This window comes from Pan troglodytes, chromosome 18 (genome assembly GCF_028858775.2).
Source record: "Pan troglodytes isolate AG18354 chromosome 18, NHGRI_mPanTro3-v2.0_pri, whole genome shotgun sequence".
NCBI classification, from domain to species: domain Eukaryota; kingdom Metazoa; phylum Chordata; class Mammalia; order Primates; family Hominidae; genus Pan; species Pan troglodytes.
The window spans coordinates 38,691,716-38,803,489 of NC_072416.2; the positions used below are offsets into that span (position 1 = coordinate 38,691,716).

A 111,774-nucleotide genomic window follows, 5' to 3' on the forward strand; every position below is an offset into this window, starting at 1 on the left:
GGGAGAGGATACAGCAAAGTCCTCCACCATTTGGCAATTTGATGGATATGGAACTTTTACAACACTAGGTTGGGCATGGTGGCTCATGCCTATAATCCCAGCATTTTGGGAGGACAAAGTGTGAGAATTGCTTGAGTCCAGGAATTTGAGACCAGCCTGGGCAATATAATGGGACTTAGTCACTACAAAAAAAAAAATTAAAAATTAGGCCAGGCACGGAGGCTCACGCCTGTAATCCCAGCACTTTGGGAGGCCAAGGCGGGCAAATCACCTGAGGTCAGAAGTTTGAGATCAGCCTGGCTAACATGGTGAAACCCCGTCTCTACTAAAAATAGAAAATTAGCCAGGTGTGGTAGTGCATTCCTGCAATCCCAGCTACTCAGGAGGCTGAGGCAGGAGAATCACTTGAATTCGAGAGGCGGAGGTTGCAGTAAGCCAGTATCACACCACTGCACTCCAGCCTGGGCAAAAGACTATGTCTCTGTCTCCAAAAAAAAAAAAAAAAAAAATTTAAATTAGCCAGACACAGTGGCATGCACCTGTAGTCTCAGCTACTTGGGAGGCTGGGGCAGGAGGATCACTTGAGCCTGAAAGTCATGGTGCAGTGATCATGCCACTGCACTCCAGCCTTGGTGAGAGAGCAAGACCCTAAGGAAGGAAGGAAGGAAAGAAGCAAGGAAGGAAAAAGGGAGGGGGGATGAAAGAGGGGAGGGGAAAGGAATGGAGGAGAGGGGAGGGGGAAGGAAGGAGGAAGAAAGAAAGAAGGAAAGGAGGACCAGGCACAGTGGTTCACGCCTGTAATCCCAGCACTTTGGGAGGCCAAGGCAGGACAGATCACTTGAGGTCACTCTGTTTTGAGTTACTCAGTGTAGCTCCCCATTGCCATTTGACAGCAGCAAGCTCATCTGGATTCCTCTCCGCACCCTCTCACAGCCTTGCTTAGGATCTCAATTATCTTGCAGTGTCACTCTCAAAAGTCCATCTCTTGGCAGCCCTTCAGTGAAGCCAAACAGAGTGGTCACAAGCCTAATCAGGCCTATATTTAAAACAAGTAATCAGGTCAGGCGCAGTGGCTCATGCCTGGAATCCCAGCACTTTGGGAGGCCAAGGTGGGTGGATCACTTGAGGTCAGGAGTTTGAGACTAGTCTGACCAACATGGTGAAACCCCATCTCTACTAAAGATACAAAAATGGGCTGAGCATGGTGGCAGGCACCTGTAATCCCAGCCACTTGGGAGTCTGATGCAGGAGAATCACTTGAACCCAGAGGTGGAGGTTGCAGTGAGTTGAGATCACACCATTGCACTTCAGCCTGGTAGACAAAAGCGAGACTCCATCTCAAAAAAGGCAATAAATAAATAAACATTGATTTTCTTCATGATGTCTACAATTATTCCAAAATATTAAATTAGCCAGGAACAGTGGCTCGTGCCTATTATCGAAGCACTATATGAGGCTGAGGCGGGAGGATCTCTTAATGCCAGGAGGTCGAGGCTGCCGTGAGCTATAATTGCACCAGTGCACTCCAGTTTGGGCAACAGAAGAAGACCTTGTCTCCAACAATAAATAAAATAAAAATTTAATTATAATATCCCTTGAAAGCAAACAGAAGTAATCCTCTATTTCAGGCAGTAAATATGAGGCAGACAGTAGATGTAAGGGATGCTCCCAAAACTGGGTACCCTGTTAATGACAAAACAGAGACCAGAATCCACATTCCCAACACTCAGTCCAGCGCCAGACCCACAAAACCATTTGGTTTTTTTGAAAACAGTGAATTTTCCCAAAATAAAACCCAAACTATCACTAACAGATGTTTTAGATGGTCAGTCTTCATCCTTGTCTTCATTCAATGCTCATTCCTCCTTTTACTGCAAAAACAAAAGGTGGCTAGAAGAGTATTCCAGGGAGATCCTGCAACAGAGATGAACTACACCTTCTCCTTGGTTGTTAATAAGTTTTCTTTGAGATGAAGAAGTACAAGAAAAATGGGCTGTGCTTGCTCATAAGTTTCAGGCAGATGCAAACCCTGTTCCCAGGCTCAACAGGCCAGCTCTGTTTTTTTGCTAAAGATGAACACAGCTCCTGTACCTCTACATCTAGACCCAAGAGTTTCCCTATTAGGACACATGAAAAGAGCCAAAAGACATGTTTCTCTTTTTCATCAAAATTAAAATCCCCACATGCAAAGGCGCTCTCTGTTTCCAAACCCCTTTCCTCCAGGGTCCCACTATTTCAAATCTGTGTGGTCTATTAAATGCTAAATCATCTGACAGATTTCTTCTGGGGAGACTATAGTTTCCAGGGCAACATCCAAAACACATATATCTGTCTTTTTTTTTTTTTTAAGTTTTTGTTGTTCTCAACCTGAGCTGGCCTGAGCAAAACTGTTAGGTGTAGAGTATTAGAACAGAGAATGGGGACAGTCTTCCTAGAGTCCCAGAAGTACGGGGCTGAGGCTGGATTGCCCAAGGAGTTCCTGGACCAGTAATCCCCAGAGAAACAGCATTTAGCTCAAGTAACAGCCTTTAGCTCAAGCTACCAGTTCTGTCCCCCATCTCCACAGAAAACGGATTGATACAGTTTGGCTTTATGTCCCTACCCAAATCTCATCTCAAATTGTATTACCCTGGTGGTGAGAAAGGGACCTGTTGAGAGGTGATTGTCTCATGGGGGCAGTTCCCCCAAGGCTATTCTCATGATAGTGAGTTCTCACGAGATCTGACAGTTTCATAAAAGGCTCTTCGCCCTTCACTTCCTTCACAAGCTCTCTCACCTGCTGCCATTAAGACATGCCTTCTTCCCCTTCCACCATGATTGTAGGTTTCCTGAGGCCTCCCCAGCCATGTGGAGCTGTGAGTCAATTAAACCTCCTTTCTTTATAAATTACGCAGTCTTGGGCAGTTCTTTATAGCAGTGTGAGAACAGACTAATACACAGACCAAAAGAAAATTAATAGAAAGGGGCATGGCTGTGTTGAATGGAACTGCTCATTACAGAAGACCAGACATCTATCAGAAAACCTGCCCAATGCCGTAGCTAATTCCAAAACTAAAGATTAATCCAGCAAAGCCAAAACGTACTTCCAACTCTTGGCAGTTCCAAATGAGGTCAGCATTTAATAATGGCAGCCCCTACCCCTAGCAGGAGCACAGCAGTAACACAGATGAAAGGTGCAGGTGACAGCCTTCACTAAGGACACATTTACTCACCTGAATGAACAAGCAGTGGGACCCTTTATACCCAGTCACTTGGGCTTGAGAAATAGCTGGATTCTCCCCAGGGAAGCTGCCCTCCTCCCCCTCCCCCACATCCCTGATTTAAGGTTGAAGATGGCTAGAATGCACCACACCTATGAAGAGCAGTGGACATGGCTGGGGTTAGAGCCAGAACAAGCCCTCAAAAAAACACAGGCCATACTGGAGACTTGGGACAGCCAAGTGGAACCAGAACAGGACATAAAGTGAGCTTGTACATCCAACAGTCATGAGTAACATCAAAAAGGTTGTAGCCTAGCCAACATGGCGAAACCCCATCTCTACAAAAAATACAAAAAGTAGTTGGGCTTGGTAGCATGCAACTTTAATCCCAGCTACTTGGGAGGCTGAGGCAGGAGAATCACTTGAACCCAGGGGGCAGAGGTTGCAGTGAGCTGAGATCATGCCACTGCACTCCAGCCAGGGTGACACAATGAGAACTTGTCTCAAAAAAGAAAAAAAAGACAGGTTGTAACCCATCCTCCAAGATACCCCCCATACATCTGAAACAATTGGATTAAACAGACTAAACATGTTTCTGTCCTCTGTCTCATGTCTCTCAGGCAGCAGGGATTCCCATGTATTTTATGCTAGCAGGCACTGTCCCACACCCACCTGAAGCCACTGTGTCTTAAGGCTTCTTCTGTCATAAAACGTGCCTTTGGATCCACTACCAACAACTTCTTGAAAAGGTCCAGTGCTAAAGCAACAATTGGGCAAATCACAGTGAAAAGGATAAATATATTATCAGTAATAGTGTGCCAGAATTAACAGGTAACCATCCAGAAAGAGCAGAGAGGGTCTGAGATCATCAGGGAGTCAGCAGACAGGGCCCCCTAATCTTCCTCATTCTCTGTATTCAGAGTACTGTGAGAAGACCAGGAATGTTAATGACACTCCCTGTCTCCTGCTGCTGGGACATCATTCATGACCTCTTCGCTGCCTGTTCCCTCTCCTGTTGCTAGACTCAAGGTCAAACTAATTAAAGCTAAACTTCTACCCAATTCTAAGATACTTGGGATGCACAGCAAACTCTCCCTGACAGATGGATGGGTGAGAGTTACTCAGCCAGGGAGAGGCTCCCTGGAACTGCAGACTTGTCAGAAATAAAACTTGACTACTCCAGCAAGCAACAAATGCACGCTGGCCTGTATATTACAACATAATTATTCCTTAAATATTCTGACATTTAACACAATCACCTATGTTATGTTATTTGACATTCAAGACCTAGAATATTATATAGGCTAGTGAATATTATCCTTCATCTCTGGAGTATGAAAAGGAGCGTAACTGGTGAAATTGCTGTTTTTTTGTTATCTGACTAAGTGTATTAACCAAATCCAGTGAACGTTTCTGTCTGCATCGTATTCAAGATCTTTGCAGCTTTCGACGCCAATGATCACTCTCTTATTGAAACACTTGTCTTTTTTTTTTTCTAATTCTGAGGCACCACTTACTGGTTTTCTTCTTCCCTCACTGCTTCTTCCTTTCTTGTCTTCCATATTCCATTCTTCTTTTCCTAACTTCTAAATATGAAATATCACTCAGGACTTAGACCTGAGCCTTTTCCTCTTTTCCTTTTATATAGTTTGTCTATGTGGTCTCTTCAATATCCAAGATATCATATTTATACATGCAACCTTCTAATTTAAACATTATCTGGCCAGGCACGGTAGTTCACGCCTGTAATCCCAGCACTTTGGGGGATGAGGCGGGCAGATCACCTGAGGTTGGGTGTTTAAACCAGCCTGGCCAACATGGTGAAACACCATCTCTACTAAAAAATACAAAATTAACCAGACATCATGACATGCACGTGTAGTCCCAGTTACTCAAGAGGCTTAGGCAGGAGAATTGCTTGAACCCAGGAGGCAGAGGTTGCAGTGAGTCAAGATTGCGCCACTGCACTCCAGCCTCAAAAAAAAAAAAAAATATATATATATATATAAAATCATTATAGATATAGTTGAAGCTTCCTGTGTACTATTTTCCAACCTCATTCCTCTCGTTTTCCTGGAGGTACCAGCTACGCAGATAAAAGCAGAAATTAATGTCAGTAGCAGTGTGTTCATCATGTGTCTATGCCTTCATGACAAAGGAAGTTTAAAAACTTGTGTTCCTGGCTTCTGCATTGGGAAAGTAATATTAATAATGTTAGAAATTCTCCAAACATGGGGTGACTTATTAAAACCTGCTCAGGCCAGGTGCCATGACTGATGCCTGTAATCCCAACACTTCGGGGCACCAAGGTGGAAGAATCATTTGAAGCCAAGAGTTTGAGGCTAGCTTGGGCAACATAGTGAGATTTCATCCCTACAAAATAAAAACATTTTAAAATTAGCTAGGCATTGTGGTGTGTGCCTGTAGTCCCAGCTACTCAGGAGGCTAAGGCAGAGGGTCCCTAGAACCCAGGAGGTCAAGGATGCTGTGAGATATATGATCGTGCCACTATTCCAACCCAGGCAACAGGGCAAGACCCTGTCTCCTTAAAAATAATAAAATAAAATAAAAGCTGCTTGGGCAAACTGTTAAACGTTTGCTTCTATTCCTGAGATACCCAACTGGTCCAGAATTTTTTTAGAATACATTACTAGATTTACTATTATTTTATTTTAGATGTTTGTATCTAAGCTTAGTTTGGCCTCCAATTTTCTTGGATTATAATGATCTTAAATATTTATATTGCATTTATGTTAGCCTCACAAAATGAATTGAAGGTGTTCCCTCTTTTTCTATACTCTGAAATTATTTTGATATGATAGTGCTTATTTATATGTTCTTTGAATGTTTGGTAGAACTTTCATATTAAAGTATCTCATACTAGTGGGTGTTTTCTATGAGAAAATATTTACTGATTGAATTTTTAAAAATAGATACATGAATATTCATGTGTCCCATTTCTTCTTGACTAAGTGTTTATAAGTTATAGTAGCCAACGAAGTTGTTCATTTCACTTATGTTTTTAGACTGTTGTCATATAGTCATTTATAGTATTCACTTTATTATTTTTTCACTCATATTTTATCTTACACTTCATTTTTTATTCCTAATATTGCTTATTTATACCTTCTCTTTTTAATTAATCAATGTTACCAGAAGAGTGCCTATTTTATTATTCTTTTCAAAGAATCAGCATTTGGTTTTGTGAATCTTGCCTATTGTTTCTTTGTTTTATAGTTTATTAATGTCTATTTCTACTTTTAGCCTTATTTCCTTTAATTTATTTTATTTAGGTTTACTCCAATTTTTTTTTTTTTAGACAGAGTCTTGCTCTGTTGCCCAGGCTGCAATGCAGTGGCCCAATCTCAGCTCACTGCAACCTCTACCTCCCTGGCTCAAGCAATTCTGCCTCAGCCTCCCGAGTAGCTGGGATTATAGGCACCCACCACCACACCCAGCTAATTTTTGTATTTTCAGTAGAGACAGGGGTTTCACCATGTTGGCCAAGCTGGTCTTGAACTCCCGACCTCAGGTAATCTGCCCTCCTTGACCTCCCAAAGTGCTGGGATTACAGGCCTGAGCCACCATGCCCAATCTCTTTTTCTCTTTCTAAACTTCCTAAGGTGGACACTTAACTAATTTTCAGCCTATTTTTCAATATAAACATGTAAAGATATAAATTACCCTTTCAGTACTGCCTCAGCTCTATCTCACAAGTTTTATTATGTAGTATTTCACTTCCAAATATCTTCTGATTTTCATTTTCATGTCTTCTTTGACTGAAAAATTATTTAAGGTATGCCTTTAGTTTGAAGATGAAAGAAATTTACATTTTTTTCTCTAATAAATTGCATTTTGGTTACAAAGTATAGGCCGCATGTTATAATGTTTGTTTATTTGTTGTGATTTGATTCATAGGCTAGCATAGGTTCAGTTCTCCTAAGACTTTATCAGGCTTCAAAGTATATATATATTCTCTAATTTGAGCATACAGAAGTCTATATATTTCCTTTAAATTAAACTTTTTAAATACAGTGGTAAAAATCTGAGATAATCTTACTACATTTTGATTATCATTGACTCAGAGGTTTAAATTTCTTCAAGGTTGAGGATTTAGCCATTTTTCTTTGTAATTCTGCCAATTTGTGCTTCATATATTTTACAATTGAATTGTTACATGCATACATGTCTTTACATAATGACTTTTATTCCTCAGAATGTTTTTTTGTCTTAAATTATAGTTTTTGATATGAAAATAGCTATATCAGCCATATATTGGTTAATATTTGTTTTATTTATCATTTACTCATCTCATACCTTCAGAATTTTGTGTCTTCATGTTTTTAACTATTACGGGTTATACCTGGATTTTCACATTTTTATCCAGTCTTCAAGTGTCTGTCTTTAACTAATTTAGACCATTTAAATTTATTGTGGTTATGGATAAATTTATATTTACTTCTGTCATCATATATTGTGCTTTCTGTTAACCATATTATTTCTCCAATTCTTTTCCCCAATGCATTCTATTAGATTGATCAAGGTTTTTCCCCTCTATTTGTTTAAAAGTTGTATGTTCTAGTTCTATTCTATTCACGATTACCCTTGAAATGTAATATGTGTACTTGAATTAACAAGTAATTTAAAAAACTAATTGTAAAATTAAAATCACTAGTTTCATCTTGAAGGATGCATTAATTTTGATCACCCTCATTCATCCCCAACTTACTGTTTTCCAGTACTTTTGTTCCAATTTATATTTTATCAGCTTTTTTGAGGTATAATACACAGCGCACAAAATTTATTTATTTTAAATGCACATTTTGATGAGCTTTGGCAAATTTATAGAGTTGTACAATTACAAAAATTCAGTTTTTGAATACTTACATAATCTCAAAAAGTTTCCTCATGCTTATTTGCATTAAATCCTCACTCCCACCTACCCAAGTCCCAAGTAACAAATGATCTGCTTTCTTTATAGATTTGCCTTCCATGAAAAGTTACATAGATTGGCTGGGCACAGTGGCTCACACCTGTAATCCTAGCATTTTGGGAGGCCAAAGCGAGCAGATCACCTGAGCCCAGGAATTCAAGACTAACCTAGGCAACATGGTGAAACCCCATCTCTACTAAAAACACAAAAATTAGCTGGGCATGGTGGCGCACCTGATAGCTACTCGAAGGCTGAAGTGTGATGGATTATGTTTATTGATTTGCATATATTGAACCAGGCTTGCATCCCAGGGGTGAAGCTGACTTGATAGTGGTTGATAAGCTTTTAGATTTGCTGCTGGATTCGGTTTGCCAGTATTTTATTGAGGATTTTTGCATTGATATTGATATTGGTCATCAGGGATATTGGTCTAAAATTCTCTTTTTTGTTGTGTCTCTGCCAGGCTTTGGTATCAGGATGATGCTGGCCTCATAAAATGTGTTAGGGAGGATTCCCTCTTTTTCTATTCATTGGAATAGTTTCAGAAGGAATGGTACCAGCTCCTCTTTGTACCTCTGGTAGAATTCGGCTGTGAATCCATCTAGTCCTGGACTTTTTTTGGTTGGTAGGTTAATTAATTATTGCCTCAATTTCAGAGCCTGTTATTGTTCTATTCAGGGATTCGACTTCTTCCTGGTTTAGTCTTGGGATGGTGTATTTGTCCAGGAATTTATCCATTTCTTCTAGATTTTCTAGTTTATTTGTGTAGAGGGGTTTGTAGTATTCTCTGATGGTAGTTTGTATTTCCATGGGATCAGTGGTGAAATCCCCTTTATCGTTTTTTATTGCATCCATTTGATTTTTCTCTCTTTTCCTCTTTATTAGTCTTGCTAGTGGTCTATCAATTTTGTTGATCTCTTCAAAAAACCAGCTCCTGGGTTCATTGATTTTTTGAAGGGTTTTTTGTGTCTCTATCTCCTTCAGTTCTGCTCTGATCTTAGTTATTTCTTGCCTTCTGCTAGATTTCGAATTTGTGTGCTCTTGCTTCTCTAGTTCTTTTAATTGTGATGTTAGGGTGTCGATTTTAGATCTTTCCTGTTTTCTCTTGTGGTTATTTAGTGCTACAAATTTCCGTCTACACACTGCTTTAAATGTGTCCCAGAGATTCTGATATGTTGTGTCTTTGTTCTCGTTGGTTTCAAAGAACATCTTTATTTCTGCCTTCATTTCGTTATTTACCCAATAGTCATTCAGGAGCAGGTTGTTCAGTTTCCATGTATTTGTCTGGTTTTGAGTGAGTTTCTTAATCCTGAGTTCTAATTTGATGGCACTGTGGTCTGGGAGACAGTTTGTTGTGATTTCTGTTCTTTTACATTTGCTGAGGAGTGTTTTACTTCTAACTATGTGGTCAATTTTGGAATAAGTGAGATGTGATGCTGAGAAGAATGTACATTCTGTTGATTTGGGGTGGAGGGTTCTGTAGATGTCTATTAGGTCTGCTTGTTGCAGAGCTGAGTTCAAGCCCTGGAAATCCTTGTTAACCTTCTGTCTCATTGATCTGTCTAATATTGACAGTGGGGTGTTAAAGTCTCTCATTATTACTGTGTGGATGTCTAAGTCTCTTTGTAGGTCTCTAAGGACTTGCTTTAAGAATCTGGGTGCTCCCGTATTGGATGCATGTATAGTTAGGATAGTTAGATCTTCTTGTTGCATTGATCCCTTTACCATTATATAAAGGCTTTCTTTGTCTCTTTAATCTTTGTTGGTTTAAAGCCTGTTTTATCAGAGACTAGGATTGCAATCCCTGCTATTTTTTTCTTTCCATTTGCTTCGTAGATCTTCTTCCATCCCTTTATTTTGAGCCTATGTGTGTCTCTGCACGTTAGATGGGACTCCTGAATACAGCACACTGATGTGTCTTGACTCTTTATCCAGTTTGCCAGTCTTTGTCTTTTAATTGGGGCATTTAGCCCATTTACATTTAAGGTTAATATTGTTATGTGTGAATTTGATCCTGTCATTATGATGTTAGCTGGTTATTTTGCTCATTAGTTGCTGCAGTTTCTTCCTAGGATTGATGGTCTTTACAATTTGGCATGTTTTTGTGTGGCTGGTACTGGTTATTCCTTTCCATGTTTAGTGCTTCCTTCAGGAGCTCTTGTAAGGCAGGCCTGGTGGTGACAAAATCTCTCATCATTTGCTTGTCTATAAAGGAGTTTATTTCTCCTTTGCTTATGAAGCTTAGTTTGGCTGGATATGAAATTCTGAGTTGAAAATTCTTTTCTTTAAGAATGTTGAATATTGGCCCCCACTCTCTTCTGGTTTGTAGGGTTTCTGCCAAGAGATCTGCTGTTAGTCTGATGTGCTTCCCTTTGTGGCTAACCTGACCTTTCTCTCTGGTTGCCCTTAACATTTTTCCTTTCATTTCAAACTTGGTGAGTCTGACAATTATGTGTCTTGGTGTTGCTCTTCTTGAGGAGTATCTTTGTGGTGTTTTCTGACGCTAACATCACAATTAAAAGAACTAGAAAACCAATAGCAAACACATTCAAAAGCTAGCAGAAGGCAAGAAACAACTAAGATCAGAGCAGAACTGAAGGAAATAGAGACACAAAAAACCCTTCAAAAAATTAATGAATCCAGGAGCTGGTTTTTTGAAAAGATCAACAAAATTGATAAACTGCTGACAAGACTAATAAAGAAGAAAAGAGAGAAGAATCAAATAGACACAATAAAAAATGATAAAGGGGATATCACCACTGATCCCACAGAAATACAATCTACCATCAGAGAATACTACAAACACCTGTACACAAATAAACTAGAAAATCTAGAAGAAATGGATAAATTCCTCGACACATACACTCTCCCAAGACTAAACGAGGAAGAGGTTGAATCTCTGAATAGACCAATATCAGGCTCTGAAATTGTGGCAATAATCAATAGCTTATCAACCAAAAACAGTCCAGGACCAGATGGATTCACAGCCGAATTCTACCAGAGGTACAAGGAGGAACTGGTACCATTCCTTCTGAAACTATTCCAATGAATAGAAAAAGAGGGAATCCTCCCTAACTCATCTTATGAGACCAGCATCATCCTGATACCAAAGCCTGGTAGAGACACAACCAAAAAAGAGAATTTTAGACCAATATCCTTGATGAACATTGATGCAAAATCCTCAATAAAATACTGGCAAACAGAATCCAGCAGCATAGCAAAAAGCTTATCCACCATGATCAAGTAGGCTTCATTCCTAGGATGTAAGGCTTGTTCAACATATGCAAATCAATAAATGTAATCCAGCATATAAACAGAACCAAAGACAAAAACCACATGACTATCTCAATAGATGCAGAAAAGGCCTTTGACAAAATTCAGCAACGCTTCATGCTAAAAACTCTCAATAAATTAGGTATTGATGGGACATATCTCAAAATAATAAGAGCTATCTATTACAAACCCACAGCCAACATCATACTGAATGGGCAAAAACTGGAAGCATTCCCTTTGAAAACTGGCACAAGACAAGGATGCCCTCTCTCACCACTCCTATTCAACATAGTGTTGAAAGTTCTGGCCAGGGCAATTAGGCAGGAGAAGGAAATAAAGAGTATTCGATTAGGAAAAGAGGAAGTCAAATTGTCCTTGTTTGCAGATGACATGATTGTATATCTAGAAAACCCCAGTGTCTCAGCCCAAAATCTTCTTAAACTGATAAGCAACCTCAGGAAAGTCTCAGGATACAAAATCAATATACAAAAATCACAAGCATTCTTGTACACCAATAACAGACCAACAGAGAGGCAAATCATGGGTGAACCCCCATTCACAATTGCTTCAAAGAGAATACAATACCTAGGAATCCAACTTACAAGGGACATGAAGGACCTCTTCAAGGAGAACTACAAACCACTGCTCAATGAAATAAAAGATACAAACAAATGGAAGAACATTCCATGCTCATGGGTTGGAAGAATCAATATTGGAAAAAAACTACTTTAAAGTTCATATGGAACCAAAAAAGAGCCCACATCGCCAAGTCAATCCTAAGCCAAAAGAACAAAGCTGGAGGCATCACACTACCTGACTTCAAACTATACTACAAGGCTACAGTAACCAAAACAGCATGGTACTGGTCCCAAAACAGAGATATAGATCAATGGAACAGAACAGAGCCCTCAGAAATAATGCCGCATATTTACAACTATCTGATCTTTGACAAACCTGACAAAAACAAGCAATGGGGAAATGATTCCCTATTTAATAAATGGTGCTGGGAAAACTGGCTAGCCATATGTAGAAAGCTGAAACTGGATCCCTTCCTTACACCTTATACAAAAATTAATTCAAGATGGATTAAAGACTTACATGTTAGACCTAAAACCATAAAAACCCTAGAAGAAAACCTAGGCAATACCACTCAGGATATAGGCATGGGCAAGGATTTCATGTCTAAAACATTCTGCCCATCACTTTCAAGTACACCAATCAAACTTAGATTTGGTCTTTTCACATAGTCCCATATTTCTTGGAGGCTTTGTTCATTTCTTTTTACTCTTTTTCTCTAAACTTCGCTTCTCACTTCATTTCATTCATTTGATCTTCCATCACTGATACCCTTTCTTCCACTTGATTGAATCAGCTACAGAAGCTTTTGCATGCATCATTTAGTTCTTGTGCCATGGTTTTCAGCTCCATCAGGTCATTTAAGGTCTTTTCTATGCTGTTTATTCTAGTTAGCCATTCATCTAATCTTTGTTCAAGGTTTTTAGCTTCCTTGCAATGGGTTCGAACATCCTCCTTTAGCTCAGAGAAGTTTGTTATTACTGACCTTCTAAAGCATACTTCTGTCAACTCATCAAAGTTATTCTCCATCCAGCTTTGTTCCATTGCTGGCAAGGAGCTGCAGTCCTTTGGAGGGGAAGCGGCGCTCTGTTTTTTTGAATTTTCAGCTCGTCTGCTCTGGTTTCCCCCCATCTTTGTGGTTTGATCTACCTTTGGTCTTTAATGATGGTGACCTACAGATGTGGTTTTGGTGTGGATGTCCTTTTTGTTGATGCTGTTCCTTTCTGTTTGCTAGTTTTCCTTCTAACAATCAGGACCCTCAGCTGCAGGTCTGTTGGAGTTTGCTGGAGGTCCACTCCAGACCCTGTTTTCCTGAGTGTCACCAGTGGAGGCTGCAGAACAGCAAATATTGCTGCCTGATCCTTCTTCTGGAAGCTTCATCTCAGAGGGACACCTGGCTGTATGAGGTGTCAGTAAGTCCCTACTGGCAGCTCTGTCCATTCTCAGAGTTCAAACTCCATGCTGGAGAACCACTGTTCTCTTCAGAGCTGTCAGACAGGGATGTTTAAGTCTGCAGAAGTTTCTGCTGCCTTTTACTCAGCTATACCCTGCTCCCAGAGGTGGAGTCTACAGAGGCTGCCAGGCCTCATTGAGCTGCAGTGAGCTCCACCCAGTTCAGGCTTCCCAGCTGCTTTGTTTACCTACTCAAGCCTCAGCAATGGTGGACGTCCCTCCCCCAGCCCAGGCTGCCACCTTGCAGTTCGATCTCGGACTGCTGCACTAGCAGTAAGCAAGGCTGTGTGGGCATGGGACCCACCGAGCCAGGCATGGGATATAATATCCTGTGTGCCGTTTGCTAAGACCACTGGAAAAGCACAGTATTAGGGTGGGAGTGTCCAGATTTTCCAGGTACTGTCTGTCACGGCTTCCCTTGGCTAGGAAGGGAAATCCCCTGACCACTTGTGCTGCTTCCCAGATGAGGCAATGCCCTGCCCTGCTTCGGCTCACCCTCTGTGGGCTGCACCCACTGTCCGACCCATCTCAGTGAGATGAACCAGATACCTCAGTTGGAAATACAGAAATCACCTGTCTTCTATGTCAATTATGCTGAGAGCTGCAGACAGGAGCTGTTCCTATTCGGCCATCTTGGAATGATCCTCTCTTTTCATTTATTTAAGAAATATTTGAAAAGCAAAGATTTCATCATTTTGGTGAAGTCCAATTTATCTGTTTTTCTTTTATGGAACATGTTTTTGATATTATATCTAAGAAACCTTTTCTTAGTCCGAGGTCATAAATATTTTCTCCTATTTTTTTTCCTAGAAGTTTTACAGTTTTAGCTCATACAATTAGGTCTATGATCCATTTTAGTTAATATTCGTATATGACCTAAGGATCTAGGTTTAGTTTTTGTAAATGAATAACCAGTTCTTATAGAATCATTTGTTGAAAGAACATCTTTTTCCTATTGAATTGTCTTAGCATCTTTGATGAAAATTAATTGACTATTTATGTGGGTTGGATTCTGAACTCCACTTAGTTCCACTGATCTATCTATCTCTCTTAATGTGGATTCTACATTGCCTTAACTACTGTTGCTTTACACTGAATTTTAAAATAAGGCAGTATTAAGTACTCTAACTTCGTTCTTACTTAGCAAGATTGTTTTGGCTATTCTAGGTATTTTTGTATTTCTATATAATTTTAAAATCAGCGTGTCAATTTTTCCAATAATCTTTCTAGACTTGTGGCAAGAATTTCAGTTAATTTGTAGATCAGTTGACATCTAACAATATTGAGTCATCTAATCCATTAACATGATATATCTCTCCATTTATTTAGGCATTTATCTGAGTGATGTTTTTTAGTTTTCACTGCAAAGGTTTCACACTTATTTTGTTAAATTTATTCCTAATTATTATTGCTATAGTTTGAGTGTCTCTACCAAAACTCATGTTGGAACGCTTAAGAGGTGGGGCCTATTGGGAAGTGTTTGGGTCTTGGGAGCTCTTCCTTTGTGGGCAGCTTGGTACTATTCTTACACTGGTGAGTGAGTTCTCACTCTTGTGAGATTAGTTCTGTCAGGAATGGATTAGTTACCATGAGAATGAGTTGCTATACGGTGAGGTCACGCTTCATGCTTGGCCTCCTGGTACTTGCCTACTCCCCTTTGACCTTATTCTAATATGTTGTGACACAACACTAAAGCTTTCACCAGAACCCAAGCAGATGCCAGTGTCATTCTTTCCAGCCTGCAGAACTGCAAGCCAAATATACCTCTTTATAAATTACTCAGTCTCCGGTATTCTGTTATAGCAACACAAAATGGACTAAGACAGAAAATTGGTACTGAAAGTGGGATGTTGCTATTTAGATTCTCAAAAATGCAGTAGCATCATTGGAACTGGGTAATGGGCAGAAGTTTGAAAAGTTTGAAGGAGAAGACTAGAAAAAGACTGTATTGCCATAAACAGAGCATTAAGGATAATTTCAGTGAGGGCTCAAAAGACAACAAAAAGATGAGAGAAAGTTTAGAATTTCTCAGAGATTGGTTAAGTAGTCATTACCACAATGCTGATAAAAATATGGACAGCAAAGGCCATTCTAATGAGATCTCAGATAGAAATGAGGAACAAGGTATTAGGAACTGGAGACCAAGTCATCCTTGTTAGACCATAGCAAAAATTTGGCTGTGTTGTTTCTAAGGCTTTGTGCCCTAAGGTTTTGTGGAAGGCCAAACTTAAGAGTGATGAACTAGGGTAACTGGCAGAAGAAATTTCTAAGCAAAATATAGAGCAGCTATGTAGTTACTCCTTACTACATTCAGTGAAATGCAAAATGACAACGGAAGCAAACACAAAAATTTGAAAATTAATAGCCTGGCCATGTGGAAGAGAATGAAAGAGCATTTTCAGGTGAAGAATCCAAGGGTGCAGCAGAACAACCAATACTAAAGAGATTAGCACTGAGAGAAGAAAGCCAGTTGACAATTATTGAGACAATTTTTTTAAAGGCCCTGAAGACATTTCAGAAATTTTTGAGGTTGCCTCTTCAGAGGTCTAGGAGGACAGAATGGTTTTAAGAGACAGAACCCATGCATCACTGCCCTGTGCTGTTTTGAGATCCTGCTCCCCAAATTCTGGCACAGCCCTCAGCAGCCACCCAACCCATGGCACAATCATACTCAGGTGTGGCTCAGGCTGCCATGCCACAAGATACAAACCATAAACCTTGGTGACACGCAGTCATGGATCAAGCAGCCTCAGATACAGCTCATGACAGCACGCTGGAGGGTGCAAGTGGTAAGCCTTGATGGCTTTTACAACCTTGTGGTACTAGTTTTGCAGATGTGCAGAATACAAGAGAAGTGGAGGCATGGTGACTGCCACCTAGATTTTAAGGAATGTACTGAAAAGACTGGGAGCTCAGGTGGAGACTTGTTGCAAGGCCAGAGCCACTGCAGTGTACCTCCCCTAGGGCAAAGCTGAGGAGAAATGTAGGGTTGGAGCTGCCACAAAGAGTCTGTACCAGGGCAATGCCTAGTGAATCCACGAAGTGGACCACCACTGGGACTCCAGAACTATAGAGCCATTGCCACCATGCAACCTCAGCCTGGAAAGGCCACAGGTATCCAACTCCAACCAGTGAGAGTAGCCATGTGGCTATGCCCAACAAAACAATGGAGGTGGGGCTGCCCAAGGCTTTAGGGATAAAAACTCCCCACTGTGCCCAGGAGGTAGCACATAGAGTGGAGAATTATTCTGGAGCTTTAAGATTTAGTGTATGCCCTGCTGAGTTTTGAACTTGCTCGAGGCCTGTCACCTCTTTCTTCTTTTGGCTTATTTCTCCCTTTTGGAATGGGACTGTCTGCCATATGACTATTCCACCATTGTATCTTGGAAGTAAATAACTTGTTTTTTTTATTTTTATTTTTATTTTACAGGCTCATAGCTAGAAGGAACTTGCCTTGAGTCTTATATGAGACTTTGGGCTTTGACATTTGAATTGTTACTGGAATAAATTAACACTTTGGGGACCATTGAGATTGAATAATTACATTTTGTAGTGTAAGAGGGACATGAGTTTGGGGTTCCAAGGGTGAAATGCCATGGTTTCCGTGTTTCTGTCAAAAATCATGTTGGAACCTTTAAGAGGTAGGGCCTAATGGGAGATGCTTGGGTCATGCGGGCTCTGCCATTTTGAGCAGCTTGGTGCAGTCCTCATATAGTGAGTGAGTTCTTGCTCTCATGAAACCGGATTGGTTCCTGTGGAAATAGATTAGTTGCCCTGAGAATGGATTGTTATAAAGCAACACATTGTACAAGGTTGTACCTTGTGTTTGGCCTCTTGGCACATTCCCACTTCCTCTTTGGTCTTCTGCCATGTTGTGATGCACTGCTAAAGCCCTCACCAGAAGCTAAGCAGATACTGGTGCCATGCTTCTTGAACTTCCCAGTCTGGAGAAACATGAGCTAAATAAACCTCTTCGTACAGTCTCAGGTATTCTATTATAACAACATAAAACAAACTAAGACATTTATTTTTGATGCTATTGTGATTGGAATTGTTTTCTTTATTTCATCTTAGTATTGTTTGTTGCTACTATATATATAACCAATTTTTGTATATTGATCATATACTCTACAAACTTACTAAGCCCCCCTCTTAGTTGTAGTAAGTCTGGGAGGGGGTGTGGTATGTGGGTCTGTGTGTGGGTGTGTTCCTTAGGATTTTCTGCATACAAGGCTAACAATAAAAAGAGTTGTCTATTTTCCATACCTTTTTTCCTTGACTATTGCACAAACTAAGACCTGTGGTGCATTGTTAAATAGAAGTGGTAAACACAGATATCTTTGCATGTTTCCTAATCTAGAGGGAAGCACATTCTTACCAGTAAGTATGTTGGCTATAGGCTTCTGGTAGATGCCTTGATCATTTGAAGAAGTTCCCTTCTATTCATAAGTTGATGAGATTTTTTTTAATGTATGATTGTTGAATTCTGTCAAATGCTTTTCTGCATCTATTGAGGTGATCATATGGTTTTGTCCTTTATTCTGTTAATATAGTTTATTACATTGATTTTCGGATGTTAAGTCAACCTCACATTCCTGAGATAAACTTCATTTGATTATGGTATAAAATCCTTTTCGTATGTTGCTCAATTACATTTGCTAATATTTGGTTAAGAATTTTTATGTCTAGGTTACCAAGGGATATTGGTATATAGCTGTGTTTGCTTGTAATGTCTTTGTCTTGATTTGATATCAGGGTAATATTGATATCAAATGAAATAAAGTTAGTTGGGAAGTTCCCTTCATCCTCTATTTGCTGAATAAAGTTTTTGTAACATTGGTATTATTTCCTCCCTTAGTAGTTTGATAGAATTCACCAGTGAAGTATATTTTTTCTCTATAGGAAGATTTGAAATTACTGATGCAATTTCTTTACTTGATATTGGTATTTGTTTTTTTTTTCTTTTTCCTTGAGTCAGTTTTGGTAATTTGTGTCTTTCTAGGAATTGTTCTATCTTATCTAAGTTGCCAAATTTTTTGCCTTAAAGTTATTATGCTATTTTCTTAACATCCTTTTAAGGGTAGGGTCTGTGGTGATATTTCTCTTTGATTCTTGATTTTGGGATTAGTGTCTTCTTTCTTTTTTCTTGGTCAATTTAACTAAATATTATTTATCTTCTTGACTTTCTGAAATAAGCAATTTTGGGTTTCTTTGGTTGTTTTTAATGTTATCCTGTTCTGTATTTCTCATTTTCCACTGTGACATTTTTATTTCATACATCCTACTTACTTTCGGCTTGGTTTACTCATCTTTTTCTAGAGTCTTAAGATGGAAGTTTTAATTATCAATTTTAGATTATTTTTTCTTTCTGTTTTTAAAGCTATACATTTTCCTCTATACTCTGCTTTAATTGCATCCTGTAAATATTGCTATGTTTTTGGTTTTTTGTATTTTAAGTTTATAACATTTTATTTATAAAAATAGGCTGGGGGAAAAGGATTTATACCACAGCATTCTTTCCTGGGGGAGAACTATTTTGGGCCATTTTTGAAATTTTTTTTCCTCTTAACAATTTTCAGAGTCACATTTGAATTCCTTCAGAATGGTATTTGTCAACAAAAAAGCTCAAGTGAAAAGGAGGAGGGAAATAGGGGAAGCATGAAGAAAGGGAGTGAGAGAAGAAGGAGTGGGCATACAACAGTCAACACAAAAAGAAATGGCTTTTACTAAAATGACTCTGCCCTGTGCCTCATGCACTAGGTGATGCAAGCATGCTGCTCAGACATCAACACCAAATGTCATTTAGAAATGGTAGTCTTCTCTGGGTTCTGAAGGACACTTGTTCCCCAACATGACACTATTAAATGATGCTTTCAAGGCAGACACTAAGACATTACTCCAAAGAGAAGGCTCTGGTGGCAGATGCTGGGGCCATATTCTTTATAGTCCTTCTTGGTGTGACAGATCTGAAATAACTCCAGAGTTGAGGCTAGCATTAAGCTTCCAAACCATAAGGCATAGTGCTGCATGTGACGGATTACCACCCGAACCTCTGTAAGCTTAGGTTTGATTATCCTGCCACTGAGCTCCTTACTGAGTTTTAATCTGGCATGTACCACTCTTCAAATCTCTGTGTAGTTGAGATTCATATCCCTGAATATGGCCAAACCCCTTGAAAGAACAACATTCTTATACAGTGGACAATGCACATCAATGGGACAGTTTTGTATTCATCAACAATATTCAAGATGGATTCCATAAAGTCTGGGTTGGCAAACTCTGGGTAAAAAAATATTTCAGGTTGCAGGAGCCTTTTGTAACCAATGTCTATTATGAACTTCTCCTGGTTGATCACATTGATACCTGTGTACTGTTTGATCCACTTCCAGGGATCCACATCATACTTAGCAAATTCCTTGACTATATCAGGGCAAAAGTAACAGTAATTCTCCTTAATGGCTTTTGTGGTCTCCAGTGACTGCTCAAGAGGGATTCCTACCTCCCTCTCCCTTAGCAGTTGTTGAATGAAATACACAGTATCACCTACAATCAGGATGTGATCGATGCAGCTCTCAATTACATAACCTTCTACAACTGGGAGAACAAGGGTGACTCCATCTCCTTTGTCAATGACTGTACTCATTAACATATATTCACCCACTTGTTGAGATGTCCAAGATACTTCCAAGGCTAGTACCTCCTGAACTGCAATGTAGAATCCTGGTACATTAAATAGTTCAAACATAATTTCTGCAAAAATGCTCTGTATTTTCTAGTGTATTCAGTGGAAGTTCTGTCATTAAAAAATAATGGTCCTCAGATTCTGCTCAAAGATATTTAAAAACCACTTGCTCCATGAACCTTTCCATAATATCCCAGTCTTCAGTGATTCCATGTCATATTGACCACTTTGTAGCATACATAGATTTATCAATGGCTTCATCCTGTATGAAAAAGTCAAGGTCATCAACTCCCCTCAACATTCTCCCTTGGGCTTTGTCAACTACCTTTGCTGACTCTCTGATAGAAATGCATGAAAGAATAGTAAACTATGGCTCAGTGTTGCCTGCATAGCCAAGCTCAGAATATCTACTGAGGTGATCACAGGGCTGAGACCCAGAGCAGTGGGTACAACTCAATCTCCAGGTGTGGGCTGGATGTCAGGGGCTGAGAGCAAGGCAATGGAGGAGCCAGGGTGGGCACTGAGTGGCTCTTACCTGATGCCACAGTCTGCCACACAGGAAGGCAGGAACCCCACCATGCTTGGAATACACAACACTTAGCCCCACTGGCCACCCTGGAGCACCCTGCCACCATCCACTTGGCAACCCACTCACCCCATACACCCTGTCTCCTGTGTGTTTCCACTTTTATTCATTTGAAGATATATTGTAGATGGGTGCAGCAAACCACATGGCACGTGTATACCTATGTAACAAACCTGCACGTTCTGCACATGTATCCCAGAACTTAAAGTACAATAAATTTTAAAAAAGGAATATTTTAAAGGATCAACCTACTATCTGACAGTCATGGAAATAGTGAATGGGAATTAAAGGGAAAAAAAATAAGTAAGCAAAGGAAGGGAGGAGGAAAGGGAAAAAGAAAGGAAAGAAAAGGAAAAGGGAAATACAAGAAAAGGAGACAAATAAATAAATAAATAAACAAATAAGTGACTGAAAGTCTGAGAGTTGGCAAATACTATTCAGACAACACCGACAAAATAGGCCTCTTGCTAAAAATAGCAGAATGCACAAAGTACAGGAGCATCCTGTCTGTCCCGAGAGGCTGGGGAGGTTTAGGAAAAGAGGCTGGGGAGATTTGAGACAGGTCTGAAGTATGTAGTCAGTTTTTGCTTAGTGGAAAAAGTAATCATGGGTGATTCAGAAAAAGGAAGATACTTATGTAATAATTGTTTTGTACCTTTTTTTAGTCTTCTATTACTTTCATAAAATTATCTTTGCATCAAAAATTATTAACACTTTCAGGACTCCTTGTATGCAAAATTCTTTGAATTGCATTTCTTAATTTGTGATCACACTGGTAATTTATCTAGCACAATGAACTGAATGTGTGTCTTTATGTTTAAAGGGAAAAATAAAATTCAAAACAGCATATTTGATATAATTTATGATTAGATAATAGAGAAATATAAATTGTAATATAATTTTTAGAAAGTAAAGCTTAGGCCAGTCACGATGGCTCCTGCCTGTAATCCCAGCACTTTGGGAGGTTGAAGCGGGTGGATCACCTGAGGTCAGGAGTTCAAGACCAGCCTGACCAACATGGAGAAACCCTGTCTCTACTAAAAATACCAAATTAGCTGGTACTAACGATTCATGAGAAATCTGCCCCCATGATCCATTCACCTCCCAGCAGGACCTATCTCCAACTTTGGGGATTACAATTCAACATGAGATTTGGGCAGGGACACATATCCAAACTGTATCAACAGAGTTTCATTGTGTTGCTTGGGCTAGTCTCAAACTCCTAGCCTCAAGCAATACTTCTATCTCAGCCTCCCAAGTACCTTTGGGGATTATAATAATCAATCATCTTCACTTTTTACAATCTACTTTGGTTTAACAATTTTTACTTAATTCCAGTGTTATATAGAAACTTTGATCAATGTATCTCTTATATGCTATGAACTCAGCAGTATTGTTATAGTTATTGCCTATAATAATCAGATGATTTTTTAAAAAAGATGAAATCAGAATACACACACACATACACACACATACAATCTTTTATACTTACAAATTTATTTACCATTTCCTGTGGCATTTATTCCTTATAGGTTCAAGTTGCCATCTGGTGTCATATCCTTTTATCTTAAAAGCATTTTCTTTAGTGTTTCTTTAGCAAGGATAAGTTCTCTTTATTTTTATTTATCTGGAAATGTCTTTATTTCAGCTCCATTTTTGAAGGATCATTTAAATGGATACAGAATTTTTAATTGACAGTTATTTTTCCCTCCACTTTTGAAATGTCACTTCATAAGGCCTCCATTTTTTTCAGATAAAAATGCCAGTATTGATAATATTATTGTTCCCCTGTATGTGATAAGTCATCCCTTGCTACTTTCATGATTTTCTTATTATCCTTGGTTTTCACCAATTTGACAAGGATGGCTCTAGGTGTGAATCTCTTTGTGTTTATCCTACTTGAGATTTGTTGGACTTCTTATATCTGAAGATTAATGTTTTTTGTAGCATTTTTGAAGTTTTCAGACATTATGTTTTCAAATATTTTTCTGTCCTCTTATCTCTCTCTTCTCCTGGAATTCCCATTATGCATATGGTAGTGCTTTTGATGGTATCCCATAAGTTTCTGAGGATCTGTTTATTATCCTTCATTCTTTTTTCTTTTTGTTCTTCAGATTGATTAACCTCTATTGGTCTATCTTCAAGTTCACTGATACTTTCTTTCACAAGGTCAAATATGCTATTGAACCTCGCTAGTGATTTTTTCACTTTAACTGTTGTACTTTTCAATTCTAGATTCTATTTTTAAACATATTCTGTCTCCTTATTCATATTCTCTATTAGACAGCACATTATCATGTTTTTAATTTGAACATATTTATAATATATACTTTGAAAACTTTCTTTCTAAATCCAATATCTGAATTGAGACAGTTTCTATTCACTGCTTTTTTTCCAGAGTATGAGCCATATTTTCCTGTTTCCTTACATGTCTGATAATTTTTAATTGAAAACTAAACACTTTAATTACATATTATAGCAAATCTGGATTTGGTTTTTATTTGTTATTGTCTTTGTTGTTGTTATGTTTTGGTAATTGGCCTATACTTGTGCTGTGTAATCCTTCTGCCCAGTGGTTTTCAGCATTGATGTCTTTTATATTGTGTTGTTGTTGTTATTGTTGTTTTAGCCTGTCTTTCTAGGGATTTCCTTTGTGTCTGTTGCATATCTTGATTTTTGAGAGACATTATATTAAAGCTACTAAGGCTTCCACTCTCTGCCAAATAATCTGTGGGTGGGTGGGTGAATGCATTCAAAGTTGCAATTAATACTCAAGTCTTACTTCATTTTTACTTTTTGTCATACTATCTTGAGTCTTTCCTGCACTTCCATACTTTTCCAATCGGCAATATGTGTGGAGAACTTTTCTCAAACTTTTTATGATTCTCTCCTTTCCAGGATTTCTCTCTCTCTCTCTTTTTTTTTTTTTTAGTAATACTCAGGTTTTTAATTTATTATAGTGAATGGATACAAAGCAAAATTAGCAAAGGGAAAAAGTTGTATGTGGTAAAGTCTGGAGGATACCAGGCACGAGCTTCCTGGAATCATCTCCTGTGGAGTTACAAGGATGTGTTTCTCTTTCCCAGCATGAAATTTTGACAGCACATGTGCAATGTCATCTACCAGGACCAGAGTCTCATTAGAGACTCAGTTCTCAGGATTTTATGGAGGTTACTCTCCTTCACATGTACCAGAATTCCAGACTCTCAGAGGAAAAGCACCTGTTCAGAGTAAACCACATTGTTTTATAAACAGTTTAGGCACAGTGAGCCACTCTTCTCAGTGAGAGAATTGGAACTTGGAACTGGAAAACTCTAGCCTAGCATGTGGGTCTTTCTTTTCTTTCTTTCTTTCTTTCTTCCTTTCTTTCTTTCTTTCTTTTTCTTTCTTCTTTCTTTCTCTCTCTTTCTTCCTCTTTCTTTCTTTCTTTTTTCTTTCTCTGTTTCTTTCTTTCTCTGTTTCTTTCTTTCTCTCTCTCTTTCTTTCTTTCTTTCTTTCTTTCTTTCTTTCTTTCTTTCTTTCTTTCTTTCTTTCTTTCTTTTACTTTGAGTTCCAGGATACATGTGCAGAACATTCAGGTTTGTTACACAGATATACATGTGCCATGGTGGTTTGCTGCACCTTATTGACCCTCAGGATCTCTCATTTAAATTTTTGTCTTGTCTTCCACTTCCCCAGTTGAAACTGCAACCTCAGACTAGCAAATCTGCAATTCTCTCTGTTCATTCCCAAACCACTCTGCTATATTTAACTGGCAAAACCATTGATATCTTCCCTCTGCTCCATACCAAATCCACCCGTGCCCCCAGCCCTAACAGGAAAGCTGCTGGGTTTTACATCCAGCTTCAAACTGGTAAAACTACAGTTTTTCCCAACTGAGCTTGGGGGTGAGAAGAGAGATGGGAGTGTATTAGTCCGTTTTCATTCTGCTAATAAAGACATATCGAAGACTGGGAAGAAAAAGAGGTTTAATTGGACTTATATTTCCAGGTGGCTGAGGAGACCTCAGAATCATGGCAGGAGGTGAAAGGCACTTCTTACATGGTGGCGGCAAGAGAAAATGAGGAAGATGCAAAAGCGGAAAACCCTGATAAAGCCATCAGATCTTGTGAGACTTATTCACTACCACGAGAACAGTATGGGGGGGAACAACCCCCATGATTCAATTATCTCCCATGAGGTCCCTCCCACAACACATAGGAATTATGGGAGTACAATTCAAGATGAGATTTGGATGGGGACACAAAGCCAAACTATATCAGGGAGAAACCCCAGTCAGGAAGGGCTCAGACTTTTACCAATCCTACCCAAAGCCCTAACACTTTTTTCAAGAATAAATGCTTCTTAAATTTGATAACTGCCTTTGATGAGTTTTCAGGGTCCTGAAATGATGGTTTTTGGTATTTCTGTAATTTTTGGGGGGAGTTTTGGTGTGGAAATAAATTGCCAACCTTTTCATGTCACCTCCCAACCTTATCTTTATATCCTCTGATTAACAATTTTCATTAGTAATGTGTTACACAACAAATACTTGTTTAGACTAACCTACATTTTACCAATTTCTTTGCACATTGTTCTGTCTTTTTTGGTTCTATGTCATATTTCTAAAGCATATCTTTCAGTAGATTTTTCCCTGGTAAAAAATGGCATATGTTCTTAAATGTATTGGTTTGACAATATCTTTCATTTGTCTTTTGTTCGAGTGACAGTTAACTGGCTACAGAATTCAACATTGAATGTTTTATTTATCTCTGTACTTTGAAGACTTTATTTAATTATCTTCCATCTTCTATTGTTGCTGATAAGAATTGAGAATCTGCTCTATTGTTTATTCAATTATGATTAATCTCTCTTTCTCTGTCTAGATTATTTAAGATTTTATTTTTGCCTTTGGTAGTCTATAGTTTCTCAACATTTTATCTAAGTATCTATTTTTACTTAATCATGATTAGAACTCATTTGACTTCCTGTGTCCAAATCAATAAAAACCCTAATCAATTCTGTAAAATTTGAAGCCAGTTTTCTTCTCAAATATTATATCTTCTTCATTCTTTCAATGGATGTTTCTGAAACTACCATTAGTTGTGTTTTAGATCTTTTCCATAATCTAAATCTCTCATTTTCCACCTCATTTTTTTGTGTGTGTGCTATGCTCTTAAATAATTTCCTCATATTTACTACTTTGCTGTGTTCTCTCTTCAACTTTGTCTAGATTGCTATTTGGGTACTTAGTGGGTTTTTTTCAGTTGAGTAAATTTTAAAGTTTTTTCTAGATGTTCTATTTAATTATTTTACAATACTTTCAAGTAATTTCTTCTTCTCATGTCTCCAATTTTTAAAAATTGTCTCTAGTCCCTTTGAAAATACATATTTTATAGTGTCTATCTAGTGGTTCTATTAGCTGAGGTTTTTAGACATCTAATCCCATTCTTTATTGTATCTGTTAACTTTTGCTCATGGGATATTTCTTCTTATTTTAAGTTCAGATTCACTTGGCTTTACCTTTGAGACTTTATGCAGTCTGGGATCAGGAGTGTCTATTAGAGATTTTTTGAATTAGCATCTACTAAGTGTTCTAGGGATACTTCAATGCAGGGACACTTTTATGGTAGGTTTAGAACTTTGGGAACCCTAACCTGTGCACGTAATGTAATTTGAGCCCTACGCATAAGTTGGATGAGGCCAGTTTTACATATGAATTCTCAAAAAAGACTTTGCCACCCAGAGACCAGCTAAGACAAACTGCCTTGTCTTCTCAATTTGTCAGTAGGATGACATTTTCTGGTCCGTGTTTTTTATTTTTGTTTTTTGTTTTGTTTTGTTTTGTTTTCTCGAGATGGAGTTTTGCTCTTGTTACCCAGGCTGGAGTGAAGTGGCGCCATCTCAGCTCACTGCAATGTCCACCTCCTGGGTTCAAGCAATTCTCCTACCTCAGCCTCCCAAGTAGCTGGGATTACAGGCATGCACCAACAGGCCAGGCTAATTATCTGTATTTTTAATAGAGATGGCGTTTCACCGTGTTGGTCAGGCTCATCTTGAATTCCTGACCTCAGGTGATTCACCCACCTCGGCCTCCCAAAGTCCCGGGATTACAAGCGCGAGCCACCATGCCCAGCCTGGTCCATTATTTTAGTAAGAGTTTAGCCCTCCAAGGCTTCCAGTTTTGCAGGATGACAATAATCAGAGGGGAGGAGGAAAAAAACTTTGTTCTAACTTTCTGCCTGGAGTGAGTCAAAATCCTCCTCTTCTACCCTGGCAAATTCTATACAGCCAGAAAGGGGTCATAGCTAAAAAATTCATGTAAGCTGTTTTAAGAATATTAAAAGCATTAGCAATTATGATTCATGGCAAATAAAGGTAGCCATTTAATTAGCAAATGGAAATTTACCATGTTATTGTCTGTCCTTTACAGAAACCTGTGGATTCCTCAGGGAGTAGCACCTAGTTGTCAGAAACAAGATGTCTAGTAACTTATACCTGCTCATCTTAATCTGCCTCTACCTCCTACACATAATCTAAGATACTTTATATTTATTCCCACAAAATCTAGGTTCATTACTTCCAGCCATTTCCTCCTATAATACATTTATGCCAAATATCAGTTGAATTATCCTTTCAATAAAAAGATTTAGCAGGTTACTGTTAAAAGATTTGGCACCTTGACACTGTGATCTTCAATAAGGTTGTGAATTCTTATCACAGCCAATCATCCTCTTATTTTCCATCCTGATGAAAAAGCTATTTTAAAATATAAAACGAAGTAAATCTCATCATATTGCCATGATGTTTTTAACTATCATATATTATAAGTTAGCATTTTCAAGAGTTCACATATAGGTTTTTTTTTTATTTTATTTTTTTATTGAGACTGAGTCTCACTCTGTCACCCAGGCTGGAGTGCGGTGGCACAATCTTGGCTCACTGCAACCTCCACCTCCTGGGTTTAAGCAATTCTCCTGACTCAGCCTCCCATGTAGCTGGGATTACAGGCATGCACCACCACGCGTGGCTAATTTTTGCGTTTTTAGTAGAGACGGGATTTCACTGTGTTGGCCAGGCTGGTCTCAAACTCCTGACCTCATGTGATCCAGCCCACCTCAGCCTCCCAAAGTGCTGGGATTAAGGCGTGAGCCACTGCACCTGGCTCACATATAGTTTTTAAATATTTTTAAAGTGAAAACACTTTGTTTAAAACCCACTTCATAAATTGACAGGTTATTTGGAATATATTTTAAGCAGATATCTCTTTCACCAAACTAGTAAGCAATGTTGATCTATACCATGTATCATTTTATAGAACTGGCTATTAGTATATACGATAAAAGAGAATTGATCCTTTGTTTATATACATCTATGTGTATGTAGATATATAGCTGTACACTTTTTTGTATTTCAGGAGTTACACTGTTTGTGATATGGTGTATGACCTGGTCAATCTTAGGCTCTGAAGCTCTCCCTGGTGGAAATTTATTTGGATTGTTAATTATTTTTTATAGTGCCATTATTGGGGGAAAAATTTTACAACTCATTAGAATACCTTTAGTGCCTCCACTTCCACCTTTTCTTGGTAAGTATATAATTAGCTCTCTTTTCTTTATTATTGACTATATGCAAATTTTGAACATTTTCTTGTTGAATTAGTCATAATTCAGAAATATTTCAATGTAGTATGTTTTATATAGTTTCTTCCTGTGTGTATTTGCTGTGTGTGTCTGTGTGTGTGTGTGTGTGTGTGTGTGTGTGTATAGCTCTTTTATAGGGGCATTTATTTCTCTCTCTGTCTACATATATACACACACAAGTTTTATCCAAAATTTATTTTTAAAATAAATTTAATATCCTTAGTACATTATTCCTGTTGCTTTATTGTTTAATAGAAACTTTAAAAATTTTAGATTCACGGAGTACATGTGCAGGTTTGGTACATGGATATATTGCATAATGGTGAGATTTGGGCTCTAGTGAACCCATCAACAAACAGTGAATACTATACCCTGTAGGAAAATTTTCAACCTTAACCCTCCAACCCTCTCTCCTTTTGGACTCCCCAGTGTCTATTATTTCCATCTTTATGTCCATATGTACCCATTGTTTAGCTACCACATATAAGTGAGAACATGTGGTATTTGAGTTTTCTGTTTCTGAGTTATTTCACTTAGGATAATGGTGTTCAGCTCTATCCATGTTGCTACAAAGGACATGATGCCATTCTTTTTTATGACTGCATAGTATTCCATGGTGTATATGTAACACATTTTCTTTATTTAGTCATTTAAGTTGATTCCATGTCTTTTTATTGTGAATAGTGCCACAATGAACATATGTGTGTATATGTCTTTATGGAAGAATGATTCACATGTTGAACCATCCTTGTATTTCTGGAGTAAAACACACTTAACTATATTATCGTTTTGATATACTATTGAATTCATTTTGCTAGTTGAGAATTTTTGCATCTATGTTCATCAGGGATATTGACCAGTAGTGTGTGTGTGTGTGTGTGTGTGTGTGTGTGTGTGTATGGCTTTGCCTGATTTGGGTATAATTGTGATACTAGATTCATAGAATGTGTTAGGGAGGGAGTCCCTCCTTGATTTTTTTGGATTAAGTTTCAGTCACCTTTGACCCTGAACTAGTATTCTAGTGGATTGTACAATGACCCTGAACTAGTGGATTGTACAATGAATAAACGAATGAATATAAATTATTGCAAAATAAAATTTTGTTAAGTATATGATAACCATACAAATGCAAGACAATAAACAATGTGATGTGAAAACTCTCAGCCAGCCTACCATATTTGTGTTTGTTTTTGAACTGTATAGTGGGAGGAGGTGCTCCTTACAATTTTCACTTTGTAAACATTTATTCTTTGATTTTAACCATCACTGCAATAACCACCATCACTCGTGGATTCATCAAAAATTAAGTAAAGAATTATCTTATTTATTTTATAAAACTTTGTAAAATGTATGTAGAGCTCACATTTATTTCATTGTTTAATACTAGAAGTGTTTTGGATCTTTATTGAGAAGTTTGATGATGTTTTGTGACCAGAAATATGCTGCAGGAAATTGACTCTTGTTTATATCATTTAGCCTATGCTAAAATTGGTTTTATTATATACCATTTTACTCAAAGTTGCCATTTCCAATCACCTATCGACGATGTTAAGTGAGAACTTACTGTATTCAAATATATCTAAATATTCAGTACAGTGGGCCAGGCATGGTGGCTCATGCCCATAATCCCAGCACTTTGGGAGGCCAAGGCAGGAGGATCACCTGAGCCCAGGAGTTCAAAACCAGCCTGGGCAACATAGCAGACCTTGTCTTTACAAAATATTAAAATTTTTTCTGGGTCTCAGCTACTCAGGAGGCCAAGGCAAGAGGATCACTTGAGCTCAGGAGGTTAAGCCTACAGTGATCCATGTTTGCGTCACTGCACTCACCTTGGGCAACAGAATGAGACCCTGTCCCCAAAAATAAATATATATTCAGTACACTGTCAGTAGAGATAATCTCTACATCTTATCTCTGCTGTCCCTTCTGTATCCACAGTTTTCTTACAGCACCTTCTAAGTATTTATTGAATCATTTTCCTCCTCTCCAAACTTTCTCTTTTGCTCTAGCTTAGGCTATTTGTTTCCAACTTTTGCGTGGACTGTGACAGAGCCTTCAATTTGGTCTCTGTCTCCAGTTTTATCCCTAACTAATTCACCAAGACCCTCATATAAAAATCACAAGACTCATTATATTACTTCCTGCCTAAAACCTTCCCATGGTGCCTTACTTTGCCAAAGTGGGGGAGACCTTTCTATGATCTGGCCCACAAAGCTCATTCTCCTCCCTCCTTTCCTTGCCCTGTATGTTCCAGCAACACTAAATTACTTGTTGAACCCCATTTAGATGTATTGTTTCTTATCGCCATTCCTTTATTCATGCTGCCTTCTCTACTTGCTTGTAACCTGCCCTTTGCCAAAATAATGAGAGACATAGTGCATTAGAAAATAAACTAAACATTTCTGTTTTCTTTCTCAGAAAAATGAACTGTCATGTATGTTTATTTTCTTTCTTTTAAGGGATGTTACTGGCTGGATTTACAATTAGGAATGTTCCATTCATCAGTGAACATGTCCATGTTCCTAATGCATGGTCTTCAATTTTAAGAAGCATTGCCCTTAACATTATTCTAATACGAGCTGGGCTTGAACTCGATCCACAGGTAGATTTACAATTACAAATCGAGTAAGGTTATTTCAAATATTAGAGGATGGTGAGAAAGAAAAAGAAGCAAAAATTTTATTTACCTGTTCCAAGTGGAGTCTGTAAACAAACCTAAGATAAAGAAAAAAAGGCCGGGCATGATGGCTCATGCCTGTAATCTACAAAAATTAGCCGTGCATGGTGGCATTTACCTGGTAATCCCAGCTACTCGGGAGGCTGAGGCAAGAGAATCGCTTGAACCTGAGTGACAGAGGTTGCAGTGAGCTGAGATAGTGCCACTGCAATCCAGCCTGGGGGACAGAGTGAGACTCCGTCTCAAAAAACAAAACAAAACAAACAAATGTTTTATAAGAAAAACCTTATACAATTCTTTTTCTTTTTTTAGGGAGATTAAGGATTTCAGTAATTTTTTATGATGTTTTCTCTACAGGATTATGTTCCTGATTATCTTTGCATTATTGTAAAATCTAATCTTTTAAAGCATTTCTTAAAATATTACATTCTAGGGATCATAAATCCCATCTATAAGAAGATGACTATTCATGAATATGACAGCCACTCAAATAAATGTGGCAAATGTGGTTTAATAGAAATAGCTCAAGAGCATAAATAATTATAGCCAATGAGATTATATTCTCCAGCAGAAACTATGAACCAAGGAGAAAATTGAAAAGCTCTCCCTTTTAAAATGAATTATGCAGTTTTTAAGTTGTTTTCTTTGGCATGATGGTATTGTATTTATACTTATTAAGTTAATCAAAGAGTTCATATCAAAAAGTTAATGGGAAAACACTACTAGGACACTATTATTATACTATATATTAGGAAAGTTCAGGAAGGTAGCATTAGCTATTTAATCACAGTAAAATTGATATTTTAATAATTAAAATACAATAATATTTTATAAAAGATGAAATTGTTTATAATCCAACCTATGATGACATATAAAATATAATAGAGTTCAAAGTCCAGTGGGACAATCTGTTGAAATGAGATTTTGTTTAGTGAAAGCTTCTTATGAAAAAAGACTTTATAGTCCAACATTTATTAAAATAATTTTCTTGTTGGCCATTGTAAATGCATCAAATGTGACTGTTTTGTGTTTCAGGCTTTGAGACATTTGAAGGTGGTTTGTTTCAGATTGGCTGTAGGTCCATGCCTTACGGAGGCAAGTGCAGCTGCTGTTTTTTCCCACTTCATTATGAAATTTCCCTGACAATGGGCAATTCTATTAGGGTAATTTCTTTCTCATTTTTCTTATGAAAATATTCAATTAAGGATGCTTGTTTAAAACTGTTAAAACATTCAGAATATTGTATAGAAAAATCTCTATTAAAATTCATTTCACAGTGTTAAAATCCTTGGAAAGCAGTTGATTAAAAGCAGAGAATGTCCCAAATTGCACGAAATTTTTTTAACAAACATTCATAGCCCCTAAATGTTTATCATAAAGAAAATTCACGTGATCAATTTCTTCCTTTTCATCTGTATTATAACATATCTGTATGTTTTAGTCTATCTAATGGCCTCTTCCTCATAGCTATATGTAAATACAGTTGCACATTTCATATATATGTATGTGTGTGTATATATATATCTGAGAAACATTTTATATAGACATAGGTGTATAAATATAAACTCTCCCATTTTAAAGAAAGCAAGCAAACAAAAACTCTTGCCGTATATTCAATGCCCCATCCATCTTTATCTACCATCCACTTATCTTATGTTTGAATTCCTCAAAATAAGTCTATAACTACTGTCTCTAGATCCTAACTCCTTTTCATTTCTTAATTCATCAACTTTTGTCTCTGCTTATCCATTCCAATGACACTCATAACAAAGTTCATCCCTTACATAGTTACTACAAAATCCAGGGAATTTTTAAATTAATGTTTATGATTAAATACTCAAATGCACTTTTATTTTAAAAATTAGAACTTTATAAATAAAGGAGGAATGACCTTAAACTATGCCTTCAAATCATAATGCCCATAACTCTACCCAAAGTGACAACTCTTAGGAGTTTTTTTCTTTTCCAATTTTTATTTTGGCTCGAGGGGTACATGAGCAGGCTTGTTATATGGATAAATTGCATGTCACAGGGGTTTGGTATGCAGATTATTTTGTCACCCAGGTTGTAAGTATAATACCCAATAGGTAGTTTTTCTATTCTCCCCCTCCTTCCACCCTCCACCCTCAAATTCACCTAGTGACGATTGTTCCCTTCTTTCTGTCCATGTGTACTCAGTGTTTAGCTCCCACTTATAAGTGAGAATATGGTATATTTGGTTTCCTGTTCCTGTGTTAATTCACTTTGCATAATGGCCTCAACTCCATCCACGTTGCTCCAAAGGACATGATCTCGTTCTTTCTTATGGCTGTGTATTATTCTATGGTGTATATGTGCCACATTTTCTTTATCTAGTTCACCATTGATGGGCATTTAGGTTGATCTCATGTCTTTTTTATTTTTTTCATTAGTTTTTACGGAACAGGTGGTGTTTGTTTACATGGAAAATATTTCTAGTGGTAATTTCTGAGATTTTGGTGCACCCATCACCAGAGCAGTGTACACTGCACCCAAGGTGTAGTCTTTTATCCCTCACCCTCCTCCTACTCTTCCCCCTAAGTCCCCAAAGTCCATTGTATCATTCTTATGCTTTTGCATCCTCATAGCATAACTCCCACTTATAAGTTAGAACATACAATGTTTGGTTTTTTCATTCCTGAATTACTTCACTTAGAATAATGGTGTCCGACTCCTTCCAGGCTGCTGTGAATGCCATTATTTCATTCCTTTTTATAGCTGAGTAGTATTCCATCCATGGTCTGTGTGTGTATATATATACACACATATATATATGTGTATATACACACATATATATATGTGAATATACACACATATATATGTGAATATATACACATATATGTGTGTATATACACATATATATACATATATACACATATATGTGTGTATACACACATATATATACATATATGTGTGTATACACACATATATATATATACACCACATTTTCTCTATGCATTCATTGATTGATGGGCATTTGAGCTAGTTCCATATCTTTCACAATTGCAAATTGTGCTGCAAAAAACGTGTGTGCAAGTGTTTTTTTCATATAATGACTTCTTTTCCTCTGGGTAGATACCCAGTAGTGGGATTGCTAGATCAAATGGTAGATCTACTTTTAATTATTTAAGAAACCTTCATACTCTTTTCCATAGTGGTTGTACTAGTTTACATTCCCCCAGCAGTGTAAAAGTGTTCCCTTTTTACCACACCCATGGCAACATCAATTTTTTTTAATTTTTTGATTATGGCTCTTCTTGGAGGAGTGAGATGGTATCGCATTTTGGTTTTGTTTGCATTTCCCTGATAATTAGTGATATTGAGGATTTTTTCATGTTTCTTGGCCATTTATATCTTCTTTTGGGAATTGTCTATTCATGTCCTTAGCACACTTTTTGATAGGATAATTTGGTTTTTTCTTGCTGATTTGAGTTCCTTATAGATTTTGGATATTAGTACTTTGTTGGATGCATAGTTTGTAAAGATTTTCTCCCACTCTATAGGTTGTCTTTTTACTCTGCTGATTATTTCTTTTGCTGTGTAGAAGCTTCTTAGTTTAATTAAGTCCCATCTATTTATCTTTGTTTTTGTTGCCTTTGCTTTTGGGTTCTTGGTCATGAAGTCTTTGCCTAAGCAAATGTCTAGAAGGGTATTTCCAATGTTACCTTCTAGAATTTTTATAGTTTTAGGTGTTAGATTTAAGTCTTTGATCCATCTTGAGTTGATTTTTGTATAAGGTGAGAGATGAGGATGCAGTTTCATTCTTCTACATATGGCTTGCCAATTATCCCAGCACCATTTGTTGAATATGGTGTCCTGTCCCAACTTTATGTTTTTGTTTCCTTTGTTAAAGATCAGTTGGCTTAAGTATTTGGCTTTATTTCTCGGTTCTCTATTCAGTTCCATTAGTCTATGTGCCTATTTTTATACCAGTATTATGCTGCTTTGGTGACTATAGCCTTATAATATAGCTTGAAGTCAAGCAATGTGATGCATCCACATTTGTTCTTTTTGCTTAGTCTTGCTTTCATTATGCAGACTATTTTTGGCTTCCACATGAATTTTAGGATTGCTTTGTCTAGCTCGGAGAAGAATGATGATGTAGATTGCTTTTGGCAGTATGGTCATTTTCACAATATTGATTCTACCTATCCATGAGCATGTGATGTGTTTTTATTTGTTTGTGTCATCTATGATTTCTTTCTGCAGTGCTTTGTAGTTTTCACTGTAGAGGTCTTTCACCTCCTTGGTTAGGTATATTCCTAAGTTGGTTTGCTTGGGGTTTTTTTCTTTGGTTTTGTTTGTTTTGGTTTTTTTGTAGCTGTTTTAAAAGGGGTTGAGATCTTGATTTAATTCTCAGCTCAGTCACCATCGGTGTATACCAGTGCTACTGATTTGTGTACATTGATGTTGTATCCTGAAATGTTACTGAACTCATTTATCAGATCTAGGAGCTTTTTGGATGAGTCTTTAGGGTTTTCTCATCATATGATCATATCATCAGGAACAGCAACACTTTGACTTCCTCTTTACTGATTTAGATGCCCTTTATTTCTTTCTCTTGTCTGATTGCTCTGGCTAGGACTTCCAGTACTATGTTGCGTAGAAGTGGTGAAAGTGGGCATCCTTGTCTTGTTCCAGTTCTCAGGGGAAAGCTTTCAACTTTTCCCCATTCAGTATAATGTTGGCTGTGAGTTTTTCTTTCTTTCTCTTTCTGTATTTTTTTTTTTGAGATGGAGTCTTGCTCTGTTGCCCAGGCTAAAGTGCAATGGCCCAATCTCAACTCACTGCAACCTCTGCCTCCCAGGTTCAAGCAATTCTCATGCCTCAGTCTTTCAAAGACCTGGGAGTAGCTCCCCAAACTCGCCAGCATCTATTACTTTTTGACTTTTTAATAATAGCCATTCTGCCTTCTGTGAGGTTGTATCTCATTGCACTTTTGTTTTGCATTTCTCCAATGATTAGTGATGTTGAATATTTTTTCGTATACTTGTTGACTACGTGTTTGTCTTCTTTTGAGAAGTGTCTTGTCCTGTCCTTTGCGCATTTAATGGGGTTGTTAGATTTTTGCTTGTTGATTTTTCTAAGTTCTTTTTGGATTCTGGATATTAGACTTTTGTCGAATGCATGGTTTGCAAATATTTTCTCCCATTCCATAGGTTGTTTGTTGATGATTTCTTTTGCTGTGCAGAAGCCCTTTAGTTTAATTAGGTCCCATTTGTCAATTTTTGTTTTTGTTGCAATTGCTTTTGGCATCTTTGTCATAAAGTGTTTTCCAGAATTGAAATTTCCTAGGATATGTCCAGAATGGCCTGTATCCAGAATGGTATTTCTTAGGCTATCTTCCAGGGTTTTTATAGTTTTGGGTTTTACACTTAAATCTTTAATCTACCTTGAGTTGATTTTTGTAAACGGTGAAACGTATGGAGTCCAGTTTCAATTTTCTGCATACGGCTAGCCAGTTATCCCAGCACAATTTCCAAGTAGGGATTCCCTTCCCCATTGCTTGTTTTTGTCAAGTTTGTTGAAGAGTAGATGGCTATAGGTGTTCGGCTTTATTTCTGCGTTCTGTAACCTGTTCCACTGGTCTATGTCTGTTTTTGAGTTCCTTATAGATTCTGGATATTAGTACTTTGCTGGATGCATAGTTTGTAAAGATTTTCTCCCACTCTATAGGTTGTCTTTTTACTCTGCTGATTATTTATTTTGCTGAGCATAACCATGCTGTTTTGCTTACTGTAGCATTGTAGTACAGTTCGAAGTCAGGTAGTGTGACGCTTTTGACTTTGTTCTTTTTGCTTAGGATTGCTTTGGCTATTTGGGCTTTTTTTTTGGCTCCAAATGAATTTTAGAATGCTTTTTGTTAATCCTGTGAAAAATGTCATTGGTGATATGATAGGAATAGCATTGACTCTGTAAATAGCCTTAGACAGTATGGCCATTTTAACAATATTGCTTCTTCCTATCTGTGATCATGGAATGTTTTCCTTTTGTTTCTGTTGTCTCTGTTTCTTTGAGCACTCGTTTGTAATTTTCATTTTAGAGATTTTTCACCTCCTTGCTTAGCTGTATTCCAAGGTATTTTGTAGTTTTTTTGTGGCTACTGTGAATGGGATTGCATTCTTGATTTGGCTGTCAGCTTGGATGTTGTTGATGTATAGAAATGCTACAGATTTTTGTACATTGATTTTTGTATCCTGAAACTTTGCTGAAGTCATTTGTCAGATCTGGGAGCTCTCGAGAGGCTACTATGGGGTTTTCTTGGTATAAAAGTGTTTCACCTATGAAGAGGCATAGTTTGACTTCCATTCTTCCTATTTAGATGTCTGTGTTTCTTTCTCTTGCCTAATTGCACTGGCTAGGACATCCAGCACTATGTTGAATAGGAGTAGTGAGAGTGGGCATCCTTGTCTTGTTCCAGTTCTCAAAGGGAATATTCCAGGTTTTTCCCATTTAGTATGAAGTTGGCTGTGGGTTTGTCATAAATGGCTTCAATTATTTTGAGGTATGCTCCTTCAGTAACTCATTTGTTGAGGGTTTATATCAAGAAGGGATGTTTTTATTTTTAGTTCTATTTTATGATGAATCACATTTATTGGTTTGTATATCTTGAACCAAACTTGCATCCCAGCAATAAAGCTTACTTGATCATAGTGGACTAGCTTTTTGATATGCTGCTGGATTCAGTTGGCTTGTATTTTGTTGAGGATTTTTGCATCTATGATCATCAGTGATAACTGTCCTGAAGTTTTCTTTTTTGTTGTGTCTCTGCCAGGTTTTCATATCTGAATGATGCTGACCTCATAAAATGAGTTAGGGAGGGATCCTTCCTCCTCATTTTTTCAGAATAATTTCAGTAGCATTGGTACCATCTCTTCTTTACACTTCTGGTAGAATTTGTCTGTGAATCTGTTGGGTCCTGGGCTTGCTTTTTTTTTTTTTTTTTTTGGCTCAGAGACTTTTTATTACTCATTCAGTTTCAGAACTCATTTTTGGTTTGTTTAGGATTTCAATTTCTTCCTAGTTCAAACTTGGGAGGTTGTATGTTTCCAGAAATTTACCCATTTCTTGTAGGTGTTCTACTTTGTTTGCATAAACATGTTCATCTTAGTCTCTGAGAGTTTTTTGTATTTCTGTGTGGTTGGCGGTAATGCCCACTTTACCATTTCTGATTGTGTTTTTTGTATCTTCTCTTTTTTTTCCTTATTGGTCTAGCTAGTGACCTATCAAATTTATTTATTCTTTTGAAGAACCAGCTTTGAGTTTCATTTATCTTTTGTATGGCTTTTCATGACTCAATTTCATTCCATTCTGCTCTGATTTTGGTTATTTATTTTCTTCTGCTAGCTTTGGGTTGGTTTCCTCTTGTTTTTCTGTTTCCTTTAGGTATGATATTAGGTTGTTAATTTAAGATCCTTCTAACTTTTCAATATGGGCATTTAGCACGATAAACTTTTCCCTTAACACTGCTTTGCCTGTGTCTTAGAGAGCCTAGAATATTGTATCTTTGTTTTAATTAGTTTCAAAGAATATATTGGTTTCTGCCTTAATTTCATTGTTTACCCAAAAGTCATTCAGGCACAGGTTGTTTAATTTCCATGTAATTGTATGGTTTTGAGAGTTCTTCTTAGTGTTGACTTCTATTTTTGCTACACTGAGCGGTCCAAGAGTGTGGTTGGCATGATTTCAGGGGCTTCTTTTAATTTATTGAAAATAATTTTAGACTGATAGTGTGATCAATTTTACAATATATGCCATGTACAGATCAGAGGAAGATATATTCTGTTGTTGTTGGGTGGAGTGTTCTGTAGATGGCTGTTGGGTCCATTTAGCCAAATGTTGACTTCAAGTCCTGAATATCTTTGTGCATTTTCTGTCTCTATGATCTGTCTAGTACCATCAGTGAGATGTTGAAGTCTCCCACTATTATTCTGTGGTTATCTAAGTCTCTCTATAGGTCTCTATGAACTTGTTTTACAAATGTGAATGCTCCAGTTTTGAGCACATTTATCTTTCAGACAGTTAAGTCTTCTTGTTGAATTGAACCCTTTATCATTACATAGTGCCCTTCTTTGTCTTTTTGATTGTTGTTGGTTTAAAGTCTATTTGTCTGAATTAGAATAACAATGCTTACCCTTTTTTGTTTTGCATTTGCTTGGTAGATTTTTTTCCATCCTTTTACTTCAAGCCAATGGGTATTGTTGCATATGAGCTGGGTCTCTTGACAACAGATACAGTTGGGCTTAACTTCTTTATCCAACTTGCCATTCTGTGAGTTTTAAGCAGGGCATTTATACTGTTTACATTCACAGTTAATATTGGTATTTATAGCTTTGGTCCTGCCATTATGTTGTTAGCTGGTTATTATGCAGACTTGATTGTGTAGTTACTTTACAATGTCAATGGTCTATGTACTTAAATGTATTTTTGTGGTGGCCATTAACAGTCTTTCACTTCCACGCTTAGCACTCCCTTAAGGAAGTCTTGTAAGGCATGTCTGGTGGTAACAGATTCCGTTAGCATTTGTTTGTCTGAAAAGGATCTTACTTCTCCTTCACATATGAAGTTTAGTTTGGCTGGATATTAAGTTCTTGGTTGAATTTTTTTTTTTTTTTTTTTTTTTTTGCAACAGAATCTTGCTCTGTCCCCAGGCTGGAGTGCAGTGGTGCTATCTTGGCTCACTGCAACCTCCACTGCCTGGGTTAAGTGATTCTCTTGCCTCAGCCTCCCAAGTAGCTGGGACTACAGACACGCACCACCATGCCCAGCTAATTTTTGTATTTTTATTAGAGATGAGGTTTCACCATGTTGGCCAGGATGGTCTTGATCTCTTGACCTTGTGTTCTGCCCCCCTCAGCCTCCCAAAGTGCTGGGATTACAGGCATGAGCCACCATACCCGGCCAAGTTTTTTTTTTTTTTAAGTATGCTGAAGGCCAGGCGTGGTGGTTCACACCTGTAATCCCAGCACTTTGAGAGGCCAAGGTGGGCAGATCACGAGGTCAGGAATTTGAGACCACCTTGGCCAATATGGTGAAATCCTGTTTCTACTAAAATTACAAAAAATTGCCAGGTGTTGTGGTGTGCACCTGTAGTCCCAGCTACTTGGGAGGCTGAGGGAGAAGAATTGCTTGAACCCGGGAAGTGGAGGTTGCAGTGAGCCGAGATAGCACCAGTGCACTACAGCCTGGGCAACAGAGTGAGACTCTGTCTCAAAAAAAAAAAAAGAATGCTGAATATAGGCCCCCAATTTCTTTTGGATTGTAGAGTATCTTATAGTTCTTATAGTTCCACTGTTAGCCTGGTGGGATTCCCTTTGTATGTGACCTGCCCCTTCACTTTAGCTGCCTTTCATATTTTTTTATTTCATGTTGACCTTGGGGAATCTGATGACTCTCTGTCTTGGGGATGGTCATCTTGTATAGTATCTCACAGGATTCTCTGCATTTCCTGTATTTAAATGGTGACTTCTCTAGCAAGATTTGGGAAATTTTTGTGGGCAGTATCCTCAAATATGTTTTCCAACTTGCTTGTTCTTTCTCCCTTTCTTTGAGTGATGCCTTGAGTCATATGTTTGGTCTCTTTACATAGTCTCAGATTTCTCAGAGGTTTTGTTCATTCTTTTTTGTTGTTTATTTTCATATGACTGAGTTGATTCAAAGAAGTGGTCTTTGAGATCTGGGATTCTTTCCTCAGCTTGGTCCGTTCTACTGTTAGTACTTGTTATTGCATTATGAAATTCTTGAGGTGCATTTTTCAGCTCTATCAGTTTAGTTTGGTTCTTTCTTAAAATGCCTATTTCATCTTTCAGCTCTTATGTCATCTTATTGGATTCCTTAGATTATTTGGATTGGATTTTGACTTTCTTCTGAATCTCAATGATCTTTGTTTCTATCCAGATTCTGAAATCTATGTCTGTCATTTAGTCCTGGTTAACAACCATTGTTGGAGAGTTAGTATGATTGCTTGAAGACAGGAAGACATTCTGGCTTTTTACATTGCCAGAGTTCTTGCACTGGTTCTTTCACATCTGTGTGGGCTAAGGTTCCTTTAATGTTTTGACTCACTGTCCTTTGGATGGAGTTTTTTCCTTTTTTATATTCTTTAATGCCCTTGAGGGTTTGACTGTGGCACAAGGTAGTTTCAGTCAAATGGCTTCATTTCTGGAAGATTTCAGGGGGCAAAGTCTCAGCTCAGCACTCCTGAACTGCATGCTCTGACTTTGCAAGGCTGGTACCATACCCACAGATTTGTTGTCTGGCCCTTCAATGTTAAGCACTAAGGTGTTCCCAGTCCACTGACAACAACACTCTGATGGGGTGTTCCAGCCAAAGTGCTTCACTGTAGTGATTGTAGCAAGGTCCCCACTCACATATATGTGCCAGCAGCAGCAGCACACAGCAGGTATGCATGTGTTGGCAGGGGTGCAGTGCCGGCAGGAGTGGGATGGGGATGTTCTGCATACTTGCACGTGCCAGCCAGGGCAATGGTGCTGTGGGGTGCACTCATGTGCCGCTGGAGACAGAGTGGCAGCATCTTCATGAGTTTTATGTTATCATTCTAGAGCTTTAAAAATAATGTTCTGGACTTCTAACAAATGTATTTGTGAACCCAGAGAAAAAAAGAGTATTATTTTGTGCATTTTTATGTAATCATACCCAAGAAAATTTTACTTTACAATTTGTTCTTTTCACTCAACAATAGTCTCGAGGTTTATCCATCTCAAGATGGATACACATGTAGTTTATTCCTTTTAATTGTATAAGATTACATTGTATGTCAACAGCAGATTTTATTTACAATGTTATAACAAAAATAGCATTTTATTTGTCTCATTTTACATAAATATAAATTTGTCTAGAATAGTTACCTGGGTTACGTGCATTTTTAGTTTGATATATACAGCCAAAATCCTTTTGGTATGGCCACTTTAATTTGCCCTAACACCAGTAGCTTATGAGCATACCTGTTGTTCTTGAAAATCCTTGCAAATCCTTGATATTATTAAATTTTATAATGTTTTCAAGTCTGATAATTGAAAAAATGGCATATTTTTGTTATTTTAATTTGCATTTCTGTGATTATTCACAAGCTTGAATATATTTTATATATGTGTTGTCCTTCAGCTTTTCCTTATCTGTAACTAGCCTGTTCATATCTTTGTCCATTTTTTTGTTGAGTTGGTCTTCTTTATTAATTATATATGTTATATGCATTTGTAAATTATATGTACTGCAAATATCAGTAGATATTTAATTTTGTTTGTGATGATTTTTTTCACTCTAATAAGTGTATTTTGTTATTTTCAACAGACAGAATTGCCAATACACAACACCATTCACTTGACTTTGAAAATGAAAAAGAGAAAAAGGGGGAGAAAGAGCAGAATTGCTTTTGAAGTAGTACTTTATTATAGTACTTTTGAAGTTGCTTTTGAAGTACTACTTTAATATAATTGAATGTATCAAAATCTCTTTTTATGTCTAATGCCTTTGTATGTATCATTCAAAAGGTCCTTTTTACCTCATGATCACAAATATATTATTCTACATCTTTTTGTTGTTGTTGTTCAGAGTCTTGCTGTCACCCAGGCTGTAGTGCAGTGGCATGATCTCAGCTCACTGCAACCTCCACCTCCCAGGTTCAAGTGATTCTCCTGCCTCAACCTCCCAAGTAGCTGGGACTACAGGCATGCACCACTGCACCCAGCTATTGGTTTTGCCATGTTGGCCAGGCTGGTCTCAGATTCCTGATCTGTCCACCTCAGCCTCCCAAAGTGTTGGGATTACAGGTGTGAGCCATCACGCCTAGCCCACTACATTTTCTTATTACTACGTTTCCTTTTGAGCTTTTAACATTTATTATGTGTAAGGATCTATCTATATTCCTTTCCGCATAAATAGTTATCTCAACACCATTTGTGAAAGATTTCTTTCTTTCTCCCACTGATTTAAAATACCAATTTATGATGTAACAAATCCCATAGATTTGTTTCCACACATTGTATTCTCTTTTCTTCCAATTTATTTTGTCTATTTATATGTCACTATTATTCAGTTTTAACTATTTCACCTTTACAAAAACAGTATCTGGTTTTCTTAAGTTTACTTGATCTTTCATTCTAAGATCTTATTCTTCCAAATGAATTTTATAATCAGCTTGTCAAGCTCAGTAAAAGTCCCTGCAAAGATTTTGATTGGTGTATCTCTGATTAATTCATTTGAGGGAGAGATTACATCTTTATATTATTGAGGCTTTGGCTGGGCATGGTGGCTCACACCTATAATCCCAGCACTTTGGGAGGCCAAGGCAGGCATATCACTTGAGGTCAGGAGTTCAAGACCAGCCTGGCCAAAATGGTGAAACACTATATCTACTAAAAACACAAAAACTAGCCAGGCATGGTGTTGGGCAATGGTAAAATTGGGGCTTTTTAGTTCACACTTGTGAAATGTCTCTCTAAGTATTCAGGTATTATCTTAATTATTACATTATTATATTCACAATTTTTATAAAAGTATAGACTGTCTTCACAGTTTTGTTCTTAGATACTTTGTGTTTTTAATTGATGTTGTGGATTAAATTCTCTTCGATCACTTATTCCTGGGGAAGCCAGCTGCCATGTCCTGAGGCAGCCCTGTGGAGAAAACCCCATTGGAAAAAACTGAAGCCTGCAATGGCTACATGAGTAAACTTGGAAGCAGATCTTCTCCACCCCACCCTACCTCATGGGAAATCTTAAGTCAAGGCATACAGCTAAGCCATGCCCAGATTCCTGACCCACAGAAGCATAAGACAATAAATATTTGTTGTTTTAAGCGGCTATGTTTGGGGATGACTTGTTAAGCAAAATGAGAAAAATAATACAACAGGTGATTACAATGTGCAGCAGAGTTCAGGAACCACTGAACTAGACCAGTATGTGGTCTTAGAGAAGTCTAGTCTCTTCTTGAGCCCACAGGGAAATCTGTAGCATAAACTGTGCCATAGAGTTGTACAGCCGGAAGCAAATCTCACATCAGTCCGTCATTGGCAGATGCTGTCTGGAGGGAAAGTAGAGGGGTGCACAACCTCTCTAGTATTCCCAGGTGGGTGCTTGTCAGCAGGACAAGGGTTCTAGAAACCTGCAGATATTAGCAGCCAACAAGAAGCACTGGGAGATGTGTTCATTGACCTGGTAAATGGATTCTGGCAGGAGCACCAAAAGCATTTTTACACAGGATATACTTCACACTTTATAAAGTAAATGTAGAAGAGATGAGGTGAAATTCTGGATAAGATATGCCAATAGAAGGTATTCTGAGCAGGAGCCTCCCCATTCCTCATGGGTGTCATCAACCACTCCAGAAATGTTCTCATTTGCCTTTGTAACTTAGGTGGCCACACTTGTTTTTTTGGGCAGACAACTCTGTTCCTTCCTTCCTTCCTTACTTATTTACTCAAGAGGTAGGAAATGTGTGGAAGGTAGATTTGTCTGACCATTCTTACAGTGCTACTCCAAATAATCAACTATTTGGTTTCCCCAGAGGTCTCTCCTGCTCCCAGCATCTGTCATTTCAGGGCTTGGACCACTTTTAGAAGCACATGTATCTTTTGAGGCAATCTTATTTACACACATTTTGGTTTATGGTTTCCTTTTTTCAATGCTAAATTGTCTGTCTCTTATCTTTCTGGCATATACTTAGTTTCTTGTCCATTGATGATTCACCTTTTGCTTTCTAGTTAGGTTATGAATTTTTCTATGACCTTTACATCTTCACTTCAAAGGATTTAGGAATAGAGGGAGAGGCTGCAACCTGTGCTCAGCCCAACATTCTAAACCACGTCTGTATAAAATTTTAGCCAGCACTAAACAATGCATGAAAAGTTTTATCACCATTAAATTGCATTCACTCAAATTTGAAATTCTTCTAAACAATGTTTGTTATACATTTATTATAAACTACTTGTACTTATAAAACACTACTTGATTAAAAAGATGCTTTTAAATTAATTTTCATTCTTTCTTTCAGTTTTGTTCTAGGTGCTGTCTCTCTTGCTGTTGTTGTCCTTTACACGATGATGTTGCAAGAAAATGGATATGGTGTTGAGGAAGACATTCCAACCTTACTAATGGCTGCTAGCACTATGGATGACATTCTGGCTATCACTGGATTCAATACATGCTTGAGCATAGTCTTCTCCTCGGGTAAACAAGAAAATATAACAACCACCAGATCATTCATGACCTTTTTTGTTAGTTCTTTAAACAGGGTTTCTGGCTTTGCTTCTTCATTTATTAACCAAGACTGTTCAATTTAACATCTTTTTAATCTCCATAGAAAGCTCATTCCAGACCAAGTAAGATATTTCAGTGGCTTAAGATACCACTACTTAACACACATGATCTGACTTTAATAATCATGTGACAATTAATTTGATAAACCATATTATTACTATTTATCTGCTTATGTTGCTTTTGAATTTTATCAGTTCTCATTAGAAAAAATTAAGCAGCAGTATTATTTGTACTACTAATATTTTAATAGGCATTTTTGAAATGTGCCTTTTTGGCCATCCTAATAAAAAAATGGTTGCTCTATTATAAGATGACATAAACATACAGAGCTGGGACAGCCATATGCCTTTTTGGTAGTGTTAGGACAAGATCCTGCACCAGTTCTGATTCCCAAGGTGATATCTGGTCTTGAATATCACTACAGAAATTGTGAAACTAAATATTTCCACATTAAGTAATGCTTTAATTATCTGCAATGTTTGAGTCTTCTGTATTATTGAAGCACTAAACTATTTTTAAGTTGAAAAGTAATATATATAGTTTTATAGTTTCTCTTAAAATAAGAAAATATAAATAAATAAGAAAAAGAGGAAAAGTTAAAAATAAAATCTGCAATAGTCACATCCAGAAGAAAAGAATCATTTCCTTCTGAACCTTTTGATATAAACCCACCCATATTCCCTTCCCTTCCCTTTTTCCCTTCTTCCCTTCCTTTCCCTTCCCCTCTCCTCCCCCTTCCCTTCCCTTACCCCTCTCTCTCTGTCAAATATTCTTATAAAAATCAGTGAATATTGACCAATATGTTCTTTTATTTTTTTTTTTTTTTGAGGCGGAGTCTTGCTCTGTCACCCAGGTTGGAGTGCAGTGGCACAATCTCAGCTCACTGCATGCTCTGCCTCCCAGGTTCATGCCATTCTCCTGCCTCAACCTCCCAAGTAGTTGGGACTACAGGCGCCCGCCACCACGCCCGGCTAATTTTTTGTGTGTTTTTAGTAGATCCAGGGCTTCACCATGTTAGCCAGGATGGTCTTGATCTCCTGACCTCGTGATCCTCCTGCCTCGGCCTCCCAAAGTGCTGGGATTACAGGCGTGAGCCATCGCACCCAGCCTAATATGTTCTTATAGCCTGAATTGTTTTACACTTAACTGTATATCACAAACATGTTTCTTTTCAGTAAATGTATTTGTATATCATTTTAAATAGTTGTTTAGCTTAATGAAAGAGTATTCAATGTGCTGCATCATGATTACTCATCCTGTTCAAAATTAAAGTTAACTCCAATATTTGCTATTAAAATAATGCTTAGTTGTGCTGCTATAAAAATATTTTTTTAAATTAAAAAATTGGCCAGGCATGGTGGCTCACACCTATAATCCCAGCATTTTGGGAGGCCAAGAAGGGTGGATCACTTGAGGTCAGGAGTTCAAGACCAGCCTGGCCAACCAACATGGTGAAACCCCGTCTCCACTAAAAATACAAAACTTAGCCGGGTATGGTGGTGGGCATCTGTAATCCCAGCTACTCAGGAGGCTGAAGCAGAAGAATCACTTGAACCCAGGAGGTGGAGGCTGTAGTGAGCTATCCAGCCTGGGCAACAGAGTGAGACTCTGTCTCAAAAAGTTCTTCTTACTTAAAAAAATAATACTTAGTTGAACATATAGAGAAATATTTGTACCTAATCTTCATATTTTCTTAAGCTTTAAAGTGTAATTGTTGATCTAAAAGGTGTATACGTTTATGAGTGTTCTGAAACATATTGCCACAATATCATGTCCTACCAGGGTACATAAACTTGTCATTTCCTCTCACCTCTCTTCAAAACTTGGTATTACTAGCCTTTTTCATCTTTGCTAATTTGATAGGTGAAGGAGGGATCTCTGTAAATGAAGTACTTTGAATACTAGTGATGTTAAATATCCATGTTTATTAGGCATTGGCATTTTGTAAACTGCTTTTCTTGAAAGTTTTTTGCCTATTTCTTTTAGGTGGGTTCACCTTTTGTTCTTTTTGATTTGTCAAGATTCTGCATTAAATTGAGAATGAAAACCTTTGTTTTATATACTTTAGTTTTTTCAATTTGTAATTTGGCTTTTAATTTTCTCACTCTTTTTACCATTCAGAAGTTAAAGTTTTTTATTGTCAATTGTCAAAATCTTTTCCTTCATGATTGGTATCTGTCATTCTTTCAAAAAATATTGTTATCAGTCATGTTTCAAAAAAATATTTCCAGGCTGGGCCCAATGGCTCACACCTATAATCCCAACACTTTGGGAGGCCAAAGTGGGTGGATCACTTGAGGACATGAGTTCAAGACCAGCCTGGCCAACATAGCAAAGCTCCATCTCCACTAAAAATACAAAAAGTTAGCTGGGTGTGGTGGCACAGGCCTGTAATCCCAGCTACTCAGGGGGCTGAGGCACAAGAATCACTTGAACCCAAGAGGCAGAGGTTGCAGTGAGCCAAGATCACACCATGGCACTCCAGCCTGGGTGACAGAGGGAGACTGTCTGAAAAAAAGAAAAAAAAAATTCCTCTTCCTTTTGCTGGCTACTATGCCAAACACTGAGAATAAACAGTAGGCAACAACATTAGCTTTTATTGAATACTTGCTTGGCTCTTGTTCTAAGTTCCATATATGTCACCACTCATTTACAGGTAAGGAAACTGAGAAAGATGTTAAGTAATTTACTCAAGGACAGAGATCCAATAAGTAGGGGAGCCAAGATGCAAATCTGACAGTCTCACTCCACACCCACACATTTAACTCTTCTCTTCTCCACTGCCTCCCAACACAACAGAGAGACAAGATCAAATGGTGCATGTTCTCAAGGAGCTTGTATATTAAAGAAAAATTACAAATGGGATGAATATTACATTGTGAAGGTTAATATTAAGTAAGTGTCAACTTGATTGGATTGAAGGATCCAAAGTATTGTTCCCGGTTGTGTCTGTGAGGGTGTTGCCAAAGGAGATTAACATTTATTTAGTGGACTGGGAAAGGCAGATCCACCCTCAATGTGGGTGGGCACCATAAAATCAGCTGCCAGCATGGCTCGAATAAAGCAGGCAGAAGAAGGTTAGGAGAAGCTGACTTGCTGAGCCTTCTGGCCCTCATCTTTCTCCCATGCTGGATGCTTCCTGCACTCAAATATCAGACTCCAGGTTCTTTGGCTTTTGGACTCTTGGACTTACTCCAGTTGTTTTCCAGGGGCTCTCAGGCCTTCATCCAGAGACTCAAAGCTGGCCTGTCAGTTTCCCTACTTTTGAGGTGTTGGGACTCGGACTGAGCCAATACTAGACTCCTTGCTCCTCAACTTGCAGATGGCCTGTTGTAGGACTTCACTTTGTGATGGTGTGATTCAATTCTCCTTAATAAACTCCCTTTCATATATATATATATATATATATATATATATATATATATATATATATATATATATCTCCTACTAGTTCTATCCCTCTAGAGAACCATGACTCATACAGATTTTGATACTGAGGTAATGGAGTATTGCTATAAGGTACCTGAGAATGTGGAAGTGACTTTGGAACTGTGTAATGTGCAGAGTTTGGAACAGTTGAGAGGACTCAGAAGAAGACCAGAAAATGTGGGAAAGTTTGGAACTGCCTAGAGACTTGTTGAATGGCTTTGACCAAACTGCTGATAGTGACTTGGACAGTGAAGTCCAGGGTGAGGAGGTCCGAGATGGAGATGAACAACTTGTTGGGAACTGAAGTAAAGGTCACTCCTGCTATGCTTTAGCAAAGAGAATGGTGGCATTTTGCCCCTGCCCTACAGATTTATGGAACTTTGAAATTGAGAGAGATGACTGAGGACATCTGGTAGAAGAAACGTTTGTTGTTGTTGTTGTTGTTATACCTTAAGTTCTAGGGTACATGTGCACAACGTGCAGGTTTGATACATAGGTACACATGTGCCATGTTGGTTTGCTGCACCCATCAACTCATCATTTACATTAAGTATTTCTCCTAATGCTCTCCCTCCCCCAGCCCTCCACCCCCCAACAGGCCCCAGTGTGTGATGTTCCCAGCCCTGTGTCTAAGTGATCTCATTGTTCAATTCCCATCTATGAGTGAGAACATGCGGTGTTTGGTTTTCTGTCCTTGTGATAGTTTTGCTGAGAATGATGGTTTCCAGCTTCATCTATCTCCCTGCAAAGGACATGAACTCATCCTTTTTTATGGCTGCATAGTATTCCATGGTGTATATGTGTCACATGTCTTAATCCAGTCCATCATTAATGGACATTTGGTTTGGTTCCAAGTCTTTGCTATTGTTAATAGTGCCGCAATAAACATACATGTGCATGTGTCTTTATAGTAGCATGATTTATAATCCTTTGGATATATATCCAGTAATGGGATTGCTGGGTCAAATGGTAATTCTAGTTCTAGATCCTCGAGGAATTGCCACAATGTCTTTCACCATGGTTGAACTAGTTTACACTCCCACCAACAGTGTAAAAGCATTCCTATTTCTCCATATCCTCTCCAGCATCTGTTGTTTCCTGACTTTTTAATGATTGACATTCTAACTGGGGTGGGATGGTATCTCATTGTGGTTTTGATTTGCATTTCTTTGATGACCAGTGATGATGAGCTTTTTTTCTTGTGTCTGTTAGCTGCATAGATGTCTTCTTTCAAGAAGCGTCTATTCATATGTTTGCCCACTTTTTGATGGGATTGTTTTTTTCTTGTAAATTTGTTTGAATTCTTTCTTTGTCAAATGGGTAGATTGCAATTTATCTCCCATTCTGTATGTTGCCTGGTTCACTCTGATGGCAGTTTCTTTTACAGTACAGAAGCTCTTTAGTTTAATTAGATCCCATTTGTCAATTTTGGCTTTTGTTGCCATTGCTTTTGGTGTTTTAGTCATGAAGTCCTTGTTCATGCCTGTGGCCTGAATGGTATTGCCTAGGTTTTCTTCTAGGGTTTTTATGGTTTTAGGTCTAACATTTAAGTCTTTTATCCATCTTGAATTAATTTTTATATAAGATGTAAGGAATGGATCCAGTTTCAGCTTTCTACATATGGCTAGCCAGTTTTCCCAGCATCATTTATTAAATAGGCAATCCTTTCCCCATTTCTTGTTTTTGTCAGGTTTGTCAAAGATCAGATGGCTGTAGATGTGTGGTCTTATTTCTGAGGCCTCTGTTCTGTTCCATTGGTCTATATATCTGTTTTGGCACCAGTACCATGCTGTTTTGGTTACTGTAGCCTTGTAGTATAGTTTGAAGTCAGGTAGTGTGATGCCTCCAGCTTTGTTCTTTTTGCTTAGGATTGTCTTGGCAATGCAGGCTCTTTTTTGGTTCCATATGAACTTTAAAGTAGTTTCTTTTTCCAATTCTGTGAAGAAAGTCATTAGAAGCTTGATGGGGATGGTATTGATTCTATAAATTACTTTGTGCAGTATGGCCTTTTTCATGATATTGATTCTTCCTATCCATGAGCGTGGAATATTCTTACATTTGTTTGTGTCCTCTTTTAATTCATTCAGCAGTGGTTTGTAGTTCTCCTTGAAGAGGTCCTTCACAATCCTTGTGAGTTGGATTCCTAGGTATTTTATTCTCTTTGTAGCAATTGTAAATGGGAGTTCACTCATGATTTGGCTCTCTGTTTGTCTATTAATGGTGTATAGGAATGCTTGTGATTTTGGCACGTTGATTTTGTATCCTGAGACTTTGCTGAAGTTGCTTATCAGCTTAAGGAGATTTTGGGCTGAGATGATGGGGTTTTCTAAATATACAATCATGTCATCTGCAAACAGGGACAATTTGACTTCATCTTTTCCTAACTGAATACCATTTACTTCTTTCTCCTGCCTGATTCCACTTTTCAGAACTTCCAACACCATGTTGAATAAGAGTGGTGAGAGAGGGCATCCTTGTCTTGTGCCGGTTTTCAAAAGGAATGCTTCCAGTTTTTGCCCATTCAGTATGATATTGGCTGTGGGTTTGTCATAAATAGCTCTTATTATTTTGAGATACGTCCCATCAATACCTAGTTTATTGAGAGTTTTTAGCATGAAGGAGTGTTGAATTTTGTCAAAGGCCTTTTCTGCATCTATTGAGATAATCATGTGGTTTTTGTCTTTGGTTCTGTTTATGTAATGGATTACGTTTATTGATTTGCATATGTTGAACCAGCCTTGCATCCCAGGGATGAAGCCCACTTGATCGTGGTGGATAAGCTTTTTGATGTGCTGCTGGATTCGGTTTGCCAGTATTTTATTGAGGATTTTTGCATCGATGTTCATCAGGGATATTGGTCTAAAATTCTCTTTTTTTGTTGTGTCTCTGCCAGGTTTTGGTACCAGGATGATACTGGCCTCATAAAATGAGTTAGGGAGGATTCCCTATCGTTCTTTTTTTTTTTTTTTTTGGATGAAGAAACAGCTGTTTAATTTTTTTGATGTTTTCAATGTTGATATTTTTTCCAAGAATTAGAGAAATATCTCTGGATGGTTATCTAAAATTTATAATTTTTGTACAGATATGGTATGTAGGAGAGTGTCATAGTTCCTCTATTATTATACTTTAAGTTCTAGGGTACATATGCACACTGTGCCGGTTTGTTACATATGTATACATGTGTCATGTTGGTGTGCTGCACCCATTAACTCGTCATTTACATTAGATATATCTCCTAATGCTATCACCTCCTCCCCCCACTCCATGACAGGCCCCAGTGTGTGATGTTCCCCACCCTGTGTCCAAGTGTTCTCATTGTTCAATTCCCACCTATGAGTAAGAACACATGGTGTTTAGTTTTCTGTCTTTGTGATAGTTTTCTCAGAATGATGGTTTCTAGCTTCATCCATGTCCTTACAAAGGACATGAACTCATCCTTTTTATGGCTGCATAGTATTCCTTGGTGTATATGTGCCACATTTTCTTAATCCAGTCTATCGTTGATGGACATTTAGGTTGGTTCCAAGTCTTTGCTATTGTGAATAGTGCCGCAATAAACATATGTGTGCATGTGTCTTTATAGCAGCATGATTCACAATCCTTTGGGTATATGCCCAGTAATGGGATGGCTGGTTGAAATGGTATTTCTTGTTCTAGATCCTTGAGGAATTGCCACACTGTCTTCTACAATGATTGAACTAGTTTACACTCCCACCAACAGTGTAAAAGCGTTCCTATTTCTCCATATCCTCTCCAGCACCTGTTGTTTCCTGACTTTTTAATGATCGCCATTCTAATTGGTGTGAGATGGTATCTCATTGTGGTTTTGATTTGCATTTCTCTGATGGCGAGTGATGATGAGCATTTTTTCATGTGTCTGTTGGCTGCATAGATGTCTTCTTTTAAGAAGTGTCTGTTCATATCCTTTGCCCAATTTTTGATGGGGTAGTTTGATTTTTTCACATAAATTTGTTTGAGTTCTTTGTAGATTCTGGATATTAGCCCTTTGTCAGATGGGTAGATTGTAAAAATTTTCTCCCATTCTGTAGGTTGTCTGTTCACTCTGATGGTAGTTTCTTTTGCTGTGCAGAAGCTCTTGAATTTAATTAGACCTCATTTGTCAATTTTGGCTTTTGTTGCCATTGCTATTGGTGTTTTAGTCATGAAGTCCTTGCCCATGCCTATGTCCTGAATGGTATTGCCTAGGTATTCTTCTAGGGTTTTTATGGTTTTAGGTCTAACATTTAAGTCTTTAATCCATCTTGAATTAATTTTTATATAAGGTGTAAGGAAGGGATCCAGTTTCAGCTTTCCACATATGGCTAGCCAGTTTTCCCAGCACCATTTATTAAATAGGGAATCCTTTCCCCATTTCTTGTTTATGTCAGGTTTGTCAAAGATCAGATGGTTGTAGATGTGTGGTATTATTTCCGAGGGCTCTATTCTGTTCCACTGGTCTGTATCTCTGTTTTGGCACCAGTACCATGCTGTTTTGGTTACTGTAGCCTTGTAGTGTAGTTTGAAGTCAGGTAGCATGATGCCTCCAGATTTGTTCTTTTTGCTTAGGATTGACTTGGCAATGCAGGTTCTTTTTTGGTTCCATATGAACTTTAAAGTTGTTTTTTTCCAATTCTGTGAAGAAAGTTATTGGTAGCTTGATGGGGACGGCATTGAATCTATAAATTACCTTTGGCCATTTTCATGATATTGATTCTTCCTATCCATGAGCATGGAATGTTCTTCCATTTGTTTGTGTCCTCTTATTTTGTTGAGCAGTGGTTTGTCGTTCTCCTTGAAGAGGCCCTTCACATCCCCTGTAAGTTGGATTCCTAGGTATTTTATTCTCTTTGAAGCAATTGTGGATGGGAGTTCACTCATGATTTGGCTCTCTGTTTGTCTGTTATTGGTGTATAAGAATGCTTGTGATTTTTGCACATTGATTTTGTATCCTGAGACTTTGCTGAATTTGCTTATCAGCTTAAGGAGATTTTGGGCTGAGATGATGGGGTTTTGTAAATATACAATCATGTCATCTGCAGACAGGGACAATTTGACTTCCTCTTTTCCTAGTTGAATACATTTTATTTCATTCTCTTGCCTGATTGCCCTGGCCAGAACTTCCAAGTCTATGTTGAATAGGAGTGGTGCTAGAGGGAATCCTTGTCTTGTGCCAGGTTTCAAAGGGAATGCTTCCAGTTATTGTCCATTCAGTATGATATTGGCTGTGGGTTTGTCATAAATAGCTCTTATTATTTTGAGATACGTCCCATCAATACCTAGTTTATTGAGAGTTCTTAGCATGAAGGGCTGTTGAATTTTGTCAGAGGCCTTTTCTGCATCTATTAAGATAATCATGTGGTTTTTGTCTTTGGTTCTGTTTATATGATGGATTACGTTTATTGATTTGCGTATGTTGAACCAGTCTTGCATCCTAGAGATGCCAACTTGATCATGGTGGATAAGCTTTTTGATGTGTTGCTGGATTCAGTTTGTTACTATCTTATTGAGGATATTTGCATCAATGTTCATCAGAGATATAGGTCTAAAATTCTCTTTTTTTGTTGTTGTGTCTCTGTCAGGCTTTGGTATCAGGATGATGTTGGCCTCATAAAATGAATTAGGGAGGATTCTGTCTTTTTCTATTGATTGGAAAAGTTTCAGAAAGAATGGTACCAGCTCCTCTTTGTACCTCTGGTAGAACTCAGCTGTGAATCCATCTGGTCCTGGACATTTTTTTGGTTGGTAGGCTATTAATTATTGCCTCAATTTCAGAGCCTGTTATTGGTCTATTCAGAGATTCAACTTCTTCCTGGTTTAGTCTTGAAAGGGTGTATGTGTCCAAGAATTTATCCATTTCTTCTAGATGTTCAAGTTTATTTGTGTAGAGGAGTTTATAGTATTCTCTGATGGTAGTTTTTATTTCCCTGGGCTCAGTGGTGATATCCCCTTTGTCATTTTTATTGCATCTATTTGATTCCTCTCTCTTTTCTTCTTTATTAGTCTTGCTAGCAGTCTATCAATTTTGTTGATCTTTTCAAAAAACCAGCTCCTGGATTCATTGCTTTTTTGAAGGGTTTTTTGTGTCTCTGTCTCCTTCAGCTCTGCTCTGATCTTATTTTTTGCCTTCTGCTAGCTTTTGAATGTGTTTGCTCTTGCTTCTCTAGTTCTTTTAATTTTGATGTTAGAGGGTCAATTTTAGATCTTTCCTGCTTTCTCTTCTGGGCATTTAGTGCTATAAATTTCCCCCTACACACTGCTTTAAATGTATCCCAGAGATTCTGGTACATTGTGTCTTTGTTCTCATTGGTTTCAAAGAACGTCTTTATTTCTGCCTTCATTTTGTTATTTACCCAGTAGTCATTCAGGAGCAAATTGTTCAGTTTCCATGTAGTTGTTCAGTTCTGAGTGAGCTTCTTAATCCTAAGTTTGAATTTGATTGCACTGTGGTCTGAGAGACAGTTTGTTGTTATTTCTGTTCTTTTACATTTGGTGAGGAGTGCTTTACTTCCAATTATGTGGTCAAATTTAGAATAAGTGAGATGTGGTGCTGAGAAGAATGTATACTCTGTTGATTTGGGGTGGAGAGTTCTGTGGATGTCTGTTGGGTCTGTTTGTTGCAGAGCTGAGTTCAGGTCCTGGATATCTTTGTTAACCTTCTGTCTTGTTGATCTTTCTAATATTGACAGTTGGGTGTTAAAGTCTCCCATTATTATTGTGTGGGAGTCTAAGTCTCTTTGTAGGTCTCTAAGGACTTGCTTTATGAATCTGGGTGCTCTTGTATTGGGTGCATATATATTTAGGATTCTTAGCCCTTCTTGTTGCATTGATCCCTTTACCATTATGTAATGGCCTTCTTTGTCTCTTTTGATCTTTGTTGGTTTAAAGACTGTTTTATCAGAGACAAGGATTACAACCCCTGCCTTTTTTTGTTTTCCATTTTCTTAGTAGATCTTCCTCCATCCCTTTATTTTGAGCCTATGTGTGAATTTGCGCATGAGATGGGTCTCCTGAATACAGCACACTGATGGGTCTTGACCCTTTATCCAATTTGCCAGTCTGTGTCCTTTAATTGGGGCATTTAGCCCATTCACGTTTACAGTTAATATTGTTATGTGTGAATTTGATCCTGTCATTATGATATTCGCTGATTATTTGCCCATTAATTGATGCAGTTTCTTCCTAGCATTGATGGTCTTTACAACTTGGCATGTTTTTGCACTAGCTGGTACCGGGTGTTTCTTTCCATGTTTAGTGCTTCCTTCAGGAGCTCTTGTAAGGCAGGCCTGGTGGTGACAAAATCTCTCAGCATTTGCTTGTCAGTAAAGAATTTTATTTTCTCCTTCACTTATGAAGCTTAGTTTGGCTGGATATGAAACTCTGGATTGAAAATTATTTTCTTTAAGAACGTTGAATATTGGCCCCCACTCTCTTCTGGATTGTAGGGTTTCTGCCAAGAGATCATCTGTTAGTCTGATGAGCTTCCCTTTGTGGCTAACCTGACCTTTCTCTCTGGCTTCCCTTAACACTTTTTCCTACACTTCAATCTTGGTGAATCTGACAATTATGTGTCTTGGAATCGCTCTTCTCAAAGAGTATCTTTGCGTTGTTCTCTGTATTTCCTGAAGTTGAATGTTGGCCTGCCTTGCTAGGTTGGGGAAATTCTCCTGGATAATATCCTGAGGAGTGTTTTCCAACTTGGTTCCATTCTCCTCATCACTTTCCGGTACACCAATCAAATATAGATTTGGTCTTTTCACATAGTCCCATATTTCTTGGAGGCTTTGTTCATTTCTTTTTACTCTTGTTTCTCTAACCTTGTCTTCTCACTTTATTTCATTTATTTGATCTTCAATCACTGATACCCTTTCTTCCACTTGATTGAATCGGCTACTGAAGCTTGTGCATGAGTCATAAAGTTCTTGTGCCATGGTTTTCAGCTCCATTGTGTCACTTAAGGTCTTCTCTACACTGTTTATTCTTGTAAGCCATTCGTCTAATCTTTTTTCAAGGTTTTTAACTTCCTTGCAATGGGTTCCAACATCCTCCTTTAGCTCGGAGAAGTTTGTTATTACCAACCTTCTGAAGCCTACTTCTGTCAACTCGTCAAAGTCATTCTCTGTCCAGCTTTGTTCCATTGCTGACAAGGAGTGGTGATCCTTTGGAGGAGAAGAGGTGCTCTGATTTTTAGAATTTTCAGCTTTTCTGCTCCGGTTTATCCCCATCCTTTTCGTTTTATCTACCTTTGGTCTTTGATATTGTTGACCTACAGATGGGGTTTTGGTGTAGATGATCTTTTGTTAATGTTGACACTATTCCTTTCTGTTTTTTAGTTTTCCTTCTAACAGTCAGGACCCTCAGCTGCAGATCTGTTGGAGTTTGCTGGAGTTCCACTCCAGACACTGTTTGCCTGGGTATCACCAGTAGAGGCTGCAGAACAGCAAATATTGCAGAATAGCAAATATTGCAGAATAGCAAATATTGCTGCCTGATCCTTCCTCTGGAAGCTTCGTCCAAGAGGGGCAGCTGCCTATATGAGGTGTCTGTCAGCCTCTATTGGGAGGTGTGTCCCAGTTAGGCTACACAGGGGTCAGGGACCCACTTGAGGAGGCAGTCTGTCCATTCTCAGAACTCATATGCCATGCTGGGAAAACCACTGCTCTCTTCAGAGCTGTCAGACAGGGACGTTTATGTCTGCAGAAGTTGCTGCCTTTTGTTCAGCTATCCCTGCCCACAGACGTGGAGTCTAGAGGCAATGGGCCTTGTTGAGCTGCGGTGGGCTCCACCCAGTTCAAGCTTCCCTGGCCGCTATGTTTACCTACTTAAGCCTCAGCAATGGTTGACGCCCCTCCCCCAGCCAGGCTGCCACCTCGCAGATGGATTTCAGACTGTTTCGCTAGCAGTGAGCAAGGCTCCATGGGTGTGGGACCTACTGAGCGAGGCACAGGAGAGAATCACCTTGTCTGCTAGTTGCTAAGACCTTGGGAAAAGTGCAGTATTTGGGCGGGAGTGCCCTGTTTTTCCAGGTAGCCTGTCACAGCTTCCCTTGGCTGGGAAAGGGAAATCCCCCAACCCCTTGTGCTTCCCGGGTGAGGCGACGCCCCACACTGCTTCAGCTCACCCTCTATGGGCCTGCACCCACTCTCCAACCAGTCCCAATGAGATGAACCAGGTACCTCAGTTGGAAGTGCAGAAATCACCCATCTTCTGTATCGATCATGCTGGGAGCTGCAGACCAGAACTCTTCCTATTTGGCCATCTTGGAACCCATCCAGGACATCTGGTAGAAGAAATTTGTAAGCAGCAAAGTGTTCAATTTATGACCTGAGTGCTCTTAAAAGTGTTCAGTTTTATGCATTCATAAAAATATGGTTTGGAATTAGAACCTATGTTTAAAAGGCAGCAGAGCATAAAAGTTTGGAAGATTTGCAGCCTGATGATGTGATAGAAAAGAAAACCCATTTTCTGGGGAGAAATTCAAGCTTACTGCAGAAATTTGCAGAAGTAACAAGGAACCAAATGTTAATTGACAAGATAATGGGGAAATTTTCTCCAGGGCATGTCAGAGTTCTTCACAACAGCCCCTCCTGTCACAGGGTTGGAGGCCTAGGAGGGAAAAAATGGTTTTGTGGGCCAGGCCCAGATCTTTGCTGCTCTGTGCAGTCTTGGGACTTGGTGCCCTGTGTCCCAGCCATGGCTAAAAGGAGCCAACGTACAGCTCAGGCTGTTGCTTCAGAGTTCAATCCCCAAGGCTTGGCAGCTTCCACGTAGTGTTGGGTTGATATGCTAGTTGGCCATTTGTATTTTTTTTTTGAAAAAATGTCTATTCGAGTCTATCTTAGTCCATTCCTGCTGCTATAACAAAATACCTTAGGCTGGTAATTTATAAACAACAGAAATTTATTTCTTGCATTCTGGAGTGTGAAAAGTCCAAGATTTAGGCTACAACAGACTCAGTGACTGGTGAGGTCACTATATTCACTATACATAGCACCTTCTCTGTGTCCTCACATGTTCAAAAGGGAAAACAAACTCCCTTAAGCCTCTTTTATAAAGGCCCTAGTCCCATTTCTGAGGGCTATGACTTCATGAACTAATCATCTCCAAAATGCCCCACCTCTTAATATTATCACATTGAATATTAGGCTCCAGCATATGAATATTGGGAGAACATTTGGGCCATAGCAAAGTCAACTGACCATTTCTCATTTAGGTTGTTTTGTTATTGAGTTGTTGTTCTGTATATATTTTAGATATTAACCCCTTATCAGGTATTTGGTTTGCTGGGAGGTTTTTGATTCCTGATTCAGTTACTAGTTATAGGTTTATTAAGATTTTTTATTTTGTGACTTAGTCTTGGTAACTTGCATGTTACTAGGAATCTGTTCATTTCTCCTAGGTTATCCAACTTGTCAGTATATAATAATTCATAGTAGACTCTTAGAATCGTTTTCATTTCTGTAAATATCTGTTGCAGTGTCTTCTCTTTTGTTCCTAAAAGAAGTTGAGTCTTCATTATTTTCTTCTTAAATATTCTAGCTAATGATTTGTCAATTTTGTTGAACTTTGAAATGACTACTAGTTTCATTGGGTTTTTTCTATTCTCTAGGTTTTTTTTTTTTTTTTTTGAGATGGAGTTTCACTATTATTGCCCGGGCTGTAGTGCAATGGCGTGATCTCTGCTCGCTGCAACCTCCGCTTCCCAGTTCAAGTGACTCTCCTGCCTCAGCCTCCAGAGTAGCTGGGATTACAGGCATGCACCACCATGCCCGGCTAATTTTGTATTTTTTAGTAGAGACAGGTTTCTCCATGTTGCTGAGGCTGGTCTTGAACTCCCAACCTCAGGTGATCCACCTGCCTCAGCTTCCCAAAGTGCTGGGATTACAGTCGTGAGCCACTGCACCCGGCCTTCTGCTCTAGACTTTATTATTTCCTTCCTTTTGCTAACATTGGGTTGAGTTCTTCTTTTTCCAGTTTCTTGAGGTGTAAAGTTAAGTTGCTGATTTTAGATCTTTCTTCTTTTTTAAGGTAGGTAGTTAGATATATAAACTGTCCTCTTCATATTCATTTTGCTGCATCCCACAAGCTTTGGAATGTTGTGTTTCCATTTTTATTTGTCTCAAGACATTTTCTAATTTTCCTTGTGACTTATTCTTTGACTATGTATTAATCAGAGTTCTCCAGAGGGTCAGATCCAATAAGAAATAGATATAGATATAGATATAGATATAGATATAGATAATAGATAATAGAGATACATATACATGCATCTAAAAGAGAATATATTTACATGTATATGAAACATAATTTATTAAGGAGAATTGGCTCACATAACTACAAAGGCAAAGTCCCACAATAGGCCATCTATAAGCTGGAAAATGAGAGAAGCTTACAGCATGGCTCCCAAGGAAGCCAGTGACATGGCTCAGTCCAAATCTGAAAGTCTCAAAACCAGGGAAGCTGACAGTGCAGCCACTAGTCTGAGGCCCAAGGCCTGAGAGCTCCCAAAAGGCTACTGATGCAAGTCCCAGGGTCCAAAGGTCAAAGAACCTAGAGTTTGATGTGCAAGGGCAAGAGGAGAAAAAGGCAAACTGCTCTGGAAGAGAGAGAAAGTGCATAAAAAAGAAATCCAAGCAAGCTGAATGTTCCCATTCTTCTGCCTTTTTGTTCTAGTCACACTTGCAACCAATTGCATGATGCCTACCCACAGTGAGGATGGGTTTTTCTCTCTCAGTCCACTAACTCATCCATCATTCTCCTGTGGCAGCACCCTCACAGATATACCCACACACAGTGCTTCATCAGGCATCTGAGCATCCCTCAATCAAATTGACAATTAATATTAACCACACAGGCCAATTGGTTGAGAGTATATTTTTGTAATTTCCACATATTTATTACTTTTCCTTTTTCCTTCTGCTATGAATTTGTAATTTCATTTAATGTGGTCAGAAAAGATATTTGGTATGAGTTCAGTTTTCTTAAATTTTTAAAAACTTGTTTGTGGACTAGCATGCCATCTATCCTGGAAAAGTCTTGGTATGTACTTGAGAAGAAAGCATATTTTGCTATTATTGGGTGAAGTGTTCTGTATATGTCAGACAGGTCCAATTGGTCTACAATGTTGTTCAAGTTCTGTGTTTTCCAGTTGATCTTCTGTCTGGTTATTGTATCCATAATTGAAAGTGGAATATTGAAGTTTTCTGTTATTATGATGTTGTTATCTATGTTACCCCTCAATTCTGTCTATGTTAGCTTCATATATTTAGATGCTGTACTGTTAGTTGCATATACATTTATAATTGCTATATCTTCTTAGTCAATTGGCCCTTTTATTATTCTGTAATATCCTTGTCTCTTGTGCTATTATTTGACTTAAACTCTATTTTGTCTAAGTATGGCCATCCTTGTTCTCTTTTGGTTACCAAATGCATTGAATATCTTTTTCCATCCTTTCACTTTCAACCTTTGTGTGTGTTTAGATCTAACATAAGTCTCTTGCATATAGTATATATTTAGATTTTTTTAATCCATTCGGCCAATTCTTTGTCTTTTGATTGGAAAATTAGCCTATTTGCATTTAAAGTAGTTACTGATAGGGAGGGGCTTACTATTGTCATTTTGTTCACTGTTTTATACATGTCTTGCAGGTATTTTTTTTCCACTTTTCCTCTCTTTCTGCCTCCCTTTATGTTTCACTGATTTCTTTTTTTGGTAGGGACGTGCTTTGGTTCCTTTCTCATTTTTATTTGTGTATCTTCTGTAGGTCTTTTCTTTGTGGTTACTGTAGAATTACATGAAAACATCTTATAGTTATAATAATCTATTTTAAATTGACAACAACTTAACTTTAATAACATACAAAAACTCTACTTCTTTACACCTCCTTCTCACTTTGTTATCAATGTCACACAATATATATTTTATATTGTTTATTCACATAATTTAATACAGTAATATTATGCTTTTACCTTTTAAATTCTATGCTTCAATTAAAAGTGAATTACAGGCTGGGTGTGGTGTCTCACATCTGTAGTCCCAGCACTTTGAGAGGCCAGAATGTGAGCATCACTTGAGCCTAGGAGTTTGAGACAAGCAAGGCCTTATCTCTGCTAAAAATTTAAAAATATTATCTGAGTGTGGTGGTGCATGTCTGTAGTCCCAGCCACTCGGGAGGCTGAGGTGGGAGGATTGCTTTAGTCTAGGACTGCAAGGCTGCAGTGAGCCATGATCAAACCACTGCACTCCAGCCTGGGCAACAGAGCAAGACTTTGTCTCAAAAAAAAAAAAGAAAAAAAAGTAAAGGAAAAAAAGTGTTTTGCTTACCACCATTAGAGTATTAAAGGATTCTATGTTCACTCATATATTTACCTTTACCAAAGAAGTTTATATTTTGTATGCTTTTGTATTTCTATCCAATGCCTTTTCATTTCCACTTGGAGGACTCCCTTTAACGTTTTTTGTAAGGTAGGTCTAGTGGTGATCAACTCCCTCACCTTTTACTTTTCTGGGGAACTCTTTGTTTGTCCTTCATTTTTGAAATACAGTTTTACTGGCTATACAGTTCTTGGTTGACAGTTTTTTTTTTCTTTCAGCCCTTTTAATATATCATCCCATTCTTTTCTGGCCTGTAGAGTTTTTGCTGAGAATTCCATTGATAACCATATGGCATCTCCCTTGTATGTGACAAGTTGCTTTGATCCTGTTCCTTTCAAAATTCTCTCTTTGCCTTTGACTTTTGACAGTTTGATTGTAATGTGTCTCATTGTAGGTCTTTTGCAAATTATCCAACTTGGAGTTCTTTGAGCCTCTTGGATTTGTATGTCCATTTCCTTCTTTAAGTTTGAGAAGTTTTTGGTCATTATTTTTTTAACTGGCTCTCTGCCCCTTTATTTTTCTCTTCTCCTTCTGGCACTTTCATAATGCATACATTGGTCTGCTTGATGGCATCCTGTAAGTCTCTTAGGCTGTCTTCACTCTTCACTCCTTTTCCCTTTTGCTCCTCTGACTCCATAATTTCAAATGACTAGTCTTCCATTTCACTGATTCTTTCTTCTGCTTGATGTTATGAAACTGCCTTTGCAAAAATTATAACTGAAGAAATTATGACAGCAAAAGATATCAGACTTAATCAACTCCATCTTGCTTCTAGCATTTAAACTGTCCTTGTTCATTCCTGGCAGTAGGATGAACTAATTTTGGTAAGGTATTCAGTTCATGGTTTGACTCTCAAACCAAGTTGATAATAGCCATTTCCCAAAAAGATCCCCTTCTTGCCTGGAACCAGTCTGCCTTTGCGGGATAAACAAATTAGCTATAACATTAGAAATTACAGTTGAGGGGTTATGCAGCCTCTGGCTCCAAGAGTCTGAACCTCTCCAAATTGCTCCTGGGGATAACATCACTATTGTAAAACCTAAAATCAGTGCTTGAGATATTTTGCAGACCTTGCACTGGATGAATCAGCTGACACCACCCAGACTGGTAATATGGCTCAACTAGTTCTGCCACCCCACCCACAAACAGAAGACAGCAAGAAAACATCATCACTTCAACCCCGTATGATTTCATCTCCAACCTGATGAATAAGCAGTTCCCACTTCCCAAGCCCGTACCTGCCAAATTATCTTTAAAAGTTCTGATCCCCGAATGCTCAGGGAGACTGATTTGAGTAATAATAAAACTCTGATCTCCCGCACAGCCAGCTCTGCCTGAATTACTCTTTCTCCATTGCAATTCCCCTGTCTTGATAAATCAGCTCTCTCTAAGCAGGGCATGAGGTGAACCCATTGGGCAGTTACACAGTCTATTGGTGATTTCCGATAGTGAATTTTTCAATTGAGCTATTGTATTCCTTAGCTCCAGAGTTTCTGTATGGTTCCTTTTTTTTTTTTTTTTTTTTTAGTTTCTATCTCTGTTAATATTTTCATTTTGTTCATGAATTATTTCCTGCTTTCACTTAGTTGTCTATTTCTGTTGTCACTGGGCTTCATTAAGAGAGTTAATTTGGGTTCTTTGTCAGGTAACTCATTTACCTATTTCTTTAGGGTTGGTTTCTGGAGATTTATTTTGCTCCTTTAATGTAGTCATCAGGTTTCTCTGTTTCTTCTTATGTCTTGTTATTTTTTATTTTTTATTTATTTTTGCCAATATTTGGGCATTTGAAAAAACTGCCACTTCTCCCAGTTTTTATCAGCTGGCTTCATACAGAAGACCTTCATACCTGAATCAGCATGGCTATAGGTTCCAGCAGCCTCTCAAACTCTTTCTGGGAATGCGTCTTCTTTGGGTTTATACATTGCAACATCCCAAGTAGAGGTTTGCCAGTTTCTTTTTCTGGAGCTGTTGCTCCTTCTGGTATCTGTCTGTGGTACTGCAGGTTCCCTGGTGCTGCATCATCTCTGACCTCTCCTTTATTCCCAGTGGCTCCCATGCATCCAAAGTATGCCAGTTGGGCGTCAAGTTAGAGAGAGTGAGAGAGCTTCAGGTAACCTCATAAAACTATTCCGTTTCAGTCTTCCCTTTCCCTGCTAATGGAGAAGCTGCAAGTTGAGTGCTTCCCAGCCAAACCAACCTGTTCGAGCTTGGGGAAGGGGTATCATCAGTATAATGCAACAGCTTTTCTTATCTGTTCAATGCCACTATTCTTGGCTTTGCACTTGTCTGTACTACTACAACTTCTTAATGGTTTATGGAACTCCATAAAGGCTTTTAGACCATATATTGTTTTTCAGTTGGTATCTTTATGGAGAATCAAGGTCTGGAGCTTCCCATTCCACCATCTGGCTGACATCACTCTGTTTATATTATTTTTTATTTTTATTATATTTTATTTTCTTGAGACAGGATCTTGCTCTGTCAGCCAGGCTAGAGTGCAGCCTCAAACTCCTGATCTCAAGGGACCTCCTCCCTCAGGCTACTGAGTACTTGGACTATAGGCACACACCACATACCAGGCTAATTTCTTATTTTCTTGTGAAGATGGGGTTTCACTCTGTTGCCCAAGTTGGTCTCAACTCTTGGGCTCAAGCAATCCTTCTGCCTTGGCCTCCCAAAGTGCTAGGATTAAAGGTGTGAGCCCACCATGTACTGCCTGTTATATTTAGTAGAAAATATATCTAAAAATATACTTACGTACTATATTGAATCCACTACCCAGAGCTTAACTGAACTATTTGTGTGACTCATTCTGTTTTTTTTATTTTTTGCTTTTTACTTATTACAATGAACTACAAGTATGGATATATTAATATTAATTAATATAAAATATACTGGAATCTTTTGTATTTTCTTTTCTTTTTTCTTCACCAAAAGCAGAAACTTAAATATACTGAAATCTTAAATGACCCTTGAATGTTTCTAGGACTGACCCTGGAACAAAATTTTTTATGTTGTTATTACATTGTTCTTTTCATGTTAAAATCATTTGTTTTTTTTTCATATAGTACATCAAAGAAGAATTGTTAATATAGCCCTTACCAGCCATATGCTAAGTGCCACAAGTGTTTCGGTCTCTCTCCATTCTTGTACCTCACTTAGTCTTTTTTTTTTCTTTTGGAGGTGTAGCCTCAGTCTTTCACCCAGGCTGGAGTGTGGTGGCACGATCTCAGCTCACTGCAACCTCTGCCTCCCGGGTTCAAGTGATTCTCCTCCCTCAGCCTCCTGAGTACCTGGGACCACAGTTGTGTGCCACCATGCTGACCTAATTTTTGTATTTTTAGTAGAGATGGGGTTTCATTATGTTGGCCAGGCTGTTCTTGAACTCCTGACCTCATGTAATCCACTCTCCTCAGCCTCCCAAAGCACTGGGATTACAGACATGAACCACTGCGCCTGGACTACCTCAATCTGTCTTTTAAACTGGCTATGTAAGGGAAGCATCTTGTGCTTGTTAAGTCTTTGTTTTCTGGCCTATTTATATAATGGACATTTCTGAGTTGTGTGCATATATTAAATTATTTGAGAGTATATAGTTAATGTACTAAATAGATCTATGTGTTTTCATACATGTCACTATAAAAAGACCATTTGCACATATTTGTTCTATAAAATGCTTACTTTTCTTCATGAACCACCTAGATTTGCTTTTCTGATGTGTAGTGTATGTGAAAATATTTCTTTGTGAATTTTTTTTTATTGTGTGCCCCTACAGGTGGTATGCTTAATAATGCCATAGTCTCTATAAGGAACGTATGTATTAGTCTGCTGGCAGGAATTGTTTTGGGATTTTTTGTTCGATATTTTCCAAGTGAAGACCAGGTAAATACAAAATCTATTTTATAGAAGTATAGTATTAGACATTTTTTTCAAAATATTAAACTTTGGTAAGATCCATGAAATTTAATACTTAACTCTATTTTTCTAAAACTAGCCTCCAATGCCTACTCTGTATTTAAAACTGAGCACAGCAGTGATTGATACAGGTCAATGGCTTTGATTAAAGTCTCTGCTTCCTGATTTGGCAAATAAGGAATGTCAAAAAATATACTTAATGCAGAATATCCCTCTGAATTATACTTTCCCTTTCTCTACTAAATTGCCAATTGATGTTTGATAATTTCCCCTTAAACATTTTAGGGGGAGATAAGTTCCCATTTATTTCTGCATATTTTCTGACTGAAATTCACTCCTGCTATCCTTTGACAAAGGCAACACTCAAACTTAGACATTTCCTGCCTTAAAGGAAAACATGCCATTACTTTTTTATTTCTGTAATTTCCATCCAAATTTAGCTGTAACATATTGACCAAAGAGTAATTCAAATATTTTTTAAGAATTCATTGGATATGTTATATGAAACTGGATATTTTATGGGTCTCTTTTCTTCTTCACTTAAAGTAATACTTAAACCATTTTACTGATACTAGTATCAGAGATGTGGCAGAAGATGAAATGTTACTAATTGGAAATTTTGTTACTTGGTAGTAAGTCTACTAAAATGTATGGTGAGAAAAAAAATCAAAATTTTAGACAGTTAATATAACATTTAAAGACATAATATCAAAGGGTCAAACATATACAATAGATAATGTCAAATCTTGTATTATATATTTAATATAAACTAATTTCTAAATATCTATCTAATTCTAGAAAAAACTTACGTTGAAGAGAGGATTCCTTGTTTTGACTACATGTGTTTCTGCTGTCTTAGGCAGCCAACGTATTGGTTTACATGGATCTGGAGGATTATGCACACTAGTGTTGAGTTTCATTGCAGGGACAAAATGGTCCCAAGAAAGGTGAATATTTTTAATATGCTATATTTTAAAGGCTAAGACAACTGAATTTTTTACATATATTTAGGAAATCCCCTCATTCTGGTTGGAAAATATTCCAAAAGATTTGCTATCCTCAAGAAAGTGTATGAATCAATCGAGGAAATAAAATATTTAGGAAAAGCAGCTGGATATATACTAATGTGGAATCAGAAGTCGAGTTAATCACATCAGGTTTCTCTTTTTCCCAAGTTTTATATAATATTATTATATTACTTATATCAATCTAATTATTTTATTCATTGAAATTTTAATTATACAATTAATCCATGAAGAATGTTTGTAAAAGGCCAGGCACGGTGGCTCATGCCTGTAATCCCAGAACTTTGGGAGGTCAAGGTGGACAGATCACCTGGGGTCAGGAGTTTGAGACCAGCGTGGCCAACATGGTGAAACCCCATCTCTACTAAAAATACAAAAATTAGCTGGGCATGGTGGCGTGTTGGTGGGCACCTGTAATTCCAGCTAGTCAGGAGGCTGAGGCAGGAGCATTGCTTGAACCCAGGAGGCGGAGGCTGCAGTGAGCTGAGTTCATGCCATTGCACTCCAGCCTGGGCAACAAGTGCAAAACTCCATCACACACACACAAAATAATAATAAACAAATAAATAACAAAAATAGAAATGCTTGTAAAAGAATAAAACATATAGAATAAAATGTAAAAGATTTCTTTATTCCCCACCACTGTCAAATATCGAACCCCTTTACATTTTTTTAAGTAACCAGTATTCTATTTATAGACATTAAGATCGTTTCCACTTTTTGTTATTTACAAACAGTGCTGTCATAAACAGTGTTGTTCATGTCTTTTTTTTTTTTTTGAGACACAGTTTCACTCTTGTCACCCAGGCTGGAGTGCAGTAGCATAACCTTGGCTCACTGCAACCTCCACCTCCTGGATTCAAGTGATTCTTCTATTTCAGCCTCCCTAGTAGCTGGGATTACAGGCGCGCACCACCACACCCAGCAAATTTTTGTATTTTTAGTAGAGATGGGATTTCACCATGTTGGCCAGGCAGGTCTTGAACTCCTGACCTCAGGTGATACTCCTGCCTCGGCCTTTCAAAGTGTTGGGATTACAGGTACATCTGTAGGAATAGAGTCCTAGAAATAATTTTTTTTTTGAGACAGTGTCTCTATCTATGTTGCCCAGGCTGGTCTCAAAATCCTGAGCTCAAGGGATCCTCCCAACTTGACATTGCAAAGTGCTAGGATTACAAGCATGAGCTACCACACCTGGCTGGAAATGATCTGTGTTTTATTTTGATGGACACTGCTAAATTATCCCTTCAAAAATTTTGGTTATTTACACTCTGCCAACAGTGCACAACAATATCTAATACCTTAACTCATCAACAGCACTTGATATTATCACTAGTTCTATTCTTTTTACTATTAAATGACCTCACCATCCAATTCTTATAGTTTCTTACAATTATGTGATTTTGTTATTCTTTATTTACATTTCTCTGATTAGTAGTATAGTAAGCTTCTCTTCATATATTCTTTTTAAAATACCTATGATCTTCTTTGACCATTTTTATTGGGTTATTTATTTTTTTGTTTCTAATTTATAGTTTCTCTTAGTGTTAGGGCTACTGATCCTTTGTTATGTATATATTGCATACAATTTTTGCTTATCTTCAACTTTGTTTATGGTGTCTGGTGTATGAAAGTAAAATTTCCTATGACCAAACCTATTGGGTTTTCCTTTTTTGATTTTGGATTCTGCATCTCATTTAAGAAGGACTTTCTCACTGAAGATTATAACATATAAACATTACAAAGGTATACTGTTTTGTGTATTATCATTTAATATTTTGGTAGTTTTTGTTTGTTTAATTTGTTTTTTCATTTAGTCTTTTAATCTATCTGGAATTTATCTTTGTGAATGCTGTGAGGTAAGGTTGTACATGTATACATATGTGTATCTTACAAACTATATATATATACACACACACATACAGTTTGTAAGTTAACTGAACAGAGATAGAACTACATCATGCCTGATGTGTGTGTGTGTGTGTATATATATATATATATATACACACACATAAATATACATACATATTCAGACACACATATATACTTGCATGTGATGAATATGTACATACATATATATGCACATAAACTAGACAGTCATTTTTTGCCAAATTGTTTATTTATTGACAAATTCATTAATAATTCAGTTTTTTAACATGAACTAAATTCTCCCATATATATTAATTCTGAAGTCTATTTAATCCTACTTCTCTATTTCTATGCCAACACCACTGTTTTAAATCACTGCACTTTTCTGTGTCAAAATCTAATATAGATTATACTTATTTTTAAAGTATTTTTTGGCTGTTCCTACACATATTCTTTCTTAGATAAATTTTAGAATCAGCTTGAGAAGTTCCCTAATCAAAAATCATAGTGGCATTTTGCTTAGTATTCTTATATAATCATAATTATAAAAGAAATGAATGAAATGTAAATCAATAAATAAAATTAAAACTGCTAGAATTTTTTTAAATGGTAAAAGACACAGAACTAAAACAAGTTTTAAAGATTAAAAGTAACAAACAGGATAATTATGCTGTAAAGAGTAGTAACATCATTTTTCTTTGTTTTTCTTTTTTTAAACTATAATAAGTGGGGATCAGAAAACACAGTCATAAGGGAAATAGTTATAAAGATAGTTTATGCCTCAAGGAAGAGACATCAAAGTTCTTATGTATCTTCTGTTTAAAAAAAAAATTAAACCCAGACTGAGACTGAAATCTCTTCATCCAAATTCCTGGAGAAGAGCCAGAGTAATGTAGGCCAATAGGGGGACTTTCCTGTAACCTTTTAATTGGGGAAGTAGTACTGGGAGGCATTCGTTTCCAGAAAGGGAAGCTGGATAGGCAGCTAAATGAGAATCTAATATATGTTTTGTTTTGTTTTAAGGAAAAAGTAACTTTAAAGTATTCAACATGGGTTCTTTGGAAGCAGGCCTAGTAGACTTCCAAATTGTTTTTCCTAGTAGTATATGCTATATATATCAGGATTCACTTTAATGGGATTGAGTTCCAGGATGGTTGTTAGTGGGAGGCTTCCCAACCTCCTTCTGAGATCCCAAATGTTTGCATGAACTGGGTATGTTCTCATCAGGCATGATGTAGTTCTATCTCTGTTCAGTTAACTTAGAGACAAAATCTGGAACTCATACGAAACATGGCTAGAACCCTAAGGACATCACTTATTCTGTGACAAAATGGCCAAATAGTATTATTTTATTGCTTTGTGAGTTTCTTTTAATCAAATTCTACCTAAGTGTTTAAGTAAAACTATTGAAGTGCTCAGTTTTTATTAATTAAGTTTAACATTTTTATTAAAATAAAGTGTCTTAAATTTATTAAATGTTAAGTGACTTTAGGCCAGGCATGGTGGCTCATGCCTATAATGCCAGTGCTTTGGAAGGCCACAGCCAGAGACCACTTGAAGACAGGAGTTCTAGACCATCCTGGGCAATATAAACAATTTAAAAATTAGCCCAGCATGGTGGTACACACCTGTAGTTTTACTTGGGAGACTGCGAGAGGATCACTTGAGCCCAGGAGTTCAAGGCTACAGTGAGCTAAGATTATGCCAGTACACTCCAGCCTGGGCAACAGAGCAAGACCCCATCTCTAAAATACTTAAAAAGTGAAAAAAAAAAGGTGAGGGAGAACTTAACTTTCTGAAATATATTTATGTGCCAAAATAATTATAAATGTATTTCTCTTTTCTATAGATGAAAGTCTAAAAGATTATTACAAATGTATGGGATATTTCTCAACCACTTCTTATTGGTTTAGTTGGAGCAGAAGTATCTGTTTCATTGCTTGAATCAAATATTGTTGGTAAGAATAAATAGAGCACAAAAAATTTGAAATTCAAAAATATTTAAGAAAATTATAAATGCATTTATTTTTATTTACAATATATCTTTGAATGGCTACAAGGACCTTCTTCAGAAACACATGTTGATACAGTGTCATATTTTCATATTGCTCTTCCTTTACACTGTGTGCTCTTTCTTTTTTAAACCAAGGACAGCCCTGAATATCTTCCCTGAGTTATCTAAGGAAATAAATGTAAGATTTCTTTCCTGAGGGAACATATTTGATACGATCAGCACTTTTTGAGTACTTTCATTTAAAACTATTGGCTGGGTATGGTGGCTCATGCCTGTAAACTTAGCACTTTGGGAGGCCGAAGCGGGCACACTTCTTGAAGTTAGGAGTTCAAGACCTGCCTGGCTAACATGGGGAACCCCATCTCTCCTAGAAATACAAAAATTAGCCAGGTGTGGTAGTGCACGCCTATAATCCCAGCTACTCAGGAGGCTGAGACAGGAGAATCACGTGAACCCGGGAGTCGGAAGTTGCAGTGAGCTGAGATTGTACCACTGCACTCCAGCCTGGGCGACAGAGCAAGAATCCTTCTCAAAAAGTAAATTATTATTAATAATAATAAAAGTATTCAAAAAAAGTCTATTAGTTCAGAATTGTATAAATGTCATCTGTCTTATTTTTCATGGAACCTCCACCATCAGATACTGTCTTGCACTTTACAGAGAATCCTCCATCATATTCATTTTTTATTATCATTGTTTTATGTAAAAATTAAACACATGAAGAGACAATAGCCTTAAAATGCTTTCAAAAGTTTTAGAAATCATATTCCTGGGCATAAAGAACACTTCTTCACAAATATTTTGTTATTTATGTTTGTTTTCATCTGTTGTAGGCATATCTGTTGCCGCTCTTGAATTTGGCATTATGTGTTCGAATTTTAACCACATATCTATTGATGTGCTTTGCTGGTTTTAGTTTTAAGGAGAAAATATTTATTGCTTTAGCATGGATGCCCAAAGCTACAGTACAGGTAAGAACATATTAAGCCTATTGCTTAATGCTTTTGTTTTGATGCTTTTAAAATTAAAAATGAAAAATGTTACTCCAATCACAAAATATGAGCTATTATCCTTACTTTTTAAATGTTTGATTGATCATAACTATTCATTAAAATTAATGTAACCAGTCCCAGCTACTCAGGAGGCTGAGATGGGAGAATCACTTGAACCCAGGAGGCGGAGGTTGCAGTAAGCTGAGATGGCACCACTGTACTCCAGTCTGGGTGACAGAGCAAGATTCAATCTCAAAAAAATAAATAAATAAACAAAAACAAACGAAGAAACTCAATGTAACCTTTTTCTATTTTTATTTTTATTTTCATTTTGAGACCAGGTCTCACTCTGTCACCCAAACTGTAGTGCAGTGGCATGATCACGGCTCACTGCAGCCTCAACCTCCTGGGCTCAAACAATCCTCTCACATCAGCCTCCTGAGTAGCTAGGATCACAGTCACCTGCCACCACACTCAGCTGCTTTTTTTCAGATTTTTTTTTTTGAAACAGTCTTACTCTGTTGCCCAGGCTGGAGTGCAGTGGCATGATCTCAGCTCAATGCAACCTCCACCTCCCAGGTTCAAGCGATTCTCCTGCCTCAGCCGCCTCAGTAGCTGGGATTACAGGTGCACACCACCACACCCAGCTAATTTTTGTATTTTTAGTAGATATGGGGTCTCACCATGTTGGCCAGGCTAGTCTCAAACTCCTGACCTCAAGTGATCTGCCCACCTCAGCCTCCCAAAGTGCTGGGATTACAGGCATGAGCCACTGCACCTGGCCTTTTCTTTCTGATTTTTTTGTAAAGAGGAGGTCTTGCTATGTTGCCCAGGCTGATCTTGAACTCCTAGGTTCAAGTGATCTTCCTGCCTCAGCCTCCTAAAGTTCTGGGATTACAAGCATAATCCACTGGGCCCAGCCAATGTAACATTTTGAAATCTCAGTTTTAAAAGCAATTATTTTGAAATCAAAAAGTATTCTTTCAATAAGTACTTCCTAAGTTTATGAAAATATGTTATTTTCCTAAAATATATAATAAGAATATATCTGAAAATTGGAGTTTTTATATTTTGCTGAATATAACAAAGCTAAATGTTATGATTTTAAAAAGTAGAGACACAGGCCAGGCATGGTGGCTCATGCCTGTAATCCTAGCACTTCGGGAGGCTGAGGCAGGCAGATCACTTGAGCTCAGGAGTTCAAGACCAGCCTGGGCAACATGGTAAAACCCCCGTCTCTACAAAAAATGCAAAAAAATTAGTCAGGTGTGGTGGCACGCACCTGTAGTCACAGCTACTTGGCGGCTGAGGAAGGAGGATTGCTTGAACTCAGGAGGTTGAGGCTGCAGTGAGCTGAGGTCACGCCACTTCACTCCAGCTTGGGTGACAAAGTGAGACCCTGTCACAAAAAAAAAGTAAAGTAAAATAGAGACACATTGATTTTTTAAAAAATACTTTTCCTACCTTGCCACTCACTCCATCACACAAATGCACATATATTTTTTTAATTACACATTTATTTGTATACTATTTGGTTAATGGCTAAATCCCTGCCCCCGCCCCCTTGATAGACTACGTAAGGACAGGGACAGTGTCTGGTTGTTGCCGTTGTTTTTCATTATTTCTCCCTGGCACTTAACACAGTGCCTGACATGCAGGAGGCAAATACGTATTGCATGCCTGCAAGGATGAATGAACGGAAAGGGAAACCTTGTAATTTTGCCCTGTTATTCAAGGATATTCTCCTCCTACTAAAATATATTGCTACTTCTTGTTAGACTGTTTAACTTGGCAGCATAATATACCTTAATTTCCTGTGACTCTTTTCTTAGTTGTTATTCCAAAACAGAAGCTCCTAAATTTTCATGCAAAAAAACCTCTATTATCATGTTAGAAAAGCAGGTTCATAGGGCCAGAGTACCTGTTTTGAATACCATGTTACTTGTCTATAACCTCAGGAAAATTATTTTCTAGTCTCTCAGTCCTTCAGTGTTCTCATCTTACAATGAAGTCTATGACTGTATCTGTTTCTTAGCAGTGTTGTCAGGATTCAATGAGATAATCCATGTAAAGTGCTTAGCACTCTCTCTGGCATATGGTGGTGCTCAGTTAAAAAACAATGCTGTTATTTTATCTTACCTTCAAGAAATATAAATAATAACTTTTTATTTTTAATGTCTACTCTAGGGAATAATAAATCTGCAAAAAGAGTATCTGTTCTCTCTCCTTCCAACAATACTCTTGCAATTTTGTTTCATTATTTCATAATTTTCATAAAGCAGGGAAAAAAGAAAAGCAGGTAAGAGGAAAGAGACCACTCACTCGAGTCCTGCAGTATTATTCTGCTTCTGCCTATTGCTGTCTGCTGGCTCCAGGCTAGCTTCTACAAAAAGAATATCAAGCTGGTTCCAGGAACTGGCAAGACATAAAAAATTAATTATTTATACAAGTAGAGTCACAACAGCAATAATAGATAACAATAATGTCACAAGTAAATACGATCAACAAATATTTAAATTTCAATTTTAAATTATTTTCACCTTTATCCTCTTCTGCCGTTCTCTGCTGCTAAAATAAAATTGGCTAAGGATCGTCTTTCTCTTGTTCCTTAGTTTTGAGTTACTGATAAAAATTAGACTGGAAAAATAGAAGCTATTAGGAGAGTAAATAAATAATTTAATTTACAAATGTAAGATCAGCTTGGCAATTGGATTTTTTTAAAGAAATAATATTAAATCTCAGTCACTAGGAAGAAATCATTTATCATCTAATAAAAGTCCTCACATAATAAGGTTGTCATAAGAATTAAATGAATTGATAAATGGAAAGCTTTAAGAATGATACCTGACATATGATGAATGCCATATAACTATAAAAATATTATTTCTAGTTTCACCATTATCGTCATCATCTCTTAAAAGTCAATGGGTTTGGTTTTTGTTTTTGTTTTTTCTGTTGGCAGTTCTTTTATGTTCAAATCCTCTTCTAAACTGTAAGATTCTTTCAAGGTGGTTTTCTGCATGATTATTTTTTTCTCCCTAGCATCCTCCAGCATACTGGATCATGTTCAGCACATTAAAAGTTATGATATAAAAATAATACCATTTTAAATTATTGATTTAGGATATAGAAATTGATCTTAAATTGAGGGGTTCTTTTGCCATAATGTTCCATATAAGAGGTAATGTTTCTACTATTATGTTGTTACTTTGCAACTCCATAGAAAATATGTTATATATTGGTATTTAATTCCCCCAAATTTTAAGGCAATTTCATGCCTAGTTATTAAACACAAGGAAAGAGAGTTAGCAAGAAATTTGCTTTATGTTATTAAAAATAATGTGGTAGAAGGTAACTAGGGAAAAAAACCTGTGACCCAGTAGAGTCATTCTAAAACAAAAACTTCAGAGGAACTCAATCTCTGACCTGGCAGGGGATGAGGAGTGAAGGAGAAAGAAACTTACTACTATCTGAATACCTACTCTGTGCCAGGTATTCTTCACATCCTAATATTTAATTTTCACAACTGTCCAGTAAGATAAGTATTTTGTTCTTCGTTTTACACGTAAGTAAGTAGAAGGTTAGAGAGTGTGAGTCATTTGTATAAGGTCACTAGCCTGGTTGCAGCAAAAATAGAATTCAAACCCAGTTTGCTAGATTCCAAGCCTGCTGTCAGTTCTGCTATAACCCAGTGCCCCCTGAATAAGGAGAACAATGAGAAGAAGGGCAACAGATCCTAGAGAACCATAAGAAAACTTAATATTTTATTTTGTCTTCTTGTAGTCAAAAACCACTGGTACACGATAAAGGCAACTAAGCAAAACCAGTTTCGTTAGAACTCCTGGTGTTATGAGGGCAACACTCAAAAGAGATATTTGAATAGAGGAACACTGAGAGGACAAGAGTGCAAAATCAGCCGAAAAATGTTTGCATGCTGATTTGTCACTATTGTACTCTTCCTCCACATATATTTGCTAGGAAGAACATGGAACTGATGAGTAACTTATGAAAATTACTGAGTACTTTTTTTTTCTAATAGTCTAGTACTAGATTTTGTTTATTTTAACAGAGCCATTTACATTATATATTAACTCAGTTTAGTATTTTTCTTTATGCCCCATTTTTACCCCTAAATGTAGGCTGTGTTAGGTCCTCTGGCTCTAGAAACAGCAACAGTCTCCGCACTCCACTTGGAACCATATGCAAAGGATGTGATGACAGTTGCATTTTTAGCCATCTTGATCACAGCTCCAAATGGAGCTCTACTTATGGGCATTCTGGGGCCTAAAATGCTTACACGCCATTATGATCCAAGCAAAATAAAACTGCAATTGCCAACATTAGAACATCATTAAAAAGTTTACCTGTCATCATCTGCCTGCTTCTTTTAATGAATTATTTCACATGACAGAAGAATTTTAAAGTAGAAATATGTAGGGACTGTACAGAAAATCCAGGATTTAGCAAACATGTGATTTTAGTACAGGGCTTTTCTTGGACTTTTTACCCCAAAGTTAATTTAATAAAAATAATGTTAAATGGAATGTTGTCTTGGTATTTACATACTGTAAGAACAAATTAAATCTGTAAATACCCTAGGAAAGTTTAAAGTAATCCCTCAGGCTGAATTTGATATCATAATACAAACTGAGCTTAATATAAAATTAAACAAACTTAACGGCAGAAAGAAAAACTTTGAATATTGAACTTGGTAAGATAGCCTAAGTTTCCAAATAGGAGGGGTAGAACTCCCTATGATGTCCAGTAATTCAGTTAAAAAGATCACTACAAAAAGAAAAAAAAAGGAGTAAAACACATCAACTTTAAATGGGTTAACCGAATAGATTTTAAATTCTGGTTTTGGTGACTACCTGAATAAATAATATGTTAAGTAATAGAACCAAGTTAGTCTTTCCTTATTTCTGCCATGCCCTTAAAATGAAAGTCTGGTTTAGTGGTTTTTAGATGAAATACTATCTATATTTTTATTTATAGAAATAAAATTAAATCACAAATGGAAGTAAACTATATTTTTTTCAATTAGTATTTTAAAATCTAGACATAAAAGGCAGCCTCCAAAAATGAAAGATATGGAGACTACTGTCATGTGGCAGTTTCTTCTCCTTAGTAATATAGAATTACCTTTTAATTCTGGCTGATTAAATATGCCATGTTAATGTAGAACCCATCACAAGCAAAGTGAGTTTTAGTTAACTTCAAGACTCTTTATTTTAAAGTTATAAGAGTCATATAAACACTTCTAAAATGGCCTTATTGAATGGCATTTTAGAAATTCTTTAGACTTCTTTGGCAAAAGCTCAATGCAAGGACTGAATATTACTTTCATTCCTCTTTTTCCTCTTCTCACAAGCAAGATATTAAAATACCACAGAATATGAAATTTACACATAAATTTGCCAAGTGAAGCAATTAAAATTTAAGGCAATCAAAACTATGTGTTATTCCTATTAAGACTAAGGGCTTTTACAGAATATATCACCGAAACTGCCAAAAGTTCTAAAACCGTCTGGGAAATAACTCTTAGAAAATACACTGTGGGAGAATAACTCTGGGAAAAGATAAAATAGCTACTGTTTTAGTGAAATTTTCTCTTTATAGTTTTACAACAAAGTACAGACTCCATTTTCAAATATTGTAATTCTAGTACTCAAATTCTAAAAATTTAAACTGTGCCAGTGTTTTGACTACTATTTAAATCATGAGGACATCTCATTGTCACTTATACAAAAATAAAAATATAGGCAAGGTGTTGTGGCTCATGCCTGTAATCCCAGCACTTTGGGAGGCCAATGCGGGCAGATCACGAGGTCAGGAGTTCGAGACCAATCTGACCAACATAGTGAAACCCCGTCTCTAATAAAAATACAAAAATTTGTCAGGTGTGGTGGCATGCACCTGTAATCCCAGCTACTCAGAAGGCTGAGGCAGGAGAATCGCTTGAACCCAGGAGGCAGAGGTTGCAGTGAGCTGAGATCACACCACTGCACTCCAGCCTGGGAGACAGAGCAAGACTCTGTCTCAAAAAAAAAAAAAATATATGTGTGTATATATATATATATATATATTTATATATATATATATATATATTTACAGGATAGTATTTTACATTCACAAGAGGATTAGATTTCAAAGTAGAAAGTTTATTTTAATAAAAGAGAGATAAGAAATAATTTTCAAAATGAGGAATTCTGTTTTTGATTAGGAGGAAAATTGTTGTACCTATTCTTTTTATTCTTTATTTATTGAACTTTAAGTGTCTGTGATATATGTTTATAATACTGAAATAGTCGCCTTTTTAAAGTAGTGTGGCAGATGTTGTTATTTATTTGAAATTTTAAGTTTTTTATTTATAAAAAGTTTTTATAAAAATTTATTAATATAATTTAAAAATTACAACCAGTTAACCATGTGTATGATATTAGTGTTTATAGTATTTAAACAAATAAGGCTGGGCACAGTGGCTCACACCATCCCAGCACTTTGGGAGGCCAAGGCGGGTGGATCAGGAGGTCAGGAGAAGGAGACCATCCTGGCTAACATGGTGAAACTTTGTCTCTACTAAAAATACAAAAAACTAGCCAGGCATGGTGGCAGGTGTCTGTAGTCCTGGCTACTTGGGAGGCTGAGGCAGAAGAATCACTTGAACCTGGGAGGCAGATGTTGTAGTGAGCCAAGATCACGCCACTGCACTCCAGCCTGGGTGACAGAGCGAGACTCCATCTCAATAAAATAAAATAAAATAAAATAAAATAAAATAAAATAAAATAAAATAAAATAAAAAACAAATAAATACAAGATTGTTGTTTCTTATAAACTTTTTTTGTATCTTTGCCTATTTTTTTCACTGTTTAAGGAATTTTTATTAAAGCAAAATTTTATAATCCAAATTACCTTTCCTTGCTCAGTTATCAATTCTGTTACTTAAAACAGAAGTGACATTCTTAGCTATTCCACACTAATGAATTACAAAATTAAAGGAATGCTTTAAATTTTTATACTTTGCTGAAAATTATTTATCACAGAGTCTGAAAAGCATTACAGTGTTTCTATATTTTATTATTTTGGGAGGATTTTTTCTTTTCAAATCAATAAGTAATCTAGGACTATCATTGCATTTGTTAGATCTGACATCTGCTTGGTATGTAAAGTTCAAAGTTTCCTTTTTAAATTTATTTTATACTTTACAAATTTTTTCCATAGTATTTAAGGTTTTTGATATTGAGATATTTTTCTTCAGTGATGCTCAAGTTTCTTTCTGTGGTCCCTGATCAGTTTTAAACAATTGGAACACCAGTGGCACCATTAACTGCTTTCTGGGCAGCCTCTTTAGCTTCCTGTTCTTGTAGTACAGCTATACCTTTGTCAACCTTAGTATAGAGAGGCTCCGGAGATTCAAGCATACGAAGGAGTTCCAAATTACCAATCTCCAACAAGATACCAATGATTTTACCAGCACGACTAGGGCATGGCTTGAAGAAGAGGAAACAGCCATTCACTCATTTCCTTTTGCTTTTGAGGAGGAGCAGATGCCATCATGGAAGTCAAAGGTTCTTGACCTTTTACATGAACAGCAGGCTGCTTCAAGGTAACCTGGGGCTGTGCATGAAAATGCCATTGAGGATTGTGAGCTTCCATAGCATATTTATACTGTGAAATGGTACAAAAAGCAGGAGTATCTGTAGTAGCAGTAGTGGCAACTGCAGGATGTGCTCCTATTGTCTGTTTCGATGTGTTACAACAGCTGTGTTGACATGACTCGTGGAAGCTGTGAAGAAGCTGGTCTCTTACTACTAAATGTAGTGAGCTAGGAGTGGCTTGGGCATATTTTTCAATGGATGAGGTCTGGCACCCTGAGCAATTTAGGGAGGATTTGAACTTAGTTGAGCAGTTTGGCTAGGAGAATACTTTGCAGCATGGCTCTCAGTCTGTGGGATAACTGCCATGAAGCCAATTGAAGAAGGTGCTGGCTGATAGGAGCTGATTCCCAGGTTGAGAATAGTTTTTACACTTGCCATTCTTTGCACATACTGCACTGGTTAATGAGCTGAGCCTGGTGCTCTTCATTGCTTTTCTTCCCATGGAGTTAACACTATATACAATGGCTCAGTGCCCTCAATTCTACCATTCATTTCTGAAAGTCCTTTAGTTGCTTCCTCTGGAGAGGAGAAACATACACAAATCAAACCCTTTGTTGTGACAACCATCCTTCTTAACCTTTGCATTGGTGATTGTACCAAGTGGAGAAAGTTCTTTCCAGACACATTCATCAATACCATCAAGATTTTTTGCATAAATGTTAACACTTTGTTATCTGGTGATCCTATACTGCTTGATCTTTTCAAATTTGCACACAAGTTCCATCTGCCATTCTACTTTTTTCTGAGCTTAACCAACATCAATTTGTTTTCCATTGAGCTTCTTTCTGTTCATCTCATCTGTGCATCTTTATGCCTTTCAAAGCTGACAAATCCAAAACCTTTGGGTTTTCCACTTTCATTAACCACTACTATCACACTTAAGACAGATCCCAACTTGCCAAAGAGATCTTTAAGGCACCTACCATCCATGTCTTCTCCAAAAATCTTCCTGTAAACATTGGTGAACTTTTTAACTCTGAGTTCTGCTTCTCATTGTTTACAAGACTTAATCCAACAAAGACTTTGCTATCATTTAGAAGCATCCATTTCATTTTTGAATAGATCTTTCAGCTGCTTCTGTGTCTCAAAATGTACAATGCCATCACCCTTGAAACCATTTTCACCACAAAGCACCTAATGTGAAAGTGATAGAGACAGGAGGCAGCCAAGGGTCCTCTGGTAAAACACCACCTTCAAGACTAAAACAGCCTGAAGGCTGATAAACTGGACTGCAGGTCCTGGTTGAAGCCGCCCTTTCCTCACTGATTCTGAATAATGCCCACCTGTGCACTGGGATTACGGGATGGAGCCTTGGGAAGTTTGTGCAGTGTGCAGTGGAGAGGAGTCTGGCCTGTTCCCACGTAGTGACCTACGATTTAATCTATGAGGCAGGAAATCTGCTAGCAGGTCTCTTTCTCTCTTTGCTGAGAGTTATTTTTGCTTTTTCCTTTCCACCCAATAAACTCCATTCCCCCTCACCCTTCAAGTGTTTGCGTGCCTTTTCCTGGTGTTATGAAAAGAACCTGGTTTTTTCTGCAACAAAAAGATGTTACCAAAAGCAGATGTATCATGCAATGCTTTATAATCAATAGATTTGTCCAATTTTTTTATGAACATGTTGCCCACTCCATTTTTGCGGAGTGATGGATCACACCGAGACCACTTAGTGTGTATTGGCTAGTCTTTTATAACATCAAAATTCATGGGGTCTTAACCACATTCCACATCCTGCGTTTCCCAAGGAGCGCTGGTGATCTGGTTCCTGTAGCCCGGGATAGAGAGGACCGGCCAGCAGGCCTGGTCATGTGCGGTGCGAGGACAGGGGATGGCTGGGACGCTGGGCTCACCTCTGCACCTGTCTGCCGGTAGGGCCACAGGCTGCGACCTTTCCGTGAAAGGAGAGTAAGGGCTGGGGCGGAAGCCTGGGCCAGCGCACAAAGACAAAATCACCTGGAATCCAAAACTACTCCACGGCCAAGGAACTGCGACCCGCAGAGGGCTGGGACGAGGGTGGCGGTGTAGGGTCCAGCGTCCAGGCCTCGGGATCCTGTTCCTTCTTGAAGCTGCTTCGGAGCTGCGAGGAGGCGGGTGGGTCGCTCTCGGCTGCCTCACCGGGTAATCTTATACAAGAAGAAAAGGAAAATGTCTGTGGCAGTGAAGACAAGGATTTTTTTGTAAAGTGTTTTGCAGGGGTGACCGGTGTTAAAACAGAAAGCTTTTTTTTTTTTTTAAGTTTTTTTCATGGGATTTTTTTCAGGGGAATGGATTTTTCAAGATAATAAATATGTGCTGATCCTGGAGAACACACTCCACACTCTCAGTACTAACCGCTTGGGAGAAGGGACCCATTAATGTTTAATTGTACCTTCTCTTGTGGCCCCATTGTTTCCCTTTTAATTATGAAACATTGGAGCCTACAGAAAGGTAGAAAAAATGGGCACCCACATAACCACCACCTAAATCCCATTAATTGTTAATATTTTGTCAAGTTTTCTTTATGTAATTTTTCAATTTGAATTAAAAGTAAATTATAGGCATCATGCTAATTTGCCTCTGTATACTTAAGCCTGCATATTCAAAAACTAAAGCCATTTTCTTGCATAACCACAATTCCCTTATCCTTTCACACCAAGTTATCAGTAATTCCTTAAAATTATTCAACTCCCAAATATTTTCAAATATAAACAGTCATGCCCCATGTAACACATTTCAGTCAACTAGTCGACCATCTACACTGTGGTGGTCTCATAAGATTAAACTGGAACATATATAGAAACTTGATAAACAGTATATGGCCCTTGATATTGGCATTGCAGCTCAAGTAGAAGAAATGACTGATGCTCAGTAGTGGTGCTGGAACATTTGATTTTCCTTATAAAAAATAAATAAGTGAAAATATATAGGGCCAGATGCAGTGGTTCATGCCTGTAATCCCAGCGCTTTGGGAGGCCAAGGTGGGCAGATCATCTGAGGTCAGGAGTTTGAGACCAGCCTGGTCTCAACATGGTGTAACCCCGTCTCTACTGAAAATATAATTAGCCTGGTGCAGTAGCAGGTGCCTTTAATCCCAGCTACTCAGGAGGCTGAGGCACGAGAATTGCTTGAACCTGGGAGGCTGAGGTTGCAGTGAGCTGAGATCGCACCAGCACTCCAGCCTGGGTGACACAGTGAGACTCTGTCTCAAAAATATACGTATATACACCATCTAGGTTTGCATAATTACACCCTATGATTCACATTTTCTTAATTGTTTCCCAATTATAGCAATTTTTAAAAGCCAGGATCCAATCGAGAACTGGACACTACATTTTGTTTTTGTCTCTTATTTTGTAATCCAGTAGATTTCTCCATACTTAATCCCTTGCTAAATGGCATAGACTTTTCTTTTTTTTTTTTTTGAGACGGCATCTTGCTTTGTCACCAGGCTGGAGTGCAGTGGCATGATCTTGGCTCACTGCAACCTCTGCCTCCTGGGTTCAAGAGATACTCTTGCCTCACCCTCCTGAGTAGCTGAGATTACAGGTGCCTGCCACCACAGCTGGATAATTTTTTGTATTTTTACTAGAGACAGGGTTTCACCATGTTAGCCAGGATGGTCTCGATCTCCTGACCTCATGATGCACCCTCCTCAGCCTCCAAAAGTGCTGGGATTACAGGTGCGAGCCACCGTGCCCAGCCGGTATTGAATTTTAAAGGAACCATGCTAGTTGTCACGTAGAATATCTCACATTCTGGATTTGTGGGACTGTTCATGGTTTCATTTAGTTTGTTTGTCTATCTCTTCAATTTTCTGAAGTTTGAAGTTAAATTTAAAGACTTGGTTACATTCAGGTTAAATTTTTTGGCCAGAATCATTCAAAGGTGATGTTGTATACTTCCAATAGTGGCACATTATGAAGTTTATGTCTGGTTGTCCCACTGCCAGTGATGCTAATTTTCATTCCTAAATTAAGGTGGTGATTGCCAGATGTCTATATTGTAATGGTATATTTTCCTCTGTAATTAGCTAGTGATCTCTGAGTTTATACCTTGGTACTACATGAATATTCATTTTTCATCAAATTTCCCAAAATTAGTAGACTTTGTTTTTTAGAGCAATTTTAGGTTTACAGAAACCAATGAGCAGAAAGTACACAGAGTTCCCATGTAACACTACCTTCCTATCCCACTCTCCACCCAATCCCTACCTCTGTACACAATTTACTCTATTATTAACACCATGTATTAATGTGGTATATTGGTTACAATTGATACATATTGATACATTATTATAACTGAAGTCCATAGTTTACATTAGCGTTCACTCTTTGTGTTGTAAAGTTCTGTGAATTTTGACAACTGTATAATGACAGATATCCACCAGTATCATACAGAATAGTTTCATCACCATAAAAATCCTCTGTGTTCCACCTATGTATCCCTCTCTTACTTTCCTCAAATTGCTGAAAACCACTGATGTTTCTACATTATAGTATTGCCTTTTCCAGATAGTCATACACTTAGAACCATACAATATATAGCCTTCTCATGCTGGCTTCTTTTACTTACCAATGTACATTTAAGTTTTCTCCATGTCTTTTCTTAGCTTAATATCTGATTTCTTTTTAGTGCTGTATAATATTCCCTTGTCTGGATGTACTACAGTTTGTGTAGCCATTAACCTACTGAAGGATATCTTGGTTGCTTCCAAGTTTTGGCAGTTATGAATACAACTGTTATAAACAGCCATGTGCAGGTTTTTAAGGTTTTAACAAACTCTCTCTGGCAGTTTCTGTTTTTCCTCACTTTTCAAGCCCATGGGCTATCTCCCAGTGCTGTTCATTTTAATATTCTGCAGAGTACTTAAGCATTACAGAATATAGAAGCTGGAAGATACTTGGCAGTCATTTAGTCCCTCATGTTCTAGATGAGAAAACTGAAGCCCAGATACCTTATTATTTGTGCAGTCCCCCAATCTGAGTGTCAAATCCACCTCTCCCAGTTGTTTTCTCTTCAAATAACCCTGTGAACTTCAGTGAACCTCACTGACCACGTCATCATTATTCACCAATAGTTCCCCAATAGATCCACTCTACATTAGCTCATTTCAAATGTTCTTTTCCTTTCCCGCACATACCATACAGTACTTAAAATTCTGTTGACAACAATCAATATGAATTCAAATTAAGTTCTTGCCCCAAGGATGTGACTTCTACTACACAGTTTCTTTTGGCCTGAGGGCAATTCCTAGGGCATGAACTTAGTCATGTGCCCTCAACAGACAGCACTCTAAGGAAGCTGGGGAATAAGGGTCTCCATTCTGCAGGGAGGCCTGGACTACACACCACAGAAGACACTACTCTGTCCATCCCTCGTGTCATTTGGATCCATGACTTCATATAACTTCTCTCCATCTAGGAATAGCTCCTCCAGGATTTTGGTTGGTTTCTTTTGCTGGGGAAATGTGAAAGTAACATTCATGGAGGGAAAAATAGCTCCTTGGCTCTTCAACTGGTCTTTCACCCTAAACTGATCATCTGCCTTCCCTACTATACAGGTACTATCAGGTTTACATTCTTACCCTCAGCTAGCACCTCCACTGGTCTAGGTCACTTACCTGGTGATAGGAGAGGGGGGTGTAGTAGCCATGGCTACTAGACTTGTCCTTTTAAATTGAGCAATCAAAATTTAGTAAGGGACTACTTAAACATCCCTTGGCTGCCAAACACATTCCTGTCTACTTCCGTTGTGTAACAGCATTGAATTGCAGAGATAAGAAGCAGAAATTTCCCAGGTGAATCCCTGGGGGTGACGGTAAATAGTGCTACTCTTTCTTCAATCCATGGTCCTCTTTCTATTAGCGACATGGGACCATATAATGGTTACTGATCTAGGATATATGCTTGTATCCCATCCCTGCAGCTTCAAAGGGCTACTGGAGGCTGTTCCATCACTCCATCAGTTTGACAGCTTCTAGTTGTTGTGATTTCGTGATTTGTATTAGGATCACTGAAATGCATTTTCATGTGTCCACCACTGCAACTGCAGTGCTACAAAGTACGTTCCCTTTATACAGTGCTATAAAGTACAATGCAAGGATGTGTAGGATTCCACATTGGAGGATTAAACATTCTGTCAACCCTTGGATAGTGGTGCTGGTTGAGGCCATGTAAGTAGGAAAGATAAATCCATACTCAGAATAAGTATCAGTTCCAGCCAAGATGAATCATTACCCTTCCTGTGATGGAAAGAATCCAGTGCATTCAGCTTGCCACCATGTGGCTACTTGGTGTCCTTGAGGGATGATGCTATCTTGAGGCCTCAGTGTTGCTCTGTCTTGATGACAACTTTGACATTCAGAAGCAGCAGTAGCTAGATAAGACTTATTCAGTGGAGACTTCTGCTGTTTGGGCCTCTGCATAGCCTCCATCCTTGTCACTATATTTATTCACCAATTGTTCCAGTACTGAGCTGGCCAATGGAAGAGGTTGGCTAACATCATCTGGCTGAGTCACTCTTCTCTTTGGTTGTTGATAGGTACCTCTCGTAGGTGTTAACATGTGAAACAAAGATCTTCATACTTTTTGTACATCCCCATAAGTCCACCCATATGTCCTTTTCTCAGATGTCTTTTTCTCCAGTCTTCCAAATTTTCTCCTTCCATCTCCCTGACCTGTAGCCAAGCCATTTGACCATGAGTCAGTACATTCTTACTTTGAGTCTCTTCTCTTTCCATGCAAAGTGAATGACAAGGTGCGTAGTGCAAAGTTCTGCCTACTGAATTTTTTTTAAATTTTTTTTATTTTTTGAGACAGAGTCTTGCACTGTCACCAGGCTGGAGTACAGTGGCGTGATCTCAGCTCACTATAAGCTCTGCCTCCTGGGTTCACACCATTCTCCTGCCTCAGCCTCCCAAGTAGCTGGGACTACAGGCGCCCGCCACCATGCCCAGCTAATTTTTTTTGTATTTTTTTAGTAGAGATGGGTTTTCACCATGTTAGCCAGAATGGTCTCGATCTCCTGACCTCATGATCCACCACCTTGGCCTCCCAAAGTGCTGAGATTACAGGTGTGAGCCACTGTGCCTGGCCAAGAATTTATTTTTGAGTTGAATTTTTAAATATTAAAAAATTTTAAGTATACAAACAAAAATTGTATATATTTGTAGTGTACAACCTGATGTTTTGAAATATGGATACACTGTGAAATGGCTAACTCAAGCTAATTAATACATGTGTTACCTCACATACTTATCATTTCTTTTGTGGTGAAAACACTTAAAATCTACTGTCCTAGCAATTTTCAAGTATGCAATACATTGTTATTAACTGTAGTCACCATGTTGTACAATAGGTCTCTTGAACTTGTTCTTCCTGCTTATCTTAATTTTTGTATCCTTTGACCAACATCTCCCCAGTTCTACCCTCCTTCCCCTCCCCTAATAACCATTATTCTATTTTCTGCTTCTATGTGTTTGACTTTTTTAGATTCCACATATAAGCGAGATTACATGACAGTTATCTCTCTGTGCCTGGCTTATTTCACTTAATATAATGTCCTCCAGTTTCATCCATGTTATTACAAAAGACAGGATTTCCTTCTTTAAGGCTGAACAATATTTCCTTATGTATATATACACCACATTTTCTTTAATCATTCATCTGTTAAAGGATACTTAGGTTGATTTCATATCTTGTCTATTGTGAATAATGTTGCAATGAACATGAGGTACAGATGTTTCTTTGACATATTGAATGATTTTCTTTGGTTATATAAATAGTACTAGGATTGCTAGATCATATGGTAGTTTTATTTTTAACTTTCTGAGAAACCTGTATATTATTTTTCATAATGGCTGTACTAATTTACATTCCTGCCAACAGTATACAAAGGCTCCCTTTTTTCCACATCCTCGCCAACACATGTTATCTTTTGTCTTTTTCATAGTAGTCATTCTAAAAGGGATGTCTCATTGTGGTTTTGATTTGCGTTTCTCTGATGACTGGTGATGTTGGTTATTTTTTCATATTCCTGTTGGGCATTTGTATGTCTTCTTTGGAAAAATGTTTATTCAGGTACTTTGCCTCCCTTTCATTAATCAGGTTATATGTTTTCATGCTATTGAGTTGTATGAATACTTTATGTATTCTGGATATTAATCCTTTATCAGATGTATGGCTTGCAAATATTTTCTCCCTTTTTGTAGGCTATCTCTTTACTCTATTGATTGCTCCCTTTGCTTGCACAGCTTTTTAGTTTGATATAATCCCACTTGTCTATTTTTGCTTTTGTTGCCTGTGCTTTGGGGGTCATATCCAGAAAATCATTGCCCAGACCAGTCTCATGGAGCTTTTCCTGAATGTTTTCTTCTAGTAGATTTATGGTTTCAGGTTTTATATTTAAGTCTTTAGTCCATTTGTGTTTTTTTTTTTTGTATATGGTATGAGATAAGGGTCTAATTTCATTTCTCTGCATGTGGAGTTCTCCCAACACCATTTATTGAAAAGATTGTCCTTTCCCCATTGTGTATTCTTGGCATATTTACTGAAAATCAATTGGCCTTAAACGTGGATGTATTTTGAGGCTCTCTATTCTATTCCATTGGTCTACCAGTCTGTTTGTATGCCAGTATCATGTTATATTTTTGATTACTATAGCATCATAGTATATTTTGAAACCGGATAATGTGATGCCTCCTACTTTGTTCTTTTTGCTCACAATTTGCTATTTGGAGTTTTTTGTGGTTTCACATCAATTTGGGGACTTTTTTCTGTTTACATAAAAAATATCATTGGAATTTTGATAGAGATTACATTGAATCTGTAGATCACTTTGGGTACTAAGAACATTTTAACAGCATGAATTCTTCTAATCCATGAAGATGGGATATATTTCCATTTATTTGTGTCTTCTTCAATTTCTTTCACCAATGTTTTATAGTTTTCAGTGTACAGGTCTTTCACCTCCTTCGTTAAATTAATTCCTAAGTATTTGTGTAGCCATTATAAATGAAATTGCTTTCTTGATTTCTTTTTCAGATAGTTCATTGTTAGTGTATACAGATGCTACTCATTTTTTTATGTTGATTTTGCATCCTGCAACTTTACTGAATTAATTTACTCGTTCCAACAGTTTTTCTTGGTGGACTCTTTAGGGTTTTCTACATTTAAGATCATGTTGTCTGCAGAGACAGTTTCACTTCTTCCTTTCTGACTTTAATGCCTTTATTTCTTCTTCTTGACTAATTGCTAGAACTTGAATAGAAGTGGTGAAAATGGGCATCCATCTTGTTTCTGATCTTAGAGAAAAAGCTTTCAACTTTTTACCATTGAGTATGATGTTAGCTGTGGGCCTATCATATATGCCTTTATTGTGTTGAAAGTTTTTATTACAGAGAGATGTTGAATTTTGTCAAATGCTTTCTCTGCATCCATGGAGATATTCATATAGTTTTTGTCCTTCATTCTGTTAATGTGTATATCACATTTATTGATTCGTATATGTTGAACCGTCCTTGGGAGGTTTTAATCTACTGCTATCTTTCCATAGCTGAAGTAGGTTCCTATCATTTTTTACTTACATCTGCATCCTGAGTTGATCTTCCAATGAACAAGCTTAGCTTTTTTCCTCCTTTAGCAATATTGGAACTCCCACATAGGCAGAGTTGCCAGCTGAGGGAGAGAATCTATTGTCACAATTTGGATAATGTGGGGACCTGGATCACCTGATCATACTGCTTACTTTTGTCCTCTAGTCTTTCTCATGCCCAATCCTTGATGTGATATGGTTTGGCTCTGTGTCCCTACAAAATCTCATCTCAAATTATAATCCCCACATGTAGAGAGAGGGACCTGGTGGGAGGTGACTGGATCATGGGGACAGTTTCCCTCATGCTGTTCTCATGATATTGAGTGAGTTCTCATGAGAGTGGATAGTTTAAAAGTGTTTGGCACATCCCCCCTTGCTCTCTGTCTCTCCTGCTGCCTTCTGAAGAAGGTGCCTGCTTCACCTTTGCCTTTAGTCATAAGTGTAAGTTTCCTGAGACCTCTCCAGCCATACAGAACTGTGAGTCAATAAACCTCTTTTGTTTATTAATTACCCAGTCTTGGGTAGTTCTTTATAGCAATGTGAAAATGGACTAATTCAATGTGCTACTTCTATTTTTTTTTTAATTTTTATTTTTATTTTTTATTTTTTATTATACTTTAAGTTTTAGGGTACATGTGCACATTGTGCAGGTTAGTTACATATGTATACATGTGCCATGCTGGTGCGCTGCACCCACTAACTCGTCATCTAGCATTAGGTATATCTCCCAATGCTATCCCTCTCCCCTCCCCCCTCCCCACCACAGTCCCCAGAGTATGATATTCCCCTTCCTGTGTCCATGTGATCTCATTGTTCAATTCCCAGCTACTTCTATTTTATTATGATTTGTTGCTGGGCCAGCCTGTCCTTATGATCTGGTAGATCTAACAAAACCAAACTCATGGTGGGAACTTTTAGCCACATGGTCACTTAATATTTGTTGTCAGATAATCCATCTCTACCTAGGTGCAGTAGCATGCTAGGAGCTATTACAGTACGCAATTATGCTATATATTTATACAATATACAATTACTTGCAGATAGCATGACCATGCTAGTGAACCCCACAAGACTATGTGTGAATCATCTATTAGGGTTTGCTATAAACTCTACATGGTGCTTTTTCCAACTACATATACTTCTAATACCATAGAGCCTACTAGATTGTATGGCTCAAACAGTAGGGCTGCTTGCCCTGTATCCTGGACCTGCTGCAGAGGCCTTTTCTGCCCTAAGCTTTTGTCAAAGGTGGAAGCCTTCTGTGTCACTCAGCAAATGTGTCAGAACAGTATTCCTTAGTATAGGGGGACCAATGGGCCCCCTAAAATCTTCTGCAACTGATGTCACAGGTCCTTAAATCTTCAGATGATTTTCTCTCTCAGGGATGCATGTGTCTCACTAGGCCATCCAACATGCTATTTCTTAACCAGTCTATTTTAACTGGTAAATAAAATGGACAAATGTAGCATGCCACAGAATGTCCAGACAGCTCACGTCTCTGGAATACATTAGGACAGAGAGTCAAAGAACTAATATACATCTTGGACAAGTCTCTAAATGCATGCTGTTGTCCTTCCCATGAATGTGAATTGCTTCTGGTAAATTTCACTCTAAGTACTGCTTCAGTTATTTTACATATATAATGATTGGTAATCTTTTCATTTTAATTCAATTTTAAGCATGTTCTAATTTTTATTATAATTTCTTCTTGCTTCCATGAATCATTTGGAAGCTGTTTGTAGTTTCTAAAATTCATGGATTACTTTTGGATAAGTTTTTGTTATTGATTTCTAATAGTGCTATTACACATTTGTTATACCAATGTAAACATTTGATACTACCTTTAGGCCTAATATCTGGTCAATTTTTGTAAATACTCCAAGTGTGCTTGAAAAGAATAGAAATTCTTTAACTGTTGATTAGCCTTATTAATTTTACGTTTATTTATTCAATTACTAAAAATGAAATGTTAAAATCTCTCACTGTGTAGATCTTTTTATTGCTCTTTCCAATTCTAATTTTGGCTTTATTTATTTTGAGACTACATTATTAGGTATCCACAATTTTATAAAACTTAAGAAAAAATTAGAAAAGTGTAGAAAAAATTAGAAAAATATAGAACATGATGTGACAGAAGCACACATGGGCTTTATCTGGATGATCTCTTGTCAGGTATGTATCCTGGGGAAGGCCTTCACAGCAAGAGATGGACCAGAGGATTGAGACAAGGGGGCCACCACTCAGAAGGGGAGGAGGGCAAAGGAACTCCTGAGGGAGGAAAGTATCAGAGAGGAGGCTTTCATGTCTCAGTGATATCACTCAGCAGCATGGCATGGAGTCTGTAGTTCACAGAGTTCCAAAGAGCAGAAGCAGCTTGGGGTCTTTACAGCCTAGAGTTTATCTGTGGCAAGCAGATTTTGGACCTAGTCTCCCAGGGCATGTAAATCAGGCAGGCTCTAAATGCCTACAAATCTGCATGTCTGGGCTATGTTTAACACAATTGGATGTTTAAAAATTTGAGTTTGGTGCCAGTTGGTTTTTGAGCTAATGGGTTTCAGCTTGCTGTGAAGAAATAACCTAGGTGCCAATACACAGAGGCCATCCTCATCTCATTTACATTATATGCAGTGACTCTATCCTTTTTTGCTCACAATTGTTTTATTCATTTCTTTTAGATTTGTTTACTTTACTGAGATTATTTGGTAGGTAAGATTTCAGTTTATTGTAGTTTGCTAATTCATTATTCAAAGTGTTCTAATAAAAATTTTGCTCCATCCTTAATCCCCATTTAAACAAATCTGCTGTGGGTAAGGTCATCAATGGCCTTTGTGTTATCAAATCGATTTTGTTAACAAAATTTTAATGTTTAAAATTTTCTTATGTGTACACATGTTTAATTTATGTAATTTCAAAATGGGGTATCATACATGGAATTTGTTAGTTTTCTTTCCTTTTTTTGTTCACTTACTCTGTTTTTTAATGCTTTACTATAACCCACAATGCAATGTCCCCAATATTTATTATGTATAACTGATATTCACATAAAACATATTTTGTCATTGTTATCTTTTTCCACATAGGTGTTCCTGTCTTTAGTCTTCTATTTTCTCTCTCTCCTGCTTCTCTCCAACCCTTCCTCTCTCCATTTATGTATGTATTTAAATCATTTTAAAAATCATTTTATGTATCGCTTCAAAGCCTTCAGTGTAAATTGAGGGTCCAATTTTGTTTTCTTTGAATTGTTTATTTTCATATATTAATTTTTCATCTACATGTAGATTCTCAATTTTTTACTACTCTTGCTTATTCTTAATTAATACAATTGTTTTTCTTAATTGATCAATTCCAATAGTTCTATAGTAGGTGCTGATATCTGGTGAGAAAAGTTCCTCTCAATAGTCTTTTTTTGGGTACAATTTTCTGACTATTCTTCTACATGAACTTTAAGATAATTTAATCCAATTGTAAAATGCTTTTGTGATTCTAATGTGAATTTAATTGAATTTATATATAATTTTAGGAGATTTATGTTTTTACAAGAGTTTTGTTTGTTTTTTTGAGACAGGGTCTCACTTTATCACCCAGGCAGGAGTGTAGTTGTGGTATCTCAGCTCACTGAAGCCCCAACCTCCCACCTCAGCCTCCCAAGTACCTGGTTCTGTAAGCATGCGCCAAGCCCAACTAGTTTTTTGTTTTGTTTTGTTTTGTTTAGATATAGCGTTTCACAATTTGCTGAAGCTGGTCTTGAACTCCTGGGCTCAAGCAGTCCTCCTGCCTCAGCCTCCCAAAGTGCTGGGATTACAGGTATGAGCCACTGCACCTACCCCATGTGTTTCTTATTTAATAGCTTTTGTTAACATTTTTACAGTTTTTTTCTTATATATCTTCTTTCTTGGTAAATTTATTTTACCTTTATTATTTTTGTTATTGTGAATATTTTTACCATTAGCATTTCAAGGTGCTTATTGCTAATGTATTTTGTATTATGATCTTATTTCCAAATACCTTACCAATATTCCTCTTTAAAATATTTGAAAGTTCTGTTTTTCCTAATCTCTATGATTTGCTAGGCATATAATCATATCCACAAAAAGTTTTCTATATATTTATACTGATTATTTCATTTAAAAATCTTGTTACATTCATGGATCCTCCAAGATAATCTTTAATAACAAATAATGACAGCAGCTATTCCTACTTGTTCCTTGTTTTAATTGAAATGTTCCATTATGATTTAAAATACTTGTTTTGTAGGCATTTCATAAATAACGGCTATGTTTAGACACTTTCTTTCAATTTCTATTTTACTCAAGAATCTTCATTAGGAGTGGATGTTTAATCTTAACAATAGCCCTCTCAGCATCTATTGATATAATCACATTTTCCTCTTCTTTGATGTCAATTATGTAATTGTGTTAATATACTTAACTGATATTGAAATACCCATGAATTCCTGAAATACAATGCTCTTTGCATACTGTATTACTCTTTTTTGTTGTTGCAATTATTGATAACAGTGCTGGGTTTTTATTTAGAATATTCATTCACATGTATAAGTCAGATTGGTCTATAGTTTTGGTTTTTTTGTTTGTTTTTTTTTTTTTGTTTTGAGATGGAGACTTGCTCTGTCACCCAGGCTGGAGTGCAGTGGCATGATCTTGGCTCACTGCAACCTCTGCCTCCTGGGTTCAAGCTGGGATTACAGACATGCACCACCATGCTGGGCTAATTTTTGTATTTTTAGTAGAGACGGGGTTTCACCATATTGTTCAGGCTGGTCTTGGACTCCTGACCTTAAGTGATCCACCTGCCTTGGCTTCCCAAAGTGCTGGGATTACAGGTGTAAGCCATGGCACCTGGCCTATAGTTTTGTCTTATGTTTATCAGGTTTTCATATTAATGCTGCACTGCCTATGTGAAATGAATTAGTTTTTCTTTTTTAAAAAAATTTGGGATATTTTAAATAACATTGGAATTATCCTTCTTGCAACCCTAGTACTTTTTAAATTATGGATTTAAAAAATCACCTTACATTCTCTTCTTTGTAACTGGTCTACTAACATTTTCAATTTCTTCTTGGATTAGTTTTGGTCATTTATATTTTTCCAGAAAATTACCCATTTTCTCTAGATTTTCCAATGTGTGGCCATATAGTTGCATGCAGCATTTCAAAGTGAATCTTTGTTTTTTCTTTTCTTTTCTTTTTTTTTTTTTTGAGATGGAGTCTTGCTCTCTGGCCCAGGCTGGAATGCAATGGCATGACCTTGGCACACTGCAACCTCTGCCTCCTGGATTCAAGTGATTCTTCCACCTCAGCCTCCCGAGTAGCTGGGATTACAGACATCCGCCATCATGCCCAGTTAATTTTTGTATTTTTGTAGAGCGAGTTTTCACAATGTTGGCCAGGCTGGTCTTGAACTCCTGACCTTAGGCAATCTGCCCACCTTGGCCTCTCAAAGTGCTGGAATTAATTACAGGTGTGAGCCACCGCACCTGGCCCTCAAAGATAATCTTTCTACCTTCATCTTATTTTACTTCTTGGTAGCATTCTACAGAGTTGAAGATTGTACTTGTGAGTTTTGAGTTTCTTGATTTGTTGAATGGATGTGATTAATTTATATCTTTAGTGTGATCATGCAGAGAAATGTATGAGAGATAGTGATGGAAAATTACGGGAAATCTGAAAATTTAATAAATTGTTGGCATTTTTATTTTCTCACTAGTACAGGGTTCATCTCAGTAATTATGAAATGTACTACCCTTTTCTCCTTTTCTATCTTATTTTGGAAAATTACAGCCTTATAATAGAGATCAGAAATGTGTTAACATTATGGCTGATCTATCTGACAACAGTGTTCTAAGAAAACAGTATCACAAATATACTTTCTCACCATAATTGTTCAAAACAGAAATTTTGTAAGCAAAGAATCAAGCATTTAAACCAAAGGAAAGTTAGAGTGATGTCATCTCTGGTTGAAAAACACAGTCTTTCTGAACAGATTTTCAATGTCCTTCAAGACCATAACTAATATAAAATTACAGAATACATTTGCTAATAATATGAACTGTACACTTTTTATATGAAAATGATGCTTGCTGCAACATGACTTAACTAAATTGGATATCTGCAAAAGATAAAACACCAGGCATGGTTGCTCACATCTGCAATCCCAGAACTTTGGGAGTGCTGAGGCAGGGAGGATCACTTGAGTCCAGGACTTCGAGACCAGCCTGGGTAACATAGTGAGACTCTGTCTCTTAGGAAAGTAAAAAATTAGCCGGGCATGATGAAGCATGACTGTAGTCTCAGCTACTTGGGAGGCTGAGGTGGGAGGATCACTTCAGCACATGAGGCTGAGGCTGTGGTGAGGTACGATTACGTCCCCACACTCCAGCCTGGATGACAGGGCCAGACTTTGTCTCAAAATATATGAAAGTAGATAAAATTAGTTTACTTGCTGAACATAATCAAATATAGCAACTTTCCGGTAAAAGACTATTAGGACAAACTATGTTAACACAACCTCAGATGATGCAGCATAGTTAAAACAAAACAAGACAGCTTTGGGCATATTCTATACTCCAACCTCTGTGGTGCAAAGGGACTATATGGCCAACTAGTTGTTGAGGCGGTCACAGAACTGCTGCACATGTGGTTTTTAAACAAGATTTTTAATTCCCCTTAAAGTGGAAGAAGTCATCTAACAAAATTTATTATGACTTAAATTGCTACTTCTCTATTTAGTTTTCCTCAAAATTTAATAAAATAAATTATGTAGTAAATTATAGTCATTAAGCTTGAAAAATGTTTCAATTGAATGGGAAAACTTCCTGTGATAAAGCCTCCAATCATCAAGGAATAAGTCAATATATTTTACGCATAAATTTTCCAACATGTTAAGCACTAAGCTTTCAACTAAATAGCTAAGGGGAAATTGTTGCCACCGAATGCAACACATATACTGCCTTTTTAAATAACACATACTACTTATCTTGATTCCAATTCATCACTAAACATCACTTGTATAATTTGATCACAGTGATGTCCTCAGAGACGGTTGTATGCAGAATCCTATAAATTGTCTCAAGCTTCTATGCTTTTAATGTTCACCTTAAGTTTATTTTTGTTCCCATGCCTTGCTGTCAGCTGTCACATTTTATTGTTCACCCCTTCTGCAAGACCCTTTCGATACTTGTGATTTGTTAGGAAGCAGAAATCAGATAACCTAACTTGTTAGAATTCTATGTGAAATAAGAATAAGTAGACTCTGGGTAGCTGCTGCCTCTACCATTAAAAATTTTTTAAAAGGAAGACTTTTCAATTACCACTTAATTTGAACTTGACTTACCTAGACTACTATTAGTCGATATTAGTTTAACAGAGGGAAAATTGTTAATAAAGTAGATCTAATATGTAAACACATACATCATTCCCTTGTTCTGGATCTATCAATGATTTTATACCTTGACTATATCTAAATTATCTGCTTTTCCTGGCCTTCAAAGTGGTCTTTAATTCAGCCCTGCTTTCCATGGGTTAAATTTCCTACAATGCTGAGATGTTTATATTGGTTTCCTCCTGTCCTATGAACTTTGTACTGATTTCTGCCCCAATAAATTTGATTAGATGAAGAAAAAAATACTTTTTTTTTAAAGATAGGGTTTCACTCCTGTTGCCCAGGCTGGAGTGCAGTGGCACAATCTTGGCTCACTGCAACCTTGGCCTCCTCAACTCAAGAGATTCTTGTGCCTCAGCCTCCTGAGTAACTGGGACTACGGGTGCGCCACTGGTGCCCGGTTAATTTTTGTATTTTTTTGTAGAGATGAGACCTCACCATGTTGCCCAGGCTGGTATGGAACTCCTGAGATCAAGTACTCCACCCACCTCAGCCTCCCAAAGTGCTGAGATTACAGGTGTGCAGTCACTGCACCAAGCCAATGAGGCAATCACTTCTGAATAAAGTACAAGCGTTAGTAACATCTCCCCTGGTCTCTCCAGATTGGTTATGCTGCCACAACTGAATTCTAAATGGGTTAAGTGTTATACAATTAGTTAAGTTTCTTTGGTAGGTATCAAATAAAACATCCACCTAAATTCTTAAGAACCTTGTTAAATAGTGCAATTTACAAACTCTTTATACAGATTCTGATAGCACATTTCTATTGGAAGACTATGGAATCACAATGAGAAAGGTAGTACTATATAGATCAGCAGCTGGCTTAATTGGCTTCCTGTAACTTATTAACAAATTAGGTTACAAAATACAAAGGCAACTTAATGAATCATCATATTTGGCATTGAACTCAAAGCTGAATTGTGGGAATTGTGAGATGCTTTCCATAATTCAACTTGCTTAATTACCCATATGAATGAATCATTCATACCTCAAGCCTGCTAACACTTTTGGATACCTGATGTTTATGTAATGGTGGTGCTCATTTGCTGAGTAAGGCATGAGTAGTTTCCTAGGTAAGCAGAAGTAGCCCTCAAAACAATCATAATGTGACACAGTAACAACAGGGCTGTATTTTGAAGGCTCTAGAAACCCAAGACGTATTTCAAGAGTCAAGTTACTTTTTTTTTTTTCCTTTACCACTTATCCTCAAGTTCTACAAGTTACTTATACTGTATCAATTCAAATACATTTGGTTATTAGTTATCTATTTTTTAAAGATGGACAAGATAAAATTCTGTAAATTTACAAGAAGTAATGGAAACTGCTAATAATGCTTATTTAAAAGAGTTATTAAAGCAACAGCTTACTACCAACTGTAGGCTTCTGAAAAATTTGCACAGGTGGGAAAAGATATGGGCATAGCTCTTAGCATATTTTAACAACTGAAAATGTGGCAGGGAAAAAGTCTTTATTCTGAGAGTATAACCATCTTACTTTTGGGGTATTAAAATTACCTTTTATGAGATAATTCATTTTCAATGTTATTTGACAAAATTCAAAGTTGGTCATTCATTTTAGTCTCCTCATTTTTAGTAAATTTGCCTCCTGTAAAATCTAAGTTATGGGAACCACTAGAACATGTGTGAAAACAAGTTGCTATGAGATGCAGTGACAGACTTTACAAAAAGAAAAGCATTTCATGACCACAGACCAGGATATCCAAAATTTTGGTGAGCTGGATTTTTTCCAAAGTCTGGTGACCAACTGTGGAAAAATAATTGGTTAATCTGACAGTGAGGCCCCTTAACAGTGTTGAAGAAAATGTATCCAAAAAAGTGCCCAGAGTCAAAGAAGTGAGAGCAATGCTGTATTTATCCCCCACTGACATGTGAGGAAAGAACAATAATTTTGGACATACACCTTGTAAAACTTCTCAGAAACCAGACTACTTTTCTAACTCTAAAATACATGCTGCTGGTCATGAAGATGTTCTGATCATATAATTGAACCTACTGACATTACATGTAATAAATTAAAAACAAAAGTACCATGCTTAGTGTACTGTCTGGTACATACAAGTTCTCAATAACAATTAGTTTTATTTCTAGAAGGATTACCTCTGCCTCTTGTACCTTCTTATAAAAAGAAAGCAAAGTGAACTGAATAAATTGTATCTTAAATAGACTAAAGAAAAGCTTTTGTATTTGTCTTTTCTCAACTAAGCAGTTTCCATAGTGCCTAGCAAGGTCTCAGAAATGTACTCAGTGAAGAGGGTTAAATGGTAACTCTTTCAGAAGAGAAAGGATTCCCTACAGAGTCCAGCAGAGGCAGAGCACTATTTTGCCCAGCCTGGCCTTGAACTCCTGGGCTCTGGCACTGCAGCCATCCTCCCACCTCAATCTTCCCAGCAGTTGGGACTACAGGCCTGTGCCATGGCACCTGGCTAAGGATAGCTATTATGAGAGTAGTAATGTAAGATGAAACTAAAAAGACTCATAATAGTAGGATTAAAAAGCACAAAAATTTTAAAGATTCTCCGGTACATTTATTTCACAAACTTTTTTGTACAGTTGACCCTTACACATGGGTTTGAACTGGGTGGGTATACTTATGCGCATACTTTTTTCAATCAAATGCAGATGAGGTCACACAGATCAGCATTTGTGCATGGGATGTGAAACTCGTGTACGGAGGGTCAATTGGAGGGTCAACTTTTCTACGTATGGGTTCTGCAAGACTTTCTGTGAGACTTGAGTATGGGCAGATTTTTGTATACGTGTGGCCCTGGAACTAGTCCCCAGTGTATACAAGGGATGACTGTATTTTAATGGTTTATAGTGTTAAAAAGAGAAAAATGTCCACGTAACCACAATTTTGAACACTGAACTATTTTAATATGAATTAATATGTCTTATATTTATTGCCAATTGATCTTCAAATTGCAGCAGCCCATGAGTTAGGTTGTAAGTGCTCTTGCCATTCCACCCCAGCTCTCACTGAGTCAAACAGTTTAAAATATACACACACAGAAGCAGACACAAGCCTTTTGTAAAATAAACAAATCTTTTTTACTGTAAATAACTGTTCCTCAATGGAACTTTCTGTATCCAGTTTACTCTTTTCTAAAGCTGGGATATTCATATTAAATACCCAACAACCTCTGTAAAGCAAAGAGTCTATTTCTGTGAAAACACAAGTAATTCTTGATGGCAATATTTTTCTTAATTCACCTAAACAAATGCAGTTTAGAAGGCCAAAAGGAGAAAAAAACACTTCAGATTATCAAAACCAAAAGAGATATGAAAAAATAACATATTTAACAACGTAGGTGGGAATTTTAAATACAAGATCCTGTTGAAAATATTGATATTCAAAGAAACAAACAGCTTTGGATCCATAGCCACAATTTAGGTTTTCCTAGATTAAAATCAGAAGTGATTTTATTGTTGGAAGATACATTAATTCTTTGAAATCAGAATAAGAGGCTTGACAATTTAATTTCTAATTAAGAGACTGAATAGACAAAGGATCAAATACAAACAGTAGTGCAGGAAGAAAATAAATTGGAAGAAATATTTGTTCAACCAGTAGTAATAATTAAGACCACCATTTTAAAATTTTCTATACACAAAGAATGAGAAAATATTGCTATAATATTATTATTATACTTCTTTCTTTTTCAGTATTAGTGGACCCACATTATCTCCTGTCAATTCATTGTGTTTATTATGTGAATCATCGCGGGCAGGAAACTAAAAAGAAAAAAGAATTACAAGTGTTGATTTTAAAATATGATTCACTAGGTAGAAACATTTGTGAAATGCTCTCAGAAAGAAAGAATATCACTTGCTTAAAAAAAATCAGATCGTTTTCCTGAGTAATAGTTACATTTTACATCCAACTGAACCATATTCAAAATCTAACAATTTAAACAGTTACTTCATTATTTGGTTTAGATTTTAAGTAAAAACATATGAATGATTCCATATGAGTGATTAAAACAGACAAAAGGTTTAAAAGGGAATCAAATAAGTTATTGGTCATTTGTGGAGCTTAAAATTCCAGCTCACCTATTGCTTAATTTTAAAACAATCGAATTTAATTCAAAATAAATTATAATTTTTTCTTGCTATAAAACTCATGCATACCACACAATTTTTGAAAATAAAAATATATTTTAGGCTGTGTGCGGTAGCTTATGCCTGTAATCCCAACACTTTCGGAGGCAGAGATGGACAAATCACTTGACATCAGGAGTTCAAGACTAGTCTGGCCAACATGGCAAAACCGCATCTCTAACTAAAAATACAAAAGTTAGCTGGGCGTGGTGGCATACGCCTGTGTCTCGGGTACTTGGGAGGTTGAGGTGGGAGAATTCCTTGAACCCAGGAGGTGGAGGTTGCAGTAAGCTGAGATCATGTCATCGCACTCTAGCCTGAGTGACAGAGCAAGACTCTGTCCCCGCAAAAATAAATAAAGAATAAATAAAAATAAATTTTAAAAAATTCACTCATAACCCATCCAGATATAGGTAATAATAATTAACAGTTTGTTTATCAAACTCCCGCTTGGGGGAGTGGGCTTGGCCCAGCAGCAGGCGTGCCTTACTAGTGAAAAAGCTGGGGTTGGAGCTGGCACGGGGGGAGGTGTAGGGGGCCTAGGGGGCTCTGCTTGGACCTTCTGGGTGTCCTCCTGTGACCTCAGGTTCCTCACCTGTCTCAGAGGACTGATGGGCTGCTATGGCAGGGTTGTTTGGAGGATTAAGACAGATAGTCCCGGTAAAGCCCCATTAGCCACACCCCCCCACTCCCCAGCCTCTGGATTTTTTTTTTATTATTATTTTTCTGTCTTTCTGAGGAAACTTTCCAGAATGTGTCCAGGTGTTGAAGCGGGAAGGCTGGACACCCTCCCTTGGCGTCGCGGTTCCTTCCAGACGCCCCCTCTTCTTAGGCTTTTTTCAAGCGCACACCAGGCAACATGTGCTCTACCCAAGTGCGCTTCACAGATCTTCCTGTGGGTCTAAAACCAGAACGCTTTCTTCCCTGACCCCTGCCCTCATATCACCTCAACCCCAAGTCTTTTGGCAGAGCCGGCTACGGACTCAAGTGTCAGTTTAATGCTTGTCCCCTAAGGTCTCTCCAGGGCTCTTAGGACGGCGTTAGGCTTAGGATTCGGGTTCGGGTGCGCCTCTCAGTGCCCTGCGCCGGCGCTGTGTGCCTTTGCGAGGGCGGAGCTGCGTTCTCCTCAGCACAGGATGAGGTGTGTTCTGCTCAGCACAGACCTGGGGGGCCACCGCGAAGGCAGAGCAGCGTTCTCCTCAGCACAGACCTTGGGGGCACTGCCTCGCTTTGGGACAACTCGGGGCCACATCAACGGTGAATAAAATCCTTCCTGTTTGCAGCGCTGAATAATCAGGGTCAGAGACCAGTTAGAAGGGTTCAGTGTGGAAAACAGGAAACCAAAAGCCCTTCTGAATTCTGCCCACCGAGGTTCTCCCCTGCCAAGGCGAGGCGGCCGCAGTGCGAGATCCACACCACAGTCTCGGAAGACAAATGCAGCATTCCTAATGCAGACATGACACGCAAAATATGACACCCCCATTGTTCATGTAACAAGCACCTGTAGTGCTAATGCACTGCCTCAATACAAAAACATTAATATAAGATCCACAATCCCCTCGCTACCATGCAGCCCTAAGACAGCAATCATAATAATCAACATAGTCATAGTCAATACAAATTTAGTAATGAACCTAGGGTTAAGGTTGGTGTTAGGGTTAGGGGTTAGGGGTTAAGTTTAGGGTTAGGGGTTGGAGATAGGAGTTGGGGTCAGAGTTAGGGGTTAGGAGTCAACGTTTAGAGTTAGGGGTTAAGAGAGGTTAGGGGTTAGGTATTTGGGGTTAGGGTTGGGTTAGGGTGAGGGTTGGGGTTAGGGGTTAGGGTTAGGGTTAAGGGTTAGGGTTAGGGATTAGGGTTATGGTCAGGGGTTAAAGGTCAGGGGTCAGGGTCAGGGTTCCCACTCTGTTAGTTGTCTGTTTACTCTGCTGACTGTTCCCTTTGCCATGCAAAAGCTATTTAGTTTAATTAAGTCGCAGCTATTTAGCTTTGTTTTTATTGCATTTGCATTTGGGTTCTTGGTCATGAAATCCTTGCCTATGCCAGTGTCTAGAAGGGTTTATCCAGTGTTACCTTCTAGAATTTTTATAGTTCAGGAATTAGGTTTAAGTTCTTAATCCATCTTGAGTAGATTTTTGTGTAAGGTGAGAGATGAGAATCCAGTTTTACTCCCCTACATGTGGCTCACCAATTATCCCAACATCATGTGTTGAAAAGGGTGTCCTTTCCCCACTTTATGTTTTTGTTTACTTTGTCGAAGATCAGTTGGCTGTAAGTATTTGGGTTAATTTCTGGGTTCTCTTTTCTGTTCCATTGGTTTATGTGCCTATTTTTAAACCAGTACCATGCTGTTTTGGTAACTATGGCCTTATTGTACAGTTTGAAATCAAGTAGTGTGATGCCTCCAGGTTTGTTTTTTTGCTTAGACTTGGTTTGGCTACATGGCTCTCTTTTGGTTCCATATTAATTTTAGAATTGTTTTTGTAATTCTCTGAAGAATGATGATGGTAATCAGATGGGGATTGCATTGAATTTGTAGATTGCCTTTAACAGAATGGTAATTTTCACAATATTGGTTCTACCCATCCTTGAGCATGGGGATGCATTTCCATTTGTTTCTGTCATCTATGATTTCTTTTCTTTCTTGGTCTTTTTTTTTCAGAGGGAGTTTCGCTCTTGTCGCTGAGGTGGGAGTGCAATTGTGTGATCTCAGCTCACTACAACTTCTGCCTCCCGGGTTCAAGCGATTCTCCTGCCTCAGCTTCCCGAGTAGCTGGGATTATAGGCATGCGCCACCGTGCTTGGCTCCATCTGTGATTTCTTTCAGCAGTGTTTTGTAATTTTCATTGTAGAGGTCTTTTGATTCCTTTGTTAGGTATATTCCTAAGTTTTTTTTGTTTGTTTTTTTGGTTTTTTGCAGCTATTGTAAAAGGGGTTGAGTTCTTGATGTGATTCTCTGCTTGGTAGCTGTTGATGTATAGAAGAGCTACTGATTTGTGTACATTAATCTTGTATCTGGAAACTTTGCGGAATTCTTTTATCAGTTCTAGGAGCTTTCTAGAAGAGTCCATAGGGTTTTCAAGGCAAAAGATCATATCGTCAGCAACCAGTGACAGTTTGACTTCCTCTTTATTGATTTGGATTTCCTCTATTTCCTTCTTTTGTCTGATTGCTCTGGCTAGGACTTCCAGTACTATGTTGAAGAGGAGTGGTGAGAGTAGGCTCCTCATCTTGTTGCAGTTCTCAAGGCAATGCTTTCACCTTTTCCCCATTCAGTATTATGTTGGCTGTGGGTTTGTCACAGATGGCTTTTATTACATTAAAGTATCTCCCTTGTATGCCTATTTTGCTGAGAGCTTTAATCATAAAGCAATGCTAGATTTTGTCGAATGCTTTTTCTGCATCTGTTGATATAATCATGTGAGTTTTTTCTAAATTCTGTTTATTTGGTGTATCACATTTATTGACTTGCGTATGTTAAACCATTCCTGTATCACTGGTATGAAACCCACTTGATCATGGTGGATTATCTTTTTGATATGTTGTTGGATTCAGTTAGATAGTATTTTGTTAAGGATTTTGGCATCTGCGTTCATCAAGGATGTTGGTCTGTAGTTTTCATTTTTGGTTATGTCCTTTCATGGTTTTGGTATTAGGGTAATGCTGGCTTCATAGAATGAATCAGGGAGGGTTTCTTCTTTCTCTGTCTTGTGGAATAGTGTGAAAGGATTGGTATCATTTCTTCTTTGAATGAAAGAAGACATTCTTTGAATGTCTGGTAGAATTCTGCTGTGAATCTGTCTAGTTCTCGGCTTTTTTTGTTGGTAATTTTAATATTACCATTTCGATCTTGCTGCTTGCTTTATTGGTCTGCTTGGGGTATCTAATTCTTCCTGATTTAAGCTAGGAGGGTTGCATTTTTCCAGGAATTTGTCCAACTCTTCTAGGTTTTCTAGTTTATGTGCCAAAGGTGTTCATAGTACCCTTGAATAATCTGTAATATTTCAGTGGTGTCAGTTGTAATATCCCCTGTTTCATTTCTTAGTGAGATTATTTGGATTTTCTCTCTTCTTTTCTTGGTTAATCTTGCTAATGGTCTATCAATTTTATTTATCTTTTCGAATAACCAACTTTTTGTTTTATTTATGTTTTGTATTTTTTGTTGTTGTTGTTGTTGTGTCAATTTCATTTAGTTCTGCTCTGATCTTGGTTATTTCCTTTGTTTGCTGAGATTGGGTTTGGCTTGTTCCTGCTTTTCTAGTTCCCTGAGATGTGAACTTAGATTGTCTGTTTATGCTCTTTCAGACTTTTTGACATAGGTGTTTAGGGCTACAAACTTTCCTCTTAGCACTGCCTTTGCTGTATCCCAGAGGTCTTGATAGGTTTTGTCATCCAGTTCGAAGAGATTTTTTACATTTCCATCTTGATTTCATTTTTCACCCAATGCTCATTCAGGAGCAGGTTATTTAATTTCCATGTATTTGCATGGTTTTGAAGATTCCTTTTGGAGTTGATTTTCAGTTTTATTCCACTGTGATCTGAGAGAGTGCGTGATACAATTTCAATTTTCTTAAATTAATTGAGACTTGTTTTATGGCCTATCATATGGTCTATCTTGGAGAAAATTCCATGTGCTGTGGAATAGAATGTGTATTCTGTGGTTGTTGGATGAAATGTTCTGTATATATCTGTTAAGTCCATTTGTTCCAAAGTATACTTTAAATCCAGTGTTTCTTTGTTGACTTTCTGTCTTGATGAACTGTCTAGTGCTGTCAGTGGAGTATTGAAGGCCCCCACTATTATTGTGTTGCTGTCTATCTCATTTCTTATGTCTACTAGTAATTGTTTTATAAATTTGGGAGCTCCAGTGTTAGGTTCATGTTTGTTTAGGATTGTCATATTTTTCTGTTGGATGAGGCCTTTACCATTATATACTGTCTGTCTCTGTCTCTTTTAGCTACTGTTGCTTTAAAGTTTGTTTTTTCTCATATGAGAATAGCTACCGCTGCTCACTTTTGGTGTCCATTTGCATGAAATGCCTTTTTCTACCACTTTCCTTAAGTTTATGTAAGTTGGTATGTGTTAGGTGAGTCTCCTGAAGGCAGCAGATAGTTAGTTGGTGAGTTCTTATCCATTCTGTGGTTCTGTATCTTGTAAGCGGAGCATTTAAGCCATTTACAACCAACATTACTTTTAAAAAGTGGGGTACCATTGCTTTCACCATGCTGTTTGTTGACTCTGTACATTGTTTTTGTTTTCTGTTTTTGCTTTTTCACTTGTATTTTTGTTTTATAGGTCTTGTGTGATTTATGTTTTAATGAAGTTCTGTTTTGATGTGTTTCCAGGATTTGTTTCATGATTTAGAGCTCCTTTTAGCAGTTTTTACAGTGCTGGTTTGGTAATGGCAAATTCTGTCAGCATTTGTTTGTCTGAAAATGACTGTATCTTTCCTTCATATATGATGTTTAGTTTTGCTGGATTCAAAATTCTTGGCTGATAATTGTTTTGTTTGAGGAGGCTGAAGAAAGGACCCCAATCCCATCTAGCTTGTAAGGTTTCTGCTGCAAAATCTGCTGTTAGTTTGATAGGTCTTCCTTTATAGGTTACCTAGTGGTTCTGTCTCACAGCTCTTAAGATTCTTTCCCTTGTCTTAACTTTGGATAACCTAATGACAATATGCCTAGGCTAAGATCTTTTTGTGATGAATTTCCCAGGTGTTATTTGTGCTTTTTGTATTTGGATGTCTAGGTCTCTCACAAGGCCATGGAAATTTTCATTGATTATTCCCCCAAATATGTTTTCCTGGCTTTTAGAATTCACTTATTCCTCAGGTACACCAATTAGTCTTAGGTTTCATCGTTTAACAGAATGCCAGACTCCTTGGAGGCTTTGCTCATATTTTCTTATTCTTTTTTCTTTGTCTTTATTGGATTGGGTTAAATCAAAGACCCTGTCTTCGAATTCTGAATTTCTTTCTTCTACTTGTTCAATTCTATTGCTGAGACTTTCCAGAGCATTTCACATTTCTAAAAGTGCGTCCAAAGTTTCCTGATTTTTTTTTAATTTAAGTTATCTATTTCCTTGAATGTTTCTCCCTTCACTTATTGTATTATTTTTTGGATTTTCTTGCATTGGGCTTCACTTTTCTCTGGCCCCTCCCTGATTAGTTTAATAACTAACCTGAATTCTTTTTCAGATAAATCAGTGATTTCTTCTTTGTCTGGATCCATTGGTGATGAACTGGTGTGATTCTTTGGGGGGTGTTGAAGAGTCTTGTTTTGTCAGATTACCAGGGTTGGTTTTCTGGTTCCTTGTCATTTTGGTAGACTCTGTCAGAGGAAAGGTCTAGGTCTGAAGACTGTTGTTCAGACTCTTTGGTCGCCTGGAGTGTTCCCTTGATGTAGTACTCTCCCCCTTTTCCTATGGGCATGGCTTCCTGTGAGCCAAAGTGCATTGATTGTTGTCTCTCTTCTGGGTCTAGCCACCCAGCAGGTCTACCTGGCTTTCGGCTGGTACTAGGGGTTGTCTGCATAGAGCCCTGTGATGTGAACCATCTATGGGTCTCTCAGCCATGGATACCAGCGCCTGTTCCAGTGGATGTGGTGAAGGGTGCAGTAGATTCTGTGAGGGTCCTTAGCTTTAGTGGTTTAATGCTCTATATTTGTGCTGGTTGGCCTACTGCTAGGAGGTGGTGCTTTCCAGAAAGCATCAGCTGTAGTAGTGTGGAGGCACTGGCAGTGGGCAGGGACCTAGGACTCCCAAGATTATATGTCCTTTGTCTTCCACTACCAACTTAAATATTTGTGACAATTTCAATATCAGAAATTGATGTGTAATCGAATTTATTCTGGTAGCCTAAATTCTGGCAGCTTATTTTCTTATACCTTCAATCTTTATAATTTAGTTCTCAAATGAGGGAGATCTAATATTGGAAATATTTTCAATCTGTATGTTTATGTATTTATTCTAGTTGTCCTGGCACAAGGTTATCAATGTTGCTGTGTGACCAGCCATTGGCTTTTCACATTTACAACTCCTCTGAATTTTTTCTTGCCTCACATCTGGCGCTGGGAAATTCTGATATTTTCTCCTCATCTCCATTGTACATTTTAGGGATTCTTGAAACTTTTGATGCACAAACATCCACACTTTCTGCATAAGTAAAATATTTTACTTAGATATTTTCTAGCAGACACTGAGTTCTCATGAGAAATCCTGTCTCTTTATTTGGAACACCCCCTCCCCAATATTCCATATGGAGTAGTTTTGTGTAGAAAGTGATTACTTCATTAATATGTCAAAGTATGGATACATTTTGAACACATTTCTGAAGTTGTAATACCTTTATTGATGAATAGTACCTGCACATGACCAGAATTGTATTTTTAGTAGATACGGGGTTTCGCCCTGTTAGCCAGGATAGTCTCGATCTCCTGACCTCGTGATCCGCCTGCCTCAGCCTCCCAAAGTGCTGGGATTACAGGCGTGAGCCACCGTGCCTGGCCAATCACATCATTCTTGTATTCACCTAGTGGTCGCTGTGTACCTCCCACGTCAGGCACTGTACTACCAGACACTGAGGATCCGGTGGGGAGCGAGAGGGACTTTAAGGACTGAGTCAGTAGGACATGGGCTGGTGGGATAGGGAAGGATGAGGGAGACAGAGGGTCAGATGATCCCCATGGTTCTGCCTGGGGCACCTGAAGGGAAGTCAGAAAGGAAGCCAGGTTGAAGAGGGATGGCAATGAGTTTTGTGTTTGGTCTGCAGGACAGAGATGCCAGGCTGCGGGGAGGACAGGTAGGAGGTGTGCGTCACAGGTAAAGGCAATTGCTCTATGGGCCTGGGGTTTGATGGGAAGAGACGCTAAATCATGGTTCATGATTCTTTCTCAAAATTGTAATGCAAAGAGCCGTCATCGAATCTGCATTTTATAGCATGTACTGTGCAAGTTTCGGGGGTATCAGGAAGAAGAAACATGCTCCTTTGTCTCCTGAAGCTCACAGGCTAGTGGACATGGCAGACATGTAAGAGAAGGGAGAAGAGGTCAGTCCACAGAGAACAGCTTTGGGTTTACCTCTGATGCTGGCCCTGACCCAGATCAACCAAACCTAATGGAAAGAGAGAGCTGAGAAAGCACGAGAGTTGAGCTCACTGATGCTCGGATTTTACAGATGAATCTGGAGGCGGTTTCTCCCAGTGCTGACATCCAGGCACTGCGGGTGCCACAGAGAAACATGGAAGGGCCTTCTGGAGAACACCACACCCGGCATCCTTCCCCCTTTTAGAACTGGAGCGAGACAACCATGTGTGTTATCACTACTTTCTTTACAGTGTCGGTCTAACACCATAATGGTCTGACAGTCCTGCAGGCTGGAAGCCCAGGATCATGGTGCCAGCAAGGTTGGTTTCTTCCAAGGCCTCTCTTCTGGGTGGTGGCTTCACGTGGCCTTTTCTCTGTGGGCACGTGCCCTTGGTGCTTCCCACCACTTTTTTCCAAGTTCACGCTGATCCCTTGGATCAGTTATCACTCCCCCACTTGTTTTCCAGCTTCTGTGATGTTCCTGGCAGGCGCTCCTCTCACTCTCTGCTGTGAACTCTTCCCTTTTACATCTGCAATCCCTTTGCATTCCTTTTAGTGGTGTTTGGAGGAGAAGCAAGGGCTGAAGTTGTTCCCACTCATGTCTTTTGCCCCCCCAGGTGCCCCTGATGTTTCAGCTCCCAGTGGTGCCTGCAGGGAGATCCCTCTGTACTTCATAATATTATTTCTATTTTTTATACTTTTTTTTTGAGATGGAGTTTCACTCTTCTCGCCCAGGCTGGAGTGCAGCGGTACAATCTCGGCTCAATGCGACCTCCACCTTCCAGTTTCAAGCAATTCTCCTTCCTCAGCCTCCCAGGTAGCTGGGATTACAGGTGCTCACCACAATTCCCAGCTAATTTTTGTATTTTTAGTAGAGATAGGGTTTCATCATGTTGGCCAGGATGGTCTCTGGCTCCTGACCTCAGGTGATCCACTAGCCTTAGCCTCCCGAGGTGCTGGGATTACAGGCGTGAGCCACTGCACCTGGCCACACTTTTTTTTTTTTTTTAGTTTCCTTGTAGTACTGCTTGGGCTACATGGCTTAAGCTTTTGTACATAGTTTTCATTGTTTGGTTCTAAATGCTTTTAGATTTTCATTCTAATTCTTCTCGGACCAGTGTATTATTGTTTTTTAATTTAAAAAATAATTTAATTTAGTTTTATAGAGATGGGTGGTCTCACTATGTTGCCCAGGCTGGTCTTGAACTCCTGGGCTCAAGGGATCCTCCTGCCTTGGCCTCCTGAAGCTCTGGGATTATAGGTATGAGCCACCGTGCCTGGCCAGTAGTGTATCTTTAAATTTCCAAACCTAGGGGAGCCCTTAATTTTAGTTTGGTTGCCAATTTATGCCTTTATTCTGTTGCATCAAGAACATGGCTGGTGTGATGCAAGTTCTTTTGCTATTTGTTGAGTCTTGTTTTGCAGCCTAGGACATGGTGAGTGTTAGTAAATGTCCAAGGTGAACTTGAAAACAATGTGTAGTCTGTAGTTTTTGGGTGTCCACTAAATCAAGTTTGTTCAACTTTTCCATATTCTTTATTTTTATTTTTATTTTTTGACAGAGTCTCACTCTGTTGCCCAGGCTGGAGTGCCGGGGCACGATCTCAGCTCACTGAAACCTCAAGTTCAAGTGATTCTCCTGCCTCAGCCACCCAAGTAGCTGGGATTACAGGCATGAGCCACCACATCTGGCTCATTTTTGTATTTTTTATTTTAGTTTCAGCATGTTGGCCAAGCTGGTCTCAAACTCCCGACCTCAAGTAATCTGCCTGCCTTCGCCTCCCAAAGTGTTGGGATTACAAGCATGAAACACTATGCCTGGCCCAATTTTTCTATATTCTTCCTAATTGAGTCTGCTTAAATGAGCAGTTCCAGTGAGAAGTGGTATAATTTCCTGCGTAGAGAATGTGCTCATTTATTAATTTTTCCTTTTCTTGACACTTTTTTGTTTTGTAGTCATTTGAGGCTCTATTGTTATGCAGGCACAAACAAGATCAGAATGGCTAATGCTTCCATTTTTTTTTTTTCCTGTCGCCCAGGCTGGAGTGTAATGGCGTGATCCTGGCTCACTGCAACCTTCGCCTCCCAGGTTCAAGCAGTTCTGCCTCAGCCTCTCTAGTAGCTGGGACTACAGGCATGAGCCACCATGCCTGGCTAATTTTGTACTTCAGTAGAGATGGGGTTTCACCATGTTGTTCAGGCTGGTCTCGATTTCCTGACCTCAGGTGATCTGCCTGCGTTGGCCTCCCAAAATGCTGGGATTACAGGCGTGAGCCACCATGCCTGGCCGCTAATACTTCTTTTAAAATAATTAAATTATTTATGTATTTATTATTTTTCCCCCACCCCTCCCCCACCAGTGAATGCTTTGGAATGAATACTCATCAGTATGCTGCAACCACTTTTAATCCTAATAATGATTTTGCCCTGGAGCCTACTTTGTGCGATATGAGCTTCTCTCCACTAGCTTCCTTTTGGATGGTCTTTGCCAGATGTGTCTCCTTCTATCTGTAGTAATTAGAGCCATTCCAACTATGTGTCAAAAATAAACAAAAGGGGCTTATGACCAAGCATGGGCGACTTACACAATCGTCAAAAGAAATGGAAGAACAACTCCCAGCCCTCCGAATCGGCCACCTCCTGGGATCAGGAATAAATCCCAATCTCAAAATACAGGTAAACAGTCTACCTCCTGTCCCCTAAATGAGATGCCAAGCATGCCCCTCCCCTCAACCAGGCTGTCTCCATCCAAACTTCAATGACCACTGGCCTCCCTGCTGACCCATGTCCCACTGAGGAGCCCCAAGCTCTGAACCAACTGCCTACGCAACATCCCCTCGGGCTGCACCTGCTCCCCAGGCCTGCCCCTCCTTTGCAGCTGCCTCTGTCCACCAAGGGTGCTGTCGCTCACCTAACCTTCCAACCAGAACCCAGTGGTACCTTGCTGCCCCCTCCACTCCCTGAAGAAGCTGCCCCCATGCCTGTCAATTTCTTCCAACTGCTCAAACCTTCTGGAACTCCAGGCCTCAGCACGTCTTGTCTG

General features: G+C 38.0%; 2 pseudogenes; one reads left to right on the forward strand and one right to left on the reverse strand.

Annotated features, from left to right (window-relative positions):
- Positions 1-19,319: 19,319 nt before the first annotated feature.
- Positions 19,320-20,695, reverse strand: LOC100614706 (actin-related protein 3B-like; annotated as a pseudogene).
- Positions 20,696-23,887: 3,192 nt separating this feature from the next.
- Positions 23,888-76,283, forward strand: LOC129137301 (putative SLC9B1-like protein SLC9B1P1; annotated as a pseudogene).
- Positions 76,284-111,774: the final 35,491 nt, after the last annotated feature.